We start from the raw sequence: 144,179 nt of genomic DNA on the forward strand, positions 1-144,179 counted from the left end.
CAATTGAGAGCCTACCTAAACTTGAGCTAAAGTCTCTGCCAACTTCACTCAAGTACGCTTTCTTAGAAAATGATCAGACTCTATTGATCATCATTTCAGCAGACTTGACTAGCACTCAGGTGTGCCAGCTTCTGCAGATTTTTGCAAGAGCAAAAAGATGTGATCAGTTAGTCTATGGCGGATTTCAAGGAGATAGACCCCACATTTTTCATGCATTGGATCATCATGGAAGAGGGCGCCAAACCCTCTAAAGAAATGCAAAGAAGGTTGAATCCCCATATGAAGGAGGTGGTAAAGAAGGAGGTAGTCAAGTGGTTGGATGTAGGGATCATTTATTCTATCTCCAACAGTCAGTGGGTGAGCCCAACCCAGGTTGTCCCCAAGAAATCTCGGCTCACTGTCACTATCAATGATAAAGAAGAGAGTGTCCCCACGAGGACTGCCACAAGGTTGCAAGTTTGTATCGATTATAAAAAACTAAACAACGCAATGCATATAAATAATTTCTCGTTGTCATTCATTGACCAGATATTAGAGTGACTCATAGGACATCACTATTTTTGTTTCTTCGATGGCTATTCAGGATATAATCAAGTGGTTGTGCACCCTTAGAACTAAGAGAAGACGACATTCACTTGTCTATATGGCACCTTCGTGTTTAGGAGAATGTCGTTTGAGCTCTGCAATGCACCAACAACATTTCAAAGGTGCATGATGGCTATATTCTCTCACATGGTGGATGACGTCCTTGAGATCTTCATGGATGATGTTTTGGTTTATGGCTCTTCGTTTGATGATTTTTTCAGAAGTTAACGAGAGTGCTTAAATGATGCATGGAGACAAATCTTGTACTCAGTTGGGAAAAGAGTCATTTCATGGTTCAATAGGGGATTGTTCTGAAACACATTGTGTTCGAGAAAGGGATCGAGTTCGATAAAGCCAAAGTGGAGTCCATAGCGAAACTCTCTCCACTGACCTCTGTGCGACAAGTGCACTCATTCTTAGATCATGCATGTTTCTATAGGTGGTTCATCAAAGATTTCTGCAAAATTTTGAGACTATTATGTAACCTGCTCTCTAAAGATCATTCATTTTATTTTAATAATGTCGGTTTGAAGGCATTCTTTTCTCTGAAAGAGGCCCTAACCACAACCCCTATTCTGCGATCTTCTGATTGGTCAATGCCCTTCAAAATCATATGTGATGCATCTGATTACGTGGTTGGAGCCATTCTTGGTCAAAAGATCGAATGAAAATCTTATGTTATTTACTACACTAGTAGAACTCTTTCCGACACTCAAATGAATTACACTACTACAGAAAAGGAACTGCTAGCGATAGTGTTTGCATTAGAAAATTTTTGTTCTTATTTGTTGGGATCCAAGGTTATCGTTTGCTTGGATCATGCCGCTCTGCGGTATTTGATGAGTAAAAAGGATACCAAACCGTGTCTCATCCGCTGGATCCCGCTACTACAAGAATTTGATCTCGAGATTTGAGATAAGAGTGGATGTGAGAATCTTATAGTAGATCATCTATCCAGACTGATTGTGGAGTCATCCACTGATCAGAGACAGATTGATTATTCATTCCCAGATGAACAACTTCTCTATGTGAAGTGTCTGCCTTGGTTCGCGGATATCATCAATTATTTAGTGACTGGAAAGTTCCCTGTGCATTGGAACAAAAATGAGAGAGACATTTTATGGCACGGGTGAAACATTACTTCTAAGAGGATCCTGAGTTGTTCAAGCTATGTCTGGACTAGATTATTAGAAGGTGCATTCCCGAGGAAAAGGTCGAGTTTGTCCTAGTTTTTTGTCATTCCTTGGCCTATGGAGGCCACTTTTTTAGTAGAAAGACTGTTGTAAAAGTCCTCTAATCTAGATTTTTATGGCCGACATTGCATCGAGATTTACATGAGTTTATAGGAGATGCTTACGTTGTTAGCAAGCAGAGAATATTTCTAAGCGCAATATGATGCCCCTACTTCCCATTCTTGTAGTTGAGATTTTTGATGTTTGGGGTATCGATTTTATGGGCCCCTTCTCACTTTCTTTCGGCAATGTTTATATATTCGTGGCAATAAACTATGTGTCCAAGTGGGTCAAGGTCATGGCCACCCGAACCAATGATCACAAATAGGTGCTTAGATTCATCAAGCACAATATCTTTAGCAGGTTCGGTGTTTCGAGAGCCATGATTAACAATGGAGGCAAGCACTTCAAGAATGTGCACATTGCTTCCTTACTTAGGATGTATTCGGTACATCATCGGATTGGTGTGTCATACCATCCATAGACTAGTGGCCAGGTTGAGGTCTCCAACAAAGAGATCAAACAAATTCTTGAAAAAACAGTCAAGCCAGACTGAAAGGACTGGTCCAAGCGCTTGAACGATGTATTATGGTCATACAAAATTGCTTTTAAGGCTCCGATTGGCATGTCCTTTTACCGATTGGTTTTTGAGAAACCATATCATCTCCTTGTTGAATTATAACATAGGGCTTATTGGGCAATCAAAAAAAATATTTTTGGCATGGTCCAAGCTGACATAGAACGGAAGTTGTAGTTGCGTAAAGTCAAGGAGTTATGAAACGATGCATATGAGAGTGCCAAAATCTACAAGGCTCAAACTAAGCATTTTCAAAATAAGCATATTTTTAGAAAATAGTTCGACCGAGGTCAGAAGGTTTGGCTTTTCAATTTCCGATTCCAATTATTTCCAGGGAAGTTGAAGTAGAGATAGGATGGCCCGTTCATAGTCCAGGAAGTATTTTCGCATGGTGTTGTTGATATTTTGGACCCACGGATGAGCGGGAACTTCAAGGTCAATGGGAAACGGCTGAAGCCCTATATTTCAGATGTCATCACTAGTTAGGACATCTAGGTCATTGAACTCGTGGATGTGTGAGGCAGTGCACCGTGTATGTATGTTGTACTATTAGCTTTTAGTTTTCATAGTCATTTGCATATTTCTTTCTTTTTGGTTCATGTGCATGAAAAACATATCATGTATGCCTTGCATTTTATTTTTATGAGTTGTTATGAGTTGCAGGTAGTAATACATGTTGAAATCTCTTCAAAAGCCAGTACAGTGCAGTAACAGGTGAGTTTCCATAGTGCAATTTAGGTGACATTTATCCCTTCCCTTGTGTGTCTTTTGTTTTTTAGTGTGCATTAATTTAGTTGCATATAAGCATGGGGGAGTGCCATTGAGGATAGTGTCATTCAAGCATGGGGGAGGGTGTAGTTGTGCACCATAATTTTTTTGTCCATGTATCTTCATTGATGAAAACTCATAAAAATTAGGCTTTCAAGAAATTAATTTAGCTTATATGACTGCTTTGCATAATCAAACATTTTATAGAATTTTTAAGCCCCAAATTTTTTTTTTCTAACACTAATCTAGAAAATGTGGCAATTTTTATGGATTTGAAAGAAATGATGTTAGATGCATTTTAGAGTTTATTTTGAACCACAAGTATGAATATGCATAGTTTTATTTTTGAAAAACTAAGAAAATGAACAATATAAAAAATAAGAGCTTAAAAGAAAAATGAGTATACGTTTAGTCATTTGATATCTTCGTGTTTCCCAGTAGCTGGGCTCAGACATAAGTTGAAGTGTTTGACCCCATGTTGAAAAGGACAATGAAGGAAATCACTTTCTTGTCTAAGTCAATATTTATGGCCTATTTAGTTTAAGCAAGTAGAGTCTAGGGGTGTTTACACCTGGTGCCCTAAAGCCATCTGGTATGGGAGCCACTAGCCCAAAAATTCATTACACATACTTTATAGAGAGTCTAAGGGATGTTGACATTAATCTGTAAGATATAGATTCAAGTTGGATCTTATCTAAAATTGAGAATCAGTTTAGGAGGGTCGGTTGGATCGATTGTGAATCTTGTTATCCAGATTCAGATCCGCTTGAGAGATATAATTATAATTTTGCCTTTGTTCTACATATTCCAGTCAAAAGTACAGAACTCTTCACCCCAAACTCAAAATTGGGTGAGGTTTGGTGCGTTAGAATCGGAGCACAAAGAGGAATCTATCTATCCTATATTTATGACCAAATGCATTGTATGGAAAATCAGGTCTGACATACTATCTTTGAGAAGGGTAGTTTAGTGATTTTATAAATAAAAGAAATATCAGTTGGTAAATTTAGTGAGTCTTTATGTGATGAAAAGATTTGACGACTATGAGATATTCGACTATAAAATAAGGTACCGATTCTTGTATTCGAGGTAAGAGAATATTTATAAAAAACTCTCTAGATAAATAAGATACATATTTTTCATAAATGCACCTTTTTGTGTGATTACATATGCTTTAAAGGTATACTGATTATTTCATGTATATGAATAGATTTACTAAATTGCATGCTTAAAAATCAATATTTCCAATGCTTTCAATAAGATGCACGTGCATATGGTACATATTATAATGTTTATCCTAGTAATTGATCATGTCAGAAAAATGTTAGCTTATGATATGATTCATATCATGAATGTGCTTGTTGTGGAAATGAGGTTGATGTTCTGACATATGTAATATGTTGCGGAAAATGGAAACAAATGCTAGGCTTTGAGAAAGGGAGGTAGATTTCTAGGTTTCTCATAATATGATTTACTCTAGGAATGTCATGCTTATACCTAGGGAGGGGTATTATAAGTGTTATGATTTACTCTAGGAATGCCATGCTTATACCTGGGGAGGGGTATTATAAGTATTGCGTCTTGATTAATTGATAATGTATCTTTGTGACGAATTGTTATCCCTAAATTTGTAGCATGCTTATGTGATTATATGTTGAATACTAATTAGTGAACATGCATGTAAAACTGTATACTAACAGTGGGAAAGGTAAAGGAAAAGAAATGAATAATGTACCTAGTGTAACAATACAAAGATAGATAAATGAACTCTTCTGGGAAGAACATAGTCTAAGGCTTTGTTAAAGGTGTGTGTACGTTATTTGCATATGGGATCTTAAGGAATTCCTAGGTAACCCTTAGGGGTTAAAAATATTACCCATTAGACACATTTAGGAAGTAGAATTAACCATAAATAAATAAAATCCTAAATTTAGGTGAATCTAAAATAGGCTAAGAAGACTAATTCTTGTTAAGCTTATTTTGACTAGTCTATTTTTGGACCATCCAAAAATAGACCAATCTTTGGTCTTCCACTTTATTTTCAGATCCTTCATAAAATCTAATTGACACACCTTCTTAGAGTGCCCAAAAAATAGGAGAGGATGCCCCATAGGGTAGGTCCCACCAGACTCTCTATTTCTATTTCTCCCATGTTTAGAGCCTCCAAAAATAAAGAACTCTTCTTTTAGGATCGCCACAATTAGACTTATACCAAACTTAGGTTCTTCCAATTTATCTAAGGCCTTTAAGAGGTTCTCCATTCTTAGTCACGTCCAGAAATAACGGTGGATGCCCCCCATGGTGGGCCCTAAGTATGGGTTCTACAAGCCAACTCCTTATTGAATGGGGTTCAAATCTAGGTTGATCTGATTTGTGTTATCAAAAATTGAAACCACGTCAATTTATATGAAAAAATTCTAAAAAAATAAATTCTAAATAAAATATCTAGTGCAAAATATTAAATAAAACACAATCAAACATATATAAATCTTTCGCAATAACAACAAAAAACAAATACTATAAGGCCGTATTAAATATATACCTAAAAAGTAACTTAAAAATGTAAGAAAACAACACAGACACCTATATATATAATTAAACATATTAGGCCCCATTTCTCATTATGCCCCATAGTTTTAAAGTGTTTTATGATAGATCTGAACCATTAGATGTGTTTAACATGCTCAATTTAGTCAAAATCGACCCTTAGATCATGCTTTTTTGATGAAAATATATATTTTTATGAATTTGATACCTTCATAGCTATTGTTTTTTATCATTGGAAAAAACTGTATACAGGTAAGATTTCAGTGATCCAAAAGTTGGTTCCCATTAAACAAAACCTATAGAACACGTCTATAGTGTTAGATACGAGAAAAATATCAAAAATGATGATTTTTGAAGGGGCATAACAAAAAATAGGACAGAAGAAATGCATTACTTATATATGTATACATATATAACTCACTTAAAGACGAAGAAGTTGACCAAAAGGATGTTATAACCTTGTCAAAATGCTACAAGATAATTTCAGAGAAATCATTACAAAGGTACAAAGGGAAGAGGAAAAATGATTAAGGTTATAATAAGAAACAAAAAAAAGAAAAGAAAAGAAAACATAATGACTATATATGAATCAACAAGTATACGAAGGCACATACATTCATAACAAGTATTTGCGAATGTCAACAGACATTTGCAGACCTTATCGAGGAGTATTTAGTTAAAGAAGGTTTTTGTAGGTTTTCATCTTGAAGGTCGTACTATATTTGCAAAGGTTATACTCTATTTGTGGAGGTTTCATCAGTGTGAAAGTCATAGACATTCACAACAAGTATTTGTGAATGTCATTCACATTTGGAGAGCTCCTCAAGAAGTATTTACTTAAATGAAATTCAAAGGTTATATTCGCGAAGGTTGTAATGTATTTGGTTCTTTTTATTGAAATGTTGCAAACTTCCTATAACATACCTACATATATTGTGTGAATCTCGTTAGGTTTGCATGTACTAAAAACAAAAATGTCTTTAAAAAGTTGGGAATCTATGATTTTGGACATGCTAAAGATTTTATCAAACTTATAGGTATTTCGAGACACACTCTATTTTTTCAAGAACTACTTTCCGTATTCTTTATTCGATTTGATTGATAATAAGGCAGTTGGTCATTTGTAAAATGAAGCGGCAGGTGTTGATGTAACACAAGCACAATGTTTTGGCAGACTCAAATATCTTGCCTCTTTAAATATTAAGACTAGGAGTGGTGTAGCGCATTGATTGATAAACATGTTTTGTTTACAAATTAAATTGGCAATATAGAGGCAAATACACAGTTTCTTTTGTCAACATTAAAATGCATCAATAAATAATTATAAAATGGCAGATAATTCGGATAAGGAAATGAATGTATAGATGCATACTTGGCCTAGATAGTGCATAGACAAAAAGAAAAAAGAAAAAACAAGCTTTGCAAAACGTTGACGTATAAAAGCTGCTAAATTACATAACATGTCCTTGTGGATTTGAGACATTGCTGGACTGGGCTTTGATACAAACACAATCCAGCTTTATACTTCTCCACGACATAATCTTTTCACACGATGTACAAGAAAGCATAAAGACACATGTTTTTTAATGGTCAATAACCCTCACCCACAACCGGGTCACGTAGATAAACCCTGAGTGAGGTCTACCACCAGTGGGGTGGGCAACGGGCCCGCCCACTAATGGACTGTTCCGACCGGTCAATGATGGGCTGAGCCAAAAGCTCGGTTAAGGCAAGCCCGTTAAGCTCGTGGGCCTAATCGAGCCGAGTCTCTCTCTCTCTCTCTCTCTCTCTATATATATATATATATATATATATATATATATATATATATATATATATATATATATATATATACACACGGGGCCGGACTGGACCTGCTCGCGGCTCAGCCCGTGTTGGCCCATTTTCGGATGGGACAAAAGCCTGGTTCAGGCCGAGGTTGAACTTGGTTTGAAATCTATGGGGTTACTGAATCTGACGTAATCGAGACTTGCTTAAACCTGATTCAAATTTGGATTTGGAGTTGGATAAAAAGTAATCGATATTGAACTGAAATCCGATTTGCTAATCACATGCGTATCATATGGTCAAATTATCCATCAGATAAAGATTCAATTGAGTTTCCAATTCGGATGCAAAGTCTCATACTATATCCGAATTCAATTACTAATCGAACTGTAATGCTCTACCAAATTTGAATTTGGTTTAATATCTGTATCCAAATCCAACCCTTGACATCCCTGCTGAAAGCCCTGAGTGACAGGGCAATCTCCATGCCTAATTCAAGAGGTGCCCTAACCCTAACCCTAACCCTAACCCTAACCACGTGGGGTTAGTTAACTGCAGAGCACACGTGGAAGGTCGTGTATATCCAAAGCCCTTGACAAGTGCGACCGCAGAGGGCCGAGGCCGCGAGTATATAAACCCCTGCCTTGTCCGTTTTGTCTCTCTCGCTCGCTTGCTGGCTCCCTTGCTCTGCAGCCGTTCGCCATCCGCCTCAACCAGTAAAAGGTCATAAAATATCGACTTTCCGTCGTCTCCGGACAGTTTCTGGCGATTCGAAGGCATCAAGGGGCGCTGGAGCCTCGGCGTCCTTGTGTTCTGGTCTTGGCTCGAAGTTTTTTCGGGCCAAGACTGAGGAAAATTTGCGGAGCTTTCAGAGACTGTTCAATATATCCAGCTTTCGAATTCTTAGGTCGTCGTTTTTCTTCCTTTGGTTTTAGTTGATCAATCTGGTATTATTTTCGCGGTTCGTTTCGTTTCGTTTCTTGCTTTTGCTTTGATGTCACTGATGAAGCTCGTGGGTTGAGTATCCGTCTGCCGGACGCACTAGATCAAAGGAAGTGTGTGACAAGGAAGGGTAGTTTGTGATTTTCGTTTGCTTAGAAGTTGTGAAACCTGGATAGGTTGCTTTGGATAGTGGGAAGGCGGAGAATCTGACTTTTTTGTGGATCTCCTCGTTCTCCATAGGAATTGTAAATGGGAATAGAGGGACGTGATTTAGAAAAATCATGAAGAAAACTATGAACATTTCCATGCGCCCTGCTTTCTTTTTTCACTGTTCTGTTTCGGTTCTCTTGCGACGTATTTTGTTTCCTCGATATTCCTTGTTTAAGGGCATTGTTAATTAAACATGTGTATGCATTGTTTGCCGATTGGAACTATGAGAAGTATTAGAAAAGGGGCGGAGGCATTCAGTGTGAAGAAAACATTTTTTTGGAACAGTTTTCTGAAAATTGTAGGAGCAGTAGCTGCGTATTTGAACTACATATGGTTTTGGATTTGATGCATTCACAGTGTAAGTGTTTTCTTGCTGCTGTCTGATTCAGGTAAAGGAGTAATTGTATAAAAGCAAATGTCTTTCTTCCCTTTCCTGGGTCGGAGACATGCTGTTATCCTTTTCTTGATTAGTTCTGACCGATACACATTGTAGACCAAGTTGAATTGGAGAAATCTTATCTTACTTAAAAAGTGAGAATTGACAAACGAAAATGAAAAAATCTAGGTTTCCCTGTTCTGATGTTGGCTAATTGTCTGCTGGTTTCTTGTTGGTGGATCTGTTTTAATTGTCTTTTTTGCATTCAAATTGTGTGAGATTCAAGTTTAGGAACCGGTACCATAGCTTACTGAAGGAAGATACTTGTCTGGATATTCTCTTCTTTCCTAGTTTACTTTTTTTTTTATTCCACCGCTTCACCTTTAAAATGAAAAAAGATGTTTGCTGATACCCTTTCTCTAATCTCTGGGTTTCAGATGGCATCTGACGAGGGATTTCTTACTGAAGAGCAGAGGGAAGTATTAAGACAATCATCAAAAAATAATGATAATTCGTCATTGCTTTTGAAGTCTCAATCTTCTCTTCACTCAGAACGTCATGCCTGCGCGAAGCATGCACGCAGACATCATTCTGGAAAACTTGTCCGTGTAAAGAAAGGTGAGCTTGCCAATGTCAGATTGAATGCATAACTTTCAGTCTTGCACGTACCATTTATTTAAAAGCTGATCCATTTGGAAGGTTATCCTGGTAGGAGATATGGCTGTGTTTCTATGGTTTTCTCATTGCTTTCTTTTGTAGATTTTGGTCTTTTGATGTTTCTCCCTAGGTTATAGATAAATGGTTGACTTGTAGGGGAAGAATATGAAGAATTAAAACTACATGAAGATCTCATGTGGTTATTTTCTCTCATTTTTCAACCTTGTTGTCACAAGATAACATATAACTTCATTACAAGTGCTGCTTTCACAGAGTGTGATGCCTCATCATGTTTGTGTCTAGTTTGAGTCATGGTGTCTAACTTAAATTAAATGTCATGGATGGTTATTATGTGGCACATTGATTTTCCATGCATTCTGTGACATCAGCACGTGAAAGCATACACACACATTTGTATGCATATTTATTTGGAAGTAGGAGTCTCAATAGGAATCTTGTTATGGAACATTAATTATGACAATACACACACATATTGTAATAATGACCCTACTTAGTGTACAAGAGTATGTGGATACCTAATGAACCTCAAGCTATGTCACATAGACACGGTAACCAGGCCGCCATACTCGTGTCGACATGGCTCGACACGGGTACTGGTACCTGCCGCCGCACGGGTACGTGCTGGTCCGGGTCGGGTCCAACCATAACCCAAATAAAAAAAATTTGATGTTGGTGCAGGGAGGAAGAAGAAGAAGAAGAAGAAGAAGAAGAAGAAGAAGAAGAAGAAGAAGAAGAAGAAGAAGAAGAAGAAGAAGAAGAAGAAGAAGAAGAAGAAGAAGAAGAAGAAGAAGAAGAAGAAGATGAAGAGGAGAAGGAAGAAGAAGATGAAATAGAAAGAGGAAGAGGAGGAGGAGGAAGAGAGAGAGAAAACCCTCTTCAAGCTCCTTTTTCTTCTTCTTCCTCTTCCAATCTGCCCGAGAGAGAGAGGGGGAGAGAGATTGAGAGATGGAGCATACCTCTTAGGGCACTCTTCTTCTTTCAGCAACATAGAGAGAGAGCGGCACCTTCGACCTTCCCCTTTTAGAGAGAAGTTTGGGTCGTATGTGGATCCATACCCCAAAGTTTTCCTCTATTTTATAGAGAGAGGGAATAGTTTGGGTCTGGATTGTATGTGGATCTAGACCCAAAGTCTTTCCTCCCTCTTATAAAGAGAGAGAGAGAGTAAAGAGTTTGGGTCTGGATCGTATGTGGATCTAGACTCAAACTCTTTCCCCTCTCTTATATATATATATATATATATATAGTTGTGTCCCTCCGTACCCGTACCCACACCCGTACCCGTACCCGTAGCCATGTGACAGACCTCAAGACATCACTTACAACTGTGTGTCCTATTTTAGTGTTGCTTATGCGTTGGTCAGGTGGTAACTATATTTGATCTTGAAAAAGATTTGTTTATCACATATATATATACTATACTAAGTCACATGGACTCGGCTAAAAGGTCGACGCACCTGCATCGACACGCCCCGACACGGGTGCAACTTCGGACACGGTCAACTAAGTGTCAGACTTAGTCAACGGATTGGGCTGAGTCCGTCCACATTTTGGACTCGGTCAACTTTGACCGAGTCTATTTTTTTCCATTTATTAAAATTAATTTGTCCATTTTGGTAAGTTTGTGTTGTTACTTCAATAGAATTACTTTTTTATTTTTGCTTTAAAATTTACAATCTTATATATATATAGCCGTGTCCCCGTGTCCAAATTTTTTGAAATTGCTCCGCACCCGTACCCGCACCCATGTGACGTAGATATTATATAGGTATCATATCATTCTGTACTGAACATAAGTGCACTTTGAATGCGTATATTATCTTTTCATAGTGATTGGCTATTTCCTTGCTAATGGCCTCTTAATTTACATCATGATGTTTCACTATACAAAGTAAGAAATTGGGGGCATTAATGACGAAAAGGTTGCTTTACATATAGTCTCCTGATGATCAACATCAACTATTCGGTGCTTTGCCATGGAATTTCTCAATTATTTAGCTGTATAGTTTGCAGGCTGGTTGATTCTGTGTCTGTTTGTTAAGATGGGACATTCTCAAGGAAGGTAGCAATTGTTATGTGAGATCATTGTAATTTAGGGTGCATTTGAAAGCACCAAATAAAAAGTGTGATTTTTTTTCTTTTTAAGTGCAAAATTCTAGGCAAAAAAAATGTTGCAGCCCGAGCCTCCCCCTCAACTTTTTTAGGGATTTATTCTCCCTGAAATGCTGATAAGTTGGGAAGCTTTTTCTGTGCATGACTGATTATCACTAGATGATTCTTAACCATTCCAATCTTAGGAAGAGGGGGTTATATGAGTATCTCTTGGTTAGTTGATGTGCAATGTGTGATTAAATGCTAAGCAGACAATCTAGCACCATTTTTCTGTTGTCTTAAAAACAATATGGATGCTTTTGAACATCTTTGGACAAATGATTATAGCTTAGCTAGGAAGAAAAGAAAATAAAAGAAAAGAAAAGAAATGAGCTTTGCTGTGGTGATGGTGGTTCCTTGCGGCATGTGTGCATTCTATGGTTGGGAAGGAATTCAAGGTTGTCTAAAGACAAGTCTCTGCCTGTAAGGTCCGCAAATTTTCTATGCTTAATTCCAGTATTTTTATGAAATTCATCGACCATGAATAAATCAATGAGCTTTTGGATGTTAGAAAGGGTTAGAGCTTAATCAAACACATTATGGATTTGCATCTCAGTAGAAAATCCACACAAATCAACAACCATGAAACTCAGTTTTTGAGGGTACTTTTGACATTCTAGAGATTTCCTGAATCTCTAGGTTTGCTATGTTCAGATAAAGTATGGATTTGAGTTTATAAAGAATATAACGAGGGCTCAGATCCATTTAGTGGACCCGATCCAACTACAAACCTTCTTTTTTTAAGGTTGTTTTTTATTTGAATCTTCAAAAAATCCAAATCCCAAACACCTTTTTTTTGGCTTTTTGGATATATATATATATATATATATAAATTGATAAATTTATAAATTTATAATGGAGGACTGAGTTGGGTCCTACTGGACTCAACCCAATCCAATTTGGGTTCCCAACCCAAAATGTTGGGATGGATCTAGATTGAATTCAACTTGATCCAACCCGGATCCAGGTTGGGATGTCGACACCGGTTAAGATTATATATATATATATATCATATATATATGTATATACGTGTATATACATATGTATATATATGTCTATTTTCAGTTTTATAGGTATATGTCTCACAGGGGCATTTTAGTCATTTCACTCATGTAATAAAAAAAATTTTTATTTTTATTTTTATTTTTAGTTATTTATTTTTTATTTTTGTATTATTGAGGGAGCCCTAGGGGCTCTATGGTCAATTTGACCATAGAGTCGTTGGGGGCTCCCAACAGTCATAAATTTGAACATTGGGAGCTCCCAATGACTCTTTGGGAGCTCCCAAGGGTCCCCAACCTCTCCTCTTTGTGTATAAATATGGGGGTATTCCCTCTTGTCTCTCTAAGCTTCTTTTGAAGCATTTTATCAATACAAAGAGTATACATTTTTGATTCTTGAGTGTCTTTTTTTTCTTATTGATCTTTGTATTGCCTCACAGATGACTTGTGCGTGTGCACTTATATGTTTGCAATCTTGTAAAGCCTTCAAGTGACTCGTGTTCTCGTGCTTCCACATATTTCCTTACATGGTATCAGAGCCATGGGGTTTTTGGACAAAAGACGTTGTCGTTGAAGACGTGACAAACCTTTCTTTCTCATTTCCTTTCATATCTTATCCACACAATGGAATCCAAGATTGACCTCTCTTCAAGCTCAATGGTAAGAATTATATGATGTGGGCATCCGCTATAGAGAATAATCTCAAAGGAAAAAAGCTTTGGGGATATGTGAAGGATACTATTTCCGAACCCCAACTCAAGCTCACAAAGATAGAAGGAGGTCAAGAGAAAGCCCTAGAGGGAGATGCTCACATCAAGGCCATCGAAGATCATCATAAAAAAGTGGAAGATTGGGAGAGTACTCATGCAAAAATTCTTACATGGTTCATGAACAATGTATAACTCAAGGTATGTGCTAACATTGCAAAATTTTGCAAAGCCAATGAAGCTTGTTTTTTTTATGAAGGGTATGTATACCCAAAAAGATCTTGCATGAGCATATTTCTTGCAAGAAAATGTGAGAATCACCAAACAAGGTGATTTGAGTATCCAAGATTATTATAGTGATATAAATCTCCTATGGGATGAATTAACACTCCTAAAGCTTAAATGGGTTGCCATTGAAGACGTGGAACTTAGGCAAAAACAAATGGAACAAGAAAGATTCTTTCAATTTTTATTTGGGCTTCGTTTCAAATTTGAGCAAGTTAACTTTTCTCTTCTACATAGATCTACTTCTCTTCCTTTAAAAGATGCTATTGCCAAAATTATCCAAGAAGAAACTCATCTTGGGATGAGTAAGAATTTTGATAAAGTCTTCGTCGTGTCTAAACTCGACAACCATGTCAAAACATATAAGCCTTCGAACTTTGGGAGGCAAAGTAACTATAGTAACAATAATAACTATAGTGGAGGTAGAAAGATGATTATTTGTCATCATTGTAATGAGCCAGGTCATATTAAACCCGTTTGCCCAAAATTGAATGGAACTTTCAAGCATAAGGTTGTTTTCGTTGAAGAATCAACCACCAAGAAGGAAGAAGGCAAGAGTGGTGATTTTAATGACACACTTGGACAAATTTTCATGACACTTCAATAAATACTCAAAGCAACTTCCGCTACATCGGGTGTCGCCATTGCCTCCACTTTCTCACCCGGTACATATTCTTGGATTCTAGATTCGGTAGCATCTTTTCATGTGACTTTCCATGAAATTGCCTTAACCGATGTATGCACCAATTCAAAAGTATCTTATGTTTCTACGATCGATGAAACTTTAAAAAAATTAAGAGTACAAGGACACTAGATTCCAAAAATTTTCAAAGTTTTTTTGTTCCAAAAGTTAGAGCCGTTCCCAAACTAAATTTAAATCTTTTTTCCGTTTCTCAAATTACCGACCATGGATGTGAAATATCTTTCTCATCTAATGGTTGATTTGTGCAGGATCTCCAGTCTGAGAAGCGGATTGGGCAAGGCTATAGGAAGGGAGATCTTTACTTTATGGATTATTTGGCTCTTCCTTTAAACTCATTTTGTACTTATGTCCAAGATAAAAGTATTGAAACTTGGCATAAAAGACTTACATCCAAGCTATTCCAAAATGTATCTTTTTTCTTTTGGAAACAAATTTTGTAATGAAAAATATATGACTTGCAAAGATTGTATTCTTGGGAAAATGAAATCTATATCATTTTCAAATAGAACTTTTGTTTCAACAAGACCTTTTGAATTGATGCACTCAGATGTATGTGGTCCATTTCCGGTTATGTCTAAACGTAGTTACTCATATTACTTAACCTTCATTGATGGTTTTACTAGGTATATATGAATCTACTTTCTTAATCTTAAGTCAGAAGTTTTCTTTAAAGAATTTTGCATAAAAGTTAAAAATCAATTTCAAAGCAATATATCTATTCTTAGATTGCATTTGGGTAGAGAATATCTATCTAATGATTTTCAAAATTATATAAAGCTAAATGAAATTTGTCATCAAAGATATTGCCCTAGGGAACCAAAATAAAATGGGTTAACAGAAAGAAAACATAGACATATTGTATAAACCGCTAGAACATTACTTATTTCTAAAAATATTCCCAATTTTTTTTGGGCCAAAGCAGTTTTAATTTTTACTTATTTGATAAATCGAATGCCATCGTCTACCTTGAAAAATATCTCTCCTTGTAAAAAACTTCTCAAAATAGCACCCGACTTAATAGCTTACAAATTTTTAGTTGTAAATGCTTTGTGCTTTTACACAAAAGAGATAAGTTGTCTCCAAAAGCCATTGAGTGTGCTTTCATTGGATAAATAAAAAAGGATACAGATGCTTTGATTTTAAAAATAACAAACTTTATGTTTCCAAAGATGTGACATTCTTAGAAGATGAAAATAGCTTTGAAAATTATAATAAGAAAGAGGAAATTAACTATATGTTTTTGTATGATCTTTCCTCAAGGGAAGATATACATCCTAATGATGATTTATTGAATCACTATGAAGTTATAGATGATATGCATCATGAAAAGTCTAATATTGGAACATCACCAAGTAGTGATGACTTCGTCGATAATTCTAAAAACATTCAAGTTTATACCCGGCTTGAACAAAATGATCCTATTAGTGCCTTTGAAATTTTTTCTCAAAATAATGAATCTTTAGAAGAAACATATCTTATAAGATCTAGTAGATAATCTATTCCACAAAATAGGTTTGTATTGTATGGAACATTATCCCCTAATTATAGGACTTGCTTAATAACTCTACATTCACACCATGAACCTTCATACTTTAATGAAGTTAAAAATATTCCTTATTGGATTGAAGCCATGAACATAGAACTAGATGCTCTTAGGAAAGCAAAAGCTTGGGATGTAGTTAAGCTACCTCTCAACAAGAAACCTATTGGATATCGATGAGTTTTCAAAGTTAAAGCCAAGAGTAATAAAATTTTAGAAAGATATACGGCAAGATTAGTAGCTAAAGGATACTCACAAGAGTATGGTATTGACTATAAAGAAACCTTTGCACCCATAACTAGAATGACTAGTGTTAGGACCCTAATAGCTGTTGCGTCAACTAAAAAATGACTTATATATCAATTATATGTTAAAAATGCCTTTCTTATTGGAAAGCTGAATGAAGAAGTCTATATGGATCGTCCACCGAGATTTGACATTGAAAAAGAAAAATCTCTTAAACTAATAAAAGCATTGTATGGTCTTAAGTAGGCTCTCAAGGCTTGGTATGATAGGTTCAATAATGTCATGACTAATTTGGGTTTTCGTTCATGCTATACTGACACTGCTCTCTTTGTAAAAAATACAGGTACTGGTATTAGTGTTGTTGTTCTTCTACTCTATGTAGATGATATGATTATTCCAGGAAATGATAAAGATGAAGTTAGTAATGTTAAAAGATAATTTTGATATGTCTGACTTAGGATTCTTAAGATATTTTTTAGGAATTAAAGTTGCATATTCTCCCAGAGGGTATATACTGTCTCAAATGAAACTTGTTGTGGATATATGTGCTAAATCTGACATTTCGGACGATAAGAAGGTGAAAACTCCTAAAGTGGTGAATGCTAAATTAAGACTTGAAGATGAAACTTTTTTCGAAGATCCCACACCTTACAGGCAGCTAATTGGGTCTTTCACTTATCTGTCAATTACCATACCAGATATCGCTCATGCCGTTCACTTTGCTAGTCAATTTCAACATGCTCCTACAACTGTACACATGAACGTTGTGTTAAGAATTGTTATATATATCAAGAATACCATAACTAATGGGCTATTTCTATCCTCATTTCTTCGTTAAATTTACTTGCTTATACTAATGTTGATTGAGGAGAAAATTCTAATGATAGAATTTCAACTATTGGTTTTTGTGTCTTTTTAGGAGATCCTCTAATTGCTTGGAGATATAAGAAGCAGCAGAAGGTTTTACTAGCTTCTACTGAAGCCGAATACAGAGCTATGACAACTACAACTATTAAACTTGTTTGGTTACAAAATTTTCTCAGAGTGTTGACGTCTGCAACTCTTCAAAGATCTGTTGCGATAATAAAAACACAATTTACATTGCTAGCAACCACACCTTTCATGACCGTTCCATGCACATCGAGATGGACTGCCATTATGTTCGTGATGAATTTCTGAGAGGAACTATTGAGTTGCCTTTTGTCACTTCAGAATTTCAACTTGCGGACTTCTTCACTAAGCTTCTTGCTGCCCCACGTTTTCTTTTTCTTCTCAACAAACTTTCGGTGTTTACACCTTAAGTTTGAGGGGGGTGTTAAGATTATATATATATGTCTATTTTCAGTTTTATAGCTATATGTCCCACATGAGCATTTTAGTTATTTCACTTATGTAATACATTTTTCTTTATTTTTATTTTTTAGTCTTTTCTTTATTTTTCTTTTTGTAATATCAAGGGAGCCCTAGGAGCTCTATGGTCAGTTTGACCATAGAGTCGTTGGGGGCTCCCAACGGTCATAAATATGACCATTGGGAGCTCCCAACGACTCTTTTGGAGCTCCCAAGGGTCCCCAACCTCTCCTCTTTGTGTATAAATATGGGGGGTATTCCCCTGTCTCTCTAAGCTTCTTTTGAAGCATTTTATCAATAAGAAGAGTTTACATTTTTTTATTCTTGAGTGTCTTTTATTTCTTATTGATCTTTGTATAGTCCCATAGAGGACTTGTGCGTGTGCACTTATATGTTTGCAATCTTGTAAAGCCTTCAAGTGGCTTCTGTTCTCGTGCTAACACATATTTCCTTATAGACACCCCTGTTAACATCCCCCACCCCTCTTTACCTCCCTATTTAAACCCCGTAGCGGGGGAGGGATTCTTTTAAAAACGCACCCCCCGCCTCTCTCTTTGCATACTCTCTCCCTAGGTTCCCTTCCCCCTCTCACTGCACCCTCACCGGAAACCTTCTCCCTACGGTTTTGTACTCTCTCTCTCTCTCTTACCCCTCTATTTTTTTCGGCAGGAGGGCGCCACCCTCCTACCTCTCTCTCCTCTCATTTTTTGGCAGGAGGGTGACCCCCTCCTACCTCTCGTTTCTGGCAGGCGGTGCCCTCTTGCCCCTCTCACCTTTCTTTGTTTTCTATTAGGAGGGTGTCGACATCTTGCCTCTCTCTCATCTCTCATTTTTTCTGGTAGGAGGGCGCTACCTTTCTCTCGTGAATGGTCTTAGTTGTTTCTATATATTGTCCCGTGAGTACCCACAAATCCTTAATTATTGAAACAAAATTATGTTCACTTTGCTTCTCTTAAAACCTAATGTTATGAAATATGTTAATGCATATGTTAGTCTTGTTCTGATGTTTGATATCAATGCACCTACCAGGCTTTTATAAGACTGACCCGTTTTATGAAATACAGGTGACGAATAGATGGATGTTGCAGTCCATGGTGTGATGATGCGATGTCATCAAGAATCCACTCTCTGTTGTTCGCTCTTGAGCACATTTTGTAATTTTGAATAATAACTTGTATAAACTCTTTCTATCTAAAACCTAGTTTTGAATCTTCAAGGTTTTGAATAAATGTATGAGAATGCACACCCAAATCAAAGTAATTTGGGGACTCAATTTGTTGGATGAAAATTTTGCCTGTAATCCGCCCAAGGTTCACCGACTTGTTCTTTCCAAACATTATCTTCTGCTGAATTATTATTTTCAATTTTGAAAAAGGATTGATTGTTAAAATTTCAAAATTTTATTAAAAATTTACAAGTTCGGGGTTTTGGGGGCGTTACAGCTTTGGTATCAGAGCGACGAAGAATATAGTGGTTCTTAATCATCCGACATCCGCATTGCGATGTGAGTATGTATTCCTTTTTCTAAATTATTATCCATGTGAAAACATCATAAAGCATATTATGTCTTAAAAATACATTTTTTAAATATTTTTTTGAAGTTTATGGCTGACAACGAGCTTGTCGAGACACATACGACAACCATGCAAGGCATAAGTATGCCTGCCGACGTGGAAGGGTCAAACCCCGAATAAATCCGTGGAGATATGGCTAATAGGGGAGGAGCACATAGGACCCGTAGCCGCTCAATGAGGGATAGGGGGTCCATTTTGGGAAATCAGGGACGCCCGACGTCCTGGTCGAACTATTGCGCTACCAGACCACCTCCACCTATCTTTAAGGATCCTTGGGTACTCGTACTCCCTTTTCCTTATCAAGTGCCACTAGCTGCAGTGCACTTCAGCGAAGGTGGTCCTGTCCCGCCCCAGGTATTGGTCGATCAACAAAATACTACTGGTGCACAAAAGGTTGAAGGTCCCTTTGACACCCAAGATAATTGTCTATACTGTGGAGAGATGGGGCATTTCATCGAGGCATGCCATCTTAAGCTAAACGACAACAAAAGGCAACTGGCCGTGCAAGGACTTGGACACAGTTTCCTCAGTTCAGGGTTCTCCAGAAATACCCAGACTTGATGAGATCTTATCAGACTCAACAGGTACACGAGGCAACAAGTCGCCCAACTGCTTGCCAGACTCCCCAGTCTCCACCCCTCTTTATGTTGGACTCCACCCTTCTTTATGTCAGACTCGCCATATTATACGCCAACACCCCCCCCCTACGGGCCTAGAGCCCATAATGACACTCCAACTTTACCCTCCTCTTCTCCATGCATGGTTAGGCACATGATGAGTACATGGGGCAACAAGTAGCCCAACTGCTCGCCAGACTCTCCAATCTACACCCCGACTTCACCCCTCTATATGTCAGATTTGCCACATTATACTTCAACAACACCCCCCTACGGGCCTAGAGCCCATAACGGCACTTCAACTTTACCCTCATCTTCTCCGCGTATGGTTAGGCGCACGGGTAATACGATGAGCTTTGTTAAGCAATACTCGAACCGTCTATAGGAGGAGTGAGTACTTTTTGGTTTTGTTATAGAGTTTGTTAACTCTTATCCAACAAGTTTTCCTTTCTGTATTATCAACCAGCGGTGCTAGGTTTTTGTAAAGCGTTTTGTAGTATATAAAAATATTGTCTTGTTTGCCATGAATACTTTAACAAATCCTGACTTACCTATCCTTTGGTGTGAATAAAGGTTGACGCGACATACAAACGACGAATCGCTTGACGAATGGTTTGAACAACGGAGATTCATCATGGATTCCCTCCACACCTTGACCAATGCCATCAAGAGCCAAGTTTGTGCTCAACGAGATCAGGCTGCAACCATAGAGACAAACCATCGTCAGAGCATAGTCATTTATAAAAAATTCTTAAAGTTAGATCCCTCTACCTTTGTTGGCAAGGTTGATCCTGAACTCACTGAAAGCTGGGTCAAAGAGACCGAACGAGCTTTCCAAGTGTTGTCTGTGCCTTGATGAGAAAAAGATAGATTTTAACACATACCGACTCAAGGATAACACTCGTAAATGGTGGGATGCGACCTGGGGTGTCTATTTTTCGGGAGCGATAGTTGTCCCTTGGGAAGCATTCCGTGAAACTTTTTTGTCAAACTACTTTCCCCTACATGCACGGGACAAGAATAAGATTGAATCCCTAGAGTTGTGCTTGGGAAACTTAAGTCTAATAGATTATACCACCAAATTTTAGAACTTGAAGTGATATTGCTCTAGTTTGTTCACAGATGACTGCAAGCGGGCCAGCAAATTCATTCGGGGACTGAAGGACTCCGTTACCGGGTCGTGACCAATATGCCCTCGACCTTCTCCGCTGTTGTTACATCAGCCATCATTTTGAACGGTGAATGAGAACGCTCTAGGGGTGTCTTGAACAAAAAACTAGTTGCAACTGGTGGTTATCCAAAGAAAGCTTCCTCCAGTGGCTAAGTTCAACGACCATCTTTCTAGAAGCAAAACAACGGGGGAAAGAAGTTTATTTCTCCGGTCAAGAGGCAAAGATCACAAGCTATGTCACAGGGATTCGGCTAGCAGGGTGCCGCACCCGCATCGATGTGACTCGACGCGGGTGCGGCACTAAGTGCTGTCAACACACCCAAGGTCATTTTGGTCCAATTCTTGGACTTAAAAAAAATTTGCCAAATTTTTTTTTGCCCTATATGTCATAGGGATTCTCCAACTAAGTGCCGCACCCGCATCCGATGCCGTCAACCTGACCCTGGGTGCAGTCAACGCACCTAGGGTCATTTATGTCCAACTTTTGGACTATATATATATATATATAATTTTTTATATTTTTGCCGCATCCCTGCACTCGGGTTTTTTGAAAGTGCCGCACACCCGCACCCGCACCCATGTGACATAGACCACAAGGTGGTCCCCAATCCACGACAACAATCCAATGATGTATGCTTCAAATGCAAACGAACACATGGTGGGCAAGTATGCCCCCTGTGAGACAGGAGAATGCCTGTATTGTGGCAAGATGGGTCACTACATTTAGGTTGCCGCAAAAAGGTGGCAGATGACCTCAAAAGAGATGCAAGAGTACCCTAGCCTCTTTGACCCCCTCAACCCCCTCAGTAGCAACTGCTCAATACCTAGAAGAGGGTTGCGGGACGAGTTTATGCCATCTTAGACGAACAACTGACCAAAGGAGAACTTGTTAAAGGTACCATTATAGTCGCTGGCCAAATGACTTTAGTACTTTTGATTGTGGTGCCACACCTTCTTTCATTGCTATTAATTTTGTTAAACAATTGCGAATACTTATTAAACCCCTGAAAAATGTTTTGGATGTGTACAACCTGATTGGGAAGAACACATTTTGTGCAACCTACGTATCAAATTTGGACGTGGTTTTAGCAGACCAACATCTGCCTACATCTGCCTGCCTGCGTGATTCTACTCGATATGACTGAGTTTGATGTTATATTGGGTATTGATTGGTTACATAAGTATCATGCCAAGGTTTTATGCCGTGATGGGAAGGTTGTTTTGTCTTAGCCTGGTGTCCCTAAGGTGGAATTCAAACTCTCAAAGCCTGTCCTAAAGGATCGAGTTATATCAACGTTGAAGATGCAAAAATACTTGCAGAATGGTTGCATTGCCTTCCTAGTCAGTGCCATCCTATCAGAACAAATACTCGTGCCAATCAAGGATTTAGATGTAGTATGAAAATTTCCTGATGTGTTCTCGGAAGAACTGCTAGGACTTCCTCCGCTTCGAGAAGTAGAATTCAACATCGAGCCGTTGCCTGGAATCGTGCAAATCTCTAAAGCACCATATCGAATGGCGCCAACTACGCTCGAGGAGCTCAAAAAATAGTTACAGGAGCTGATGGATCAGAGATTTATTCGACTCAACGTATCGCCCTGGGGAACATCGGTTGTTTGTGAAAAAGGACGAATCGTTAAGACTGTGCATAGACTACCGAATGATCAACCGGGCCATGATAAAAAGTAAATACCCATTACCTCGTATCAAAGATCTTTTTGATCAACTGCGGAGAGCTAAGGTCTTATTAAAAGTTGACCTTAGATCTGAGTATCATCAACTCAAAATTAAGGACATGGATACAACTTTTTGAACCAAATAAGAGCACTATGAGTTTATTGTAATGCCTTTTAGACTCACCAATGCACCCACAACCTTCATGGATACGATGAATAGGGTGTTCAAGTCATATTTGGATACCTTTGTGATCGTATTCATTGACGATATCTTGGTCTACTTCGAAAGTCTGGAACAACATTGAGAACACTTGAGGGTTGTTCTTGAGACCTTGCGAAAGCAACAACTGTTTGCCAGGTTCTCTAAGTGCGAGGTTTGGCTCAAGGAAGTAATGTTCCTTAGACATGTTATTTTAAAAGATGGAGTGTCCATGGTGTTAGAAAGTGACTTTGAATATTTTAGGTTCGATAATGAACTCATACACATGCACATTAAGTGCGAATATACCCACTTAAGGGAACAACACAAGCACATCAAGTGCTAATACATAAACCCATAAAAGGGATAAAAATATGACATAAAGTCATAAGTTGAATATTATTGAAGAAGAGGAAGAAGAGGGTAAAACCCCTTACAATGGAGCAAGAGCTCCTCCAAATCTTGAAAGAATTACAAGGGGAAAGCCCCTATTTATAATACAAGCAAGGAGCCACTTAGGGGGCTCTCAAAGGAGTCGTTGGGAGCTCCCAACGGTTTGTGACCGTTGGGGGCTTCCCAACGACTCTTTGGGGAGCCTCCCTAGGTGGCGCAAACCACTAAAAAAGAGAAAAAGAAAAATAAAAGTAAAAATTACAAACATATTCCAAATGGAATATGCGTAAAACTGTGAAATGACCAAACTACCCCTATGCCTATAAATAGAAAATATATATTATATATATATAATTAGGATAATACATATGCATATATACCATATATGAATATGTATTATCCTTTATATATATAAAATATATATAAGATTACATAAGTTGAATGATACATTTTAACACCCCCCCTCAAACTTTGCGTGGGGGAACGAAAAGATTGAAGAAAGCAGGAGGAAGACTCTCAAGGCTTCAAGAACCTTCCGTACGAATGTCATTGCAAATGTCTTCCTCCAACGTCTTTAACGATGAGCACCTTCCATGATCTATCCAAGGTACTTCTTTTCCTCTTATCTTCAAGATCCTGTGGAACAATAACAAAGAAGCAAGTAAAACATATCTTTGCACTTTACTCAATTGGAACATTTCTAACAAGCTTAATTGAAACCATATCGGATGACACATCCGCAAAACAATGGTGCAAAAATACAACTTATGCATAGAAATTTGAAGCACATGATAGGATAATTATTTTAGCATGAAAAGTAAATTTAGAAAATCAAAGTTTCAAAATCATACATCATGTTAAAGAGTGAGCGAAAGCAAATTATGCGGAAATGAATTGCAAGAATGCATAATGCATTCATAAGGTCCAACATTGGACAAACATAACCCCATAATGGGGAATAACAAAATGGTCTACTAAGGGACACCACGATAAGCCTACGACGAGGCATAAGCTACATATGCTTTAATGAAAGAGGGTCTTAAAAGGCCATAATGAGCATATGCATATACTATCATGAAAGAAATTAATACTTAAATAAAATCATTAATGAACATGCTTTAAACATGTAATGAAGTGCCAAACAAGAGAAACGAAGTCTCCAAACATACTTTAGACAAAAAAAACACAAGAGTTCACAAGGTTTTAAATCCATTTACGAGGCAAAACGAAGAGTGTTATTTGAGTAGAGAATCTTACCCATTTAGGAAAATCTCACTCAATTGACAAAAAAACACATTTTGCATACAAAAGTGGCCAAAAAACCATAAGCACTTAATATATAGATTAAATGCCAAAAAATCAACTTGATTTTAAAATATGCATATCAAAAATATGATTCACTTGAATATCTTAAAACACAAGTCATGAATGAAATTTTGCAAATTTCAACAATAGTTCATCCATTACAAATAACTACCTCATTAGTCCTCCAAAACTCATAAATCAAGTGTATAAGCTACTAGATCAAGAATATAAATATAATGCCATTAAAAGCCAAAGACACACACTAAGGTGTGCAAAAGAACCTCTTGTCTACATATAATAATATTTGAAATGAGTGCATCTACGACAAGAACAAGAGAATACACGCCAACATGGACCAAAAACATCTCTTGTCTACGTAAAAATACACTCAAAACCAAGTATGTTCAGCTACTAGAACAAGAGTAACAAGCCAACCATGGGCTAAAACACAATACATCTCTTGTCTACATAAGATGACACTTGAAATGAGTGAAATAAGCCAACCATGGGCATACATCTCAGCGACTAGAATAAGGACACAAACACCAACATGGACTAAAATCACACACCATGGTGTGAATCAACGTGCCTTGTCTACATAAAATAACACTCAAGACAAGTGTGTTCAGCTACTAGACCAAGAGAGCAAAAGCCAACAAAGGGCTACCAACACACGAAGGTGTAATACAATTCTTGTCTACATATGATGACACTTAGATAAGGGGCATAAAAGGAGAAGACTTTTGAGGTAATAAAACTTGTAATGACAAACATATATATAAATCAAACCTTGAATCAATAGAACAATATTCTTCAAAAAGAATACCCATAAAAATAACATTTTGGAATAAACTATGTAAAAGTATCTTCAACAAGATATAACAACCGATAGAACAATATTCTTGAAAATAAATGTGTGAACATACGCACACCAAGAACATATGGAACACTTGTGCACAAATGCACGAAATCACAAATGTGCAACTGCACTCATAATTTTCATAAACAATAAAAGGTTGGGCAATAATCCCTAAAACCTTGATTTTAATATACCTTAAAACATTTTAAGGTTTCAAACATCATATATCTATCACATTTATATATAAATAAGAGCATTCATAAGATCAATGACCAATATCAAACTAGTGACTCACTCATATACCAAATCATTCTAGAGTCTCAAGGTGCCCATAACTCACCTCAACCACCATCTATAATATGGTAAGTGGACAATCTAAAATGACATAACAACCAGTGACACACTCATAATTAGAGATCATATACCAAATCATTCTAGAGTCCCAAGGTGCCGATAACTCACCTCAACCACCATCTATAATATGGCAAGTGGACAATCTAAAATGATATAACACAAGGTGCCCATAACTCACCTCAAATATCTCTAATATAAAAATAGGGTCATAAAAGGATTAATGCATCATATAACTTGTGATGGATAAGATAAGTACCATAAAAAAACTTTTTCAAAGAATATAATGACATAAAGAAATCATCTTGGGATAATCAAGCTTTTAACAAAGAAATCACAAGAACCGTAATGGTTCGCAAGGAGAGCTTCAACACAATACCCAAGAAAAGATATTCAAAAATACTTGAAAATTTATAGAATTGGGATTAAATCCCCTACAACAAGTTTTAATATTCTTTGATTGAGATATGCGGAAACGTACAAAGTGCTATAAGAACTTATAATGTTTTATAATGATTCAACAAAAGAATCAATATCTAAATTCATTACACTTTCACCAAAAGAAATGTGCACAAAAGCTCCACAATGTAAAAATGTCTACGAAGAGACAATACGCATACAAGCATAAATACTTTAAAAGGAAGTGCACGAAGGCACTCTCACAACAGTTGAACACAATACGCAAAAAGCATATAAATAATAAACATGCAATAATGCATGTATTTCATAAAAAGGAAGCAAGTGCTTGAGTCTCTTAACCTTCAATTATGCAATTTTATGCTTGATAAATGCAATTTAAAAGAAGACCATATTATGGCCAATGTAGGCATCCTTAGAGATATAATCAAGAGGTTTTGAAATCTTATGAAAAATACAAACCAACAAGTAAAGTTGCATCAATAAATTTAATGAAATCTTTTATATCAAAAAGATGTAATAGATACACTATGCATTCTATATAGTGTGAGAAATTCTTTTAAAAGATCTTTTACAATGGTTCGAACAACCTATTTATCACAAACAATTTTTCAAAAAAAACCTTTAAATAAACCAAAATCATTGAAACATTTTTAGGAGTTCTCATAAATAGTTATCATTAACGAGAACTACTTAGGATTCATAACAAGGATTTAGATGTGAGAGATTCTTATACAAGAATTATATCAAGATTTTTTCCAAAAAATGCACTAAAATCCATAAACAAGAGAGGAACTCAAAACAAATTAGACTTTATATGAGATTAAAGAGTTTTTAAACAAAGATCATTAATCTAGCAAGAAATCGTATTTAAAAAGTTAACTTATAGGTTAATCACAAAATTCTTATGAAAAATCATAAATCTCACATAATTGAAAAACAATTTTGCAAAACATAAATTACTATGATATGTGATGAGAAATCGATAACTATATAACCAAGAATTATATATTTGAACAATAAACAAATTTACCAAGTTTAAAAGTAGATATTTTAAAATATACGAACATGCGAAATGTGAAAGGAAATGATTCAACTAAAAAAAACACTAAATGTGCAAGAAAAATAGTTTCATAATGCATAATATGTTAAGAAAAGAGATACATACCAAAAAACTTTTAGAAAAGAGAGAGAAATGAATACTTCACTATTTTTCTTTAAAACTTTCTTGAATACCATGCTTCCCGATGCACCAAAGAGCAACTCGATCTCAACCTTGCTCTGATACCATGTTAGAAAGTGACTTTGAATATTTTAGGTTCGATAATGAACCCATACACATGCACATTAAGTGCGAATATACCCACTTAAGGGAACAACACAAGCACATCAAGTGCTAATACATAAACCTATAAAAGGGATAAAAATATGACATAAAGTCATAAGTTGAATATTATTGAAGAAGAGGAAGAAGAGGGTAAAAACCCCTTACAATGGAGCAAGAGCTCCTCCAAATCTTGAAAGAATTACAAGGGGAAAGCCCCTATTTATAATACAAGCAAGGAGCCACTTAGGGGGCTCCCAAAGGAGTCGTTGGGAGCCCCCAACGGTCACATTTGTGACCGTTGGGGGCTCCTCAACGACTCTTTGGGGAGCCTCCCAAGGTGGCGCAAACCACTAAAAAAGAGAAAAAAAAAGAAAAGAAAAAGTAAAAATTACAAACATATTCCAAATGGAATATGTGTAAAATTGTGAAATGACCAAACTACCCCTATGCCTATAAATAGAAAAATATATATTTTATATATATAATTAGGATAATACATATGCATATATACCATATATGAATATGTATTATCCTTTATATATATAAAATATATATAAGATTACATAAGTTTAATGATACATTTTAACACATGGATGCGGCTAAGGTGGATGCCGTACTAAGTTGGGAGCAACCGAAGAATGTTCGAGATATCCAGTGTTTTTTGGGTTGGCTGGATATTATCGAAGATTTATCCAAGACTTTTCTAGGATCGCTTTGCCTATGACTAAACTCCTAAAGAAGGGGGTTAAGTTCTAATGGAACGACAAGTACGAGGATAACTTTCACATTTTGAATAAAAGACTCACAATCGCTCTTGTTTTGGCCTTACTATCTAGTTAGGGTGGTTTTGTTATATACATCGATGCCTCGGGAACAAGCTTAGGTTGTGTATTGATGCAGAACGGGAGGGTTATCGCTTATGCCTCGCGGCAACTAAAGATTTATGAGAGAAATTCTTATGATTTAGAATTAGCATCAGTAGTGTTTGCATTAAATATTTGGCAACACTATTTGTATGGAGAACAATTTGAAACGTTTACCGATCACAAGAGCCTCAAGTACTTGTTCTCTAAAAAATAATTGAATGAGACAACGATGATGGTTGGAGTTCCTCAAAGACTATGACTTCACCTTCTCCTATCATTTAGGGAAGGCAAACGTTGTACCCGACGCCCTCAACCGCAGAACTTCAGGCGCATTGACCAACCTTATTTGCACAGGATGTAAGCTAGTTGAAGACTTCCTTGTATAGAGGCCGTTTGCAAATGACGAGAGTACTATCAAATTATCAAATCTTACTGTCCAACCTGAGATACTCGCCAAGATTATTGTAGGACAGAAAAGTGATGGGCTTTATGGGAAGCTGAAGACTTGTGCCCAGCAGGATGATACCTCCACTCGGTCTTAAAGAAGAATGGAGCATATAGTTGAAAGATGAAATTTTAGAGGAAGCTCACAAATCCAAGTACAACATTCATCCAGGAGGCACAAAGATGTTTAAAGTTCTTCAACGAAAATATTGGTGGAATGGTATGAAGCGAGATGTGATAACCTATGTCTCAAAATGCTTGACCTGTCAACAAATTAAGATAAAATACTAAAGGCTTGCGGAGTGATGCAACAAATGGAGATTCCACAATGGAAGTGAGAAGATATCACCATGCACTTTATTGTGGGCTATGTCACAGGGACTCGGCAAAACAGATGCCGCACCCGCGTCGACGCGACGCGACATGGGTGCGCGTGCGGGTGCGGCACCGGGTGCGGTCCGCACCCAGGGTCATTTTGATACATCTTTTTGATTTTTTTTAAAAATTTTGCCCTATGAAATGGTACAAGGGTGATTCTTTGGACAAATCAGAGGTGTCGGAAAAATGCAAAGGGTGTTTTGGAAGGGGTGTTGTTTTAGAGTTGATACCTGGGGATTTGAAGGCAATAGGAAAAGGTTGCAGAGTCCTTGTTGCAGTAGCTCCTGCCCCAACTGCACCACAGGGGACATCGTATAAATCGCTCGACCTGCCCTCACTGTTATAAAAGGTGGGGCTGTTGTTACAACGGGAGAAGGGAGGCATCCTAAAGGGGAACGCATCGGTGCGAGACAACTTTTGAGGCGCCGGACTAATACCTTCCCTCTCTTCACCGGAATCATTCACGGCCAAGGCTGCTGCTGCGCCTGCAAAGCTCCCTGCTGTGCCTGCACTACTACTGCCCCGGTCTCTGATGTGCAACCAATCTCCCCCTTTCATCCTTTGCTGCTTCCAACATTCGGCCTTTGGGACAAATTAGTAAAGCTAACGCTGCTGCCCCTTATTACTTCAAATCACATCACACTAACCCTTTACATGTCTCGAGTGTTGCACCCAACCAGGGTTGGGGACTCTAACCAAAGTTCCTTCACGTGATGCACTAACTAATTGCCCCCAACTAGTCTCACCTCCACTTCCAGAAGGAAAAAGCGCAAAACACAAAATCTCCAAATATCTTATTATATGTCATAAAGAAATCTAAAAATGTAAAGGTAGAAAAGATGGCTGGAGGCGGTACGGTCACGGAAACAGAGGTCAAAACTAATAAAATATTGACTGTTGATTTTAAAGCCCGAGTAATTACGCGGGACGACTTTTAAATATGCCTTGCCCAGGACCCGCGTTGGGGGAACCCGAACCCCTTTTAAATATATATACATATATATATATATATATATATATATATATATATATATATATATATATATATATATATATATATATATATATATTTAAATTTTTTTTTTGCCGCACCCCCGCACCCGGGTTTTTTGGAAGTGCCGAATCCCCCCACCCGCTCCCGCACCCGCACCCGCACCCATGTGACTTAGATTGTGGGTCTGCCAAGAACTCAGAAACAACACGACGCGATTTGGGTGATCGTTGATACTCACCAAATTTGCTCAATTTCTGTCAATATGCATCAATCAATCGTTGGAAAGTTTGGCGGACCTTTATGCCAAAGAAATTATAAGATTACATGGAGTCCAGGTCTCGATCATCTCTGATCGTGACCCATGTTTCACCTCTCAGTTCTAGAGGCAGTTACAATAACCCTTGGGTACAAAGTTAAAATTCATTTCGACTTTTCATCCCCAAACCAATAGGCAATCATATCGAACAATACAGGTTCTGGATGTCATGCTTCGAGCATGTATGATGGATTGGAAGGGCGATTGTAATTCACATACGATACTTGCAGAGTTCACGTACAATAACAACTACCATGCTAGCATTGGGATGGCTCCATATAAAGTGTTGTACTGGAGATCCTGTTGATCGCCGGTCTATTAGGACGAAGTTGGCGAGCAGACAATGGACTCACCAATTATACTGTAACACTATATGCAACAAATCAAGATGATCCGAGAAAGACTACAGATTTCCCAGAGTCGGCAAAAGAGTTATGCTGATTAGCGACGTAGAGAACTTATTTTTTCGGTCGGAGATAGGGTGTTTGTCAAGGTATGCCCGATCAAAAGTGTTTTAAGTCCTAAATACGTTAGACCATTTGAAATCTTGGATCCGATCGATGAAACAATCTATCATATGGCATTGCTTCCTCAATATGCACAAATTTACGTCTTTCATATATCTATGCTAAGGAAATACGTTCACAACCCATCCCACGCATGTAATATGAGAATGCAGACGTTCGGGAAGACCTAACCTTTAAAGAAAGACCAATAAAAATTGTTGACCCACGAGAACATGTGCTGAGATCAAAAACCATTTCTCTAGTCAAGGTTCGGTGGCAACACCATGGGATCAAGGAATGCACGTGGGAACTAGCAAACATTAAGGATAAATGCCCTGACATGTTTGAACAGTTTAGCCTCTGTAATTTTGAGGACAAAATCCTTTTTAGAGGAGTAGGATGTAAGGTCCGCAAATTTTCTATGCTTAATTCTAGTATTTTTATGAAATTCATCAACCATGGATAAATCAATAAAGTTTTAAATGTTAGAAAGGGTTGGAGCTTAATCAAACACATTATGGAACTAGATCTCAGTAGAAGATCTACACAAATCAACAACCACGAAACTTAGTTTTTGAGGGTAGTTTTGACATTCTAGAGATGTCTTGAATCTCTGGGTTTGTTATGTTCGGATCGAGTATGGATCTGAGCTTATAAAGAATATAACGAGGACTCAGATCCATTTAGTGGACCCGATCCAACTACAAACCTTATTTTTTTAAGGTTGTTTTTTATTTGGATCTTTGAAAGTTCCAAATCCAAAACACATTTTTTTGACTTTTTGGATATATCTATATTACATATAGATATATATAAATTTATAATGGAGGACTGAGTTGGGTCCTACTGGACCCAACCCAGTCTAATTTGGGTTCCCAACCCAAAATATTGGGATGGATCCTGGTTGTGTCCGATCGGATCCAACCCAGATCCGAGTTGGGATGTCGACACAACTGCCGACATCTCCCATCCCTGTTTAGCTCCTTATTTAAATCCCCTAGGAGGGGGGGTTCTTTTAAAAATGCACCCCGCCTCTCTATGCACACTCCCTCCCTCCATGAGTTCCCTTCCCCCTCTCACTGCACCCTCGCCAGGGAACCCCCTCCCTACGGTAATGTACTCTCTCTCTCTCTCTCTCTCTCACCCCTCTGGGATTTTCCAGCAGGAAGGTGCCGCCCTCCTACCTCTCTCTGGTCTCTCGGTTTTTTCAGCATGACCCTCCTGCCTCTCCCTCGTTTCTCAGTTTTTCCAGCAGGATGGTGCCGCCTTCCTGCCTCTCTCACCTTTCTCTGTTTTTCGACGGGAGGGCGCCACCCTCCTGCCTCTCTCTCGTCTCTCATTTTATTTCCTGGCATGATGGTGTCGCCCTCCTGCCCCTCTTCCTCTTGTGCGACCCGACAGAGCTGAGCTCAGTTAAAACTGAGCTCAACTCGGTTCCAGATGATGGGACCGAGCCTGGCTCGGTTGGGTCTGGCCATTGCCTTCGGCAGTGGCCCAACCACCCACATGCCCCTCTTTCTGTCGATCACTCGATTTCTTTCTGTTTTGTTGGGACCGAGCCTGGTTGGTTGGGTCCAACCGAGCCTAGCTGGGTCGGGGCTGGCCACTGCCTTCGGTAGTGGCCCAACCACTCACCGCACCACTAGGGGCGCAACGGGACTAGGCTCCACGGCCATGCCACCTGCTCTGTCGTGCCTCCCCTTCTTCTAGCCGTTGCCTCTCTCGTGTAGCAGCAATTGCTACTGCCTAGGGCTCAACCAGAATCGAGTTGAGCTTGGGCCCAACTGTGTTCAGCTCGGTCCCTAGTTGATTAGGGATCAAACCCTGCTCATTGGTCACTCGAGCTCGGTTGTCTTTGGTGCCCCTTTTTAACCAAGTGAAAATCTGGTTTCCTCGAAACCAATCGTTGGAAAACCCGAATTGGTCCGGTCGACTTGAATTGGGTTCAGGTTTGACCCTGCGATGCGATCGTCGCCTGCTTCAGCTAATATAAGAACTTAACCTCGTTCCTTACGCAGTACGATAAAAGCCTTTTTGAGTGCACCACATCGACGTAATGTTTGAAGTTTATGTCAATAGTTTGAAGTGTGTTGAATGTTTGAGGATATATATTTGAAGTGAATGTTTAAGAATGTATGTTTGAAGTGTATATTTAAAGTGTAATGTATGTTTCATTTGTTAATTTTAGTATATTTAAAGTGTATGTATTTGAATGTATTTTTTTTTAAACTAAATAGTTTTTAATTTGCAGGTTCATAACCTATAACAACAATATTCTTGTCTCACCATTATAGGCAAGATCCCTTTCTAGTTGTTATAGCTAGCCTATAACAATGAGTTAATTCTTCTTGTTATAGCCTACAATGACGAGTTAATGCTCTCCACTATAGGCTATAATGACGATATAGGAATGTTACTAACTTATAAGTAGCCTATAATAGTGATTCAGAGATCTTGTCGTTATAGGGTATCTCGTTGTTAAAACAATCTCTTCGCTAAATCATTTGTCGTTATTACTCATCCATTTGTCGTTAACTCTTTTTCGCATTTTGAATGTCGGCAAGCTTAAAAAATGATGCACTAAGGCTTATTTTCATTTGTTTTGACAACCCAAGATGAGCCTCACTTAAATGACATTTATTAAAACCAAATCTTATCCCCTAAACACCTACCTAAGATCAAATATATATTAACCCTAGATCTTATCCCATATCTTAAATATATAGAAACATATTCAGACCCACTTCAAAACCTATAAATAGGGGAGTCATTCTCCCTATTTAGAGGATCTGAAATCAAACTCTCAAGCAACACCACTTTACAAAAATTCTTTCATGACCTAGCCTAGCCTACCGAGCCTATCAAACCTAGTCTAAGGTTTGATAGGCTTGGTAGTCTAAGGAACAAATTGGTCCGATCGACTTGAATTGGGTTCAGGTTTGACCCTGCGATGCGATCGTCGCCTGCGTCAACTAATATAAGAACTTAACCTCGTTCCTTACGCAGTACGATAAAAGCCTTTTTGAGTGCACCACATCGACGTAATGGATGAGACTTCGTACCTCCGACATCGGGCCTTGCTTATGCAATTTACTTGGCTTGGTGTACAGTTTCGTATACCGGGCCTTGCTTATGCAATTTATTTAGCTTGATGTGTGGTTTCACACACCAAGCGTTGTAATGTGCAAAAAGTTCTACTTTAATATATATGTATCCTATATTCATATATAATTATATAGGGTACGTAGTTTTGCGTACTCTTGCTCTATTTTCAAATTATGCGTGCATTTATTTATAGTACACAATTTTACGTACTCCTGCTTACTTTAAATTACGCCAGTAGGTATTTAAGGATGCAGATTTGTGCATCTTTACTGTAACTCAATTTCAAGAGAATCTTCATGCGATATTTCAAGCTCTCACATGTTCAGATGTATCGAAAAATAAAACAAGTGTTTTACGTTCGCATATCCACGATATTCATCCTTCACATGCGTCGCTTATCTTACGAATAAAATAAGTTGAGATTGGCATGACTCAATCATGCACAATTGAGTATTCTCTTCTAACCAATATAACGAGAAGACCTCGACTACGTAGACTTTGGTCATACGTACATCAGGTCCTTATTTTCTGTATCCGGAATGACTCGGATATTCCCCCAGGCCTATTGTTAAATTATGTAATCAACCATGTAATCTAATATATATATATATATATTATATATATATAAGGTAATACATATACATATATTAAGATATATGTATATGTATCTACTTATTATATATATATATATATATATATATAAAATATATATTTTCCTATTGTTTAGCTGTAGGGGTAGTTTAGTCTTTTTACACATTCTTTTTGGAATATATTTTGTAATTATTTTTCCTTTTTCTTTTTTCATTGCATTTTCTTTTTTCTTTTTGTAAAAGGTAGTGAGTACCTTGGAGGGGCCCACCATCAAGTCGTTGGGCCCCTTCCAACGGTCACATTTGTGATCGTTGGAGGGGCTCCAACGACTAGAAGTGGAGCCCCGCCAAGGCCTCCACTTCCTCTATTTAAAGGGGCTCTCCCCTTGTGTATTTTTTATGGCTTTGGGTCAAAGCCCAAGTTCCTAATAAAGTTTGATTATTTATTTTCATGCTATTTGTGAGAGTTTGTGAATTTGTGCTTTTATGCATGAGTGTTCTTATTGTGCATGTGTTCCATTCTTTATCAAGAATATTGAAGTCTTGATCGTAGTATCTTGTTGAAGATACTTTCACACGGTATCATAGCCTCGTTTGAAGAAGGATCGTGCGTTTCTTCATTTTTGAGTGCCTCGAAAAACGTGCCTTCAAGCTATTGAATTTTGGAGTAGATCATCTTCTTCGGGCAATATTTTAGAAGCCTCTTTTATCAAGGAAGGCTTGAAAAACCCTTGAGGTACGTATTGTTTTTCATCATCTCTCCTCTCTAATGCGTGAAAAAGACTCCCATTTTTCTCTTGGCTTCAAACTCAATGGGTCCAACTATCATGTTTGGGTCAGAAACATGAAAGGTCACATCAAAGGAAAAGGGCTTTGGGTCTGTCCAAGACTCGATTCCCGAACCAGAACCCAAGATCACCGTGCTAGAGAAAGGAAAGATAAAAATTCTTGAAGGTGATGAAAGAACCAAGTATCTTGAAGAATATACGAAAAAGCATGAAGAATGGGAAATGAGAAATTTTAAAATCCTCTCTTGGATTTTTTCATCCGTAGAAACGAGAATTAATGCAAATATCATCAAGTTCAAGAAGGTTTCTCAAGCATGGGAATATCTTGAGAAGATGTACATCTCTAGGGACTTATCCCATAAGTACTATCTCTAAAAAAGGGTGCTAACGCTTCAACAAGAGGAGATGACTATAAGAGAGTACTTTGTCGAGCTCTTTTCTATTTGGGACGAGCTTGCTATGCTCGGAACCTAAGTGGAGTGGAGAAGCCATAGAGCTTCGTCATAAACAATTGGAAGAAGATAGATTTTTCAATTTTTTGAATAGGCTTAGGCCCGAATTTGAACAAATCCGATCTTCCCTTTTATCCGCCTTCACTTCCCCTTCTCTTGAAGATGTAATTACTAAACTTAGTGGGGAAAAGACTCAAATGGGTATAAGCAAGAACCACCCAAGTGTTCTAGCTACACCTTCCAACAATAAAGAAAATGAAGGTGTTAGTGCCGTCTCAAGACCGGGGAGCAATTTAAGGACCTACAAGCCTTCTCACTTCAAGAATCAAAGCTCAAGTGGTCAAGGAGCAAAGAGAAACTATACCAAGCTTACATGCTACTTTTGTAAAGAGCCGGAGCACATTAAACCTATTTGCCCAAAATGGAAGAAATTACTTGCAATGGCTATGACATCTCAACCGGATGTATGACCATCATCATCAAATGAGTCTCTTTCTCTTCAACAAATCGTAGATGCTTTACAACCTCTTCTCAAGGGAGGCATTTTCGGAGCCGCTATGTCTACATCCTCACCTCCCGGTAAGACATCTTGGCTTCTAGATTCCGGTGCATTGTTTCACATGACTCCAAGTGCTTGTTCTCTTTCTGATTTTTCTAAAAATTCTCTTCCATCTTTTGTTTCAACGGCGGGTGGAATACCTTTTGAAATTAAAGGAATATGTAATTTTGAAAAACAAGATTTATTTGTTCCAAAAATTCGTCTTATACCAAAACTAAATTTAAGTTTACTTTCGGTCTCTCAACTCTCGGACCATGGTTGCAATATAAAATTCTCTTCTAACAAATGTTGGATACATGATCGCCGGTCTGGGAGGTTGATTGGGGAAGGCTCTAGGAGAGGGGACCTCTACTATGTTGATTTTCTTTAAGTTCCCCGCAACCAATTTTGTAATGTTGCTCGAAACAAAGATATTCATGTATGGCATAAGAGACTGAGACATCCCAACATTGTTAAAATCTCTTATTTGCCTTTTATTAAATATCTTTGTAAAGGGGATTTTTTATGTAATAAATGTATTCTTGGAAAGATGAAAAGTCTACCTTTTACACAAAGATCCATGTTTACGACAAAACCCTTTGAAATTGTTCATTTTGATGTATGGGGTCCGACTCCTGTGATATCTAAAGGAGGATTCTCATACTATGTAATTTTTGTGGACGATTACACTAGATTTTGTTGGATATATTTTCTTAAACATAAACATGAAGTTTTTTCAACATTTAAAACTTTTCATATGATGGTTTTAAATCAATTCAATGGAAGTTTAAAAATATTTAGATCTGACTCTGGTGGCAAATACCTTTCGAACGAATTCAAGAGTTATCTTGAAAGTTATGGTATTCTCCATAAAAAATCTTGTCCAAAAACCCCACAACAAGATGGGTTAGCTGAACGAAAGCATAGGCATATCATTGAAACAACTAGAACCTTGCTCATTTCGCAAAATATTCCAAAGAAACTTTGTGTTGCGACAACTCTTACATCGGTTTATCTCATAAATAGACTTCTATCAAAAAATTTGAACAAGATTTCCCCATTTGAAAAATTGTATGATAAAGAACCTGATTATAGCAGGTTAAGGGTTTTTAGATGTAAATGTTTTGTCCTTACTGATAAAAACGCCAAACTTTCTCCAAAGGCCATTCCTTGCGCTTTTCTTGGTTATTCCGAAACCCAAAAGGGTTTTCGATGTTAGGATGTTAAAAATGATAAATTGTATGTTTTTAGAAATGTTAGTTTTTTGGAAAATCTTAGTGGTTTCGAAAACCTTGAATCTAATGACGAGAACATAAATTATTCTTTTCTATTTGATCTATTAACTGAAAGTGATGATACTAGTGATGATGAGTCAAATCAGAATGACTCAAGTGATAATGAAACCAGGGAAACCAGTCCTGTTTTCTCCATTTCATCAACATGTCGATGAGGAACCTCCTAGAGATCTCATCACCTATACTCATAGAGATAGAAACACCTTCAGAAATGTCTTTGAAAGATATGATGATGCTAGTAGGACTGCTCCTCAAAGTGAGGAGAATCTTCGTAGAACCGAAAGACATAGAAAACCCCCCTCTAGGTTCATTTCATATGAATCCTTTTCACCTAAACATAGAGCCTGTTTAAGCGTCATTCATTCTTACATAGAACCTAGAAACTTCGACGAAGCAGGTAAATGTCCTGAATGGATAGCCGCCATGTATAATGAACTTGGAGTTCTGAGAAGAGCCAAGACATGGGAATTTCAAGACCTTCTTAAAGGTAAGAAAACAATAGGGTATAAATGGATATTTAAGGTTAAGACTAAGAGTGATGGATCCCTCGAGAGATATAAGGCCCGACTGGTTGTAAAGGGATATAGTCAAGAATATGGGATTGATTATGAGGAGACCTTTGCTCCGGTGGCTCGAATGGTCACTGTCCGATGTCTTATAACTGTTGCCTCAATCAACAAGTGGAACATCTATCAAATGGATGTTAAGAATGCCTTTTTAAACGAAGATCTAACTGAAGAAGTGTATATGGATGCGCCTCCTGGAATGAAGACTCCTAAAGGAAAGGTGCTTCGCCTTCGAAAAACACTTTATGGTTTGAAACAAGCCCCCAAGGCTTGGTATGATAGGTTTAATTCTTTAATGATAGAAAATGGTTTTTTATCCTGTTTTGCTGATATTGTTTTGTTTGTTAGAAAATCCAATGCAGGAATTGTCATCTTATTGTTGTATGTAGATGACATGCTCATAACTGATAGTGATTCTAAAGGGGTTAAGAGCATAAAATCAATCTTAAAAGATAAGTTTGAAATGTCTGATTTGAGTTTTCTGACTTATTTTTTGGGTATTGAAGTAGCATACTTTCATAGAGGGTATTTTTTATCTCAAACTACGCTTGCGTCTGAGATCATTGATAGGTCAGGTATTACAGATGAAAAGGTTTGTGAAACTCCTGTTATAGTAGGAGCTAAAATGAAGATTGATGATGGTGTTCCCTTCTCGGACCCTACTCCCTATAAACAGCTTATTGAATCATTGATGTATCTGAGTATCACCAGACCAAATATCTCTCATGCAGTCCATACTGCAAGCCAGTTTCAGCATACACCAACTTCACTTCACATGAGTGCCATCTTGCGAGTTGTAAAATACATAAGGGGTACTCTAAATAAGGGAGTTTTTCTGTCCTCTTCTGATTTAAAATTAATTGCTTATACCAACTTTGATTGGGGAGGTGACCCAAATAACAGTCACTCTTCTACTGGTTTTTTGTGTGTTCTTAGGAGACTCACTGATTTCGTGTAGATGTAAGAAGCAACACAAACTTTCTCTATCTTCGACTGAAGCTGAATATCGTGCCATGACGACTACTACCATGGAAATTGTATGGATTCATCAGTTGCTAGAAGACATGGGGATCACAATAGAAGGGCCTATCAAGCTGTGCTGTGACAACAAAAGTGTAATTTATATTGCGAAAAATCACACTTTTCATGAACGGACTAAACACATCGAGATGGACTGTCACTATGTTCGTGAGGCGTATCTCAAAGGAGTCATTGGCCTTCCATATGTCACGTTAGAATATCAGTTGGCAGATTTCTTCACTAAAGCTTTGTGTGCTCCACGTTTCAACTTCCTCCTTAGCAAACTCTCGGTCATCCTGCCCTAAGTTTGAAGGGAGTGTTAAATTATGTAATCAACCATGTAATCTAATATATATATATTTTATATATATAAGGTAATACATATACATATATTAAGATATATGTATATGTATCTACTTATTATATATATAAAATATATATTTTCCTATTGTTTAGCCGTAGGGGTAGTTTAGTCTTTTTACACATATTCTTTTTGGAATATGTTTTGTAATTATTTTTTCTTTTTCTTTTTCATTGCATTTTCTTTTTTCTTTTTGTAAAAGGTAGTGAGTACCTTGGAGGGGCCCACCATCAAGTCGTTGGGCCCCTTCCAACGGTCACATTTGTGACCGTTGGAGGGGCTCCAACGACTAGAAGTGGAGCCCCTCTAAGGCCTCCACTTCCTCTATTTAAAGGGGCTCTCCCCTTGTGTATTTTTTATGGCTTTGGGTCAAAGCCCAAGTTCCTAATAAAGTTTGATTATTTATTTTTATGCTATTTGTGCATTTGTGAGAGTTTGTGAATTTGTGCTTTTATGCACGAGTGTTCTAAGTGTTCTTATTGTGCATGTGTGCCATTCTTTATCAAGAATATTGAAGTCTTGATCATAGTATCTTGTTGAAGATACTTTCACACCTATGACGCAGGAAATTGTGATTTTTAGTGTTGCGATTGAGGTTCTTTCTAAGAAACCAATATCATTCTCATTGTTGTAGTACTATTAGACATGACGACATGCTCGTACGACGATGAATGAATTGAAAGTTTATGACAAATCTCATTGTACGACAATGCACCATGTTATAGGAAATTACATAAACAGAGATAATCACTTTCACAAGCAAGATGTCGATTTGGTTTAAAAGACCAGAGCATATTGAATGAGTTGTCAGACAAAATAAGACCCGACACACCCATTCATTCTTTGGTTTTGTCAAGAGAAGGATAGAAAGTACAAACTCCGGTGGATAAGTTGTTAACAACCATGCTCCTCGAGTGATAATGGCTCAACGTTCCTGGTCATCAGAGTTAGGGGAGTGGGCTACCAAATGTTATCCTAGGTGGTAGATCCCATTAACTTTTGCGGAAGTTCGGATGCATCCCCCAGTTACAAGTGGCCTCTAGGGAATTCTCTCTCGGTCTTTATATTGTTTCCTTTAGAGCAGACTCAGTTAGTCGTTCGGGGTGTCAAAATACATAAAATAATAAACCCCTGAATGATCTCAATTGTTTTTACGTATTGTCATGCGAGTACCCACAAGTTAATTATCGAAACAAAATTATGTTCACTTTGCTTCTCTTGAAACCTATTGTTGTGAAATGTGTTAATGTATAGTTAGTCTTGTTCTGACGTCTGATATCAATGCACCTACTAGGCTTTCATGTGTCTGACCCATTTTATGGGATATTGGTGACAAATAGACGGATGCTGCATGCGATGGTGCGATGTCATCAAGAATCCACTCTCTCTATTGTTTGCTCCTGAGCATGCTTTATAATTTTGGATGATGACTTTTGTATACTCTTTTTATTTCAAACCTTGTTTTGAATTTTCATGCTCCTGAGCATGCTTTATAATTTTGGATGATGACTTTTGTATACTCTTTTTATTTCAAACCTTGTTTTGAATTTTCATGGTTTTGAATGGATGTATGAAAATACGAACTCAAATCCAAGACATTTGAAAACCCAATTTGTTGGATGAAAATTTTGCATGTAATCCGCCCAAGGTTCGTCAACTTGTTCTTTTCAAACATTATCTTCAGCTGGATTGTTATTTTCAACTTTGAAAAATGATTGATTGTTAAAGTTTCAAAAATTTCCTAAAAATTTACAAGTTCAGGATTTTAGAGTGTTACACTGCCATCTTTCACACGAAAATTCAAGCAAATGTTAAATTCCATGCAAAAAGAAAACAACCAACAAAAGATATTTCTTTAGTAGGTTTGACTAGGCTTCATTCAAAATCCTTGTATTGGTGATTAATCCATATAGGTTTCTTTTCGGGGGGAATATCATCAGTATGTCTTTCTAGTGCACATGGTGTAACGGTCCAAAATTTCGAACTTGCAAACTTTTAGAATGACTTAAAAAAAGACTAGAAAATCCTTTATTTTTAAGAGTTTTTGTTTTAGTGAATCAATGAAAACGATTTTTGAGAAAAGACATATTGACAACCTTGGGCGCATTAGCGTAAAACCTCCATTTCACAAAAGATTTGTATCTTCGTAACATCATTTCGAAACTATATGCATTAAAAGATAATATCAAGTTTATACAAAATGAGATTTCTCGAGGTAACCCTTATACAAAATTCAAAACCCAAAAGATGTATCCAGGACGCGGAATGTCAGCAAACACAGTGGGATCTTGAAGCCATTTTTTAATTGCATCATTGCCTATTGCGTAATTGTAATATTTACCTGTACCCATAAGATAAGTCAGTTTTGTGAAAAACTGGTAGGTGCACAATTATGACAATATAGAACAAATCTAGCATATGCATTTTATTCACACATAATATGTAATTCAACAAGTAGTGTAAACAATTCTAGCATATGCATTTAATTCATACATGATACACAATTTAACAAGTAGTGTAAACAATTCTAACATATGCATTTAATTCATACATAATACGCAATTCAAACAAGTAATGTAGACAAGATAACTTTGTTTCGATATTAGCTGTCCTGCAGGTATGCATAAGAGCGAAACATAGAAACAACTAAGACTATTCAGGGGTTTGCTATGCTATGTATTTTCGATACCCCGAATAGCTAGTTGAATCCGTTCTTAAAGGGATGGCCGGTGACTAAGAGAGGATTCTCTAAAAGCATACGTGACAAAGGATGCATCCAATTTCTACAGAAGTCCATTTGAGCTACCACCTAGGATAATTTTTGGTAGTTGTTTTCTCTAACTTCGATGACTGGGAACACCGAGTCTTTTGCTCGAGGGGTGATTGTTAACAACCTGTTCATTAAAGTTTTTGTACCATCCCATCCTCTCTCTTGACGGAAAACAAGAGGCGAATGAGTACGTCAGGTGTTACTTAACTGAAAACCCATTGTACATACTCTGGTCTTTTAAACCAGCTCGAGCATCTTGCCTGTGAAGGCGATCATCACCATTATGTGATTTTCACAATATGCCATTCACACGCTTCGAGGTTATACGAACCTCTCATCCAATCATCGTAGTACAAATATGCAGTGCATGTCTAAAAGTACACCTACGATAAGAGGGATAACAATTTCTCAAAAGAAACCCCATCTCAATGTTTTATAAAAGAAACAATGCAACTATTTAGTTTAGTTTGACATGATTTGTTCTTTTCAACTATTTTTATAATATTGTGCAATTTGCACGATACGAGATTGTCACAAATCTCTCATCCAGTTATCGTAGTATCAACATGCTGCACATGTCTCGTGATACTGCTTACAATAAAAGGGTATGGGTTTCTCAGTAGAAACCCTGCCCAAACACATTCTCATGCCCTAACCGGGGATATCCGGGTCATATCGGATATAAAACCGAGCTTGTAAAACATTTCACTGTAATGTATCGGCTTGGGAAAACTTAGTTGCAATTTGGCAACTCTCCAGTGTGCAGAATTTGCTTTGCAAAACTACACGTTTAGAAAGCTGGATTCTCGCAAGGAATCCCTTTTCTTAAAAACTCTAGCGCTCGTGCGCATACTCGTGTCTTTTGAAAAAGAGCAAGTAGAAAACATATAGGATAGAATATGCACTTGCATGTCCTACGCGGTTGCATTTATGTAAGGATTATACATATATTACATAATGCAAGCCTATGCACATTACAATGTGACGACAAAGTATAAAGCAAGACTCGATGCCATATCTAAATATGAGGTAGGAAACCGTATGAGGTAGGAAACCGTACCTTGGCTAAACAAATGCATAAATAGTACACCAGGTACAAAATCGTGCCATATCTAAATAAATGCGTAAACATTGCACGAAGTATGAAACCGTACTTCGGTTAAATAATTGCGTAAGTAGAAGCCTGTGCACTTGATAGCGTGACAACAAAGTAAATGACATAAAGGAAAGAAGACAAGGATCACAAAACTGCGTCCTTGAATTAAATGCGTAAGTAGTAGCCTGTGCACTAAAGCGCAACGACAAAGTAAATGACATAAAGGAAAGGATAAGGATCGCAAAACTGCGTCCTTGAATTAAATGCGTAAGCCGTAGCTTGTGCACTAAAGCACGACGACAAAGTAAATGACATAAAGGAAAAGACACAGATCGTAAAATTGCGTCCTTGAGTTAAAAGCGTACACACACACACACACACATATATATATATATATATTAATGGAAGTTATAAATGTTTATTCTCAGATTAGTCCTTTTATTGTCCTTTGCACAACTTTTCCTTACCTCGGAGAATGTGGGCTATGCTGACGTGTTCGGACGTAGGTGATCAGTGGTTCGAGCCTTGATGCACGCATAAAGTCCGTTGCGTTGAATGACTCGAAGTACTGCGTAAATGGCACAAGTAAGCTTCTTTATAAAAAACCAAGTGTTGACACGTACAAGGGGCCAAACCTGAAAAGAAGGGAGGGCAGGGCTGCCCCCTTGCCCGCCATCCTTGAAAGGGAAGGAAAAAAGAAGTTAGGGATCACGCCTCTGCCCGACAACAGAAAAAAAAGAGAGGGGGTAGGGGTTGCGCCCCCTGCCCGTTGAACTGACAGAAAAGAGGGAGGGGGCAGGGGCTGCGTCCCTGCCCACAAGCCTGACAGAGAGAGGAAGGGGGCAAGGGCCGCACCCGTACCTGCCGACCTGACAGAGAAAGAGGAAGGGGAAGGTGGCACGCCCTTGCCTACCGGCCAACTTGAACAGGGAGGAAGCAGGGGCTGTGCCCTTGCCCGTCGACCTGGCAGAAAGAAAGAGGAAGGGAGCAGGGGGCACACCCTTGCCCGCCAACCTGACAACACGAGGAGTGGGGTGGGATCGGCTACCTGGCTGAGCCCGGCCCCAACTCAAACCGAGAGAGGGATGGGGTGGGCTCGGCAGCCAGGTCGAGCCTAGCCCCAACCCTGACAAAGAGAGATAGGGTGGGGTGGGCTCGGCTGAGCTCAACCCCACCCAAACAGAGAGAGAACGAGCAGGAAGGGAGCACCCCTCCCTGGCTAAAAAGAAGCACTGAGGGGCGGTGCCCCTCCTCTGTTGAAACCAGGAGACAGGGAGAAAAGAGAGGGCGAGAGGTGGTGGGTGGTGGTGGTACGCCCCTCCCATGCGAACCTGACAGAGAGAGAGAGAGAGAGGAGAAAAGAGAGGGCAGGGAAGGGCATCACCCTCCCTTGCCAAAATAGGGAGACAACTCCCATGTCAAAAGAGTGCTTAGGGAGAGGGCAACACCCCCTGCCCTAAAAATGAGAGGCCTGAGAGAGACGAGGAGAAGAGAGAGGGACCTGGGAACTCAACTAAGTGCGGGAAGGTCACTGAGAGGGTGAGCGAGAGGGGGGAGCTCGGGGTCGGGGAGAGAGAGTGTAACAGGGGGAGACATAGAGCAGGGAGAGAGAAAGTTGGGGGGGGGGGGGGTTCCGCTTTTGCGTAAGAGGAAACCTCCTGCGTGCTTATTTATAAGCACGTGTGTGTAGGGGTGGCAATCGATTTGGCGGGTCGGGTCGGCCGGTCAGCATACCTCAACACGAACCCGACCCGTTTATTAAACGTGTCGGCTATGGCAGACACGAACCCGACCCGACACGGTTAACTCGTTTAATAAACGGGTCGGGTAAACGGGTTGGCTGGTTGGGTTCGGGTAAACGAGTTGGCGGGCGGGTCGGGTAAACGGGTTGGCGGTCGGGTTGGAGGGTTGGGTTCGGGTAAACGGGTTGACCCGCCCGCCTAACCCGTTTATTAAACGGGTCAGCCGGGTTGGCATACCCCTAACACGAACCCAATCCGTTTAATAAACGGGTTAGGCGGGTCGACCCGTTTACAACACGAACCCGTTTAAGCCAAACCCGAACCCGGCTAAGAAGCGGGTTGGTGGGTCGTGTCAGATTTTGCCACCCCTATGTGTGTGTGTGTGAGTTTCGGATCTGGGTTGGATCTGACCGAATCCAACCTAGATCCGAATTTTCTTTTTTTTAGTTACGGGTTTTACACATGGGGGTTTGGGATCACTACGCTTGGAATAGGTTGTTCTTTTCTAATCTCATTATCACTAGATTGTTTTTTACTTACTATTATCATCTCTAAGTTCTTGATTTTGATCAAGATCAACATTACAATCATCACACTTGGAATTAGATCCAACAAAAAAAAGAATACTTAGTTATTTCCTTAGACTTTTCACATTAAAAAACCCTCTTTTCCTATGAAAGACACGTTCCTTGAAACATATAGTTTTTTATTTCTAGAATCAAAATATCTATAGCTTTTTTTATTATTTGCATACCCCAAAAAAACACAAGGAATAGCACAGGGAAAAATTTATCATTTTTATAAAAACAAAAAATTTACACAAAAAAACTCTCAATTTAGAGTAATCAGGGATTTGTTTGAAATTTTTTTGAGTTGGTGACACATTTTTCAAAGAAGAGGATGGCATTCTGTTAATGAGATGAACCGCAGGCTATATGGCTTCTGCCCAAAATTCTTTAGGTATTTGATTTGTAATAAGCAAAGTTCTTGTTGTTTCTATAATATGCCTATGCTTTCTTTCAACTAAACCATTTTGCTGTGGAGTGTTTGAATAATATTTTTGATCTGTAATACCGTTTAAATCTAGGTAGTCTTTAAATTCTTTGATAGAAACTCTCCTCCTGAATCCGTGCGAAAGATGAAAATATCATTTTGGAATTTATTTTTGATCAAATTGTGAAATATTTGAAAATGTAAGAGAACTTCTGACTTGTGTTTAAGGAAATAGATCCAAGTATGTCTCGTAAAATCATCCACAAAAATCACATAATACACAAAACCATCCTTAGATATAATTGGTGTTGGGCCCCAAATGTATTAACTCAAGCGGTCGGGAAGAAACAAAGGTTCTTTCTTCAAATGATAATTCTTCATTTTGCCAAAAATCCAATCTTCAGATATAAAATTTTTAGAATTACAAAAGTTTTTTATATTTGGAAAATATTGAATATTGAATATATTAGGATAGCCAAGCCTTTTATGCCATAAATCCAAGTTTATTTTTTGAACATTACAACAAAATGCATTCTTAAGTATTTCCAAAAAATTCATGAAGTACAAGTCTCCTTTATGCCCTTCTTCAATCAGCTTCTCTGACTGACGATCCTACATCCTTATGGCCTTCTCCAATCAGCTTTCCTAACTAACGATCCTACACCCGACAACTACGAGAGGAGAAGAAAATGTTATACCCATGGTTAGATAATTGAGAAATAAACAAAAGATTTAAATTTAGTTTAATAATACATTTAATTTTTGGGATAGAAAATCTTTTTAAACTTTGAGAAATGTTTTGGAAATTTTCTATTCTTTTTATCTCAAGAGATGTCCCTTCGGGAGTGAACACATTTGATCCACTTGAGTTATGACATTCAAATAACACATCACCATTTGGTGTCATATGAAAAGAAGGACTTGAGTCAAGAAGCCAAAGAGATTTACCAGGATCGGAGAAGCCGATGGAAGAAACCACAACTCCAGTTGATGAGGATGTTCTTTTGAGTAGAGGTTGAAGAGCCTTCACTGGTTGTGTCAAGGACATGTTAACAATGGATAGATTTTATGTGATTTTTACGTCAGACAACTTCTCGTAAGTTTTTTTCAACTTAGGACAATAAGCTTTTACTTGTCGAAGTTCTTGACAATAATAGCAAAAAACTTTTTTCCTTTAATACTTATTGCCTTGCTTTCCTTAATGTTCATTGCTTGGCCTTCTATAGTGTGATGATTTGTAAGTACGAACATAATTTTTCGGTCTAGATACCACTAGTACTGAGTTATCGTCATTCGTTGAAATTTCTTTTTCAAGCCTATTTTCTTTCATACTTAATTCCTCTATTGTGTCTTCTATTGGGGGAACTTTTTCTCCATGAAGAGCGGATTTGGTGGATTCAAAATTCGATCTCAATCAATTAATGAATTGGTAAAAATGCTCTGCATCAATTTGATTTTGGCGGAGTTCTATATCTTCGGGACAATTCCATTTTTGGTTCAAGAAGAACAAACTCTTCCCACAGTTCGGACAATCCATTATAGTATTATCTAATACTTTTGTCCCATTGAGTTATATTTCGTATTTTGTCTTGCAAATTACACACGTGCAATATCTTTATGAGAATACATTCTCTTGAGATAATCCCATACATTATTTGCATCTTCGAATTTAGCAAGATTAAAACACTTCTTAATATTAACACTACTAATAAGCCAAGACATAATCTTGGCATGCCTCGTTCTCTATTCCTTCCGTTTTTTCTCATAGGTGACCATTGCCTTGGTTTTTTCATCCTTCGTAAGAGGTACTTTTTTCTCACCTTTTACTCTGGTAATGATTAACTTCGGTTCCGGACCGGTCCCATCCACTAGTTCCCACAACCCTTTTTTCCGTATGAGGTGATTTATAGTTGAAGCCTATGTTATATAATTAGAGTTATTGAGCTTGACGGGTTTTATGGTAACATTTTCATTGTCATCCATTTTTACAAGGGCAAGAGAATCAAGAAGAAGAGTAAAGACAAAGAAGAGGAGAGAAGAAACACAATAAGAAGATCATGAGCACTCCACCACCAAGCACGCACCACTTATTACGAGCACAAACACTCCACCAATTAAGCTCCACCAATCTATCACTTGAAGCACAATCACAATCTCACTAGCACTTGAATAAAGATTGCAAAAGAGCTTCAACACTTTTAAATTTTGAGTAGCATGCTTCTTAATGCACTGAAAACAATTTAAGCTTGATCATCAAGCTCTGATACCATCTAAGGAAATGAGTTGCTCCAAAGATGTTCACCAAATCACCAAAGTGAACACTCAAAAGAGTTCCACCAAATCGAACACTCAAAAGCCACAAATAGGCTCACACAAAACCCACCCAAGGGCGTCAACACAAGGATAAAAAATAATATTTTATTGATGTTTATCCATACAAGAAGCATAGAAAATGAGAGAGATTTTACCCCATATATATACACAAGAGTGGAACTCCAAAAGAGTCGTTCTGGAGGTCTAACGTCTCTAAATAGAGCCATTGGGCCTCCCCAACTACTCTTTGATTTTACTAGTCGACAAGTGTTTACTAGTCCCAACTCAAAAAAGAAGAAGTAAAAAACTAACCTAATTAAACTAACTAACCTAGTTATATATATATATATATATATATATATATATATATATATCGACCGAGAGAGAGAGAGAGAGTAACTGAAATATGAGAACTAGAAATATGGGCATTTCCAACACTTTTTTTGGAAACCCAACCATGTGGATGTGCTTGGCATCGTGAATTTGCTAGGAACCAACCATTGGATCCTGTATTTTTGATAAAAAATGTGATTTTTGAATGCTTGAATATTTATAAAGATTATGAGCCATTGATTTTAAAACATTAAAAAATCACGTTTATGCATCAAAATCGGTTGATTCAAGAGCGGATTCTTTTAAAACCAATCATGTAGATCACATCCGTACGGTTAGATTCAAAGAGAAGAACAAAAAATCCATGAAAATAGCGGTTCACACATTAGTTCTCATATTTCCAGTTCTCATATTCTAGTGATTCTATATAAATAAACAATATATATATATATATACATATTTGTATATTTATATTTTTAAGAGACGTGTCTTTGTGACATAGTTTATGATCTACATTATGCGTCACACATTAATCTTGTAATAGTATGATATCGACAACAAATATCGAGACTTCATGACAAGTACTTTTGATATTCTCATATAATCTATTGACATTGATATTATCAATGCTATCACTTTCCAGCCAAGTTGGTGCCTTTAAAGGGAAAGGTGTTGGAGATGGGAGTCCAAAACTAAACGACCTGTAGTTCTCTTTGTCGTGGTGACATGCATTGGAGCTTGCACGTTTTGGATGGTTTTCAACCTTGATAAAGTTTCTGGAAGCCCATCGAGGTGGAATTATCTTTTGGGATCTCTTTCTAGCCAAAAACTCATTAGACTATATTGGTCCTTTTTGTACACCCAAGTTTCTACTATGACAATATAACCAATATTGTCAAAATTTTATCAATAGGGTCTAAGATATGCGCAAAAATATTTAGAATTGTATGAATGTCTAACATAAAAATAAAACATAAAATAAAATTAGGAAAATTAGAAAGATCACCAAAAAAAGAAATAGCACACATTTGAGTAGTCAAACTGTAATATTAAGTAAACTTGACTATGAAATAAATAGAACATGAATAGATATGTAATTAGCAGCATAGTCACCTATGGTACCTGGACACCCCATTTTGCCCTCCGTACCCATGTCGACACACATGTCCCCAAGTTGACATGCGTCGACATCTGTACATATAAGTTTGTATTCAATTTATAATTTATAATTATATTTTCAGTTTATCACTTGATATTTTCAGTATATAATATATATTTTAGATATAGCATATATATTTAGATTATATTCAGTTTATTTTGAAATTATTTTGTATTTATGTGATATTTAATATATATAATCATGTCCTTGTACCCACATTTTTTGGACTTGGCGTGTCACACCCTCCGTACCCGCACCCGTACCCCGGTGACATAGATAGTCACATACTCACAAATATTAGTCTTGGCTATATCTAAGCAAGGAAATCTATCGTGATAATATAGGTTTAGTTGATATATCTTAAGAAAATCTAGATGCTTAAATTGTTTTAATAAATATAAAAATAGCATAAATAAGAAAATAATATGTTTAGATAATGAAGTAAAGTACCCATATAATAAAAGAGAATTAAAAATTATAAAAGAAAAAAGTGAAACATATTTAAGATATAAAAAATATGTAAAAGAAAGTAAAAGTAACTGATAATATCCTGATATCAATGTTGTTGAAAGTGCGCCTTGAAGTGGGCCTCACCTCAAGGTGAGGCATCGTAAGCCTTGAGGTGCACTTAAAAGGCGCAAAACCCTAGAGGCGCACACTGTTAAGACATATGTAATAATATGTAATAATACATCTATATATATATATATAAATATAGATGTATTTACCATAATACCCGATAGGGGTATTATGGTCTTTTCACAAGTACCCAATAGGGGTACTTGTTTTATTTCTTTTATTTTGTTGTTTTTATTTTTTATTTTTTGTTTTTTAAAATGTATTTTGGGATACCGAAAAGGGGCCCCACAATGGAGTCGTTTGGGCCCCCAACGGTCACAATTGTGACCGTTGGGGGCTCCTAACGACTCTATTGGGAGCCCCCTTTGGTCTCCCTTCTCTTATAAATAGGGGGAACCCCCCTTGTATTTTGTATGGCTCTTAGAGAGCTCCTCTTCAATAAAAGAAATATTCTTTTATGTGTGTAGCCTTATTTTAAGGCCCTTCGTATATCCCTTGGTGGATTTTCTCTCTTGTGCTTGTTTCATTTGTCCGTGTTGGACATTGTGAATGCTTTGGCATTCTTGAATTCTTCCGCATACTTCATTACATGGTATCAGAGCCATACGATCTTCTAAGGTAAAATCGTGTCTCTCTCTACTTCCTTTCTTTCTCACATCTTCATTTTGTAGCAATGGAAGTCAAGATCGATCTATCATTCAAACTCAATGGAAAAAATTACATGATGTGGGCATCCGCAATGGAGAATAATCTCAAAGGCAAGAAGCTTTGGGGTTATGTAATGGGAACCGTTCCGGAACCCCAACTTAAGCTCACAAAGATGGAAGGAGATCAAGAGAAAGCACTTGAAGGCGATGCTCGTCTCAAGGCCATTGAAGATTATAATCACCAAATGGAAGATTGGGAGAGCAACCATGCAAAAATCCTAGCATGGTTATGAATAATGTCGAACTCAAGGTATGTGCAAATATTGCAAAATTCCGCCGGGCAAATGAAGCTTGGTTTTTTATGAAGGGTATGTTTACCCAATAGGATCTTGCAAGAGCTTATTTTTTGCAAGAAAAAGTAAGAACCACAAAACAAGGTGACATGAGCATACAAGATTATTATAGTGCTCTAAATCCTTTGTGGGATGAATTGACTCTTTTAGAGCCTAAATGGGTGGCTATGGAGGATGTGGTACTAAGACAAAAACAAATGGAACAAGATAGATTGTTTCATTTTTTATTTGGGCTTCGTCCCGAATTTGAACAAGTTAGATCCTCACTTCTCCATAGATCTACGTTTCCTCCCTTAGAAGAGGCTATTGCCGAGATTACTCAAGAAGAGACTAGGCATAGCATGGGTAAAAGCATAGAGGAAGTTCTTGCCGTATCTAAACCCGACAATCATGTTAAAACATACAAACCACCTCATTTTGGTAAGCAAGGGAGTGGAGGAAGAAAAATGATTATATGTCATCATTGTTATGAGCCGGGACATATTAAACCCGTTTGCCCAAAGCTAAATGGGGCATTCAAGCCAAAGGTGGCTTCCGTTGAAGAATCATCCACCAAAGAAGATGACGACAAGAACGGGGATCTCAAAGATACTCTTGGACAAATCTCCTTGGCTCTCCAACAAATTCTAAAGGCTACTTCTTCCACCTCCGGTGCCGCCATTGCCTCATCATCACTTCCCGGTACGTACTCTTGGATTTTAGATTCCGGAGCCTCTTTTCACATGACTCCTCATGAAAATGCATTAACCAATGTGCACACCAATTCAAAAATATCTTGTCTCTACGGCCGATGGAACTTTTCTTAAAATAAATGTTCAAAATTTTCTTGTTCCAAAAGTTAGAATAGTTCCTAAATTAAATCTTAACCTCTTTTCCGTTTCTTAAATAGCCGACCATGGATGTGAAATATCTTTCTCATCCCAAGGGTGCTTTGTGCAGGATCTTCGGTCCCAGAAGCGGATTGGGCAAGGCCATAGGAAGGGAGACCTTTATTTTATGGATAACTTAATACTTCCAAATACCTCATTTTATACTTATGTCCAAGACAAAAATATTGAAACTTGGCATAAAAGGCTTGGACATCCAAGTTACTCTAAAATGTATCTTTTTCCTTTTGGAAACAAGTTTTGTAATGAAAAAGATATCAATTGCAAAGATTGCATTTTTGGAAAAATGAAAGTCTACTCCTTTTCCTATTAGAACTTTTGTGACAACAAGACCTTTTGAATTGGTGCATTCCGATGTATGGGGACCATCTCCGATTCTATCCAAAGGTGGTTATTCGTATTATGTTACTTTTATTGATGATTATACTAGATATGTATGGATTTATTTTCTTAACTTTAAATCAGAAGTTTTTAACTTCTTCAAAGAATTTCATGCAAAAGTTCAAAATCAATTTCAAAGTCAAATATCCATTCTTAGATCCGATTCGGGTGGAGAGTACTTGTCAAATGATTTTCAATCATATCTAAAACAACATGGCATTTTTCATAAAAAATCTTGCCCAAAAACTCCTCAACAAAACGGTCTAGCGGAAAGAAAACATAGACATATTTTAGAAACCACTAGATCCTTACTCATTTCTAAAAATATTCCTAAGAGTTTTTGGGCCGAAGCCGTGTTAACCTCCACCTATTTAATCAATAGGATGCCATCTTCAAAATTGAACAATATCTCTCCTTATGAAAAACTTTTCAATATGACACCCGACTACAATCATCTTCGTATTTTTGGGTGTAAATGCTTTGTTCTTTTACATAAAAGAGATAAATTATCACCTAAAGCAATAAAATGCGTATTTTTAGGATATGGTGAAAATCAAAAGGGCTATAGATGCTTTGACTATAAGAACAATAAATTATTTGTCTCCAAAGATGTGATCTTTTTAGAAGATGAAAATGAATTTGAAATTTTGGAAAAATCAAATGAAATTGATTATATGTTTATCAATGATCTTTTAGAAGACTCAAATGATGACCTTTTGAGTCATCCGGAATTTTTAGAAAATACTCATGATAATGGTGTATCACCAACTAATGGTGACAATCTCCAAGTATACACTCGGCATGAGGAAGCACAACCTATTAGTGCTTTAGAAAAATTCTTGCGGCTTAATAAACCCCTAGAAGAAACCTCCCTTAGGCGTTCTTCTAGAGAATCAATTCCACCTAATAGGTTTGTCTCATATGAAACTCTCTCACCTAAATATAGAGCTTGTCTAATTGCCTTGCATTCTTACTATGAACCTTCCCACTATAATCAAGCAAAAAATATTCCTCATTGGGTTGAAGCAATGAAAGATGAACTAGATGCTTTAAATAAGGCTAAAACTTGGGAAATAGTTCACCTTCCTCTAAATAAAAAAGCTATAGGATGTCGATGGGTCTACAAAGTAAAAAAAAAATGATGGTTCCCTAGAACGTTATAAAGCTAGATTAGTTGCTAAGGGATATTCACAAGAATATGGCATCGATTATGAGGAGACTTTTGCCCCCGTGGCTCGCATGACAAGCGTTAGAACTCTAATAGCGGTAGCATCATCTAAGAAATGGCCTATATTTCAATTAAATGTTAAAAATGCCTTTCTTAATGGTCAGTTGAATGAAGAAGTTTATATGGACCCTCCGCCGGGAATTAATGTTAACCAAGGTCAAACTCTTCGATTATTAAAAGCTTTATATGGTCTTAAACAAGCCCCTAAGGCTTGGTATGATAGATTTAGTGTTATCATGTTAAAATTGGGATTTCGTTCAAGTTATACTGACACTGCTCTTTTTGTTAAACGTGCAGGTAATAGTATCATCATCCTTCTGCTTTATGTTGATGATATGATCATCACTGGCAATGATGAAAGTGGTATTCTTAATGTTAAAAATATGTTAAAACATAACTTTGATATGTCTGATCTGGGTTTTCTCAGGTACTTTCTTGGTATAGAAGTAGCATACTCTCCTCGAGGGTATATATTGTCACAGATGAAGCTTGCTGCAGACATATGTTCCAAATCTGGGATTTCAGATGACGAAAAGGTGGAGACTCCCGAGGTTATCAATGCTAAACTTCGACTGGAGGATGGAGTTCTGCTGGATGATCCTACGCCCTACAGGCAACTCATTGACTCCCTCACCTATCTGACTATCACCAGGCCAGATATTGCTCATGCTGTGCAATCTGCAAGCCAATTTCAGCATGCTCCTACATCTGTGCATATGAGTGCTGTGCTCCGGATCATTCGATACATAAAAAATACTTTGACTAAAGGGCAATTCCTATCCTCACTCTCTTCCTTAGACTTACTGGCTTATACTGATGTTGACTGGGGAGGAAACCCAAATGATCGAATCTCAACTACTGGTTTTTGTGTTTTCCTAAGAGATTCGCTAATTGCTTGGAGGTGCAAGAAACAGCAGAAAGTCTCATTGTCTTCTACTGAAGCAGAATACAGGACTAGGACAACTACTACAATGGAGCTTGTGTGGCTTCGAAGTCTTCTTCAAGATATGGGAGTCGAAATTACCGGTGCTTCGAAGCTTTGTTGCGACAACAAAAGTGCCATCTACATTGCAAGCAACCACACCTTTCATGAGAGGACTAAGCATATTGAAATGGACTGTCACTATGTACGTGATGAATATCTTCGTGGGACAGTTACACTGCCATATGTCACTTCAGAATATCAACTTGCAGATTTCTTCACCAAAGCCCTGCCTGCTACTCACTTCTTATTCCTTCTTGGCAAACTTTCGGTCATTTTCCCGTAAAGTTTGAAGGGGGGTGTTAAGACATATGTAATAGTATGTAATAATACATATATATATATATATATATATATATATAAATATAGATGTATTTTCCATAATACTCGATAGGGGTATTATGGTCTTTTCACAAGTACCCAATAGGGGTACTTGTTTTATTTCTTTTATTTTGCTGTTTTTATTTTTTGTTTTTTATTTTTTAAAATGTATTTTGGGATACCGAAAAGGGGCCCTACAATGGAGTCGTTGGGGCCCCCAACGACTCTATTGGGAGCCCCCTTTGGTCTCCCTTCTCTTATAAATACGGGGAACCCCCCTTGTATTTTGTATGGCTCTTAGAGAGCTCCTCTTCAATAAAAGAAATATTCTTTTATGTGTGTAGCCTTATTTTAAGGCCCTTCGTATATCCTTTGGTGGATTTTCTCTCTTGTGCTTGTTTCATTTGTCCGTGTTGGACATTGTGAATGCTTTGGCATTCTTGAATTCTTCCGCATACTTCATTACACACACCTCAAGGGCTATGAGGTGCACACCTCGGGCTGAGGCGTGCACCAGAGCTTTTTGGGTCAAATGGGGATCAAAGCCCCATTTAACCCTAAATTGAGGGATGGCCCGAGTACTTAGGTCACTCCCCTCTCTTAGTGTCTCTCTCGGCTCTGTCTCTCCCTCTCTTTCTCTCTCGTATCTTGCTCTCCCTCTCCCTCTCGTTGCCTCTCCCTCTCCATGATGGGCAGAGAAGAGTGAATTAGTCTTTACCTTTGCGAGTGGTGGGTGGTTTGCCATGGCGATTGGGAGGGTTGGACTTCTTCTGTTGCCATTTGAACAAAAGCGCTTTCTGCGTCATCTCCCTCTAATGCCAGAGAGAGAGAGAGAGAGAGAGAGAGAGAGAGAGAGAGAGAGAGAGAGAGAGAGAGAGAGAGAGAGAGGTTAATTATGTCTAAATATAGCAAAGAAAAAAAAAGGAGGAATGAGAGAGGGCATGGAGAAGTGCATGTGGTAAATCAATGAGAGAGAGAGAGAGGCATTGGGGAGGGAGAAGGCTAGCATGGAAGAAAAAAATGAGAAGGGACGTTTAATGAGAGGGAGAGAACATTAAATAGAGTTGATAGGGGTCATGGGGAAGGAAAACATACTATACATTGAGGTGAGAGAGAGAGAGAGAGAGAGAGAGAGAGAGAGAGCTTAGGGGTTATCAAATGGGAGAGGGAAAAAGTCCTATACATTGGGATTAGAGAGAGAGAGCATTTAATGAGAGTTGGCTGAAATTAATGATGTTTAGTAATTATAAAAATAAAGTCTTAAAAATTTTGTTATTGGTCACAAAGAGGGGTTCGGTCACCTAGATTTGTGCATCTTCCAAGATTGGGACTTATATATATGTTGTATATGTTTATGAGCATATACAAATGCACAAAAACTTAACAATCATGCTATATCTTATATTATCTTTTACTTGTGAAGTTATAAATTGTTATTTATGAATTAAAAATATAAAACATGTCAAAGATATATAGTTAACTAACAATTAATAATGAACAACAGCATTAGGCATATTTTGATCCCACACATTAATGACGAGTTGAGAGGATCATAAAATGAAAAAATTGGAATCATTCAGGTCGAAAACTTAGTTGACTCGTACCCAGAAGTACCCAGTGAAAGAGGTATGGTAGAAATACTGTCATGTAGGTCAAAATGCAAGTCTATTCTGCAGATTTGGATCATCAATGTGCCCTTTAGTGCTTCAATCTTCATGTTAAGCTTCTTTGGAATACTATATGACATCATGATATATACGTAATCTTTTGAGTTATTACAAGATTAGGGAGCAAGATCAAGTCTTGGAAGACCTATCAAAACAATTTTCTTTTCTTTCAAATGGTCAAAGTATGTGTCATTTCTTAAGAACTGACACTGAAATCTACTGGACACTTCTTTGAAATGGTCCAAGTAAGTGCCATTTCTTGAGGTTTGACACAAATATATTGGACGTGTCACCTACTGTTACATGAAAGAGCAACGAGGGATGAAATGGGCAAGACTAGAGTTACCAGAAGCGCCTAGGCGTATGGGGAAGCGCGCTTCCCTGAAGCGCATTTCGGAAGCACGAAACATGTAGGGAAGCATTTCCCTTTTTTGGGAAGCGCTCTTCACCCTTTTTTCATTATTTTTTATTTTTCCTCTTTTTTCGCTTCCTCCTCGCTTCTTAGGTCGCTTCCGGTTCACTTCTTAGGTCGCCTCCGAGGCGGTTCGTGATTCACTTCTAAGTCATCCCACGCTTCCCGCTTCCCGCTTCCTAAAATTTTGAAAGTGCCTCACTTCCCACTCTCGCTTCCCGTATCGCTTCCCGCTCCCGCTTCCTCAACTGACCACCATAGACAAGACTCAGGTACGGCATGAAAGAAGTCCAACCCAACAAATGTTATATGAAGGTAGATTCAAGGCTGAAATTTGGTTTAGTTGTTTGGTAGATGGTGTTGTTTTATGATGTTTGCAGTTAAGGCCCTTCTTTGCCTTGGATGTTGGCATTCAAAAGTTACATGTATTTGTGGTATAAGCTCTTGTATTGTCCAAATCCAATCATTGTGGGTGCCTTCATATCCAAAATTTGGAATGATTTTTTAAATTATATGTATTGACACACTCCCTTTTGAATTTCTTAAAATTCTTTCTCATTTTTTAAAATTCTTAAATCTTACATCCTATTTTATCATTGCATCTAGAAAACTGTTGAACTTATCCTCCTTTTATGCAATCAACAATCTTTTGGCTGGAATATGTAATGGATTGGCATCTCATGGAGCAGGAAGCAACAATGCAGAGCTATACTTTAGGTGTCATTGCAGAACGTGCAAGGTCTTTTTCTTAGTCAAACCAAAAGGAAGTCTTGTTGGAAAGTGGGAATACATTATAAAAGTAAAGAAGTGATCAAATATATTTGATACACGAAAGAAAGGAACATCTTCAAGAGAAAATATTGCTAGAAATGGAATTAACCTTTGCTTAACATTTCAAAGGGGTTGGTGGATTTGATGAGGGATTTCATTTGAAAGATTATTGGGGAGAAATTTCGGATTTCAAGGACAAATAGGTGAAAGATTTCCACCGCAGCCCTATTCTGCAGAAAATAAGAGAAGAGAAGAAGAGAAGAAGAGAAGAGAGAGACTTGCAGGAAAAAGGGAGGAGGCTACACACGTTAACCCCACTCAACCCTAATATGATTACTTATATAACATGATTTACAATATGTGAATATTACAAAGTGCCACTGATTAATGAAAAGAAAATAACACATGCTGAAAACAATATAAGTGAGTAGTTTGGATCCATCAGGCATTTAGATCTGGACCCAAACATTCCCATCTCTTATCACCTTCCCTCAAGTTGTACATGGTCCTGGACCATGAACAACTTGCTCTTGAGAAACCAAAACTGATGTTTCGTTAATCCTTTAGTGAGAAGATTTGCAACTTGTTCTTTTGTACAAACATACAATGGTTGGATTTCCTTAGTCTCCACCTTTTGTCTGATAAAATGCTGGTCTATCTCAATATGTTTGGTGCGACGGTGATGAGTAGGATTAAAAGCAATGTTAATGACACTTTAATTATCCACCATTAACACTGAATCCTTGACCTTTTCTCCAAGATCCTCAAGCAAATGTCTAATCCAAGTCACTTCGGTAGTACCGACTGCCGTAGATCGATATTCAACTTCCGTGCTAGATCGTGCCACAACTTTCTGTTTGCGATTACTCCATGACACAAGATTTTGCCCAATGAATATGTAGTAACCAGACCTCCTCTCATCAGGGTCTCCCACCCAATCTGCATCTGTATAAGTAATAAGCTTATGCCCGGTCCTCCCTCCCTCACTCTTACGATAGACAAGACCATCTCCCACTGTTCCCTTTAGATAACGTAATATCTTTTTAACTGCATCCATATGAGTCTCTCTGGGATCATGCATAAACTAAGAGACCTGATTAACAACACAAACAATATCTGGCCTAGTAAATGTAAGATACTATAAAGCCCCAACAATACTTCGGTATCTAGTGGGATCAATGCTTAACTCTCCATCATCTGCACTTAATCGCTGGTTTAAAACACTAGGAGTCCCAACAGGTTTGCAATCCGTCATACCTGTTTTGTTCAACAAATCAAGAGTGTATTTCTGTTGCAGCAGAATAAGAGAGTCGGCTTGCCTGTCAACCTCTACCCTAAGAAAGTATCGAAGGTCTCCAAGATCCTTCATTTTAAAATTTTCCATTAGAAGAGTCTTCACTTCCTGATGACAATATCATCAACGTATTTGAGCAATAAAGTGATTACGTTTTCACTTTTGAAAATAAAGAGGGAGTAATCTAGGGCACACCTGCGAAATCCACATTCTTGGATTTTGAGAGAAAAACTGTCAAACCAAGATCTCGAGGCCTGTTTGAGACCATAGAGAGATTTTCGCAATTTACAAACCCATAGCCGATGATCTCTTTCTGCATATCCACGAGGTTGTTCCATGTATATTTCTTCCTTTAGATCACCATGAAGGAATGCGTTTTTAACATCCATTTGACTTAATTTCCACCTATGTTCTACATCCAAAGATATTACTACTCAAATAGTGCCCATTTTAACCATAGGATTGAATGTCTCATTGTAGTCCTCACCAAACTGTTGTGTAAATCCTCGAGCCATGAGTCTTGTCTTATAACGCTCAATGCTTCCATCAAGTTTATATTTTATTTTATAAACCCACTTGGAGCCTACTACATTCTTTCCTTGAGGCCTAGGAACAATTTTCCAAGTTTGACATTCACGCAGGGCATCCATTTCTTCATTCATTGCCTCTATCCCTTTTCGGGATTGAGATGCTTGCTCAAAGAAAACATGCTCATATTGCTTTGCAGTTTGAGTCATGAAAAGTTTAAAATCCAAAGAGAAGTTTTTGTAGCTTACCCATCTATGTATAGGATGCCGTGTCCTCCCAGATCTCCTATTCTGTTGCTGTTCTTGACTCCTATTACCAACACTTTCAGAACTCCTACTCCCTTCTCGCTGAGTGTATACAAATCCTGAAAAACGACGAGGCATCGCGTCATCCTTTCCCTCTGCATTAGATTGCAAATCTTTTATATCATCTGAAGGACATGATAATGAATTGTTGATCTCATTTCCATGAGTGTTCTCTGCGAATAATTCAACACTCATCCATGGATCATACACTTCAACTAACTGTGAAGGTTCTACAGACGTACCAAAAATTTTCTCATCAAACACAACACTTCTAGAGATTTTGATTCGTCGGGCTGCAGGATCATAACACCTAAATCCCTTATACTCATCTGCATATCCAACAAATTTGCACTGAACAACTTTGTCATGAAATTTATTCCTTAATGAAGCATCGATATGGACATAACATATACTTCCAAACACCTGTAGTTCACCGTAATCAGGATGACGCCCAAACAAAGTGTAATATGGACATTTGAACTCCTAGAGTGACATGGGTAAACGATTTATTATGTGAACAACTGTATGAAAAGCTTCTGTCCATAATGATATAGGCTACATTACTATCATGCTTCATGCTCATGGCTGTTTCAACAATATGTTGATGTTTACGTTCGACAACTCCATTCTGCTAAAGAGTGTAAGGACAAGAAACTTGCTGAGTTATTCCATTATCTCGTAGAAAAGCAATAAAGTCATCTGAAGAATATTCCCCCCCACCATCACATTGAAAGCGCTTAACTTTAGACGAGAATTGTGTTTGAATCATTGCATGATATTCTCGAAGTAATTGGACCACTTGTGATTTATGCTTCATAAAGTAAATCCAAGTATATCGAGAGTAGGAATCAATAAACATGACATAATAACGAGAACCAGATAAAGAATCAATGGGAGTTGGTCCCCATACATCAGAACATATAAGCTCAAAAGGTTCAGAAGCCCTTTTATTTAGAACATTGAAAGGAAGCACATGACTTTTACAAAGTTCACAACTTGGACACTTCTTAACATTCAAATCACTGGACACTGGAATAAGACTCTATGACACAAGCTTTTCAATAAAAACACGACTACAATGACCCAACCGACCATGCCATAAATCTGGCTTATTACATCGAAGAGAATTATCAATATCTGACTGAAGACAAGAACTATGAACTGATGACCAAGAAGATGAAGGATGACTTGGCTCCAAGGCTAACTCCAATGAAGACGATGAAGGACTGGCAGGAGGCTCCTTGAAGACATACATGTTTCCTTGTCGCTCTCCCTTAGCGAACGTCCTCTTCGTTTGAAGATCCTTGACATACACAAAGGAGGGAGTGAATTCGACAGAAGAATTTGTATTGTTAACAAGTTTAGAAACTAAAATAATATTCTTTTTAATATTTGGAGCAAGAACAACATTAGACAAAAACAAAGAAGAAGATGACATAGGAATGTGTGCACTACCAATGTACTACTGAAATAAGGTGATAGACTAGACAATTTACCTGCATTTCCCGTCACATGGGTGGCTGCCCCTGAATCAACATACCATTCTCCTTCTTCATTTTGCTTGATCGTCATTTTTGACAGTGCAGTCATTAGCAACTGTTGTATATTATCTGGTGAGGCCCTTTGGCTCTGCTCTATCTGCCTTTTCTCTGCTTTGTTTTCTTTATCCTTGTTTTGGGGATTGAACCAACAATTTGCCTTTATGTGACCCTTCTTGTTGCATTGGAAACAAGTAGGAACTCTCTTCTGACCCCCTGACTGAAACCCTCTTGGAGTACTAGGTGTAGGAAGAATGCCACGACACCCTTGTCCAAACCGACCACACCCTCTTCCTCCTTGATATCCTGCATTTCCACGTTCATGTCCATGTCCATGTAATGTGTCCATAGCCAACACATTATGTGAATTCCCACCTTGGTTAGCACTACCTGTCAAGTGTTGCTTCATACTCATCTCATGTTGCAATAGCTTGGCTTGTAGCTCTCCAAAAGTGGGCAACACAGGTAAGACCTCAAGAGCTGTAGTAAAAGCGTAATACTCTGGTCCAAGTCCACTGAGAGTTTGCTGAACCTTTTCTTTATCTGAAATCACACTTCCAACCATTCCCAACTGATCTGAGATGGTCTTAACACGATTGAGATACTCCATAATTGACATCGATCCCTTAGATTCTGAAATTCCTTCTTCAAGTAAAGAACCCGAGCCTCTGATATTTGAGAATATGTCTCTGCAAGCTTAGCCCATAATTGTTCTGCTGTGAGGCCATATGTGAAGATTAACACTTCTTAAGAAAGAGTATAGGTGATGTAAGCAACCACACACTGATCCCGTTTCATCCATGTAGTATATTCTGGATTGCGAATCTGCTTAGAAGAAACTGTCTCTCCTTTTTCATTCTTGATTTCCTGCAAAATAAACTATGGTGGGGCCGATGTAGAACCATCTAGATGCCCAAAGAGATCTTGGCTCCTTATGAAAGGAGTGATTTTTCTTTTTCAAGTCAGGTAATTAGAATGGTTAAGTTTTTCAGAAATGAGATGGGGAAGAAAGCTCGAGGACATACCATTTTGAGTAAAAGAGGAATCCATTAAAGATTGAAAGGACAGAAAAACAAATATTCAATCAGCAACACAAACTGAAGGAGCTGTTCCAAACAATTTGTAAACCTATGCCCGTGAACCTTTTTTTTTTTAACAGATCGTCTAGTCGACTTTCAGACAAGAGGCACTGATTTATGAGCGTTGTAAAATTCAGTTGTAAATAACCGCTCACAATAAACGAAGAACACCAATATATGTGATCTTACGTTGCTGGTTGAAAAGGCACAAAAATATGGTTTTGAGAAAGCAGTTAAGAAGACAAAAGACAGTAGAAAAGACATTTTGTTGATTCAGGCTGCTAGCAAACAAAATGCAATAGGAATAGAAGGAGAATAAATCAAATCTCCTGGGTAGAAATATAAGCAAACAAAAATTTCATAGAATAAAATAAGAGTATCAGATCAGAGAATAAATCAGATCTCCACAACAAAAAAGGAACTGAATGATTTGATGTCAGGCCCAAAACAGAAACTGACTAGATTTGATGTCAAACAAAGGCAAATCTTAACGACAGCACAGGAATATTAGGTTTTGAGAAGAAAAAAAAACTGATTTAAGATAAGAGTAGGAAGAAGCTGAGGCATTGAGAGAAAGAAACAATAGGAATAGAAGGAGAATGAAGAGAAAGAAGTACCCACTGTTGGATTGACTGAATCAGATCTCTCTGGGCATACCTTCAGGCAAGACAGCCGAACCTGGCTCTGATACCATGAAAGATTTCCACCGCAGCCCTATTTTGCAGAAAATAAGAGAAGAGAAGAGAAGAAAGAGACTTGCAGGAAAAAGGGGAGGAGGCTGCACACATTAACCCCACTCAACCCTAATATGATTACTTATATAACATGATTTACAATATGTGAATATTACAAAGTGTCACTGATTAATGAAAAGAATACATCACATGCTGAAAACAATATAAGTGAGCAGTTTGGATCCATCAGACATTTGGATCTGGACCCAAACGTTCCCATACTCGATGCATGACCTCTTATCAATAGGGAGGGTGCTTTTCATCACCTGTTGAAATTAGGTTCCACATGTTCCTAGATAAGTGAGATTGTCATAGCCTTGTTTTGGATTTGTTCTTTTCTTCAACAGCAAACTCCGCCCTAGGATCCTTACACTCCTTGTCTCCTAAAATGCATCAAAATCGGAGTCAGGCTATCCTTCATTAGGGCTATGCTCTCAGTTTTATGTGTGACGTACTAGATTTCTTGCTTTAGCTTGATGAATATGCACCTTGCTACTTCAGATGGTATGCTGCATAAGTACAGATGCTGTGAGCTGTTTTTGTGGTTGGGCTGCTTGCAGTGAGCCCCTTATCAATAAGCAGCTTAAGGTTGATGACAAAATGATAAAATGATGTGCTTCAAAAACTAGAGAGGAAGCTTGCCCTTCTAGAAAGTTCTTAGGGGCCTTACATAATCATTTGAAAAGAAATGTCTCAGACCAGATGGATTATTGATTTGTGTGGCTTAGCTTATCTCAAACAAATAAAACTTTTTTGTACTAATTTTTTATTTTCTGGATTATGTGCCTATATCCGGTCTATTCTATGATCAGTTTATGCTAATTTAAGTTATTTTATCAAAGAAATCAATAGCCTTAATTCAAAATAAAATGATACTTGTCATGGAATTTTAATGGGTTCATAATTCAATGAATTGCCCCTTTTCTCCAGCGTTTATTGTTTAACAGTGTAGTTTCCATCAATAAAGGTAGATGGCAATGAAAAATGACTTCTTTTGTCGGATTCTTAAATTATGAAAGATTCTCTTTTGTTCTGTGGAAAGGAAAAATGATTGAATAGGCCAGTGTATAAATATGAGCTACTAATAATTTCAACTTACAAATTTTTTACTTATTCAAGAAGATTACCTTACTAAGTGGTCTTGATTAGAACCATAGTCACCAATATCATTCTCGACAAGGGTTTTCTCAGGAGTTTTTTTTTTTCAAAATGTTTTTTTTTTTTCAGAAAAAATCTTGAAAGTTTTGAATTTTGAAAAATATAATGAATAATAAAATAGATAATGAATAACGGGCTTATAGTATTTTTCTTGCAAAAATATAAAGAAACAATTTGAAAATTTTTAAAATAAAAAAGAAACAAAAAAAACTTGAAACATATAAAAAGATGTTTTTTGAAAATCTTGGGAAAATTTTGCAATAATATTGTGATATTTTTTTTTCTGGTGATATTTTAAAAATATCGGCTGACCTTGGAATACCGATAATATCGCAATATTTTCAAAATATCAGCAATATCAATGACTATGATTAGAACCTCTTGTCATAATGCAACATTTGGAAAAAGAAAATTCATGTTGGGTCTTGAGAGATGAGTTTCAGTGGTTAAGCAATTGATGGGTAACATTTTGGATATATATATAGAAAACATTGTCCACTCCTGTACATTTCATATTGTTTAAAGGTATCATACACTAGCTGATTATACTGTTAGGCGTAGTTGAAGTTTCTTAAAATTGTAATAAGTGTGATGCATTACACATCGATTGCTGAACATTTTTTTTGTTATTTCAATGCTTTGTATCCAAACTCTGAAATAAACTTTTGAATTTGTAGTTTAAAGGTTTTGCATTTTTATTGATTATGTGTATTATTTAGTTATTCTATTAAATAATCTTGGGTAGTTTTTCTAATAAGATGATATAATTGTCCATTGTGGACATCATTTCTTAATTATTCATTTTAACTCACTTATTTTTTCTTCAAAGAACTTCATTATTTAAAAGTTGTCTTTATACATCAATCATTTTATCATTATCCTGAATCCTCCAAAAATTTGGATTGACTGCTTCCCGATTCCAATTTGCGTACCGCTTCCCGTTTTTTATTCCTGTTCTGGCAACTATGGTCTAAACTGATTTAGCCATTGCCCAAGTTTTGGCTTGACCCGATGGTAGATTCTGAGCTTATTTGGGAACATGTGAAACCTGATCTTAGCTGAGACTCCTGTGTTGACTTGCATATTTTTGTCTCTTTTTTCTTTTTATGGAGAAACTAGTTCAGAAGATGCTAAGTGTGGTGGCTCTTCGTCAGTAACAGTCTTATAGGGTTGCTCTCATCTGCCACCTGGCAACATTTTACAAGTGTGTGGGAGTGGATTATTGGCCATCCTAGGAATGCCCTTCAAGTCTAGGTAGTCCAGCCACAAATCTCTGTGAGTTTTTTTTTTTTTGATAGGCAAGCTGGGGTTAGGCAGATCCCTACCAGTTCTACAACGATACCATTGGGCTTCAAACTTGCAACCTCCCAACACAAGGTGACTTGCACTGACTGCTCCTACCAGACAAGCGGACCCCCCCGTTGGTTCTATGATCTATCTGTGAGGTTTACCAATGCTTTAAGCATTGTTTTTTACCTTTTGAATGGAAAGGCAGGATTTATCACATGGTTGAGTTGGTTGGACATTGACCTTGGGTTAAACTATGTGATTCAACATTTCATCTTCTAGTTTTATCTTTTAAGTATTGTTTTTCAATTTGGAATTTTATCTTGCTTTTGAGCTAAATTTTATTCCTGATCCTGATTTCTCTATCATAGATGGTGCTGGAGGTAAAGGTACATGGGGCAGACTACTTGACACTGATGGTTCTGCAGAGCTGGACCCTAATGACCCTAATTATGACAGTGAAGAGGTAATAATGCTCATCCTTTTTTCCCCTTTTAGTTATTGAAGCAACTAAAATATAGGTGGAGTAGTTTGCAGCCATTACCATTATAATGAAGGGATTGTTTATTTCACCTTGTGACCCTCAAGTTTAGCCTCACCCATAGAGAAAGTACATGGATTGGTTGAAGATGAAAGAAAAATGGATATGTGCTTTGAGTTGCTTCTCACTGAGGTCAGCAGGTCCAAAGCTGCCATCTGTGATTTATGCTGGTATCTGAGGCTCTGTTTGGGAACCGGTAGCTGGGATGAGAGTTTATGCATTTGGTAGAAACATGGTCAAATTACTTGGTAATGGATGTTTGGAAACTGACAGCTGGGATGGGAGTTTATGCATTTGAGAAAAGAAGTGAGCCCCTCTCCCCTTTGTTTTTGCACCAAATCTTGGATTTTTTTAACTACCACGTCCTAGAGGTGTTAGCTGCCAAATCCAGATTTGGCAGCTGCCACTTTTCCAAAAGCATAAACTGCCTCTGGCTACTAGTTCCAAACAGAGCCTAAAGTCCTTGTGAATCCAGATGCAGTTGAGTTGGCCTTCCATGTTTTAAGCTCGTTGAAAATCTTCAAGTCTTGAGCCAGTCTCTTTAATTATACTTTGCGACTTTGGAAGTTATCTTCACCATCAGGTTCAGATGTCGACTCTTGCCAATTTTAGAGCATGAATTAGTTAGAACTTTTAATTGATATATAGATTTTTTAGTTGCTCTTCTGTTTGACAATTTGGGCAAAATCAGTCAGCCTGGATTGCTTCAACGTATGTCTGCCTTTAAAGTTTGGGCTTGGAACATCTGATCACTTTCTTGATTTCTCGTTCGTGACATCTTCAAATGGGAAAGCAAGATCCAGGCTTGAACATTGAGTTGTTGCAACTCATGAAATCTCAATCTGCTTTGTGAACAAAGAATCATGTCTCAAAAGTTGAATTGCTCAATTCGTGGAATATACATCTGCTTTTTGAGAATAATAGTAATACTCATCAGATTCAAAGATTGTAACCAGAACTCTTGGATTTCAAATGCTTTGCCTTCTTGACAGATTTAATCAGTAGTTTATCTACCTTTCACTTATATCAATTGCTTTTGCTAGATTTTTCAACTATTTAACCAAAAAGAAGTGGCTGTGTCAAAGCCGGTGGATCCAATGTGCTTACTTCAGCTTGGTTGCCTGAGTCCAGGAGTTCCAAACTCATTTAGACACGTCCAACTTGTTTGAGTCATGCAAGAAGATTTGAGTTAGGTTTACATTGAATTGTAGATTTTTCTCATGATTCATGACCTAATATTATTCTTATACTATTGCATTGGCAATTTTTGGATGATGTATTCACTGACCATAACTCTAAGTTGCTCAATTTTTTATTGATCATGCAGGAACCTTACCAATTGGTGAGTTCTACATCTATTGTTGCTTCACCATTTGACAACTACAGGAAATCCATCTCAACCATCATTGAGGAGTATTTCACCAGTGGCGATGTAGCAACAGCAGCATCGGACCTACTAGACCTTAATTCTCGGGTTTATAATGCCTACTATGTGAAGAAGCTGATCTCCATGGCGATGGACCGTCACGATGTTGAGAAGGAGATGGCCGCTGTTCTGCTTTCCTCGCTCTATTCCGATGTCATCTCACCAGAGCAAATAGCCAGTGGCTTCATGAAATTGCTAGAGTCCGCTGATGACTTGGCACTCGACATCCCAGGTGCTGTCGATATTCTTGCACTCTTTGTTGCCCGTGGTGTTGTCGATGACATACTCCCTCCTGTTTTCCTGTCTCATGCCAAGTCCTCGCTTCCTGAGGCCTCCAAAGGTGTGGAAGCTGTCCTTGCTGCTGAGAAGCTCTACTTATTGACACCACACCATGCTGAGTTGCTAGAGCGTAGGTGGGGCGGCTCTACTCACGCAACTGTTGAGACAGCAAAGTCAAAGATCTCTGTTCTTGTTGATGAGTACATCCGCAGTGGAGACATGCAGGAAGCTCTCCAGTGTGTGCGGGAGCTTGCCCTACCGTTCTACCACCACGAAGTGGTGAAGCGAGCCATAGTTGTAGCTATTGAGAGGAATCCCGTGGCTGAAGCACTTGTTCTCCAGTTCCTAAGAGAATCTGCAGAGGAGGGCCTGATAAGTTCAAGTCAGCTGTCGAAGGGTTTCGCCAGGGTCTCCGAGAGCCTTGATGACTTGACGTTGGATGTCCCTGCTGCAAGACAGATCTTCTGCTCGCTTGTGGCAGTGGCTACCAAAGAAGGTTGGCTGCTTTTGGATGATCCCTTACCTGATAGTGATGAGCAGTGGTACAAGGAAGAAGTGTCTGCTCTCATTTGCGAGTACTTTCTTTCTGGCGATGCTTTTGAAGTTGCTCGGAGTTTGGAGGAGATCGATATGCCGGAGTTCAACCCAATCTTTATCAAGAAACTCATCATTCTAGCTATGGATCGGAAAAAACATGAGAAGGAGATGGCATCAGTGCTGCTATCAGCATTGTACAGTGAGGCTTTCTCTGTTGCAGATGTTGTTGCAGGCTTCCTGAAGCTCCTAGAGTCTGAGGAGGACACATCACTGGATGTGCTCAACGCTTCGAACGAGCTGGCTCTCTTCATTGCACGAGCTGTGGTTGATGAGGTTCTTGCCCCTGCTAATCTTGATGAGATGGAGTCCAAGCTGCTGCCGAATTCTTCAGCTGTTGAGACCGTGCGGGCTGCTAGGACTCTAGTATCAGCTCCTCATGCAAGTGAAAGGATTCTGCGCTGCTGGGGCAGTGGTGGTGGTACCACCTGCTTGGCTGTGGATGATGCCAAAGATAAAATCTTAAAACTGCTCGAGGAGTATGGGTCAGGTGGGGTGGTTAGCGAAGCACGCTGGTGCATCCGTGAGCTTGGTATGCCATATTTCCACCATGAGGTGGTGAAGAAGGCACTGGTGATGGCAATGGAAACCAAATACTGGGACAGGATGCTGGATCTACTGGATCAGTGTGCCAGTGAGGGGCTGATCACTGTGAACCAGATGACAAAAGGTTTTGTGAGGGTGGCAGAAGCAATCGAGGATCTGACGCTTGATGTTCCGGATGCCCGTGAGAAGTTTGCAGCCTACGTTGATCGTGCAAGGAGAAGTGGGTGGCTGGTGGGTGTGTCCGGCTTGGGATCCAAACTAGTCTTAGCTGAGGTGAGTGGGGTAGCTGTGGCTTCGGTGGCCTAACATGGCATCCCAGCAGCTGAGATTGGTGGGGGCACGAGTCAAGGAGTTGTTGCACTTGGGTTTCCTTTCTCTTAGTAATATTCTCTCGCTCTCTCTCCACATTTATATCAGTTCATCGTTATAATATAGGAACTCTCTCTCTCTCTGTGTGACCTGATGTCATGTAGCTGCCTGTGAGCGTTCAGTTGCGGTGTGTTGGTTGGTTGGATGGAGGTCTAACCCGAGCCACTGGTCCATCCCTCTAAGTGCAGGATTTGGTCATCAAACAAGGAGTGTTGGATGACTAAAGGAGGCCAATTTTGGTGGCCATTGTATACCCTTAATCAGGGCAGGTTTTCTGATGAGAGGGCTATTTATTTAGGTCGGAAAAACATGACAGCTACTAGTAGAAACGTTTTGATACTCGTTTCCATTTCAGTCTTGGTGTTTGCAGTTCGTAATGTTTTGGTGGTTGGTCAGTTTTGATCCGTTTAGTATGAACAAATTATTTTCACCGTGCTTGTGGCTGTGCTTTGTTTTGTGTATTCTTCCAAAGCTTGTTCCTACTTTGGCATTTTTAAAAGATCTTGATTTTTATTGCCACATGTTATTCTGTTTGACATAGAAAGCTGGGGTTAGGCGGACTTATACCTGTTTATTGAAATGATAACAGTAATTACATATTTACAATGGAGGAATCCTTGCTGGATTCAAGTGAGACCAGTGTTTATCATTGCTGGTGGTAGACATGATAGCAAAAGATTTTGGTTCTCTATTATGGTCCTTGGGAACAAACCAAACTGCAACAGGATAAAAACGATATAAACATTGAGTGAGCTGTTCCATGAAACCATTCACTTTTCGTCTGCCTTCTAAACTTTGATTAATATGAATCACCTAATTCCTTTTGAGTTGATTCCAGTATGATACCAGCCGAAGCTGAAAGAGTTAAAAATTTGTATTCAACATTTGATTTCTCTCTCTGTAATGTACACATCATCAATGCATCAGCCTGCCTTCAAGAGACTTCATTGGGCATCTTGAATTATATACCCTACTTGCGATCGATTCTGATACGTTAAAAATATTGATTTGGATCCAATTCGCAGATCATGAGGTTCATTGGCCCTCGTAGCGCTTCAAACTATCAAATAGTGTCATTACATACTCTTGTCTCATGTTCCCTTGTGTTAGCAAAACGCATCGGTTGAATCTGAATTCTCGAAAAACTTTTTCCTTGAAAACTGATCAGATTCTGAATTCTTCATAAATTTTCAAATGTGAAGTTGGAATGCAACCATCCATGCCTGTTGAAGAATCTTTTAAGGCTGATGACATCTATCTCATTTCTGTAATGCTTCTTGAATAGTTCCATTCAATATACCCCATTTCCAAAACATTCTACAGATTAGACTCCAAGATTGCTGTGCAACTAGATATGATATAAAAAATGTGAGAAACTGGCTCCTCCCATTTGCCACATAGATGGCACCAGTTTGGAAATGAAAATCCGAACCGTTGAAGTCGATCTTGGCATAACAACCTTCGTTCACATGCCAGTAAGAGGTTCAAGGCAGCCCCTTGAGTAATGGTTCTAGCACCAGATTCATCAACCTAATGGGTATATAGGATGCTGTTGACTACAAATCCCTCCATGCCGATTTTGTGGAGAATTTATTGCCATATGTTGAAATCATGACTTTCTAAAACTATGATTCAATTGAGAGATTATTATGATATTTAACATTTTTTAAATATTTTATATTTGAGAAATTTTGCACTTTTACTCATGAGAGCGCCACTCATCTGGTAGGGGTGATTTGAGACCGTCAAGTTGACAGAGCGTCACGAGTTCAAAACTCGCCCTTTGCCACGAGCTTGAAGCTGAGTGAGCTCTCTGGTGGCCAAAGGGGACTTCGGGTTTTTATATTAGTGAACTTGGTGAGGTGGGTTTTCCTCAGTTATTCAAAAAATATAGAACAGAATTTCTTTAATTTGTCGTGAGAATTTTCTTTAAGAGTTGGGCTTCTCTTCTGTCAAAGAGTCTAGTCATTAAGGAAAATGAATTGTCTTTACATAATCACCCAGTTAAGATATCCACTCTCTAATTAAGGAAAAAAAAACCGTTTGGGCACAATTGCATATGTATTACTAGGATTGGGCTGTGGCAAAAACCAAGAAACAAAAATTAGAAAAATGCAAATAGGCGTAGGCCCATGCAAATAGAGCTTAGGTCAAAAGTTTGGGCACATCCTTGGCTGGCGATGCCTGGTTTGCAGTCTCCAACTCCAGTGTTTGGTGGACTGCTTGACTCCTGCCACAAGACCATTAACCATTACAAATACAAAACTCTTATGACACCACAATATTTAGGTGAGCCCTCCATGCATTCAGGAAGTCGGAAAGCTAAGTCAAATACAAAAATCCAAACATCCTTATAAAGATGAGACGAGGGAAGAAAGCTATCGAGAGATACAAGCTTGGCAGCCCGGAGTGGAGGGACAGAGTAGCCGCCTTGCCAGCAGCTGCAAATTCTACAGTCCGGAAGAAAGGAGTTGGAATATTTTCAGAAATCAGAATCAGTTTTTTAACCGAATCGATTTTTTGAAGAAAAAAAAGCCAGATCAGTCTGAATCGAATTGAATGGGCTTGAATGGGTCTTTTAAAGCAACTTAATTTTTTTTAAAAAAAACTTGCCAATTCGAACCTGATTCAGGATGAATCGGCTCGATTCAGCTGAATCAGTTTGATTATATAAGGGGTCCTTTCGATTAGATTCCGGCAACAGTGGGGGTAACATTGTCATTGCAAAAGGAAATGAAGATTAAGAAATGTGCATGTGAACTCTGATAGACTAATAATTCAAGTATATTTGGACATTTGTAGAGTTGGGGATGCTTCATGGAGTTTGCCAAGTGGTTCATGGTCATATTCAAGATATGATCACTAAATCATCGATAAGGTTAAGAATGTCTTGATAAATATATATGAGATGGCGGAGTCCCCATTTTCCTTTTGAGTTCTATTTTATGGAGCACTCTGATAACAAAAAACAAAGACCCTGCCCACAGCTTTTGCGTTGTATTAGGCACTGGCGTTTGATCTGAAGTGAAAATCCAGTACCATGGATTATACCATCTCTTTTGTAATAATCACACATCCAAATACACATTGCACTTGCTCATCCATATCTCAATCAAATCCCATTTTATAATTATGCAGTCAGCTGCGAAGGTCATTGGACCAAGCATCTAGTCTTTGATGGTCAGATCAAATCCAACCGTTTAACCACAGTGTCTTCTCATTGTTCCTGCGTTGTGTTGTGATTCGTTCTTCAAACTAGGTTTTGTCTTCAATAACATTCAATACCAACTAATGGCTCAGTCATGACTCATGATAATAACAGGGTTTATCTTCTTATTCTGGTTTTTGTTTTTCAGGGTTCATCTTATTATATGCACTCACTACCAAGGAACTACTTGGGGTAGTTATTTTGTGAAAGTTTGAGACAAATTTTAGGAGCTAGTTTACTTGGTCTATACAGGGAAAAGAAACCCATGTTTTCTGAGTCGTAAGTTGTTGGAATCTATGGTGATATTGGAATGAGTTCAAATCTAGAGAAAGATTTTCATATCAGCCTTTCCAAAATTTCATGGATCTGATGAGATTTCATCTATCATTATCTTTGTCCTTTGAACTAATCTCTGTGTTGTGGGTAAAATTTCTTCGTTTGGATATTAAACCTTTAAAATATGTGACTTGAATGATTGAATAAAATGAAAAAGGAGACTTTTATCTCACGTATATGGTGTGCTTTTTCCCTTTCTCCTTAATTTCTTTTGTAATTTTTTTTCAATCTATTTTATACTTTTCGCAGTTGTTGGAAACTTGGAGAAAAATTGAGAGAGAGAAGACTTGAGTAAGATCACAAAACTTTTGATTTCATTAGTAGTACAAATCCCTTGATGGATTCTTGGTGTCTTCTTTCTGAGAAAAAGGAAATCTTGCCATAAGAAAAGTTGACAAATCAGAACCGGATGATCCTCCACCAGAATAGCTGAAATGAAACTCACCTCTTCATGTGACTTCCATTCCCGCAAAGCAGGGATTTATGATTCAAGTCGGTCCACTTTTTCTTCCAATCAAATCACAGAGATAGCAAAAAGGCCCACTTTTCTTCCAATTGAATGTGCTCTTTTCTATTTTCTAGACAAGCAGAGGAATGACCACCGGCAGGATTTTGAACCTGAGACCTTTCATCTCAGATATCCCTACTCCTCGAATCCCACCATCACACTCAACCAAGATAACCAAACTGTCAGAAGAAGAAGATGATGATAGTATTACCTACAACTCTTATACCAATTTCTGCCCATCATGTACCCATAAAGATCTGAAGGTCCCAATCTGTCAATAAGGAGATCATCTCCATGCTCACTAAGCCATTTGTAGCTTGAAGGGAAGCACGCATCTGGGGGTAAACCTACCTGGTTGCTCCAAGCAAACTCCACGACTATCAACAGGAAGTTGAGAAACAAGACAAGGGGAACGGCTACATACAGTCCAAGACCCTCAAAGCTAGCTAAAACTGCCATTTCTAGGAGACAGAATAAGCCCTGACACTGAGTTTTGAGAATGCAATGAAGAAGCTTGGAATTGTCAAGTTCTCTTCTCTCATTATGTAGGCAAAGATAAGAACGTACTTTTTAGAAATTAAATGTGGCCGTGCACGTCCCAGGAGGATGCATTGAACTCCTACACAACTTGTTCAAGTTGGTGTTATTTGACAGCCACTTTTCTTTCAGTATCACAACAGCTCTAGTTGGCATGTATCCATGAGCAGCTTATCTTTCCATGTATAAAGTTTAAAAGGTGTTTTAAGAACTTGTGGTGAAGGGTAGAACTTGAAAGTGAGCCTGGCCCATTAGACGCCTCATTGAAAGCCATTCTGATATTTTGAAATGTAAGGATGGCCATAATAAACTCAAAGATTAGACCCAACTGGGATCATTGAGCCAAGCATTAGGTCACAAGTCAGCCCGAAGTGGGCCTGACCTAGTCCAGCCATCCAATCCCATGTGCACCACATTTATTGAATCAAGTACTACCTTGCATCTTCATTCTCTCTTCTAAAGGTGAGACAATAAAACAGTTAAAAATCAATAGCAAAAGGTGCATGTTTAGACCCATGCACATCCATGTGGGTCCACTTGAGCTCTCCAAGTGGGGACCTTCAAGGAAAGGGGGTGGTTCAAACAGTAACTCATGCATGGGAATTGGTGTGTGCCTATTGGTCTGTGCATGCCCAGTTGGGTTCTTGGCAAGTGGTCTGTTGGCCTTATTCACGAGTGTATATTGTTTTTGGTGCAAAGTACCAACCACCCCAAGTGGGGTCTCATGTAAAAGCTGGATACAGTCATGATATGTCCCTCAGGCTCAACTTTCACTTGGATCTGGTCTCTAAGCTTTGTCTGACACGCATGAGGATGTAACCCTACATTTGAATGCGAAGGGCGAGCAAACTCAACTTGGTAAACCCAAAATATGTGAACATTCACGTGGATGGAGCATTTTCGATGATCTTTCCACAAATCCGATCATGCAGATATGTTTGGAATGGTCCATTTGCTAGGAATTGTCACTTAGACCGTGTTTTTTTGGCAAAACATTATGATTTTATAAAGCTTGAATATTTATGAAAATTCTAAGTCATTGATTATTAAATAATAAAATAACCTATGTACATGTCATAATGGGACAATTGAAGAGTCCCTTCCTATAAAACCAAGCACCTAGATCACATCCATATTGTTAGATTAACAAAAATTGAAAATCTCAATGCACATGGTTGAGTTACTCTATATACCGAATTGAACTCTGTGAATCCATTGTCTCTTTTACAAATCTAACTCTACAAATGCATTTGGCATGATCCATTTATTAGGAACTAATACTTGGATCAGATGTTTTTGACAAAAAGAAAAGATTTTTTAATATTTGAATATATACCAAAATTTCAGGCCCTTAAATTTCAAACCCTAAAAGCCTATTACATGTTATAATTGGACGATCCAACAGCCAGCTACTATAAAACCAAACATGTAGATACGATCTGTATGGTCAGATTAAGAAAGAACAAATGCTAACAAACTCCATGCACAAGAAAGTTCACATAATTATAGCACACATGGTGTGCATATATATATATATATATATATATATATAGAGAGAGAGAGAGAGAGAGAGAGAGAGAGAGGTGATGGTCCACCCACTAAATGGTCCATCACCTCTCCTCCCCTTTAAAATCTATATGTTCAATATGTTTTTTGGCAAATCTGACCATATAAATGTGATCTCTGAGGTTGAAAATATATGATTTGACCCTTGCATCAAACTTTTTTGATGTGTAGGTATGATTTTAAAAGGATTCAAAGATCATCAATTTTGAATTTTTTATGTTATAAAATCTTGCCCACAAATAAAAAAGTTTGATGCAATAGTCTACTCAGATTTTTTAACCATGAATATCACATCCATATGGTTAGATTTGGCAAGAAAATATATAACAGAGATTTTGAAGGGGAGGACAAGGCATATAAATATATATAGTAATGGGTAGGTGCTTATGCTCAATGACACATGCTTGATAGATTTTTTCATTTTATTTTTAAATTTTGATAGTACAGATGTGATCTATGTACTTGATTTTATAGGGATCAACTCTTGAAGTGTTCTATTCCAAATCTTCGTAAATTCTTTAGGCTCTAAATATAATTTTTTTTATCGAAAACACATTATCTAGGTGTAGATTCTTCATAAATCGACCATGACCAACATATTTATGGAGTCCGAACTGCGAAAAAATACCGGAAGAGCAGAAAAACCCACTAAGCATGTATCATTAAGTATATTTCATTAACCATGTACCCATATTCTCTCTATATATATATAGTCACTAGATTATGAGAATTGGCAATATGAGAACTAATGTATGAACCATGATTTTCATGGTTTTTTGTGTTCTTTTATCTTGAATGTAACTACATAGGTGTGATCTACATGCTTGGTTTTATAAGAAACCACTCTTGAATCATCGGATTTTGATGCATAAACAAGATTTTTTTAAGGCTTTAAAATCAATGGCTCATAATCTTCATAAATATTCAAGCATTCAAAAATCACATTTTTTTATCAAAAATACATGATCCAATGTTTGGTTCCTAGCAAATTCACCATGCCAAGCACATCTACACAATTGGATTTGCAAAAAAAGTGTTGGAAATGCACATATTTTTAGTTCTCATATTCTAGTCTCTGACTCTCTCTTTATATATATATATATATATATATATATATATATATATATATATATATATATATAGTGAGAGAGCCACTTTTCTAGCCTAATGCTTACTGAGTTTTTGAAGGATTTTTTTCTAGTTTTTAAAATTTGACTATACAGATGTGATCTACATGCTTGATTGTATACAAATCAACTCTTGGATCTTCTGATTCTGACACACAGGTAGGGTTTTTATAAGATTTAAAAATCAATATATATAGGTTAATCTAACATTAAACTAGTTGTATTTAATACTAGATGGATTTAACCTTACTAATATAACTTTAAAAGAATTACATATTTGAAAATGCACTTACTTTTTGAGGTAAAAAAGTAATTTGATAGATTCATAAAGATATTTATTTTGAAAATGCATTTCACTCTTAGTTTCCCTCTAAGTTCAAAAGATGCATAATGCCCCAAAAAGTAACCATGCATTTTAAAAAAAACCATTCTTTTAAGAGTATTTTAGATATTTTAATAAGGTTGAATTCATATAATGTTAAATACAATTAGTTTAATGTTATATTAACCCTATATATATAAATAATATCAAGGAGTTTAAATGAATTATATCTGATTGCCAGTGTTTTCTAAGTGGGACCTCGGCTTACAGTTATAATCCATCTGTTCAATAGGGATCAACTTGGCGTGTGTCAGTTCTTTTCTAATAAAAAAATCAACCGTCCTAAATGCACCAAATTTGTATGACTTGAAAAAGATATTTCTTGGTCAAAAACACAATCAAACGTTTGATTTCTGATAAATTAACTATGCTGAACACATCTATAGGGTGATTAGGTTGACTCCAAACAACTTGGACATGTGAGTTTCAACTCATTGATATTATATGCACATCCACAACAAAGACTTATCATATATTATATATATAGCATACGATGGTACACCCTCTTTGTTTGCATGAATCTAGCTATCAAACGTTTGATCTAACTATGTAAATGCATTTAGCATATTTATTTACCATATTAATCAGTTTAATAATCTTCAATATGCCATAAGGTGAAAAATTAACAGTTGATAATTCATAAAATGAGGATGGTCTAAACATAACCCAAAACATCATTTTTCAAGTCAGGTTTAACATATGAAAATAGTAAAAATATATACTAAGCATGATTCAAATGCTAGTTTTTGCTTTTGAAAGATTACATCTTTGAGAATCAGGGGTGTACCACTGTATGTCATTGTGGTTCAGTATCGTGACAAATACACCCATGAATATGTAAGAGTGCTTAAAGCTATGTCTAATAATTTGTCCTTTTCTTTCTTAACAATGTCATATGATTCATCTTGCGAACATCAAAATCAAGCTCAAAAATTTGGGTAGAAGGCAGCAAACTCATGAACATTTGGCTGGAAACTTGCATTGGACAAGCTTTCTTTAAATCAAAAGTTCTTCAAGATATCGACCTTATAATTCGTCTTTTTTTTTGTCATAATGTCATTTTGAAATCTTCAAAATCAAGATTGAAGAGTTGGATAGAACGAAGCAAGACTCACAAATATTTGGCTCATAACACACATTGGGCATGCTTTCTTTAAGGCAATGTCTCGAAAGTGACAAAAAGTGGACCTATGTGATTTGTGTTTTACATGTTAATAGAACTCTGTGAAATAGTTTCCGTAAGAAACAGTCGTGTTATATGTTTGTTTCATGTTCATTGAGAAAGTCAAAGTAAAAAATGGGTGTGTCCCACATATTAAAGGTCACCTTTTTGCATTTATTAGTGCCCTTCATGCAAAGAGGTGGTTTTATTTTGAGTACGACAGTCAAAAAGTTAGTAGACCCCCATGCAAATACTAATCTTTACATTTAATAACAATCAATTTTTAGCAAACGGACTGTGCCGAGTGCATTTGCAGGGTCAGATTGATGGAAAGAGTGAAGGAACACTCTGGTAAACATATTTTCAGTAGACATATTCTAGTGTCTATATTTTATATATTAAAAACAACAAAAAACAAAATTTTTCAGAAAACAATTAAGCTCGTGATTGGCTTGTAAAGCTCAGCTTGTAATGAGCTCGGGTTCAACTCGGCTCATGACAAGATCAGGAGCAAATCTCGAACAGGGGTGTACCCTTAACGAGGCAAGCCCAAACAGCCCAAGCTGAGTTTGTTTGGCTCATTTACCAGCCCTCGATATAGGTTGGGATGGTAAATGAACCGGGCAGCTTAAACGAGTCAAGCCAGAACACAAGGTGCTCGACTCAGCTGATCTCGGGAGAACTCGTGTAGATAAACAATATATATACATAACATCAAATATTTTCACAGTTGATCTTTTTGCAGTGATATTTTTAAAACATATTTTTCAATAAAAGCTTTGAAAAATCGTCAACCAAAATATAAAAATCGACTTTTTACGAATGCAGCAAGTACGGGTCGAATCCTCAGGGAACGAGACAATATTCGTAATTATCTCTAAAATTTTTACTTTATTAATAAAACAAATATTTACAATTAAGTCAAACACTACAACTAAAATTAAGTTACAAACTAAAAATTAACTAAAAAAAAATAAATCCTAAAGTAGGTTGCTAAAGCCTTCTCCAGATCGCAAAGGTATTTTCATCTTTTCACCACATCTGCATTCGCTCTTAGTATGAATACACCTTTTGTCCTGTAGTGAACTTATCAACCTAAACAAAATAAAATAAAAATTTAGTATTCAAACAATTACAATAAATTCTAAATTATAACTAATTTTAATTTTAAAAATAATTACTAAAACTAAATTATAATTAAAATATAAATAAATTAAAATACAACATCTAATTAACTATATCAAATCTAACTAAGCTAACTACTGTAAATACATTAACTATTAAACAGAAAAACACGAAAAACTACCGAAAACTAACTAATTAGTAAAATGATTGTTTTGCCCTCAATGTAGTGCAAAATTGAATTCAAACATGTTTTCGAAAACAAACTGTTTGGAAGGGAAAACAAAGTCCAAAATTACTGAAATTTGTTCTATTCTATTTCTGACAGATTCAAAAATCTGTCAGATTTTACAAAGTTGAAAAATTCATCCGGAAGCTCCGGATATAAGCGTTTCAAATCTGATAAAATTTTGGAAATCGCCAATCCAAAAATTTAAAAACCTGAAAAACCTATTTTTGAAAAACGCTTAAAAATCAAACCAAATCAACTCCAATTGAACTGATTTTTGGTCGGCTGACAGACAATACACAAAAGAATAGAATAGACTAATTTTTTCAGAAAAACTAAAAAAAAATGCACATAAAATGATGAGTGCAGTATGCGACAAATTTTGGGTCAAAAGTTCAATGCACAATTCACTTTCAATAATTCAATTCATGCATTATTTATTTTAGGAACATGCAATAACAGACTTTTACATATCTACATGCTGCTAATGACATTAAATAAATCTAATTACACTAAAGAATTAAATCTAACATGAATACCTAAGTTACTTAAAAGAAATACAAGTTAATTCTAAAATAAAATTCTAAAATTCATGCAATTACTAAACTACGTTAAACTAAAACACAATTATGAGTTAAAATATTTAAAGTAATGAAGTTAGCTAACCTAATATACTCAACTTAATGTAAACAAACTACTTAACTTGAAAAAGAAAAATTTAATTTAAAACTAACTTTAACTTAAAGTTAAAAACTAACTTAAACCTAACTAGGGTTAATTGACGTAATTAGGGCACTAAGGGGGATGAGTTTGACTTGGATTAGGACTTAGAGGCGCACCCCCCTAGGTGGACCCCACTAAGGTTAAGTATTATTGACAAGAAAAAAAATGCTTAACTAATTAAACAAAGGAAGCCAACCAATTATATTGCATAAAACTCCATTACTAAAATTAATTCAAGAAACGTGAAGGGAAAACATTTAAACACAAGATTTGAAACATCTACACTAACCCTAAATAGGACACTGAACTAAAGAAGGAAAATATTATAAGAATTCAAAATTGAAAATTCACCTAAGAATAAAAATAGAAGTTACAATAAGATCTAAAAAAAATATCAATTACTTACCTAAAATGACATGAGCCCACCACACAAATTTTGAAAACCCTAATCAAAGTCAATTCTTACTAATTTTAAAACAATCTCTTAAAAGCTAATAACTAACCTATCAATACAACATATAGAAAGTACCTAAAACTAAGGAAACCAAGTAGCTAAGTTACTTAACATAGGATACACGGTTTTGAGGAAAATGCTAACTTCCTAAGGGCTGAACAAAAGAATTCAAAACTTCCCTAAATTACAAAAACACGATTTTGAAAACCATGAATGAAAAGTCAACTTACTAAAAACTAAAATTGATATGCTAGCTTGCTAATTCAATGGCTTAACATAAATATCGACCTACTAACTAGTCTATATTAACATACATTAACCTAATCATGTTAAATAAAATATCCATGACATAAAAAAATTATAAAGCGACTATACTATTTGGTTATACCTAGATTAATGCCCTATATACTAAGTCAGCTAATACTAACTAAATGCATGGACTAAGTTAAAAAATGCATGAAAAATAAATCGTCAAATGATATTATTGCTAAAATCAAATAGAAAATTAAATTGGCTAACTAAAAATGAAGACCTACCAAAACCGAATTACACTGAACCTAGACTGTTCAAGAAACTTTCCTAACCTAACCTACAGTCCTAAGCTTCAGCCATGGTTGCTAGACCCGTGAGGAAGATGATAGCCACAACCAAAACGAAATTCCTAATTTTTACCAAACAAACAATTTTAACCAAACTAAATCCAAAATTTAATATACACTAATCTCTGATTAAGACTAGACCTAACTAATGATAAAACAAAATTTACATATACAGAAATTAGAACAATAAAAATTAGAATATGGTTTTACAAAAAAAATAAAATCTATAAGAATCGGCTAGACAAGATCTAACCGATTTTTGTGATTTGACACCAACAATGAATCAGACCTAAAACAAAAATGAAACTAAGCTAGACTCAATCTTAAAACTACAAAAAACAATGATTTGCAAACAAACCAATACTGAAAAAAATTAAGAAATAAAAAATGACATGAGTATGACTCAACTAGTAAGGGGTAGACTCGATCTACTCTAGAAGAAGGGGGTGAGAGTGAAGACTAACCTCTAGGGCCGTCCGACGAGGGAGGAGGGAGAAAGAACGGTTAGTGGAGTGAAGTTGACGCCCAACACATTCCTTAGATGCTTGCACGGTGGATCTTGGCTACTGCACCCATCTAGAAGTCGATTCAAGAGCGTTAGGAAAAGAAGAAGAATACCACGCATCCACAAAGAGGGAAGAGAGGAGAGAGGGGGGGGGGTTTCCAGCTCCAAAAATAGTTCAGCCCTAAAAAAATTAACTATTTAAATCCTAAGTTAGTCCTATTTCTAAAGACTACCTAATTGTAAACTTAATTCTAATTACAAGTTAAAACTATATATTAATTACCTACAACTACCTAAAGGAATTAAAAAGAGGTGGTTTTCGAAAAATAGTCTTGAAAAACTCATTGGATCACGTGGGTTTATGGATCTATAAGGTTTGGGTCCAGTTCAAGATCCAAACTTGAGCTCTTGGGTCGGATCTGGATTCGTTCTGCCTCGAAAACTGATTCAAAACCCTAAAAATGTAATATTTTCTTCGTTTTAACTCTGATTCGAGTGAAATTCGAACCGAGACCTCTTTGAACCTAAATACATCAATACATGGGTTCTAAACCTTAAAAACACGTAAAAATGCATGAATTTTATATGAAAATGATGTGCACTTCATGCATCATCACTCACACAAGCTTGACTCACCTAAAAACAAACATAAGCATAGCCACGAGCTTAATCTACTAGTAAACAAGCCAAGCCTGAACATGCCTTGGTCAATTCGGCCCTAAATATAGGTCTAAACTCTAAAGGAAAAGAGGTGAAGTTTCTACTTTTCATATTACACCATAAAACAAATGACAGAATGTGCAACATCGAGCAGATGCATAATTATTAAAAACCAAATGATAAAATGACAACAATATACAATTAGAAAACAAGCCCTATAATAGCATATATCTCATTTTTTATTTATTTCCAAAGACAACAAGAAGATGACTAGCAAGGAGTGAAAACAATCAACCAACCATGTATAAAACTGAATAGCATATGAAAACCAAAGTCAATTATTGTACGACGAATTTACTTAATTGTCTAGCTCCTGTTGTTGCAGTATGGCGCCATCCTTGTGATTTTCTTTTCTATTGTAATTTATGTTCGAGATGGGTTTGGATATCTCATTAGGATTTTATGGATCTGATGATCCATGTGAGTGTATGAAGTATTAGGAGTTACTGAAAGAGATATAAAGGTCTTTTAGGGACAATAAGGGCTGCAAAAAAAATATTTGAATTGTTAAAGGGTAAGAAAGTCATTTTATTTGACTCAACGCTCCACCAAGGGTAAGTTCATCCTTCTACCAGACTTAACGCCCCCTTAGGGACATTGTCGTCTTTTGGTTAAGAAGACAATCTCTCTAAAATTGATTTTCAAGATGGAAACATCAAGTTGGCATGGAGGCCTATAAATACCTGTATGACAGTATTTCGAATTCAATTTAAATTGAGAATTTCTCAATTTAGCCTACTGAATATTATAGTAGGATTGAATCTTCTTTTTTGAAAGAGATTGGCTATCTTAGATCATTTTAAAAGGAGTTTCATTCCTCTTTGCCCCCTTTTCAAAACCATATGGCCCTTCCTAAATTCTTACTTCTCTCCCTCTCATTTACGCCTCTCTCTCTCTCATCTTTAAAATTGGGGTTGCTATCAGAAGTCTCCTCCAACAAGGTTTGCAATTCCTTGGTGTATCTAGGTTTTTCCCTGAGCTTTGTAAGTGGATCTTGGGCTATGGACTCAAGTTGCACATCTGGGTTGAGGTTCTCATAACTTTGTCCCTAATTAGATGAGCTTGGATTTTTAAGAGGATACATATGAAAATCTTTCTTCTGAACCATTGGCCTAGAATCTATTTTCAAACAAGATTCTACACAGTTTACACAACTAACAAATCAAAATTTTGAAAATCAAGTTTCTAAGGTTTTCTCGAATACTCCACGGATCTGTGAGGTCACTTTAATGGGTTCTAATAAGTATGAGTTCCTTCTTGCCAGACCTTTTGCTATATACTCGAGCTATGGCTCCTGGTATGTGTGAGCGGGTTCTCAACCTCCTTAGTTCACTATCGATATACTCAAGCTAATGGCTTCTGGTATTGGTAGGGGTATTCGAAGAACCAAAAAATTAGGACAAGATGAGGGGTTTTGAAAATCAAAGCAAAAAAACAGTCAAAGTCATAAGAAATGAAGACAAATTAAGAGAGATTAGAGGTGATGCAAACATTTATGAGAGTATAGTTTTGGCAAATGAGCTTAGTGGAGAAAAAATAACGAATGGTTAAGATAAAAAGTATAGTTTTGGTAAGCACCTATGAGAGGTATTTCTCAATGTTGACAGTATCTGAATCAGACCTGTATCATTTTTTAAAAAATGTCTGGCCATATCATATCATACCTGTCTCGATTGGTATCAGCCTATTTAAAAATATTTTTAATAAAAATTCAAAAAATAGAAAAATATTTAAAAATCAAGAAAATTATGAAAAAATAAAAATCAATATAACTTAAAAAATATAAAAATAAACAATTTATAACATGTAAATTAAAAAATATCATAAGTTCACAACACATCAAAATAACATAAAGTTTAAAGCACATGGCAATAACTTAAAATAAACAAAGTCTAGAGCAACAAAAGACAATAGCATAAGTTTAGAGCACAATCACAATAACAAGTCTAGAAGACACAACACAAGCTAAAAAAAGGCCTCACAAAAATCAACCACGAAGCACTAATATTACAAGTTGACAATAATGTTCAAATTATGTCAAGCATCACTTCAAACAAACTAGTTTGCATCCCTGATATTCTTCCAAGCATTACAAAGTTCAACATAATTAAAAGTTTACAAATAAAACATGGTTTGCACTTTGCAGCCACTAAATGTTCATGTGATGCAAAAGATAGAATACCATATTACATAACCTAAAAGTTCTTTAATACAAATTTAATAATTATATGTTGTAGTAGGATCATATGTGGCATTCATGTCAAACCAATTTGTGTCTAGATCCACCCTTACATTCCACTGCATATTATCAATCTTGGATATCATCATAGCTTGGTACATAAACATTAGATGGGTCTTCAGAATTATTCACCTCCTCAAGAGTACTCGGCTCCATAGAAGCTCCATCATCCACACACAAATCTACAAAATAAACATATACAATTTTTATTGTAGTTTCATGTGATGTAAAGGATAAAGAAAGCCAATCAATGATCATTATACATTATATAACATATTTTACCAAGTTGCATGACAAATTCATACCTTTACCAATATAAGGTTGAACTTCATCTACATCATCCCCGCCATCAACCAACTCAAGCCAAGTGACATCTTCCTCGGTTAACTCTATTTTCAACAACCCATTCTTCAACTAAGATCCATGTCTTCCATACTTATGGGATCCAAGTAAGATCTATCCCTTCCACCTTTCAATGCCATTGCTTGTCTACAAAAAAAATAATAATATCTTAACATAATACCTGAATAATTATAATTGATTATCTAACAAAATCATTAAAAAGTAACATTTTTTTGAGATTCAAATTGTAATAAATGAACACAAGATCATTGAGTCTCGAGTGGTCAAGTCTATTGTTTTTATTTTTATGTATACGCTCAAATACACTCCAATTCCTTTCACAACCAGAAGAACTACATGTTTGGCTCAATATTTGAATTGCAAATTGTTGAAGAGGTATTAAAGAATATGTTCTACCAAATTGTGTCCACCATTCAACTGCACACAAAAAAGGCATCCATGTCAAAAAAATAAAAATATTGTGTAATAAATTTTATAATAAGATTGCTAACATAAAATACCTAAAAACATTTTATATCAGTTGTGCTTTGTTGTTTCCCTTCCAAAATCTAACTATGCCCCATCGTGTTTTTTTTTTATATATATATATATATATACTGATCTTGTCCTGTAACTACAGATATGGTGCTAATCTCTCAATGCAATAAAAAGTCAAGTTCTCACTTCTATAGGCAATTCATATCTTTTATCATAAAACTTGCTAGGATTTAAATGGAATCTTGCAGCATGAAGGGGACAATAAAGTTGTGACTTTCACCTTTCATCTATTATCTTTACAACATGTGATTTTTTTTTCTCAGCACAACACATACAATTTTGGTTATAGCCCTCAACATAGCATCATAAATATAACCCATGGATGGTTGTTTTTCACTATAAGCCAAGCACAACACACATACAAGAGGCTCACAAATATCTCTAACCTATTTGCACTTATCTCAAAATGAATTAGTCAAAACCATAGCCTTCAATTCTTCTCCAATTGTAGTGGAGTATTTTGACTTTACCCATTTAGGAGAAGCAAATATTTGAATCAACATTTTTCTTTGTTCAAGAATACTATGTAATGTGAAAAAATGAGTAGCAAACCGTGTCTTAGCAGGACATATTAAAATTTTCTTCTTTGTATGCTTCTTCATCAAGTTTAAAACCAATGTGTGATTGTAAATAAATTTTGTCAACCTATTTGCATCTTTCAATAGCGAACCAACCTCCTCTATATTTTCATTATCATGCAACATTAGGTCAATACAATGAGAAAAACAAGGAGACAAAACAATTTGTAATGATTTTCCAACATCTTCCCAACTTCTTTGTAATTAGCAACATTATTTGTGACAAAATATACAATATTTTTGGGCCCAACCTTTTCTACTATTCTTTTAAATGACATGAATAAATTTTTAGCAGTCTTAACTATCTTTATTACATCCACATATTCAAGAAATGTAGATCTCTTAAGATAATAAATTAGAAAATTAATAAGTGACCTTCCTGTACCATATCAGCATCAATCATAATTGTGCACCCAAATTGCTTCCAATTTTGCTTGAACTTATCACAAAAGCTTTTAACGTCTGCCACACTTAATTGCAACAAATGACAACACAAGTCGTGATACAATGACATTTTATAACCTAGCCCAATATTAGCTATAGCATCTTCCATAGCTTGAAAGGAAAATTAATTTACAACATTAAAAGCAATTGCATTCTCATAGATAAAATAAGCAACACATAAATTAGCCTTGTTTACTTGTTTCTTTCAAGCCATAACATCGAATGTCAGGTTGAGAGGTAGAAGTAGTTCTTAGAGTAAAAAATGATGCAATACCTCTTTTTCGGTTGGTTAGCGAAACTTTACAATTACTAGTACTAGCCACCAAATTCATAGGAGCCTTTCCCTTATCTTGGTTTGCATTTTGTACCTCTTCAACTTCATCACCATCATTAACATCACAATCTCCAAAGCTATAAAATGCGACACTTTCTCTTTGTGAATTAATCTTTTTTTTCTTTTTTTAGTCTAATGACTCCAAGCATTTTTTTTTGCTCGATGTATTTCATTTTTATCGCATCCTTACAACAAGCAACATCTCCTTTTTTTTCTACTATATGTTCTTTTAATATAGTGATGTCACCATTCATTTTTTTACCACAATTGTTGCATTGAACCTTGTTCTGGAAGGTCATACATAAACCCGAATTCCCATCTTGGATCATCTAATGTTGTCATTTTCAAACTGCACAATCTCCCTCAAACAACATACAATTATTCAATTTCACATGCATTCACAAACTCATAATTGCATTTCATAACCACCCCCAGAGAGAAAAAAACAAATCCTAAAATTACAAACTACTAAAAGTACCAAAAACAGTTGGAGAATTACAAATTTTTTAAAAACTACAATGAAAAAAAAACAGTTACACTATTTCATAAGTGATAATCGAACTAGAAAAGAAAACCAGAGCAACATTGACTTCAAGAACAAAGCTGAATAAGAGAAAACGATCAAATAGCTTAAACACAAGTGGTCGGAAAAGGGCCATCCCGAATCCCTAATGTTTTTTTCCGGGCTCCTGAGTCATGCCTCCGGCTTGAAGTAGAGAGAGAGAGAGAGAGAGAGAGAGAGAGAGAGAGAGAGAGAGAGAGAGAGAGAGAGAGAGAGAGAGGTTACCGACTTACCAACCACGGCATGACGACGGTGGAGGAGTGCAGCGGCAGAAGACTGCTGCCGAAAAAAATCGACGAGGGGGTATTGGGCTAGTGCAACGGAAAAGGAGGAAGCAGAAGCAGAAGGGCGAGTGCAGCCAGCAGTGGCGGAATCCGAAGCGGAAGGGCGAGTGCAGCCCTTGTACTGCTTTAGGGCTGAACAGGAACAGAAGTGAAAAATGAACACAGGAACGAGGAAAAAAAACTCGTGAAAATCTGGTGAAAAGATCAGGTGCAATATGTTTGCACAAATATTTGTGCATTAAGCACCTGATCATCCTCAATCTTGCGGACAGGGCCTGTCAGCTGTAGGGCCCAAGGCTTGATGGAGGGCGATCAGGTGCTTAATGCACAATTTTTGTGCCATGTGATTGCACCAATCCTCTCTAAAAAATCTGACGATTCAAGAATTGGTCCTACCAATCGTTTCAGCCTGAATTGGCCGATTTTTGAAAGGGTCGATTCAGACCCTTGTACCGTATAGAAAATCCGCCGATACCCGGATTCAGAAAGATTCACACCTCGTTACCTGCAATCCTAAAACTTATAAAAGGTACCTAAGGGCATGTTTGATGCGCCGTTCTCATCGGGATTTGGACGGAAATCCCGCTGAGAACATCAAAAGCAGACAAACATTGGACGTGGCGAACAGCGTTCCGCACGTCCGCTGCATCCATAATCATCTGTAATTTTCGCTCCACCTCGCCTCCTTTACAAAAAAAACAGGAACGAGGGGGACGCAAAAAAAAAATGCATCGATGGGCATGCCACACCCGTAGATGCATCTCTCTCTCTGTGCAAGGGCTTCACTGGAGGGTTGGGTGGCGACACCACCGCCTCAGGCGCCAAGAAAGGGCCTAAGGTACCCACCATAAAAAGTAAAAGAAGTACTCGAGGGTAGGGGTGGCAATCGTGTCGGGTTGGTTGGTTGGCGGGTCGACCCGACGGGTTGGCAGGTCAGCATACCTCAACCCAAACCTGACCCGTTTATTAAACGGGTCGGCTGTGGCAAACACGAAGCCGACCCGTTTAATAAACAGGTAACCCGACACGACCCACCAACCCATTTAATAAATGGGTTGGGTCGGGTAAACGGGTTCTCAGGTTCGAGGGTCGGACGGGTTCTCAGGTTCGAGGGTCGGGTTGACGGGTCGGGTTGGTGGGTTGACCCACCCGCCTAACCCGTTTATTAAACGGGTCAGCCGGGTTGGCGGGTTGGCATACCCCCAACCCGAACTGTTTAATAAACGGGTTACGCGGGTCGACCCATTTATTAAACGGGTTGGCTTAACCCATTTATTAAACGGGTTGGCTTAAGCCCAACCCGAACCCGCCTAAGAGGCGGGTTGGCGGGTCGTGTCAGGTTTTGCCACCCCTACTCGAGGGCCTATGTGAGTCTTAAAGGTTTAGAGGGGAATTAGAGGAACGCCCTTAAAAATCCATTTATAGGTTACCTTTTTGCATTTATAGGAGTGCCCACCATGCAAAGAGGTGGTTTTACTTTGAGTACGACTTAGTAGGCCCGGTGGAAAAACTAAGTTTTTGCATTTATTAACAATCTCTTCTTCTTCTTTTTTTTTAAGGCAAGCTGGGGTTAGGCGGACCCCTACCAGATCAACAGCCGCCCCCATGTGACAGAAGGATTCGATCCTGGGCCTTGAGCTTGACACAGGATCCCACTGACCACATGGGATGCCACCTCGGTGGTGTTAACAATCAATTCTTAGCAAACAGACTGTGCCGAGTGCATTTGCAGGGTCAGATTAAGATTCATGAAAAAAGTGTAAGAAATACCTAGATCAGTCTGGTAAACATGTTTCCAGTAAACATATTCCAGTGTCGCTGTATTTTATATACTATCAAGCTTTAAAAAAATACTTAAAAAACAAAAATTTTCAGAAAACAAGTGAACTAGTGATTTGCTTGTAAAACTCATCTTGTAATAAGCTCATGAGCCGATCCCGAACATGGGTGCACCCTTAACAAGTCCAGCCCGAACAGCCCAAGCCCGGTTCATTCGGCTCATTTACTAGCCCTAGATACAGGTCCAAACTCCAAAGGAAAATAGATGAAGTTTCTCATTTTCATATTTACACCATAAAACAAATGGTAGAACGTGCAAGCATAAGCAGATGGATGATTATTAAAAACCAAATGATAGAATGACAACAGCACAAACTTAGAAAACAAGCCCCTATAATAGCATACATCTCGTTTTTTTTTTTTTTCCTAGACACAAGAAGGAGAGTGCAAACCAACCATGTATAAAAACGAGTAGCATCTGAAAACCAAAGTCAATTATTACAGGACGAATTGACTTAATTGTCTAGTACCCTGCTGTTGCTGAGGTACAAGGTGTGGGCAGAGGAGCTAGACTGTACTTTGACATGAGTAAATCCTGTGTACTTATTATTAGCCTTTTCCAAGATCAAGTCAGCAATCTTCTTCATCGACTCACGTTCCTGGACAAAGTGCTGTTTAGCATAATCCGCAACCGGCATCCACTGAGTGAACACAGAAGTCAAGGAGATCACATATGTCGCTCATTAGAAAAAAAAAAGAATTGCAGTTGGAAGCAAAGTTCCAGTTCATCCAAGAAGCAACAAAATCTAAAAGAAATGTTTTGCTGCTTTTTCTAGCATGTTCTCAGATAATGAGAAGATGTTGAGGGATGACCAACTCATTTAAGAAAAATAACTGGCACATTATCATCTCAAAAAGTATCAACTCATTCATTTCTTTACGATGGAACTTTTAGATAGTATTTTCCCAGTCAACTAATAATCATAAAAATCTCCTCATTCAAATCAAAATGCAATTCCTGTTAGAAAAACCACCTATTTAAACAAGCCTTGAAATGCATAACATGACTCCAATTTTGTTCTTCTCATTTAAACCATAACAATCAGGTGCTTTAAAGGTTTGGCAGGGAGCATTGTTTACCATGAATGACTAGTAAACAACAAGACTCAATAGCTATAAAATATAGCATCTGAAAGAAAGAAAGGAGAAAATACCTTGAGGAATTTTGTATTGTTTGAAAATTTAAAATAAAATTTTTATTCAAACCTCCAAGTGATGGTTACCAATTAATGAAATTTACCTGGGCATTTGCAATTTCCAAGTCTTGTTTTGTGATAGTGGATGTCTTCGGCTCCAACATGCATACAAAAAACAGATCTGACTTCTTCTTAAAGTGGACTTTGTGACTTTCTCTGAAAGTTTCAGTTGAAGCACTTGAAGTCAGTAAGAGGAAAGAACCGTAGGCAAAAATTTGAAATTGACTCAGATGCATATGCCACACAGTCCATTACGTTACTGCATTATGTAGTTTATTTACATAATATTTACTCTAGGCCAGATAAATCTTGACATTACATCTATGATATAAAAAATGCCTAATGAACTGGAAGAGAAAAGACAAATTCTTTGTGTTTTCTGTAACAAAATTAAATTAAAGCTGGTACATGATGGGCCTTAAGTTTATAAACGATGACCAACATGATGATACAGTAAACATCTGAGCTTCTATCTGCATTGAGGCATTATGAACGATGCAAGTGATGTGATGGTGGCCTCTAAATTGCTCTCCAGGATTCAAGCACCTCCATATAAAAAAACACTATGATGCCCAATCATGTGCTACACCTGTGACAGTGAGAGAGTTTTCTGCAACACATTCCAAAACATAGATCATCAGATTAGGGAAGTACCTTGATAGACACCCCCCTTCACAAAAGCCACTTGAACCAGGCTTTTTAAGCAAGAGGCAAAACATTTTGGGTTATTGGGTCAAAAGAAGGACAATAGATGATCACTTTGTCATAAACCAACATGAGATGAAAAACTACCTCCAAACACCAACAATGGACATGGCTAGTGACAAGATGGAAATGCAAGCCTATATCTGCTTGAAACATAATGTGAACTATTTCTTTCCATCACAAATAGGAAGTCCTATTTGATGTTGTCAAAAGCTTTTCTAAGTCGAGGATACAAAAAAAGATGCCTAATTTCTCATTCCAGTGGTGAAAATAGATTTATGTGCCACCACCATCTTACCTATAGAAGGATCTATGCGAGTTTAGATGCTAAAACCCATGCAAATATCTTATAGATGCATTCCACTAGAACTCTTGGTTGAAGGTTCATACACAAATTAACAACTACTACAAATATCTGTGATCACATATTGGGGTCACGACAAGTAGGTCACTTGGCCCACAGATTGCCTGTTTAGAGCATGTAGCCTACATTGCTTCATGAAGACGTATAAATGGGAAATTATGGACTTCTATGTTTCTCATTTTCTAAATATGAAGCCATGTTTTCATACATTCTTATGCAGTAACATTTAGAAGCAACCTCATTGTCATTATCGTTTATGATGAAGGCCAAGTGAAGAACTCTTCTTGGAGCTTCATGTTTACAGAAACATCATTGAACAGTCACGGTGCATCATGAGGATTGGATTTTTACCCGACTAAAGTTGGTGAAGAGAAATAACATATTCAAGATAAGCATTAGCTCTTCTCAAGAGTTCATTGACTGATTGGTCTTTGTGGACATCCCCTTAGGCGTTTGAATAGAAGCACTGGACGGCCCTTCTAAGTCCTGAAGTTCTATACGAGTTGTCAAACACAATTTATCATTCAGCTAAGATTCTAGTTGTTACAATTTGTTCAAGGACCTGGTGTCATGTTACCTTGTACTTGTATATAAATGGGTATGGATCAGTCGGTTAGATCTAGAAGCAGTTTTCAGGTTCTCTCTGTGCATAGCGGGAAAAAGAAATACATCTTCCCTGTGTCTTCAATGAGTATATACAGGATGCTTCTGTCATGGCATTCTTTGTCATGAAGTCTAGGGCACCACAGTGAGATTTGAAACCGAGATCTGTTGTTTAAGAAGCCTAGGATTCTCTACAAGTACCATCAAGTCATCACTGAAGTTACTAAACAAAAGAACTATTTCATTTTGATAACCTCTGCGTTGAGTAGGTCCATTTGTCAGGCATGTGAAGATATGAGTATCATCAAGAAATATAAAATGAATAATAGAATTTTAATTGATGTTTTTGTTAGAACAGTGAAAAGCATCACAGTCCACTTCTCTAATGATATCTGAAAGGTGTTCTATTATTCATCATCAGATCATGTTCGATAAATCTACCACCTTACATGGCATGATCTAGTTGTGATACGTACATACAAGTGGTGAACGTTGTAACTACTGCCATTCCAATTCAACTACAATAATGATTGATAACACATATGCTTTGTACCTGAATCCAAGAATTTCCACAAATTTGGCCTCAATCTGTGACAACGAAAAAAGAAAGATTCTGTCAGCACCAGAGTTTCCATGGTTGAGGGCTTAGAAGGAAATGAATGCAAGAGAATGATATGAAATTTGAAATGGACAAGTTTAGGATAGCTTACCCCTGTTTCCTCCCTGACTTCTCTTTCAACCCCAACAAGTATATCCTCACCCTACCAAAGAAAACCCAAAGATATGGTAACAGTTATCAGGGAGCATTCTTCAAGCAAGATAAAAAAATCCAGACATCTTCTAGAGAAATAGAGACCTCTTCAACGACCCCAGTAGGAATCTTCCATACATCAGCATCTTTGAAACGGCCAGTCTTTTCTTGGACCACCAACACCTAAAAATATATGCCATTCACGAATCCATATTATATGATTTGTCTCCATAGTTGTTTCAAACTAGAGTTCACCTCATAAATGTTGCAATATAAGATGGATTGTTTCTAGAATGAAGAAAGAAGAGAACAACCACCAATAAGACCCTAAAAACCAAACACAATTTCACAGTTTATCATGCCTGATCAACAAGTCTTGGCACCTTTATGAAGCACATAGATAAGCATATCACATTGGAAAAGAAAAAATAATAAGAGAATTTGCGATCCAGATAATGTACCTCCTTTTTGTCATTTATCACAACAGCACCAACACCAAGTCTGTGTGTAGCATAGATAGGCAGAGTGTGAGGGGTGACAGGGAGCCAATTTACAAGCATCAAATAGTCTGGCTCTGCATGGTGGTACCAAAATCCCTCCTGCAAGCCAATAAAAAGAATCAGTAGATGGTAGATGGTTAAACCTTCCTGCATGTAAATACATAATATATAGATAAACAACAACAGAATGACAATGAGGGATTCATCTCAACCAAGCATAAAATAAAGATCTTCATTCATGCATGGCTTCCATATATCTTTTGATGTCAAATTAAGGTCTGCGGAGTAACCAATGTCAAAAATCCCAGTATTGGGTGATAAAATGCTTTCTTTCTGAAAAAAATCTTTGGAAAATATCGGCATATATATGACTTAAAAAAATCATATATTTCATAAAACATAAAAGATTTTAAATATACAAAATCAGTTATTTTATACTATACCGTAATAAATCATGTTATTTTGAAAACATCACAAATTTATCCAGATTTTATCATTTCCTTTAAGAGGACCGTGGAACCTCTATGAAATACGTTCAAGAAACTAGAGAGATCAGCTTAAACTTGGAATTAGAAAATGAAAAATGTTCTTTAAAACCATAACAAAAAAATTTAGGACTAATAAAATGAACATAAAGATATCACATTCACTCCCAGTAAGAAGATTCTCAGTTTTAGGTATTACATGAAGTAGGTATCCTACCAATACAAAATCCAAATATGAATAAGTGATTACTACCAACTACCAGAAATTTTTATTGGATGTTGCAACAATGACAGGTGCATACGCTGAAAAATTAAATTCTTTCAACTTATGATCAGCATAAGGGAATGAAGGTTAACCTTAACAGCAGCAGGAACAAGATCTACAAATTCACGTGGAATGTTAAGCCAAACTCCTTTTTTGCCCTGAAAACATAGAGGAAGTCAGGAATATTCATACCAGTACATAACAAGATCTAGGTTCATGCTCGCTTGAAACTGTCAATTGCAAAAAACATGCAGGATCTATTAGCAAAATGGGGTATGTTTAACTCTTGTTGCATTCAATTTTATGTTGCTAGTTACTACAGGATTAAGCCAGCCATGCAAATAAGGCCTGAAATTTTTGTGCAGCCAAACCATGAGTCTGGCAGCTCTGAAATAAAATAGCACCAGTAACATGCACCCCAATATGTGGACTCATGGGGAAAATCTAAAAAGAAACTAGTTGCCCCTGTCTACCAAGGCTAGTTTTCTATTGGATTCGACCAAGCAGCAAGGAATGTTCGCCCTGCTTATCGAACCGATGACATCCTTCAACTTGAACACCTTAAGCGGGCACGCCAAACCAGACGTGCAAAGCTGATGCCGGAGCAGGAGCAGGAGCAGGAGCACGACGGGGCCACAGGATCCATTTGAATCCATTTCTATCATTTGGATTTTAGGTTGATTATTTAGTTTAGATTTTGAATTGGATCCATCTCATATCCATATTTGATTAAGGTTTCTTTCTTTGCCTTATAAGTATTCATCATGGGAGCTTTGTAATTAGTTTTGGTAATGGATAGTTCTAAACTTTGATTTATTCTGCCTTTTCTTCTCCCTAAACTCTTTTTCCTGATAGTTTCATGGCATAGGTGGTATAGTTCGTAGTGTAGTTTCTACGAATCAAGCAACCGATTTGCATTCAATTTTATGTTGTTAGTTGCTACAGGATTAAGCTACCCATGCAAATAAGGCTTGAAGAAAACAAGAAGAAAATTTTCAATGGTGTCTGACCCACCCAACCCGATAATAATCGGGTCAAAAAGGGCCCTACCTGAACCCAGCCCAAAAAGACCTTGGCAAACCAGAATCTTTGTAACAAGCGGTCAGTCATAAGAAAGAATCTTTGTAACAAGAAGTTTTAGAATTAGCCCCAAGTGGGGGTTGGCGTAGTGGGGTGGAACCTGGCCAATAGATGGGTGGTCAAGGTTTGATTCCCATGGGTGTCTATTCTCTGGACAAGCTGACACCCAGCATAGGCCCTGGTGGAGGGATCCTAACTTCAGAGTTTTACGCTGCCAGCACAACCACCATAGGTATGGCAGGCTGAGCCACCGCAATCAGGTCTTCTGGAATCTCGGCGTTGGGATGGGAGTTTATGCATTTAGTGGTCCAGAGGTAAGATCTTGATCAAACTACCTTGGTGGTCCTGTTTGGAATCTCGGGGCTGGGATGGGCGTTTATGCATTTAGTGGTCCAGAGGTAAAATCTTGATCAAACTACCTTGGTGGTCCTGTTTAGAATCTCGGGGCTGGGATGGGCGTTTATGCATTCGGGATGGAAAGTGAAGCCCTTTCTCCTTTGTATTTACACTAAATCATGGAACGCCCATCCCAGCTACAGATTCCAAATGAAAATAAAAAGAGAAGTTTTAGAATTAGCCCATTTTACTCTAATGACCAGAACAAAGCAGATGAAAGAAACAAAATGAAAAGATCAGATCATTGAAGTAATTTTTGGCAAAATCAGCAAATACAAATCAAACTTAAAACAGCTAAAACAAAAACAAAAATCAGCAATAACAAGAAAAGGAAGAAACAAAACTGGAAAAAGAAAAAAGACGACTCTGAAAAAAAATTTGTGGGGGGTGGGGTGTAAAGATAGATAGATAGTCACCTGTTGCTTCCATTGGGATATTGAAGCTTTAAGTTTGGAGGCAAACACGCCAGCGTCCATCTTTTGGTCAATCTTGAGGGTGATCCCATCGTACCCATCTTCCTCCCAATTCAGTATTTCAACCTCATCGGCTGAGCTGGCTAAGATCGACATGCTTCCGTCCTCAAAGAAACTGGGAAGCCCTTAACACTGAAAAAGAACTTTCAGCATGAAAGCGACTTCAATACAGTCACTAGACAGTCAAAACTTTTTTTATTTTTTTTGAAAGGAAAGCTGGGTTTAGGCAGACACTTAGTTACCAGTCACAAGCCAAAAAATAATTACAAATATGATAACAAGAGAAGCCACTCAGGTGGTTTGCCCTTCGAAATCCTATCTACACCAGTGATTCCTAATTGGACCACTCAGGAGGGGAAATGTTTCAGCGGGTTGGGTATGACCGGATCCAATAAGGCCCAAGCTTAATGCATTGGTCCCAAATAGCTAACCAAGGTGGATCCACATGATCGAAGTAGTTCATGGACTTGGGTCTAGCTTATAAAATTTCAAACCGGATTTTGGGTTGGTCCTGAAATGTAATTAAGATCCAAAATTCTGGACGTAAAATATAAAAATAAACAAACATTTTCCGGGGGCTGTTTTTTTTTTTTTTTTAACACGGACCCCTATCTGGTTCTGCCTAAGCCAGGTTCCATCAGACTAGGGCTGTCAATGGATCGGATTGGGTGTCAAATATCAAATATCTGATTAGGCAGATTTGGCTAAGTTGATCTGGACTCTTATGCGGTTTTACATCTGAATCCAAATCCTAATTTGACCCACAATTCGACCCGATTATATATATAAAATATGTATCAAATTCCCCGAAAAATAACCAGAATTTTTTTTTTTTAAAAAAAAGCACACTCCTCAAAAGCACCTTGAATTAAAAAAAAAAAAAATATCAAATTCCCAGAAAAATAATTCTGAGTTTTAACAAACTTCCTCCAAAACCAACTGCAAGATACAGTCGGATTTGGGTTGGACATAATCAAATGTAGCCTAATCGGATCTGGATACAGATGAAGAAAGCCCCAAGAAACTAAATCGTCATAAGAGAGAGAGAGAGACGTGTGACTTGAAGTTTGCGGAGCAGTTCGCCGTCCTACTGCGGCCCACTCTCAAGTAGGATGTGCGATAGGGATTGAATATAACCCGCCATCGATCATATATGAAGACTTGAAGATTGAAGTAAGGGTGTCAACGGGTCGGGTTTGGTTCGGACTCAGTTGAAACCAGTCTTTGGACCAGATTTTTGGGTATGGTATTGAGTCCGGACCCGGGTCTAATTGGGTCTACTATAAGAAAAAACATAGCCAGACCAATAAGAACTACATGAAGCAGACCCAGACCATACACAGTAAAATCATATTTATTATTATTTTTATATTAAAAATTATGGGTCTTAACTGGAACTCAGGTCCGGTCCAGATCTGGTATAAAATTTCATAAACTATACTTTAATCCATGTATTAATAGGACCTTCGAGTCTAGACCCAGGTCTTAATCGAGTCTTTTTATTTATCACACCCTATAGGGTTTGACATTCCTAACTTCAAGTAGATCTTCTTCAGCACACTCTTTGGTCGTTACTAAAAGGGACTTCAAAAGGTTTTATCAACTGCGGCACTCGAGAGATGTGGCTCTTTTTTTTCAGTTAATCCAAGGAACACCACCACCCCTAATCACCGACGGCACATTGACTGGCTTCCGATCGGCAGGTCTCCCCTAGCCTGCTGTCACACGATCAATTTTTCAGCAGCCCGATAAATGACTCACAAGTTGTGAAGTCTGCAAAGGCCCAAAGGTTTTTATTCTTGAGAATCTCTGAGGACACACAAAGGACTTAGCCAAAATTCTCACTTGGCCTTTTTCATTAACTTAAAAGAACACAAGTACAAAACCAATGCACCTCTCCTGTTTACACTTTTACATAAGTCTTTTATCTTATAGCCTTATAAGATAACCGAACAACTCGGGTGACGCTTAGGCACTATCTCGGCCGGTTAGGCAACTGCCCACGGCCTTAGGCAGGTGGTTGCCTTTTCAGGCTGCCACCGCACTGTTTGCGGCCATTGGAACCACCTAGTAACACCCGAGTAGATGGCAATCCCCACGGCTGCCACCCACCTCTCAGTCTGCATGCCTTCAGACTTCGGCGTCGTGCCAAGGCACCGTGCGGTTAGGCAGTTGAACTGCCTGCCTTCTCTTTAGGGCCGATTCTCACATTGCCCATGCCTTTCGGCCGGTCACTCCATGCCCTTCAAGGTTCGCCGCTTGTCGTCGGGATTGCACGGCACTTGTTCTTCGACCATCCTTTCACGAACCTTGCCTTAGTCCAAGTGTCTTCTTGAGAACAACTGCCTTAGTTGGCTTGACTTCCCGCCAAGTATTCGCTTGCTCATGTTAGCTTTGCATGCATCGCTTATGCAGCTTTGAACCCAAATGCCTTAGCTGAACAATCAACATGACATCTTATATATATATATATATATATTAAAAGCTAAAACAACCACACATTTATCGAATTCGACCATGATACTGTGCCTATGCATGCCACTATTCATGAGAATGAGGGGTCAACACAATCGCAAAATCCAGTATCAAAGATTCTCAAACGCGCCTCAAGAAGCTCCCTAAGTTGTTCCCTCCCCTTAAGATCAACCACATTCAAGAAAATGCCAAAACAACGAAGTAAACATCAAAATATACCTCAAAATTCTACCAAAAATGAGAGGAGAAACAAGATTTAGAGGAGAAGGGAGAGAAATAACCTACCTCTAGGCATTTTCCCCTTCAAATTCCCTTAAATCGTCACCCATGAGATGCAGCCACGCGCTTTCACAAGCCCCTATGGCAGCAAGGAGAAGAGGAAAGGTAGGGTGGCACACCACCACTGGTCACCAGAGAACACCAAAATCAGTTGACGGAATGGAAGAAAGGAGGATGAGAGAGATAGGATGGGTCAACTAGGGCAAAAGAAAGAAAAAGAGGGAAAGGGGAAAAAGATTATATATATATAAGGGCCTGGGCCTTTTTAAAATGTGACTCTATAACGGTGACATAGGTGTTTCCATTATAGACTAAAATCTATAACATTGTGATCTAGTTCTCGCCATTATTGATTTATAACAATGAGATTCTGTGGTCGTTAAATTATTTTAACAATAGAGAATCTTGTCATTATACATGTCTTTAACGACGAGATAGAGATCTAGTCATCATTGATCTATAACAGTGCGATCTTCTGCCCATTAAATATACCCATTAAAGTGTTTGAATGACAATATTTAATGTCTAGATATTCTTGTTGTTATAAACATATCTTTAACAACGACATCCAAATGTTGCCATTATAGATATGCCTTTAACGACGAGGAAGATGCAAGAGCAATGAATTAAAGTCTAGGTCCAACTCGTTGTTATTGATAAAGCAATAATGGTGGGATTCATGGTCGTAGTAGAGTAATAATGATACAACATTTATGAGGCTGCTATTACCTATCAATTAGCGGTGACAAAACTCGTCGTTATTGCTTGATCAATAGGGGCAAGTTTTTTTTTCATTGTCAAAGAGTTGCCACTATTGACCCTCATTCTTGTAGTGATTATTGTGTTGCCGTATACACATTTGTAAATTGAGAAAGCTATTTTGTATAGCTATCTTCACAAATCATCATGCACATATTAAGGAGTTGTTTAGCTAGAATCAAGGAGAGATGTGATACTGTGATATTGTGAATCAGTCATGTATATTTGTTCTACTTTTGCTTTTATAATGATCAAGTTTTCTTTTTGAAAAATGAATGTATTGTACGATAAAAATGACATGTTTTCCTTAAAACTCCATAATTTGCCAAAATCTGCCCAATAACCAAAACCCCAAATATCAAGGTCCTCCACAACCAAAATGTGACCACTGTGGTATATTAAAACACATGAAAAAAAAAGTATTATTACCTTTACAGTTTTCCTAACTGGCCAAGGAGTTCTCTCAATGCTCGTTCCAATGGTCAGGCCAATGCCAACCTCACAACAACCACACCAAAGAAGGTGAACCCGAGTCCATTTATTCCCCAACTAACCCAAGAGCGATACAACAAAATCATGGTCATTGCCAACTTAGGTAACCAATCTCCATCTTTCATGGCCAACCTTGTAGGTAATCTTTTCAACCCATCTTGCTTGTTTATTTATGTCTCAATTATGGATCATATACTCAGGAGCTCCAAACCACGTGACAAACTCTTTGTCTAATATTACATCTCCTATAAATGTTTCATGCCCCTCATCGGGTTCCAAATGGTTCTTCTACTCATGTCTCACACATTGGCAACATCACATTATCACCAAAAATCACCTTGTCTAACATTTTATATGTTCCTCAATTTCAATTCAATCTTATCTCCATTAGCAAATCAATTCATGACTTAAAATGTGAAGTTATATTTAAAGAATATCATTATTTTTTTTTTAAAACCCACACTCGAAGATAAAGATTGGAGCGGGTAGGTTGCGGGGTATTCTTGACATCCTTGAGATTGATGGTAAACATGTTTTAAACACTTCTTTTCCTTCATTTCTTTGGCATTTTAGACTTTGACATTTGTCAAATTCCAAACTCCAGCTTCTTGTTAAATCCAATAAAGTGTATACCTCATGACCATTGTTTCAATTGTTATATGGTCAAGTAGACAAGATTATCGTTTCCCAATAGTTCTATATCTACTTTCAAGCCGTTTGAATTAATCCATTATGATGTATAGGGTGCATATCAAACCCCATCGATGTCAGAAGCATAATACTTCTTGACCATAGTTGATGATTACAGTGCTCATGGGTGTACCTCATGTGATATAAGTTCGGGACCTATGATATCATCACACGTTTTGTTGTGTTGATTCAAACCAAAATTGATATCGGTGTTTTAAACATTAGATCTGATAATGGTACTAAAATTTTCTCTAACAATAAGAAAACATATATTAGATAAAAAGGGGCCAATCACAAACATAGTTGCATCGCAACCCCATAACAAAATGGGCTTGTTGAACGCAAACATAGGGACATTAAATGTTGCATGTGCTATTCATTTTCAAATTAACTTACCTGTCAACTTTTGGGGTGAATGTATTCTCAGCGCGACTTATCTTATAAATCACCTTTCTTCAAAACCCTTGATGAGAAAGATGACATACGAGGCACTTTGTAACAAAGCACCCAAATACAACCACCTTAAGGTTTTTTAATGCTTTTGCCATGCTTTTATTATTCATCACACCCACAAGTTTGATAATTATGCTAGACAATGTATTTTTGTATGATATCCCTATGGTCAAGTTGGTTATAGAGTCTATGATCTTAAAACAAATAAGATTTTTGTTAGCAAAGATGTTAAGTTCTATAAAAGTAAATTTTCATTTGAAGATTATAAAGCTCCTAACAATGATGATGGTAGTATATTACACATAGCGATATTTAAGTCTCAAAAAAGTAATTTGCAAAACTAAAGCTATAAACCTATGTTCACTGATCACATCCCTCAAATCCAAAATTCATCTTTAGAGTCCAATTCTCTCATTCAGGACATTATAGATCAAACTCCTGCCACTACCGAGTCACCTATCCAAGAAGCCCAACACGTCAGAAAATCATATATGATTCGCCAACAACCATCGTATCTCAAGGATTATAAGTGACATTTTGTAGTTCCTATACTTTAATCGGATAATTCGTGTGACATGGTTTCCAGTACTCATCACCCTCTTAGCCATCACTTTGCATATGATAAATTTTTTTATTGTCATCGAGTTTTTCTAGCCACTATCACTCAAAACTTCGAACCAAGAACCTTTCTCCAAGCCATGAAACACCAACATTGGTGTGATGCCATGGTCGCAAAAATCCAAGCACTAAAAGAGAACAACACTTGGTCAATGGTGGATTTACTTGAAGGAAAACAACCAGTTGGTTGTAAGTGAATCTATAAAGTTAAATGCAACTCTGATGTCTCAATTAAACAATATAAATTGTGTTTAGTCACCAAGGGGTACACTCAAATTAAAGGTCTCAATTACAATGATGCATATGCACTCGTAGCTAAACTTATTACTGCTCATTGTCTTATTGCTATTACTACCATATGTAATTGGCATATATACCAAATTGATGTCAAAATGTGTTTCTTCAAGGAGTTAGATGAAGAAGTATACATGCAATTGTCTCTCAGGTTTTATAGTAAGGGAGCACAACATATTTGCCACCTTAACAAGTCTCTTTATGGATTAAATCAATCCTCAAGAAATTGGTTTACGAAACTCTCCACATATTTAAAGAAAGTTGGTTTTACCCAATCAAAGGCAGACTATTCACTGTTTTTCAGAATGAAAAAACAAAGTCAGATATTCATATTGGTATATGTTGATGACGTTATCATAGTTGGAGATGATCAAATTCATATCAAAGAGCTGAAAACTCATATTAATGATTAGTTTCGTCTCAAAGACTTTGGCCACCTCAAATATTTTTGGAGAATCGAAGTGCCCAAGTCCAAGCGAGGCATTTTTTCTCTCAAAACAAATATGACATGGGTTACTTGGGAGCCAAACCATGTAGCTTTCTTATGTAACAATAGTTGAAGCTTAACAACGAGGATGGGGCTACTTTAGAATATCCAAGCCATGTTTGATTGGGTGACTTGTTTATTTAACCATCACAAGGTCTAGCATTCTATTTGTTGTCCACATCTTTAGCCAATTCTTGAGTCAACTATGTACTCCACATTTGAAAACAACACTCATGATACTTTGTTATCTCAAAGGTATACCTAGACAAGGAATCCTCATGGTCTCGTCATGTCATCAACTATTGCAATTTGGATTGAGCTTCTTGTCCCATGACACAAAGATGCACTTGGGGCTACTGTATCATGATTGACAAAAACCCCGTATCTTGGAAATCTAAGTAGTATACAATCTCTCACTCCTCTGTGGAAGCAAAGTATTGCTCGATGGCTTTGGCTAGTTGCAAGTTCACTTGGCTCAAATATTTACTAGCAAATCTTGGCATTCAACACCCTCACCCTATGGTGTTGTTTTGTGACAGTAAGGCAACTATATACATAGCAGCCAATCTAGTTTATCATGAATGCACAAAACACACCAAAATAGACTATCATCTTATATGAGAGAAAATCCAAAGTAGGATTATCTGAACACAAGTTATTCACATGATCTCATAATGTGCAGATTTGTTTACCAAGGCCTTGGCAATGATCATTTTTCTTTGTTGAAGACCAAGTTGGCCATGCTCGATCAATATGCTCCACCTTGAGGGAGCATATTGAAGTTTACTATTGTATGTTATTGCGTTACCGTAGTTACACATTTGTATAAATATGTATTACTGTGTTACCATGTGCACATTTGTAAATCAGGAAAGCTAATCAGTACGGATATATTCCAGTGGCGGAGCCAGGGGTGGGCGGTTGCCCACCTCAGAAAAAAAAATGGACACGTGTCGATGTTGCTCCCTTAAGTCGGATCCGAGCCAGACCCGGGCCTGACCCGCGAGGGTAAAACCCTCACCACTTTCCCTCTCTCCTCTGCTCCGACCCTTTGTTCCTCATCTGTCACTGGTGGTCCGACAACCACATTCGCCGGCGCTCCTCCCTCGTGCTCTGCAGCCATCGACGACTGAGCCGACGGCCTCCCGTCAGTGAACCCGTGGTGTCCCCCTCAGAGCTTCTCCCTCTCTGCTGCAAGCTCCAACGACGCGAGACGCCGGTGTCGAACCTTCCTACTCCTTTGTCATTTTCCTTTCGCCGATGAACATCGCCAATCACCGGCTGTCGCAGGTAACCTCCCCACCCCTCTCTCTCTCTTGCTTTTCTAGTCGATCGGCAGGGGCTAAATCCTCTGTCTGTCGCTCCATTTTTTGGCAAGGCATGGCCTGCCGGCGGGTGTGGTCGGTAGGGGCTTTGGGGCCCCTGTCTCTTAATGTTGTTCGGCAGGGGGCTTCACTCCCCCCTGCCTTGTGTTGTTTCCTGACAGGGGGCTCCGCCCCCTTGTTTCCCAGCGGGGGGCGAGCCCCCCCCCCCGTCCCCTCTTATGTTTTCCGGCAGGGGGCTCTGCCCTCTACCTCCTTGATGTTTTTTCAGCAGGGGGGCAAAGCCTCTCCTACCCTCCTCCTGGTTCCCGACAAGGGGTGAACCCCCCCCCCCCCTGCTGTTTCCCAGTAGGGGGGCAGCCCCCCTGCCTCTGCTGGTGTTTCCGGCAGGGGGCTTCACCCCCCTTGCCTCTGCGTGTCCTTCCCGATAGGGGGCTTTGCCCCTCTGTCCCTCGATTGTCGGCAGGGGCTCTGCTTCCTCTGATTGCCGATAGGGGGCTTCACCCCCTGCCTTGTTCTTGTTCTTGTTGTCGGCAGGGGTGGAGCCCATGCCTTTCTAGGGGGGGGGGTTCTGTTGTGGCAGGCTCGGCAGGGAGTCCCTTCTCCCACCTGTGCCTTCCTTGTCCTGGCAAGCAGGGAGCCCTTGCTCCCTGCCTCTGCTGCTCTTTGCCAAGCAGGGGTGAGGAGGCCCCTGCCTCTGGCACCCTTGCAGGCAGGGTGCAGTGTCTCTGCCCCTGCCTCTGCAGCTTGCGGGCAGGGAGCCTCTGTTGCCTACAAGCGGGCAACCGAGCCCCTTCGTATGATCGTACGATGATGGGTTAATGCTCGACTTATGCTTGTGCGTTTATTCTTTTAGTGGGATATTACTAACGTTTTAAGCATAGCGGCATATTACTAGCCTCATAGAAGATTGTCATTTTTATTTTGCTCAATCCTTTTTTGTAATGAGATTTGGCTCATAGAACATTGTCTTATTTTTTTTCGTTGCATAGGAATGGATAAGTTTATAATGAAAATGCCTATCTTTGATAAATCTTCTATAACTCGAGAAGGAGAACCAAGTCAGAAAATAAGCAAAACAGAAATTAAAGAATCAGAGTTACCTGCAGACCCTGCACTTCGTCCTTCTATTTCTATTTATCATCTTAATATCCAAGATAATATTCGTAGAGCATATATGATCAGAGGTCCTTGTCAACCTCGAGATTATACATTTCAACTAAACCACCAAAAATGAAGGTTCATTCCAGCTTGGTATGATAAGTATAAGGATTAGTTGGAGTATAGTATAAGTAAGCATAAAGCTTATTGTTTGCAGTGTTATCTTTTCAGGCCAAAAAGCATAGAGAAGATTAGTGCAGAGGCATTTGTATCTGAAGGATTTGATAACTGGAAAGATTCTTTCTCACCATGTTTAGAAAAAGAAAGAAAACAAGTAAAAAAAAACATTATTCATATGCCAATTGAACACAAAATTGATGAAGATTCCATGAACCAATGTGTGATCCCCATAATTAACGTGGAGAATGAGGAAAACATAGGAACATTCCATGTTCATATTATCTTTTTTTAAAGTGTTTGACAGAAAGATGAATATAGACTTCGCCTTTGGGCAACTATTAATGCAATCAGATACTTGTTAAGTCAAGGATTGGCATTTCGAGTGCATGACGAAGCTGAAGAATCTCTTAATAGAGGAAATTCAATTGAGTTGTTGAAGATATTTATAGAGATCAATGATGACATAAATAAAGTTGTACTGAAAAGTGCTCCAGAAAATAACAAATTGATATCTCCTGATATATAAAAGGATATTGTCAAGGCTGCTTCTATACAAACCACAAATGTTATTATCATGGAACTTGGAGATACTTTTTTTTCTATTTTACTTGATGATTCTCATGATGTATCAACTAAAGAACAAATGGCTATTGTTTTACGGTTTGTTAATGAAAAATGTCAAGTGGTTGAGCGATTTCTTACTCTTGTGCATGTTCTTAAAACAAGTTCTATGTCACTCAAACAAGAAGTTGAAGAAGCATTTTGTAAGAATAAATTAAGCATATCAAGTTTGCATGGACAGGGTTATGATGGAGCAAGTAATATGAGAGGGGAGTTTAATGGATTAAAAAGTCTTATATTACATGAAAATGTATTTGCATATTATATTCATTGTTTTGCATATCAACTTCAATTGGTATTAGTTGGTGTTGCTAAAAAAAATTCATTGCTTGATGTGTTTTTCAATATATTAGTTAGGTTGTCAACTTTTTTCTCCACTTCATGCAAGATATCCGAGCTTATTCGATAAGCAGAATTTATGCGAATTGTTGAAGCACTTGCATTGGGTGAACTTGAAACAAGACGAGGATTAAATCAAGAAATAAGTTTCAAAAAACCTGGTGATACTCGATGGGGTTCTCATTACGATGCTTTGGTTAATTTACTCAGTATGTATTCTTTTGTTATTCAAGTGTTAGATTTCATTGCAGAATATATATATTCAGGAAAAAGTTCAGATACAATTATTTTATATCATTAGTTGCAAGATTTTGAATTTGATTTTTGCTTACATTTGATGTGTAAAGTTTTGGGAATAACTGATGACCTTTCACAAGCACTTTAGCAAAAAGATCAAGACATTGTGAATGCTATGAGTTTAGTCACTACTTTAAAACAGTGCCTTCAAAGTCTGAGAGACAATGGATGGGACTCTCTCATAAACAAAGTGTCCATATTTTGTAAGAGATTTGATATTCTGATTCCTGATCTAGGGAAATCATATACATCACAAGGATGACCAAGATGTAAGGTTGAAAAGATCACCACATTGCATCATTATCGTATTGAACTATTTTATGCTATTATTGATTTGCAACTTCAAGAGTTGAATGACCATTTCACTGAAGCAAATACAGAGTTCCTCCTTTCAATGGCATGCTTGAGTCCAAAGAATTCTTTTTCTGGTTTTGATAAAGATAAGTTGATTCGTCTTGCTAAGCTTTACCCTAAGGACTTTTCTAGAGTAAACATAATTAGACTTGAAAATCAATTGGATATATATATTGCAGAAATGCGAAACAGTGATCAGTTTTCAAGTTTAAAATCTTTAGCAGAGCTAGCAGAGATGATGGTAGCAACTCAAAAGCACATTGTATTTTCTCATGTGTATCTAATGATTAAGTTAGCATTAACTTTGCCAGTTGCAACAACAAGTGTTGAAAGAGCATTTTCAGCTATGAATAATATCAAAAGTCATCCACGTAATAGAATGAAAGATGAATGGATGAATGATGCTTTGGTTACTTATATAGAGAAGGAGACATTTGTTATCATCAATGATGATGCAATTATGAATTGTTTTCAAAATATGAAAAATAGAAGATGCCAATTGTAAAATTTTCATGAATTTAGTTGTTTGTATTTCTTAAGTGAACAATCTTTATTTTAGTTTAAAAGTACAATTTAAGGTTTTATCTTATTATGTTCATAAATTTAGTTGTTTGTGTTTGTAACAATTGTTATTTTAATTCAAAGGCTTATTTAAGTTTTATCTCTCCATGAACGATTGTTCCTCCAGCAAAAAATTTTTGGCTCCGCCACAAGTCCGAATAAATGGATCGTCCTTCAAGGCCATAGCATTGTCCCTGAGACCCGAAGTCTGCCCACCCAACTAAAAACTTTTGGCTCCGCCACTGCTATATTCCCAAACCATCATACATATATTTAGGAGTTGTTTGGCTAGGATCAAGGAGAGATACAATATTGTTATATCATGAATCAGTCCTGCGTATTTGTTCTGGTTTTACTTCCATAATGATCAAGTTTTATTTCTCCTCTATCTGTCCCTCACCATCTCTCATTGGATTTGGAATTAAGCGTGATTTCGTCTCATGTGACCCATAATCATATGATTCAAAATCACAAGCATGTTTGATAATGTCTCATGAGATTTGGATTCTTTTTTTTTTTTGAAATAGGAAAAATAATACTTCATTCATTCAATCAGAGAAAAAATAGATAGTGTATCAAGCCCTTTTAGGTCATTGAGAGGTCAGCCTGAAGGGATCAAAAGAGCGGGTTACAACTCTTGAAAATGCACCCGAGCCATTAACAATTGGTAAATCTCCATTTCCTGCCAACCATGAGATAAACATCTGAGAGGATAAGTTGTGATATGTTTGATGGAGTGTTGTAGGTGTCTTCATAAGTGTGAGCATTGCGCTCCTTCCAAATGGCATAAGTTCTCGATGCCATGATTCTCTCCTAACAAGAACATCTGATAGAGGCCATGTTGCCTTTAAAATGTTTTGAAAAATTTTGCACTTCTAAAAAAGGTGAAACCCATCTTCTTCGCAAGCGAAGCATAGAACACATTGGCTAGGCATTTAAAACCCTCATCTATGTAAATTAGACTAGGTTTGTGCCCTGTCAAAGGAAAGAATCCATGTGAAGACTTGAGAATAACAATCTGATGGAAAGGGGAAGACAGTCAGTTGAAACAGGGATAGGTAGCATGATGATGTTGAGAAAGTTTGTTCCTGTGCACGTACCCAGATGAGTCGACTATCAGTATTGCCATCTAGCTAAATTCTCTCAAATAAAAACACACTACAAGAAAAATGCAGATTATCGACAGATGCTATCCGTCGCTAATCCATTGCTAAAGTGTTTAGCGACAGATTAGCAATGGATAGCGTCTGTCGCATATTCTTGGTCGCTAATTAGTGACAAAACTTATCTGTCACTAATCCATCGCTAATTAGTGATGGATTAGCGACGGATCATGTCCGTCGCGAGTCCATCGCTAAATAAGCACGAATTTAGTTTTCGCTAATTTAGCGACAAATTACATTTCATCGCAAAACTAAATATTAGCGATGGATAATATCCGTCGCTAATCCATCACAAAATAAAAAAAAATGAAATATAATCTGTCACAATCTATGATATAATGCATATGCAGGATCATATGACAATGAATTCTTGTCTAAATAAATGTGAAGGAGGTGAAATAATCAAACCTACAAACAGATATAGTGTCTCCAGTGGAAACTTTTGTATGTCTTTGTTAAATGGCATTTAGAGCAATATGACCTTCCCTTATGCTCTCATGAGCTGTACAACTGCAAAATCAATTAAAAAGTTCAAAATCAAAAGAAATAGACTGTCAGAGTATTTATTGCAAGAATTATAATAATTGTAGTGGCTCAAGATGTATCCAGTGCAGAACTATAATAGGCCTGAAAATGGATAGTTAGGAAGCAAGAAAGTGCCACCAACTGTTTGAAAATAGAAATGATAACTCACAAAAAAATAATACAAATAATGACTCACATGTGCATTATCACATAAACACACAAGTTTTGCACGCATGAGACCCTAACAAGTGCCAAATGGTAGCCAATTAAGGTTAGGATGGGCAAGCAGGGTTTTGGATCTCTTAATCAATTCACCGAAATGATATACTAATACATTGTCTATTAAAAATACCAACAGAATTTGTTCAACTGATAATAGCAGTAATCATATAACCTATGGATATATCTTGCCAAGTATCTCAGATAGATAAATCAATTGTTGTGTAGATCAAACAAGTAATGTGCTTCACGCAAGCACTTCTGACAAAGTGTTTATGGAGCTTCATAATATAGAGGAATTTGTGGCCAAAAATTCCATTAATTAAAAAAAAAATGCTCTAGCGCTTGAGAGATTATCTCTAGACAATGAATGAGTTCATGAATCTATGCACATGGAATGCAGACGGCGTATCAAGTTATCCACACATCTTAACTTACAAATAAGAATATCCTCATCATTAAAATTTTTAATAGTGAAACATTACTGTTATAAAGAGCAATTGTATAGAGAAAATGCTTAAATCTTTTATTTGTAAGGCCTTTCTTCCACCAGAGGAAAGACACAATAACTAGGCCAATACAAACAAGTAAAAGGTACATCCTTAAAGCTTTTTGAGCTGTATGAACTATATATTTTTGTGTGTAAAACATATGGTCACAGAAGCCACCTAAATTTATTCATGTGTCAGACATTGCACAAACATTAGCTATAAGTTCTGACCATCCAAAATCACCAACTTGGGCTTCAGAGTTTTTTTAGTGAGAGCATCACTCTTGAAACAATACTATAGTTTATAATGTCTAAGGTGGCACGACAACAAGCAACTTTTCTTAAACAATCCAAGCAATTGTGTTTATTGACTTCTTTCAAATCAGAATGTAATGGCTTTGGTTTATCAACGAATTTTTGTAGCAACTAAAACTTGTAACAAAAGAATTGTTATCAAAATACTATCTAAGGAATTTAGAAGTTTCTCCTCTAAATCACTGGACCAGCAAAGGAGAATGATTCATTAGCTGCAGAACATCCATGAAAAGGAAAATAGAAATGAAGCTTGAACTTACCACCATAGCTACAATTGAATCATCTCAGATGTGACCATTTCAATAGAACAAATGACTCTTAAACTGCAAGCATCATAATTTACAAGTCACTGCCAAGAAGTGCCAGCTTCAAGTTCTCAACAAGTGAGAACTACCTTGGTTCTTAAACAAAACCAAGCTTACATATATGTGGGAGCGTACTTCATCAAGTTCAATCTAAGAACGTGCATAAAAAAGAATTAAGTGCACCAACACCAAACATGTTTTGGCAACACTGAGCATAGTACCTCAACATAGTCAGGCCCCAACAACTTCATGATGAAAGCCCTCTCAGCTTTTTTAGCAGTATCATCACCCGCAACCTGTGAAATAAAAAGAAAAAAGAAAAAGAAAAGGGGAAAAATTTAAGGCATTAAAAGTATTAATAAACAATAAGCATAAGAAAATATGCCAAAGGTTGTTCTCATAATTTTAGTAGCCACAAAGCAAAGTATGCCTACTTACACCGATTAGAATGGGAATGAAAGGATTTGAAGAGGGTTGTCGTGCAACACAAGCCTGTTGGAGAATTGTAAATGCATAGACTCCACCACCAAATCTTAATCCCCAAAATCCAATTTCTTCATAACACCATCTATAAACTTCAAGCAACAAAATCACCAAGAAAAAAAAAAAGACCCTCCAATACCAAATTCTTCACATTCTACCACAATCAAATCCTCAAAGCCAACAAACAGAGAAGGTATAGGAAAAAAGAAGTGGGTACCTTGAATGGAATATCACCAGGGGACATCGCCAAACCGGCACCCATCGATTCAAAGGCCCCTCTGCCTCTGTAATAAACTCTTGGGTTGTACCCGAGAAGGGGGAGGTGGGCAGTGTCGCTCCTGCAGGCCAAGCCGGGATCAACAGGGTCCATCAATCCATTGACGCCAACAGAGGCGATGGCATCCAAATGGGGAGTGCATGCCTCTTCAAGCGGGGTCTTGTAACCGAGCATAGGCAGGGAGACGTCCCCAAGACCGTCGATCAATACGAAGGCGACCCTTTTTCTCTTTCCCTCTATAAAATTCTTCTCTGCTCTCACTACAATGGTGCTAATGGGTTCTCTTCGCTCGTTCAAAATGAGAGAAGCAAATGATTTCAGGTTTGAGAGAAAATTTTGAGAGATAAGAGACAGAGAAAATGTTATTGTTGGGGGTAATCAGAGAGAGAGAGAGAGGGAGGGAGGGAGGGAGAATTTGGTGCTTTAGATGGGGTCGGTTTAAATTGAAAAGTAGCAATCGAATTTTTCTGTCTCAAAATTCGTCGCTAATTAGCGACGGATTCACGATGGAAAAATTCTACCGCTCATCCTTCGCGAAGTTGCGATAGAATTTTTCTGTCATGAATCTGTCACTAATTAGCGATGGATTTTGCGACAGAAAAATTTTGTCACTACTTCTAATTTTGGCGATGACTAGTTTTCTCTAACTAATCCGTCACAAATTTGTGACAGAAAAAATCCCTCGCAAATTTCTATCGCTAATTAACATTTTTCTTGTAGTGATAGGCTAGACTTCCTTTAACTTCTCGAGGTGACCAAAGCCAATCCTTTACGCGTGTTTAAAGACAATGAGTGAACAAGTCCTTGAAAGTTGTATTTGGACTTAACAAGGACAACCCATGAGGTGCTTTTATCATCGGTAAGGATTTTACACCACCATTTACAGATGAGGGCAGTGTTTTTAAAGTGCGGTTTAGGTATTCCCAAACAACCAGTTCATTTTGGGAGAGTGTCGACCACCCATCCTACCAGAGACTTCTTCTGATTAGGGTGTGCACCGAGCCAAAGGAACTACCTGATGATTATTTTTGAGATGACATTCCACCTTCTTGGTCATGATGAAAACGATCAAGAAGTAGCTTGGGATGGAGTAGAGCGAGTACTTTATGAGAGTAATCTGGCTAGCCAAGGAGAGGTGGCATGCCTTCCAAGGATGGAGTTTGGATGAGACACGGTCTATGACAGGTTGCCAATGTTGGGTGTGGAGTCGAGATTTGTTGAGAGGAAGGCCCAAATAGGTTACCAATAAGTAAGCCAACGGGCATCCAAAGATTTATGAAGATGTCTATGTGGTCTGTGTTGAAAGTAGTAATGAAGCATTTGGACGATGGTGAATTTTTTATCATGAAAAAAAAAGGTTGATAAAATCAATACAATCTTAAAGATTGTTGCCAACCCTTCGGTTGCAATATCGAAGATTGTTACAGGACCGTTCCTCAAAACAAATGATTGGAGTGGGCAGGCGGCAGAATGAACTCTATTTTCTTGAGATGACCAGTGAGACCACCTTGGCCACCACCACACTAGCCCATGTTTAGCATTTTAGACTTGGTTGTATTTCTAATAATTGTCTTCAAACTCTTGTTTCTTCCAATAAAATCGATGCTTGCTCTTTTAATAATCATTATGAGATTTGTTATTTTGCTAAGCAAACAATTTTGCCTTTTCCTATTAGTTTCATATCAACTACTACCCTTTTTCAATTGATACATTGTGATATGTGGGGGGATATCAAAACCTATTGACTTCAGGTGCACATTATTTTCTTACTATCGTCGATGATTTTCTTACATGTATTTGATGAGATATAAATCTAAAACCATGCAATTTATACATGACTTTTTTTTCATGGTCAAAATTCAATTTGGTACTCAAATTCAACATCTTCATAGTGATAATGGAATCGAGTTCTTTTCAATGAGATGCAATCCTTCTTTCATGACCAAGGGGTATTGCATCAACATAGCTACGTATACACTCTACAACAAAATGGAGTCGTGGAATGCAAGCATCGTGATATCCTAAATATGATGTGAGCCCTACTGTTTCAAGAAAATATGTTAGGAAAGATGTGTATTTGTTACCATATCTACTTATTTTATTGTTACACCTACCTTACCTTATCTCACCAACATTAGGAAATTGTTAGGATGAGATAAGGCAAGGTGGTTAGAGTATTCAAAGTGGTTATCGTGATTTGGGCTCTATGCCTTACATGTTTGCTAATATGTGTGTAATAGCAAGTAAGCGAAATCAATATTGATCTTTAGATCGATTTTCTCGACTCACCGTTTTCTTTCATGGTATCATATCAGGCCTCTAAGACCCGCTCTTCATGGAGTACATCAATTCTGACAACAACTAACCTCAGAAGAATGATGTTTCAATTGATTCAAATTTGTTCTACATCCATCATTCTAATAATCCATGTGCTCTACTCGTCTCTCAAGTTCTTATCGGGGAGAACTATTTGATATGAAAGCGGGCAATATCCATGGCACTTAGTGTCAAAAACAAGATAGGCTTCATCAATGGCACCATCGTGAAGCCTACGAATCCACCAAACATGGTGGCTACATGGAAGAGGTGCAATGATATGGTAATCTTATGGATACTTAATGTGATCCACAAGGACTTGTCAAATAGTGTTATTTACGCTTAAAGTGCAGTCGAGGTTTGGAAAGACCTCGATGAGCATTTTTCTCAATCTGATGCGCCTAGGATCTATCAAATCTAATATCAACTTATCAACACAAAAAAGATATAATCTTCAGTAGCCAATTATTTCGCAAAGACTATGGGATGAGATTGATTTGTACGTTCCTCTTCCCATGTGTGCACGTGACACCATGAAGTCCATGCATGATTGACAACAGTTAGGACCAATTTATTCAATTTCTAATGCTCTTGAGCAACAACTATGGTACCGTTCGTAGTCAAATTCTTCTTATGCAGCCACCTCCCACAGTGTCTAAAGCCTACTCAGTAATCATCCAAGAGGAATGACAACACGATATGCATGTTATTCCCACCACCACCATCGAGACGCCTTTCGCAGCAGCATCTGAAGTTCAAAACTGGCCACACCAAGCACGAACTAGGCCACGTTGTGACCATTGTGGCAAACTTGGTCACGTGAAAGCCAAGTGCTTTTACTTGCACAACTTTCCAAACCGCACAGAAGAGAGGAACATGAACTCAACAAAAATGGGAGAAGGGGCATCCGAACTGTCCACTCTTGTGGTTATATCGCCCAAAATTGTGGCTTGTCCTCCTATTAGCCTTCCAAATGGAATCACTTCCTATGTTTTCACATCAGGAATGCCATATTGACTCAAAAAAATTCATCTTTCAAATGTCATGTACATTCCTTAATTCAAGTTCAATTTAATTGCCATTAGCAAACTCACCGGAGACCTAAATTGCGTAGCTTATTTTGACAATGATGCTTGTTTGTTATAGGACCATGCCTCAAAACAAATGATTAGAGTAGGTAGGTGGTAGAATGGACTCTATGCTTGCTCTTTTAATGATCATTATGAGATTTGTTATTTTGCTAAGCAAACGCGTTTGCCTTTTCCTATTAGTTCCATATCCACTACTGCTCATTTTCAATTGATACATTGTGATTTATGGGAGGGATATCAAACCCCATCCACTTCAGGTGTACATCATAGATGATTTTTCTAGATATACTTGGGTGCATTTGATGAGATATCAATCTAAAACCATGCAATTTATACATGATTTTTTTTCATGGTAAAAACTCAATTTGGTACTCAAATTCAACATCTTCCTAGTGATAATGGAACCAATTTTTTTTTAATGAGATACAGTCTTTCCTTCGTAACCAAGGGGTATTGCATCAACATAGTTGCCTATACACTCCACAATAAAATGGAGTCATGAAACGCAAGCAATGTGATATCGTAAATATGGCACAAGCCCTATGGTTTCAAAAAAATCTCCCTATCGAGTTTTAAGAAGAATGTATTCTCATGGCTGCATACTTGCTTAATCAGGTCTCCACAAAACCTCTTTTAGGCAAAACCACATATGAAGTCTTGTTTAGTAAAAATCCAAGTTATCATCACTTGTGTGTGTATGGATGTTTGTGCTATGCACATAACATTCACCATTCCCATGAATTTGATTCTCATGCAAAAAAATGCATGTTTATTAGGTACATGTATAGTCAAAATGCTTATCGAGTCTATGACATGGATAATCATAGTATTTTCACTAGTTGGGATGTTGTTTTTCATAAAAATATTTTTCCGTTTCGTGACATACGAAGTGCATTTGGAGAAGATAACGGTGTAGTATTACCCCTACCAATCATAAATGTGTCACACAAAAATGCTCAAAGTTTTCTTTATGAAATCGTAGATTACATCCCTCACCAAGCCCATGAGCCACACCCAGATCCAACTGCCAAACTGGCTCCAAATTCAAACATGGATCTAGATCCTGATGTAAATGCCATCTCTCCTCCAATCCTGAGAAAATCCAATAGGGTCAGATCCCAGCCTAGATATCTCAAGTATTATAGATGTTATACTGCCATCCAAGCTTCAATCGCCTGAGAGGGACACAACCTCAAGTATAACCATTCGGTATCCTCTCACTCACTTTTTGTCTTATGATAAATTTTTCAAACCTCACAAGGACTTTCTAGCAGCTATCACCCACACCATTGAACCCAAAAAAATTTCCCAAGTTGTTCAAGATCCAAAATGGAAAGAAGTGATGGCAGCCGAGATTCAAGCATTAGAGGCCAATGACACTTGGACTTGTGCCCATTACCTCTGTGTAAAAGACCATCGGATGCAAGTTGGTATATAAAGTCAAACATTGATCAGATGGATCCGTTGAGTGGTTCAAAGTTCAGTTAGTAGCCAAGGGCTACACACAAGTCAAAGGGCTTGACTATAATGAGACTTTTGCACCTGTAGCAAAATTGGTCATTGTTTGATGTCTTGTTGTTGCTACCATCTTAAAATGGAACCTCCATCAAATTGATGCTAACAATGCATTCTTGCACGAGGACTTAGATGAGGAGGTATATATGAGCTTGTCACCAAGATATTATAGTCAGGAGGAGCAAAAAATTCATCGTCTAAATAAATCTATTCATGGACTCAAACAATCCTCTCAAAATTGGTTTGCAAAATTCTCATCATCCCTCACAAGCATCAGATTCACTCAAAGGCAGATTATTCTCTATTCTCAAAGTCTACACCCATTGGTTGAGTCTTCATCCTTGTGTATGTGGATGATATCATCATTGTAGGAGACGATATTGAGTATATTGAAATTCTTAAGGTCACCTTGAATACACTATTCCATATTAAAGACCTTGGTCATGTCAAGTATTTTCTCGATCTTAAGGTGGCTCACTCCAAACAAGGTATATCTTTATCTCAACAAAAACATCTTCTAAATATTCTCGATGATAGTGGTCATCTTGTAGCTAAACCACAAGATACACCAATGGATCCATATCTCAAAATGACTAATGAAAGATGGAGAAGTGCTCAATGATGCCACTTCATACAGGCGAGTTGTTGGCAGGCTCATTTACCTAACCATCAACCGACCAGATATTGTATATCTGGTCCATCTCTTGAGTTAGTTCATGCACCAACTAAGAAAGCCACACTTTAAGTTTTGCGGTATCTCAATGGAACACCAAGGCAAGGCATTCTTCTTTCCTCCTCTTAAGAGCTCCACCTCAATGGTTATTCTGATTCAGATTAAGCCTCATGCCTAATGACCTGTTGATCTACATCAGGTTACTTCATTTTACTTGGAGACAGCTCTATCTCCTAGAAAACTAAAAAGCAAACCACCACAGCTCGTTCTTCAGCGAAAGTAGAATACAGGGCCATGGCTATGGCAAGCTGTGAGTTAACTTGGATCAAGACTCTTCTTGTTGACCTTGGGGTACCTCATCTTAAACCGATGACGTTGCTTTGCGATAATCAAGCCACTCTCCACATTGAAGCTAATCCGGTCTTTCATGAATGGACAAAGCATATCGAAATTGATCACATTATTCGCGATAAAATTCAAGGTGAGGACTCAATTTGTTTCTTCTCATTTGCAATTGGCAAATATTTTTACCAAATCATTGGCGCTGGATCCATTTCACGGTCTCAAGAAAAAGTTGGGTGTGTTAAATTCATACGCCCCAACTTAGAGGGAGTGTAGGAAAGACATGTATTTGTTACTATATCTACTTATTTTACTGTTACACCTACCTTACCTTATCTCACCAACATTAGGAAATTGTTAGGATGAGATAAGGCAAGGTGGTTAGAGTATCCAAAGTGGTTACCGTGCTTTGGGCTCTGCGCCTTGCTATGTTTGATAAGATGTATATACAAATATGTATGTAACAACAAGTAAATGAAATCAATACAGATCTTTAGTTCAATTTTCTCGACTCACCGTTTTCTTTCATAAGAGAAGTGGGGGACAAGGGGCAACCTTGTCGCAGTCCCCAGTGCATTTAAAAAAACCAGCCAGTTGAGCCATTGGCCTGGACGGCAACCGAGGTATGTGAGATGAGTTCTTCAATCCATTTGGTCCATCTAAGACCAAATCCCAAGCATTCCAAGGATTTGAGGATGAAGTCTACTGAGAAGGAATAAAAAGCTTTTGATATGTCAATTTTGGGCATGAAGGTTTTCTTGAGTTTGACGTGCACAATCTCGCTCGCCAAGATGGTTCACTCTTGGATGTTTCTGCCAAGGATGAATGCCACCTGACCTCTTGGGAATTAAAACAAGCATTGTTCTGTTGAAGGATTTCAGGAGCCTACCAATAAGGGAAAAAATACTTGAATAGGCAAAGTATATTATGGTTGTTGGTCTCCCAAAAGACCTTGAAAAAATCAATGGGGTAACCATCATAGCCTGGTGTTTTCACGTGCGCGAGACCCCAAACTGCATCATTTATCTCCGACGGTGTGAAGGGAGTTTGTAGGGAATTTCTCTCCTCCAATGAAAGTTTTTGGCATAGGGATTCCCGAAGATAAGCTCCTTTGAGATCGTTGGCCTCAAACCAACACTTAAAGTGGTGTGCTATTATGGGAAGAGCATTATCGTCGTAAAAAGATCGGTCAGTTTTTCCTGATCACCTGAACGTGGTGAAAAACGATACGGAAGTGAGGTATTTTAAAATTTATAGGAAGCGAGAAGAGAAGCGAAGTATCAATTTGAAAGCAAAATATGAATAAAAAATGAAGCAATATTATATCTAAATAGGAATCAATCAAGAAACAAATAAAAATTAAAATAAAATTAATCATTCTTATATTTCATGATTTTTCAATAAAAAAATTTAATTTTTGTTGAAATCTAACAATGTTGGTTACCAATTTAGAGAAAGTAAATGGGAAGTGAGTGAAAACATGAGAGAAAATACATGAAAAATGTGAAAAAAGCATATAGGAAGTAAAGACGATGTGTATGGTAAGCATAAAAGAAGCAAGAGAGAATCGACTTTCCCATAAAGTTTTAGAAGCAAAGAGTATCACTCTTCGAAAGCGAGTTTTTGTAAAGCGAGATTCCTACCTACCTAAGAAGCTTTCAATAACTCAGGTTCTTATCACCCAATCCAAGCCAACAAACACTTTCCCTTTATTTTCATTTTAGTTCTTCTCTAATTTGCCATTTCCAGATGAGAGATTCCAGCTCATTTGTTCTATTGACTGTATATTAATCCTCATAGAGAGAGAGAGTATAGATATATAGAGAGAGAGGGATGGAAGCGAGTTCTTGCTCCCCCTTATTGACTGATCTAAATTTGGATGCTTTGGTCTCCCTGCACCAATTGACAATTTGATTTATGAGCTTATTAAGTTTTTTGTGAGATGATGAAACCAGACCACCCTTCTTCATCCACATGATCATTCCACCAGCTTCTTATGTTATTGCATAGTGTATCCTCTCTAAACCACCATCCTTTAAATCGAAGAGATGTGGCTTCGAAAATCCATTTCCCCAATTGACCAACAATGGGTTATGGTCAGATATCGTGCAGAGAGGTAGAACCCGAATATGTCATGACATCATTCAAGTAGGGATCGGGACACGAGAATCTGGTCTAGACGACGAAGGTAAGGTTTCATCCTCTTGTTGGGCCATGTTACATGGGTGACTATGTTACATGGGTGACTGGTGAGAGGAAGATCCACGAGGCCGGATTCAATGATAAATTGCCTAAACCCTATAGCAGCATCCAAGTAAGACATACGCTTGTTATAATCAACTTGAAAGAGGACACAATTGAAGTCTCCTCCCACCAGTAAGGGTGATTGGTCGAAGGAAGCAATAGCATCTTTCAGCTCAGTCCAAAAGACCGATTTCCCATTGACATGAGAAATGAGTAGTGAGAAGCCGACTTGTTTTCCCATTGACATGAGAATCAGAATCACAAGGAGCGTCTTGTAATTATGACTCCAAATCAAATTCAATCTTGAGTCACATGTGGCTAGCGAACCAAACATTGAATGTGATTTCAAATCTCACTTCTCCATTTTATCATGTTTGCTTGTACATGAGAAATGAGGCAAATGAAAACCGTTCTATCGCCATTGTGAGAGAGTGATTCTCATTTGGGGCCATTGATGGGGAGCCTAAAATGTTGGATTCATAAATCCATCGAAAACTAAAGCAGGATCGATAACATGCTCTCGCTAAACCGTTGAAATCATGAACATAATAAAATCATTTTCCTTTCTCTAAACCTGTATATTAGCCATTTTCCTTTCTCTAAACCCGGTGAGAGTGACTGAATCTTTTTCTGATAATGGGGAGTCTGAAGAGGGAAGGCCTTAATATAAGGTTTGGGGACCATAACCTAATGCATTTTGGAGTCTGTCTCAACTCAACTCATTATAGAGTTGTAGATAGGGTAGGTCTCTCCACATAGAGTTTCATACCATTTGAGATACCACTGGGCCCATCCGGATTAGACTACATGAACTGAGCCTGAACCTAAGACAGACTTATGATGTGTGGTTCAATATATGTAGGTCCACACGATTTTCTAACAATCTCCTACTTGGGTCACATACGTAACCTTATAATCACATATTGTAACCTTATGAGCTCAAAAATACTGTCTTATCAATTGATATCTCTACCGATCCGGTCCATTGATCATGTCAGTATAGAACCAAAATGGTCTTCATTATAGATAACGTAATTAGATCCATCAATGATCACGTATATTGACACAACCAAATGACATGTATCAAGTATGGATGTGAAGCATGAAAATTACATGCAATGTGATCAAACATGCCTATTTCCAACTGGTCCTACTGAAAACTTTAGTGAGATCACAACATAATGAGTACAGAATGCAACTGAAACTTTAACTTTATACCAAAGTGGCAAAAGCAACTTTATTATATCATAAAACAATCAAATACAAACTCTTACTAAACCGACATATCATAAAATGATAAAACACTCATGCAAGCAGTATGCTCATGAAAGACCTTGGGTGACAAACCTTTAGTAAGCGGATCTGCAATCATTGAGTTTATGTCAATATATTCTATCGATATATGATCATTCTGCACTCTTTCTTTAACAACAATGAACTTAATGTCAATATGCTTTGACTTGGATGAGCTCCTGTTGTTATTGCAATATAGCACTGCTGAATTATTGTCACAAAATAACTTTAGCGATCTTTCAACATTATCCAAAATTCATAGCTCTGTGACAAAATTACGTAGTCATATTTCATGGTTGGATGCCTCATAACAAGCCACGAATTTTGCTGCTATGGTGGAAAAAACAATGAGTGTCTGCTTGGCATTCCTCCAGGAAATAACTTCCCTAACTAATAGAAAAATATAGCCTAACGTGGATCTATGACTGTCTTGACATCCCGCAAAGTCAAAATCAGAATACCCAATAATCTCCAGCTGATCTGACTTCTTGTATGTGAGCATGTAACCTTTTATTCTTTGCAAATACCGCATAACCCGTTTGGCTGCTTTTCAATTATCCATGCCTAGGTTACTAAGATATCTGCCTAACATCTCAACAATGTACACTAAATCTAGACGGGTACCCACCTGAGCATACACGAGATTCCCCATGGTAGATACATAGGAAATTTATTCCATAGCCTTAATTTCAAACTGGTGTTTGGGGCATTAAGCGAGACTAAATTTGTCACCTTTAGCAACAGAAGTATCCTCCGGTTTGCAATCTTTCATGCCATACCTTTCCAGAATCCTTTCGATATAGCTCTTTTATGATAATCCAAGAATATCCTGAGGATGGTCTCGATGTATCTGGATCCCTAATATCAAAGAGGCATCCCCAATATCTTTCATTTCAAATTTTTTTGTTAGAAATCTCATGATTTCGTGCAGTATGCCTATATCATTATTGGCAAGCAATATGTCATCCATATACAAGTCTGGGAAAATAAATTTACTCCCACTGAACTTATGATATATGCATTCATCAATCACATTCATCTCAAAACCAAACGAGATGACAACTTGATGAAATTTATGATACTACTGACCGAAAGCTTGCTTAAGTCAATAGATGGATTTCTTTAGTTTCCAAATCATCTTCTTGGCATTGCTTGAGACAAAATATTCTGATTGGGCCATGCATATTGTCTCATCAATGTCCCCATTAAAGAATGTTGTTTTAACATCCATCTGATGTACCTCTAAGTCATAATGAGTCATAAGTGTCATCATAATCTTAAAAGAGTCTTTCATAGAAACCGAAGAGAAAGTCTTTATGTAGTCAATGCCTTCCCATTGAGTAAACCCTTTTGAAACAAGGTGGGCCTTATATCTTTCCATATTACCCTTTGAATCTCTTTTGGTTTTAAATAATCATTTGCAACTAATGGGTTTCACACTTTCAAGTAATGGGACAAGATCCCACATGTCATTGTCACTCATGGATTTAATCTCCTCATGTATTGCTTCAATCCACTTTTGAGAGTTAAAACTTTGTGTGGCTTGATGGAGGTTGATAGGATCATCTTCCATTAGGCCAATATCACCCTCATGTTCTTGTAAAAAGAGAATATAATCATCCAAAATTGCCCTTCTTCTTTTTCTAGCAGATTTCCTTAATAGCACTAGTTCTTGAGGTTATTGAGTTTGAACTCCAAGAGTAAAAGCTTGATTTTGGATAGGGAGATCTAAGGCATTACTTTGATTCAAATTTGTGGGAATAATGTGAGGAATGAGAATCTGATCTTTGTCATCCACAACTGTAGGAAGAGAAAAAGACTCTTCTTCAAAAGCAATGTCTTTTACTTTATCACTCCTCCCAAACTCAGCACCCTAAAAAAATAAGTGTTTTTCATTTCAAAAAAGGACTTATTCGCAGGGTTATAAAACTTATATCCCCTGGACCTTTCAGAATACCCAATAAAAATACCAGCTAACTATTCTGGAATCCAGATTCTTTTCATATGGTTTATAGGGCCTAGCTTCAGCTGGACATCCCCAAATATGAAAATATTTGAAACTAGGCTTTCGGTCTGTCCACAATTCATATGGGGCCTTGGTTACTGCTTTAGAGGGTACCCTGTTTAAAATATAGGTTGCAGTCTTTAATGCTTCTCCCCAAAGGGACTCTGGTAAGATAGAATAAGAAATCATACTCATTGTCATATCCTTAAGAGTATTGTTTCATCTTTCAGCAACACTATTCATACTAGGGGTGCCTGACATGATATACTGAGGGACGATCCCACATTCCTCTATGAATTTAACAAAAGGCCTTAGACGTTATTCACCTGATCTATCATATATGTCATAGTACTCACCACCACGGTCAGATCTGAGGGCCTTAATTCTTTTCCCAAGTTGGTTTTCAACTTCGGCCTTATATGATTTGAACACATCCAGGGACTGAGACTTTTCATGAATCAAATATATGTACTGATAACGAGAATAGCTGTCTATGAACGTAATAAAATATTATTGATCATTCCAAGAAGTTATAAGAAAGAGTTCACAAATATTTGTATGTATTAGTTCTAAGACGTTGGTTCTCCTTTCGGCGCCTAATTTCTTTATGTTTGTTCATTTTTCTTTTATACACTCAACACAAACCTGAAAGTCAGTGAAATCAAGGGAGTCAATAATTTCATTTGACACAGGCCTTTCAATTCTTTGTTTAAAAATATGACCTAAGCACCTATGCCATAACAAAACAGAATTCTCATTTATTAATTTTTTTTTATACCACGAAAATTTAATTCTAAGGTTTTATTAAATAAGGCAATATTATCAAGCATATAAAGGTTATCAACTGTAGATAAATAACCGGTCTCAATAAGATTTGAATAAAAAAATAATTTAAAATCATTATTTCTAAATAGATAAGAATAACCGTATTTCTTCAAAATGGAAATAGAAACCAAATTCTGCCTAAAAGATGACACAATAAATGTTTCCTTTAAATCCAAAAAAAATTCAGTCTTTAATGACAACCTAAATGTCCCTATTGCCTTTACTTCAACTGTATTGTCATCGCCCACATAGATGAATCTTTCAACATCAATTGACGGCCGACAACTTAGGCAACTCTGTCTAGACACACTTATGTGAGTGGTAGCACCAGAATCCATCCAGTAAGTGTGTTGAAGTATAGAAGTCAAATTAACTTCAGAACAAACCAGAGTAAAGAGCATACATTTCTTCTCACGCCAAACATGATATTTGGTACAATCCTTCTCCATGTGACCCTCCTCTTTGCAAAAGAAACAACTAGACTTTGGGTCCTGATGTCTTTTCTGTTTCTTCTGCGATTGAAAATCAACTGTAACTTCCTTAGTCATTTTCTTTTTCTTAAATCTGTCCTTAGAGGCTAGATGAGCACTTTCAATCTTTTCTTGCTTCATCCTATCCTCTTCTTGCACACAGTGTGAAATGAGCTCATTAAGAGTATATTTTTTCTTTTGACAGTTATAACTGACCTTAAACTGATTGTACTGTGTAGGAAGGGATATCAAAATCAAGTGCACGAGTAAGTAATCAGACAACTCTAACCTTAGTGCCTTGAGTTTTGAAGTAAGATGAGACATCTCCATGATATACTCCTGCATGTTTCTTTTGCCCTTATACCTAATTGAGACAAGACTTGAAAGAAGAGTACTTGTCTCAGCCTTTTCGTTTTTTATAAAATATTATTCTATTTCTTTAATAAAATGTTTGACATTTGCCTCTTCAGACATGATGCCTCTGAAGAATTCAGGAATTGCATATTTCATGATCATTAGACTCATGCGATTAAATCGATCACACCGCTCAGAGTTCTTTTTATCCTCAATAGAACTCTTATCCGTAAGAGCAGGTGGTTGATCTTTTTGTAGTGCAAGATCCAGATCCATACAATCAAGTACAATCATAACATTTTCTTTTCAGTTCTTGAAATTTGAACCACTCAAAACCGGGATGAAATTAATGTTTACAGATATCATAGAAGAAGAGATATTAACTGTATAAAGAACAAACAAACTCACGATTAACATTTATATTCATATGCAATAACATAAAATGACATAATAAACAGTGGCGAACCCCATTACAAGATAACCAGCACAACATTGACACTTAGTCTTTGGACAAAAGTGTCAACTTGTAAGTGGTACTCTTAATACAATAATCAAAACATGAACAGTCAATCCTGTCAAACAACGAGCCTTTCTTTGGACTGACTTGTTATTCACATGAAAGACCAAATGATTGCCCCATATTTATTACTGAAAGTATATATTTGGGCTCGGCCAAATAGTAATCTTCCTTTGGGCTGATCACTATTCACATGAACCACAAATATATAGCCATCATAATATTCTAAAATAAACCAACCTACACAATAGAGGTTACTTTGGCAACATACTGATTCGATCAATTCAATTTAAAATATTGGACCCAGAATCAGAAATAATACCAACGTTCAAATATGTCTACACATGCATATGAATAAAATAAGACAAGCATAATAGCGCATATGGGTCAAAAAGTAACCAAATATCGACCCACTTAAGTAACCCATCCCATAAAATCCTCAAATTTTTTTAAGGCTTAGTGCACGGGTCCCACCAGTCAGGCCTAGCCGAACCCACCTGCGGGTCCCGAAGTAGGTCTGACCCGAATTGGGTCAGACCCTATGTACCTTGCCCGTGTGCTGGCCTCTGCAATGTGACTTCAAACCAGGATCGACGTGGGCTCATTGGACTCGGTTCAGCCCTTATAACTGAATGGGGTTGAACTGGGTTACATGTTTACACCCTCCAAATGCAACCTTAGTCAGTTCAGACTCTGACCATAAGCCGAATCGGCTCGGGTTGGCAATGAAACCAGAGCCCGCAATATACTGGACCGAACCGGTTAAGTGTGTTAGGGCCGAACCGGCCAATATCGAAATGGTTTGCACCAGGCGCCTGATTCGGTTCTGCATGTGATTGAACCGCACCGACCGGCTGAGTTACTGAAAGGGGGTTAGATCAGTCTGGGAAACAGAATCAGTCCCGACTGACCCATGATAGTCGCCGACCTCAAGATGTCCGACAATGGTGGCTGGCAAGAGCCGGATGCCGCACGTACCATCGTCGGTGATGGCCAGCCCCAAGGTCATCGTCGGTCGCCGACTGGTCGGCCAAAACCCAAACAATCCTGCGAACAAAGCTCGAGCAGCAACGTCGGCCGACAATCTTAACGACGATGCAACTCCTTATTGTCGGTGACCAAAAGAGAAAGGGGAACCCCTTTTATCCGGCCATCGCGATCGCCTGCCATTCAACAATGGAATAACAAGGGGAATCTACTATCGCACGTCGTCTGGCTGGATCAAGATAAGTCGGGGAAGGGCCGAATGGCCCTTTCATCCGATCATCAACAACAAAGAAGGGCCTGATGGCCCTTCCCAGTCAGGCGGCTGATGTGGATCCTGAAGTCCGGCAATCGAATGGTCGATCCATACCGCAAAAGATGCCTCGCTTGTGCCTTGCGGTGAACAGAAGAAGGGGAGGACCTTCACCGCCCACTGTCCGACAACCAGAAGAAAGGTAATGGCCCTTGAAACAACCGACGACAGTGGCTGGGGTGATCTGAATGCCCTACTCCATCATCGATTATAGCCGACCCAGGGTTACCGATCCGCGAGTAGGGCAAACCAAATGCCTTACTTGTTGGGTCCCAAATCCTGGTCACCCACTGGTGGCATGAGCAAGCAGAAGGTCCGAGTCACTGTCGTCGAGCGTCGCTGAGCGTCCAACGTGGGTGAACAATCGAGGTGTGTCGGCAACCCTACCCCGATCAACAAAATAATAGAAGAGCCAAAAGGCCCTTCTTCTCGATTGGCAGCCAAACGAAAGGGCCCAATGGTCCTTCCTGCCTGGCAATCATAATGGGGATGGAACCCCATACCGCTCGGTGGCAATCTGATAAGCATAATGGATCGTCGCCGTAAAACAAAAAAATATACAAAATACATGAAATCATTTATTTTCAATGATTCAACAAAAACATGCGCTCTGATACAATTTGTTGGATTCATAAATTCACCAAAAACTAAAGCAGGATCGATAACATGCTCTCGCTAAACCGTTGAAATTATAAACAGAATAAAACCAAAGGCGGAAGCGATACCTAAATCTATGACGCTTCGGTTGATCGTTGACGAGTATGATCTTTCAGAACCTGTATATTAGCAATTTTCCTTTCTCTAAACCTGATGAGATGGACTGAATCTTCTTTTGATAATAGGGAGTTTGAAGAGGGAGGGCCTTAATATAAGGTTTGGGAAGTATAACCTAATGCATTTAGGAGTCTGTCTCAACTCAACCCATTATAGAGTTGGAGACTGAACAGGTCTCTTCACATAGAGTTTTATACCATTTGAGATATTACTAGGCCCATCCGGATTAAACCACATGAATCAGGCCTGAACCTAAGACAGACTTACGATGTGTGGTTCAACGTATGTAAGCCCACACGATTTTCTAACATAAAAAAAACTCTTTCATATGAAAATAACAATAGATAAAACAAATACTTCGCTTTGTTAGACTACCATTTTCTCTATGCTTGTTTCCATCATGAAAAACTAGCCCTTTTAGTATGAAAACAAGTTGTTTACTCATGAAACAAACCTGCCCTCAAAAAGGAAAGTAGTTGTATTTTGGACATTGCATTATAAGCTTCTTGGCACCTAAGATACGGATTGCTTACCTGTTCTAACCATATCGGTTTTAAGGGAGATGGATCATCGCATTAACTTTAGCACGAAAAACTGGTTGGGTAGGCTATGGGGAGATGAATACGGATATTGACATTAAAAATACTAGTCAAGTCGAAAGGGAACCCAAATACAGTTGTATTTTCGGATATGGATCACAAAATAAAATTCAGATGTGTGTAAAGATTGGATTCAGACTACCATGATTCAATTTTTTGCTTTCTGATGTGGATCAGTACTTTTCTAATCTACGTTTGGATCCACATAAAATCCAATCCATTTATGCTTTTTATTGCTGATTCTTGCTTTCAAACCAGATCAAGTACAATCACATAAAATTCGGGATCTGGATTGCACTATATTACATCTGATCCGAATCTAGTCTAGTTATATATTGGATCGGATTATGTACTCTTATCTATAACTGAACTGTATCTCTATCAGAAGTTCCACACCATCTGAATGGATATGGATGTGGATGCGGACAGCGGACTAACCCCTGGCTGATCCATATCCGAATGAAACTCCGAGGGAAACCCTGGTTAAATAACTAACCGCGGTTAAGGCCGACGTGATCTTTTGGTGGCCCTCCACTACTCGCTGCTCTCTTTCTCTCTGCTATAAAAGGCAACGAAAATGGCGTAGCGTCCGCATGGTCGCGGAGGGAATCTAGTTGGAGGCGTCTTCATAAACGTCTTCTTCCCAAATCTTCCTTCTTCTTTTCCGGTCTCGTGTTTTCGATTCCTCGCGAAGATGAGAGAATGCATCTCGATTAACATCGGTCAGGCCGGCATTCAGGTCGGGAATGCGTGCTGGGAGCTTTACTGTCTCGAGCACGGCATCCAGGTAACGGTCTCTCATCAGTGTTAGTGGAGAATAATGGTTTTCCTTTTTTACAAGATGTTAAGATCGATCTTAGTCATTTTTTCCATCATCATTTCATCTCTTCTTTGAAGAACTGGTTATGTAGTTTTGTTTTTCTTTAAGTGCACTGGAGCGTGCGATTTTTTTGATGTTGAACTGGATCTCCATTCTTTTTCCCTCACCCTTTCCTGTTTTCTTTGGAGATATGGTGGTATTGATCTTGTTATTCGTCGGATGTGATAGAGAAAGGAAGTTTGTTGATGTTATGGTCGATTTCGTTCTTTTCCCTTCGCTATTTCACCTCTTATGTGAAGATCCGGCAATGCTAGTCTTGATTTTCGTCAGATTTAACGGAGGATGGTTGTTTCCTGTTGGCGAAGTTGGTTTTTTGCGAGTTCCTGCGTAGAATGATGGTTATATCATGCTTCGCTTTTTCTTTTTTCTGTTTTCCTGTTGGATCTGTAACTCGATATAGATGAATGTAGAGAGGTATATACCCGGTTTCCATTGAGGAAACATGTGATCTGTATTTTTTCTTTTTAAGGAGTCCGATTGATGTAAAGAAATTATTTCATTTCGGATTTTAAGCTTCCTCTGCGGTTTATCGTTTGAATATCCTAGATCTGGAAAGAAATTCTCGTTGTAGTTTAGATCTATTTAGAGGAACAGGGTTTCACTGATATTTCTCGATACTTGCGTTCTTTTTCTGCTAATATTTTTTATCTTCTATGGGATGTAATGGCTTTTGTGATATTTCTTTTCCTCTCTCGTTTGCTAGGTCTGTAAGGAAATGCATTTATTTATGTATATCCTTGTGTGTCTTGCTAATTCTTAGGTCCGATCTATGCAGAGGAAAGAGCACTTTTAGGATGGCCTTGATCATTATGTTCTTCCTTTCGTATGATTCTAGATCCGTTAATAAATGTAATTATCTGCTGCATCCATTTGTATTTTTACACATTCTAGGGCATATGAATATTCATTCTTTGTTTTATCTTGTTTGAGAAAATCCTTAGTTTGTTTCAAAAAATTATTTAACTTTCTACATCGCACATCTTTCGAGAATTTTATTCTCTTTTATCTGGCTTTGGATGAGTTCGTAATGTTGATCTGTATCTATTTGGAAATGTAATTGATGCTACAATCCCTTGTGCAGATGTGTGGTCAGATCTGTGTAGGGTGTTGGCATCTTATCTTTCTCTCCCTGTGTCTATCAACCTTCTTATTTATTCTTTAACTTAAAGCAATATTGGAACAAAATTTGTAAATGTCCACTTAATTTTTTAGTTTGAGTGTTTTATTTGTTTTCCTTTTGCGTTTTGACTGATCTATAAGAACATATATACTTGAGATCACAAGAGTCTTCCCAATGACAAGTTTCTCGAAAGTTTTGGCCTTCCTTTCAAGGAGGTAATGAATTTTGTTAAAGTGTGACATTGTTTTTTTCCTTTTTTTTATTCTCATTTTCCAGTTTTGTCATGGCAGGTTTTGATCCGCGCATGCCTTTGCATTTTGACGTTAAATGTAGATGTATTCCTCCTTTCAGAAAATGTGCTTCTTTGATTTTTCTTTACTCGTTTTGATTTGTCAAGAAGCATTACTGTGAAATGTTTTCCTGACACAGTGAATATTTATGTTATGTAATATTCTTTTCCTCCTCCCAAGTGAAAATTTTTAAACTACATGAACTCATTTTTGTATTCCATCAATGTTTCTTCCCGTGGTCTCTGTTTTTCTAATAGCAGCTGTTAAAACAATCTGCTACCTTGCCTTTCTGACAAAAGAGAGTTGCTCCAGAAATACTTGCTGTAAAACTGTGTTTTTTGTCTTTTTTTGCATTGTCGTTCTATATATTGAGGCTCTCAGCCCCAAGATCATAGAGGTAGAGATCCTCTCTGAACATACCTTCCTTCCCATGTTAAAGTTTTTTCTTACAGTTAAGGTAGGTCGTCTAGTTACAAAGGATGCATTTGTTGTTCTGTTTTGTTTCCTGTCTGGAAGGGTTGAATACCAAGAAGCAATATCCTGAAACGCTGAATTGCTAGATGTATCCTGTCTCTGGTTTGATGGTCAAATTGTATATCTACGTTGCAGTAGATCTTATAGTCTCGTTTTTCTTAAGTTTGCTAGTTAATTTGTAATATCTAAGGCACTAGTTTTGTGATTGTCCACTTTCCATTGTGATAGTCCCATGCTTCAATGATTCCACAAAGGTTATTTTTCTCGTTTACATGTGATGTATCATTATTGCCTGATATATGAACCTGCCTCTGCAATTTGTATCTATAAGCTTGTGCTTCCCCTTGCTTTATTTGCTATTGTTAGGAATAAGAATTAGCTCTTATGGTGCGTCAGTTATCATACATGTTTAATGTTGTCTAGTTTCTCATGGTTGTGCTATTTGTCTGAAGCCTGATGGACAAATGCCGGGAGACACCACTGTTGGTGGTGGGGATGATGCTTTCAATACCTTCTTTAGCGAGACTGGTGCAGGAAAGCACGTTCCTCGTGCAATTTTTGTTGACTTAGAGCCTACTGTTATCGATGAAGTAAGGACAGGGACATACCGCCAGCTCTTCCACCCCGAGCAGCTCATCAGCGGCAAAGAGGATGCTGCTAACAATTTTGCCCGTGGCCATTATACCAGTATGCGCATATTCTTTATCCCTTTGTGCTTCTGAATTCTGCATTAACTTGCATGTGTTTCTGACTGCTCTCTGTATCTGTTGATCCTTAGTTGGGAAGGAGATTGTGGACCTTTGCTTGGATCGCATCCGAAAGCTTGCTGATAACTGTACTGGCCTCCAAGGTTTCCTCGTCTTCAATGCTGTAGGTGGTGGCACCGGCTCAGGCCTCGGATCTCTTCTGCTGGAACGTCTCTCTGTGGACTATGGAAAGAAATCCAAGCTCGGCTTTACTGTTTATCCTTCCCCACAGGTCTCCACCTCTGTCGTTGAGCCCTACAACAGTGTTCTCTCCACGCATTCCCTCCTTGAACACACAGACGTGGCTGTCCTGCTCGACAACGAAGCCATCTACGACATTTGCAGGCGCTCCCTCGACATCGAGCGCCCTACCTACACCAACCTGAACCGCCTCATCTCGCAGGTCATCTCCTCACTGACGGCATCCCTGCGTTTTGATGGTGCACTGAACGTCGATGTCACAGAATTCCAGACCAATTTGGTTCCTTACCCCAGGATCCACTTCATGCTTTCTTCTTATGCGCCGGTGATCTCCGCCGAGAAGGCTTACCACGAGCAGCTCTCTGTGGCGGAGATCACCAACAGTGCCTTTGAGCCGTCCTCCATGATGGCGAAGTGCGACCCTCGGCACGGGAAATACATGGCCTGCTGCCTCATGTACAGGGGAGATGTTGTGCCCAAGGACGTGAACGCTGCCGTTGCCACGATCAAAACCAAGAGGACCATCCAGTTCGTCGACTGGTGCCCCACCGGTTTCAAGTGCGGGATCAACTACCAGCCACCGACGGTGGTTCCCGGTGGAGATCTCGCCAAGGTACAGAGGGCGGTGTGCATGATCTCCAACTCGACCAGTGTGGCGGAGGTGTTCTCCCGCATCGACCACAAGTTCGACCTCATGTATGCCAAGCGTGCCTTCGTGCACTGGTACGTTGGTGAGGGGATGGAAGAGGGCGAATTCTCGGAGGCACGTGAGGACCTGGCCGCGCTGGAGAAGGACTACGAGGAGGTTGGGGCCGAGTTTGACGGCGAGGAAGGCGATGAAGGGGACGAGTACTGAACGTGTGTCCGTGCTCATCTATCAGATTTGTTTTAATTGCTGTGTCTACTTTGTTTTTGTGGCTTGTGGTTGTTAAAAAGGTTGCCTTTTGCTTGTTTCGGTTCAGTTTCTGTGCGGACTTTTTCGTAATATGATGTGGTGAACCGCCCTGTTTATATCATTCGGGTTGGAATCTATAACGCTTTGAGTTGGATCCAGTTTCAAATCTCATTTTAAGGCATATGTTAGATTCATAATGGTGGGAAGATCTGTAGGTTTTTGAAAGGCAAGCTGGGTTGTTAGTCCGACCCCTACCAGTTATACAACTATACCATTGGGTTTTGAACCTGCAGCGTCCAAACACAAGGTCTGTAGGTTCATATTGAATCCGATGCCTTGGGCAGTCTCATACCACTAAGGGCCCCCAGGGGGGTTTCCGTGGATACGCACGGAAGTGTTTCCGCGAGCCCCACCATGGCTACTTCAACACTGCCCTCTCTTTCCCCGCCAAAGAGGGCCGTTTTCTAAAGGTGTAAGTGGGTTATTTCAGTTTGGATTTAGCTACGTTTCATCAGGCCCATTTTTGAATTGGTAATCAGGTTTTGGTTTCAAGATTTTATTGGATAAAGTATAAAACATAGTAATCAATATAGGCAATATTTTGAAAATGTGGCAATATTGTGGGCAACTTAAAGTAAGCTGATGATATTGGTGAAATAACATTTAAAAATAACGTGATGTTGTCACTGTACTCTTGTAATCTTTTATTTAAATATTTTTTTTATAATTGTAAGCTTAGTTTTTCTATTTTTTGTTTTAAATATTTTTAAAACTTTTTAGACATATTTTCTTATATTTTTGCAATAAAAATGACACAAAACTTATTTTTTTTTAATCTTTTTTTAGTATTTTTACACTTTTCATATATTAAAATCTCAAGATTCTATCAATTTTTTTTTTAGAAAAACCAGTTATTAGGAAAAACTTTTAAAACAAATTACCTTGATAGATAATGTAACTGAATACAAATAGGTTGGGCTTCATCAAACTAATTTTTATGTCTCTTCAAAGTAAGCAAACTGTGTTTAGTCATAGATAGGGTACTTACATTTTTCTTTAAAGAACTGGAAAACTGGCACGACAGCGGAAATAACATTGCATACTCTGATTTAGGTGTCATCCCAGGGTATGTGGATGCTTGCAGCAATAGTTATTTGGTAGTTTTAGCATCAAGAGGGGCACTGTGATGGTAATACAAATTGCATAATTTGGTTACCTCGTACACAATGCATGATATTCATAATTTGCTTATATAACTTATATACTTTGTTTACAAATATGAGGGGTCGAGCAATTCGAGGCTAGGAGTCTGAAACATAAGACTTCAAGTAAAATGAGAGTTGCAAATGATAAGTTAGATACAAAAAAAGAACTAGCAGTTGCTAAGCCTGAAATCTCTCAAGTGCATGCTCTATGCATGACAAAGGACAAGCTTCAACAACCCCAATAAGAAATGCTCTATATGAAGGATATAGAGATTCATAATCTTAGAGCACATGTGTAGGCTCTCCCGCATCTGTTGGAGTTACAAACCATAGATTTCTTAGCTGACATGTGATTCTTAATTTTTATAAAAACATGAAATGTTATTTAAATAACATACTTTTTATATAGTGATACTTGTTGTAATTCTTTATTATTATAAAATTTGAATTTCAATGAATGTATTGGTAGGGATATGATTTTTTATAGAAACATAAAATGTTATGTAAATAACATACTTTTTATACTGTGATAACTGTTATAATTCTTTAATGTTGAAAAAATTGAATTTAAATAAATGTATGAGTAGGGATATGATACACAGAGAGCAGGATATTCACATTATTACTTATCTTCCAAGTGATGATGTTCACATACAACTGATGAAATTTGCATGTTAAAGTATACAGACATCAAGATAATCACATTGTTACTTAACCTTCTAAGTGATGATGTTCGTATATTAGAGTTAACTACACAATTGATGAAGTTCACATGTTAGAGTGTGTGAACATCAGGACAGTAACACAAATACTTAACCTTCCAAGTGATGATGTTTTCATATTAGAGTTAACCTCCCAATTGATAAAGTTTGCATGTTAGAGTGTGAGCACATAAAGACAATCACATAATTATTTAACCTCCCCAACGATGATGTTTGCATATTAGAGTTAACCTCTTAACTAATGAAGTTTGGCATGATAGAGTGTGCAGACATCAAGACAATCACATAATTATTTAACCTTCCAAATGATGATGTACATATATTAGAGTTAACCCCTCAACTGATAAAGATTATATGTTAGACTGTGTAGACATTAGGATAGTTGCACAACTACTTAACCTTTGAAATGATGATGTTTACATATTAGAGATAATCTTTCAACCAATGAGATTTACATGTTAAAGTATCCGGACATTAAGACATTCATACAATAACTTAACCTCTTAAGTGATGAATTGTGAACCTCATAAGATTTTCTATTAATATGTATATGAATGTTCTAAGGTCCGCACACTTGAAATATGCAAACATCATCAGTTCTTGAGGTAAAAAAAATATAGAAGCACAAAAGAGAAAGACACAACAACTGTGTGGTTGTTATACATTGCCATCGGTATTTGTACGAGGCCCACGACTAATTTCATGGTTATAGTGTTGATTTTGAGAAGATGCATTGTTCTTTTGAAGAGTGATAGGTGAATGAGATTGTATGTGAACATATGGTTGCATACATTTTGTAAGAGGAAAAGCTAATGGAGGATTACTGCAATAAATACTTCAAAGTTGAATTGTATCGAGCTGCACATCATGCATTTTCACACAACGCTTCATTGACTCTTATTTTAGTTTATCCAGCAAAGGTAAAACGTCCACTTGAGCAACCTACGGTGAAGAGATTAACAACACCAAAAAATGCATCATACAAGTGCAGTGTATGTAGTGAGGTTAGTCATAACAGGCAGAAACACGCATAACAGTATTTTTTAGTACCTCTTGTTACGAAATGAATGTGTTTGTGTGTGCTTTTCTATGTGTGTGTATTTGTTAAGAATTGTGTGCTATTATGTATTTATCCAGAATTTTTTAATGAACTGCTCTAATGTCTTATGTCTTATATATGTATCCTAAGCCTTTTGCGATATGGCACCTAAAGGAAAACATGGCAACATGAAAGAAAAATAGGTTAATGGTAGCAGAAAGAGTCTGACTATAGAGTTGCCCGAGCATGATTTCTACATTGATATTTTGTTATTCAGTGATATAAGTGTTAAGTTTGCATGTTTATTTGTTTGTTACATTTGTATATAGACTCGTTTGAATCTAACATGAATGTATCATATGTTGATTATAAAATATATGTATTGATTTATAAAAAGAATTATTGAGAATCACGATCAGGATATGACAACAAAAATGAAACTACCAAAGAAGTATTTCTGAGTGAGTCTCTAAAGCGATAGTCCTCCTATTTTTCTACCGACTAAAAGAAATTAACTGTTTAACATTGTTCACATCAAATGGTCAAATATGAATATATGAAAGAATGAGCTTATTCTTTCTTAGAGAACCAAAATGTGTAGTATTCTTTTAAGGAATATGACAAGATATTCGTGGAACAATATTGCATACTTTATATTTATGTTTACATATAGGTAAATTATTTGTATCTTAAACTCAATAAATATTGCAGATCTTAATTCCTCTCAATTGGGACAATGAACACTGATTTTTGAGGGAGATGACCATGAAAGAAAAAGAGTTCAGGGTCTATAATTTCATGGGGTCCGCATATAATGCAGATACGAACATAAAAAATTTAGAACGAACTCATTACTTATTCAATAATATCTTTATTTTTCTATTATATTAAGTAGGATTAATGTTGGGTTGTAGGTTAAATTTTTTGTAGAGTACTTTAGCTACAACACTTACTCATATTGGATGGCATGTCTCATAAATAGTATTCCTAAACAAGAGAATGAGTAATTATTTTACACATGTGTCTAAACTCAATATGTACTTATACATGCTGACTTTTTATATGATTATTACAACAAAAATTGTGGTATATTTGTCTTGATACACATGTTATACTTTGACAAAAATATAAACCTCTATTTCACGCAGGTATATGTTTATATATTTTGTTTTGAATTGTTCTTGTGATTTTATCTAATTAGTTGTTTGATGATGACTATTTTTTTAGGCTGATGCAACAAATTGTAGGAAGAGTAGTCAATTACTATAAAAAATTGAGAAAAAAGAACAAAAATAAGGCAGCCCAAAAGAAGGCAGCAAAAGAAGCAACAAAGTAAAAGGGACTGCAACACAAAACATTCCTGCAAGAGAAGTGAAGCCTACTACCCCAAAAGGTCCATAGGCCATACAAAAAGATCCAGAGGTGAAGGCACCAGAGGACCTTAATGAGAAAGTTAACATAAAGCAAATGTGAGATTTTCTGAGTCATTGTTGATAACAATTGGATGTTTCTAACACGTACATTGTAAATTACTTTTATTATAAAGCTATGCCCTTGTATTATTTACGGTTACCTTTATGTCCATTTTACTTTGATTACGAAGTTATGAAAGTTCATTTTTAATGAATGAAATAAATATATGTATGAGCAAGTTTATTTTTTTAATGAATGAATGAATGATTGTATCAACATGTTCATTTTTGAATTAATGGAATGAATATATGTATGAGCAGGTTTAGATTTTAATGAATGAAATGAATATATGTGTCATCAGGTTCATTTTTAAATGAATGAATGGATGGATGGATATATATATATAAGCATGTTCATTTTGAATGAATATATGAATGAATGAATGTATGAATGTAAATAAACATTAGAGTTATGAACCTCACCGTAATTAGACGACATTCAAACATCAGAATGTGTGAACCTGCAACCATATTTGTAAACGTCCTCACATATTTGCAGATATCCATCTTCGAGAGTTGAGAAATCCACATGAAAATAGCACGTGAAGGTCCCCATATCCATAAATATGTGACCACATTCTTAATTGAGGAATTAACCTTATCAATTGGACCACATTTGTGCATCAGAATATGTAAACCTCAAATCATATTAGTGAATATGGTCACATAGTTATGAATTTGCATCTTCGAGAGTTGTGAGATCCACATGAAAATAATGCACGAAGGTCACCACATCTGCAAATATGTGACTACATTTAGAATTGAGGAGTTAACCATATCAATTTAACCACATTCACACATCAAAATGTGTGAACTTGAAACCATATTTGTGAATGTGGTAACATTTGCGAACGTGCATCTTCGAGAGTAGCGAGATCCATATGAAAATAAGGTGCGGAGGTCTCTACATCTACAAATATGTTACCACATTTGTATATGAGGAATTAACCTTATCAATTGGACCATATTTGTACATCAGAATGTGTGAACCTGAAACTATATTTGTGAATGTCCATCTTCGAGAGTTGTGATATCCGCATAAAAATAATGTGTGAAGGTCTCATACATCTGCAAATATGTGACCACATTCTTAATTGAGGAGTTAACCTTACCAATTGGACTATATTCACACATCAGAATGTGTGAAGCTGAAACCATATTTATGAATGTGATCATATATTTGCATATGTGCATCTTCGAGAGTTGCAAGATCAGCATGAAAATAACATGTAAAGGTCCCCAAATCCGTAAATATATTACCACATTCACAATTGAGTTGTTAACCTTATCAATTGAACCACATTCACTCATCAGAATATTGAACCTGAAACCATATTTGTGAATATGGTCACATATTTGCATATGTCCATCTTTGAGAGTTGTGAGATTAACATAAAAATAATGTGTGAAGGTCTCCACATCTGCAAATATTTGATCATATTCGCAACTAAGGAGCTAATCTTATTAATTGGACTATATTCATACATTAAAATATGTGAACTTAAAACTATATTTTTTAATATGGTCACATATTTACGGAAGTCCATCTTCGAGAGTTGCAAAATCTGCATAAAAATTACGTGTGAAGGTCCCTACATATGCAATTATATGACAACATTCGCAATTGAAGAGTTAACCTTATCAAATGGAGCACATTCACATATCATAATGTGTTAACCTAAAACCATATTTGTGACTGTGGTCACATATTTGCAAATGTGCATCTTTAAGAGTTGGGAGATCCACATGAAAATAACAAGTGAAGCTCCCCACATCCGCAAATATGTGACCACATTTATAATTGAAGAGTTAACCTTATCAATTGGACCACATTCACACATCAGAATAAGCAAACCTGAAACCACATTTGTGAATGTAGTCACATTGCAGATGTCCACCTTTGAGAGTTGCGAGATCTGATGAAGGTTTTCATATCTGCAAATATGTGTTCACATTCACCATATTCGCACATCAGAATGTGAGAACCCACAACCATAATTGCTAGTGTGGTCACATGTGTGAACCTCCTGTTTGTTATAAAATAACTTTTGCACTCTTATATGTGAATGTCCTAAGTTTCACAGATTTTGATGTGTGAATGTCCTAAGGTTCACATATTTTGATGTGTGAATGTCATCTAATTGATAAGGTTAACTCCTCAGTTATGAATGTTGTGAGGTTCATACATTTTAATGTGTGAATATTGTTCAATTGAACATGCTCATACATATATTCATTATATTCATTAAAAAATGAGCATGCTTATATAATTATTTATTTAAAAATGAATATACTCATACAATTATTTATTTTATTCATTAAAAAAATGAACCATCTCATACAATCATGCATTCCATACATTAAAAAATGAACATGCTCATACAATAATTCATTAAAAAATGAGCATGCTTATACAATCATTTATTTCATTCATTTAAAAATGAATATGCTCATATATATTCATTTTATTTATTAAAAAAAGAACCTACTCATATATTTATATATATATATATATATATATTCATTCTATTCATTAAAAAATAAACTTACTCATAAAATCATTCATTCATTTATTCAAAATAAATCGATTACAAACATTCATAATATATATTTCCATTACAAACATTCACAGTATATACATTCACATATTCATAATAAAACAAAAGTATATACAAACAAAAGAATATATCTATACAAATTATATATGTTTGTAAATATATTTATACAATAGAAACAAATAAGGTCACCACATTGTAGAAGCTACAACTACTACCCTTGTGTGCTTAGCTCTTCAAGCTCCCTATCCTTAATAGAGATTTTCATATCCTTGCTAGAGATAATGAGGTCCTTACTAGAGAGTACTACCTAAGTTTGTGAAAGCTCCTGTAAACTGTGTATAATGAAGTCCTTGTCAGAGAGCTCCATATCCTTTACTTCGAGCAGATCCTGCAGCCTATGGATTTTGGCTCTTGCAAGACCTAAGTTTGCACTCTCTCTACTTACAGTCCGTTACTTCTGTCTATTCCCCCATATTTGAGCATTCTTCTTTTATTTGTAATCAAAGTGTGTATATATATATATACATTATCCTATTTGTAATGAAAGTAAATTTGTAAAGATACAAAATACATGGGTATATGTGCATTATCATCTCAATTCTCCTCTTCATCATGGAATGACATGGCAATTGCTGGGTGTCAGCATCTATATTCTCATGGTGATGGAGTCCTATAGAATACAAGTTGATGTCATCGTCGTCGTTGTGTCAGTTTTTCAGTTTAAAGGAGAACATCGTGAGGTAATCATTTGACTTATCTTTCAAACAAGCTAACACATTTCTGCTAATGATGGGAGGGTGACAGGATTATTGCTGAGCATATCCAAACTATCGAACAACTTAGCTGGCCATTTGGCATTCAACTTTATTTATATTATACAACCAAATGTACTTTCTCACAAGGTCCATAGCTTGGACAACCGCATCCTCCTTCACTATATCTTCTCTATAAGGGCAACACATTACCTATAGAATAAAGTTTTATTAATGTTTAGTCTTATATTGCATTATTTATAAATATATAATAAGTTTTTCAACATATACTTACATGTGCTTTGGTCAACACATGCAACCTTTTTCCCTTTTCTGCTTCCTCTTTAGTGTGTGACCTGGTCTACATAGCAATACATGAAAATGAAAATTGAGAGATTGGGTCACGTCCAAGGAGCCTTCTAATGGATATATGCTATCATATTCAAACCTGTAAGGATCAATACACGGATTAATACATAAATTAGTAAATAAAGATAACAAAATCATATTTTCATATCAATCAAATCAATATTCATTGTAACACCCTAATTTTTATAACCCAAAAAATGATGGAATTTTGTTTTTGAAATACCTTAACAAATAACAACGAAAAAACTCAACGGGTCTAAAACTTGGCGTGCTATTTTACCTAATCATTTGCAGTCATATAGTTGTGGAACTAAAGATAGATTTCAAATTAAATACGACAATGAAATTTAAATAGCCACATATATCCAAAACTAATTATATTTATTATTGAATTAAAAATTTAAAGATTAATCAAAGTACAAAATGTCTATAAGGCAAAGAAAAGGTAGGCTCGGTCCCCATCTCAACTTTTTGCCTTCTCTCGTAAGTACCTACTCACTTACTGAAAACTTTTAAAATCAGCGAGGTCAGACACAACTTGTCTTAGTAGGATAGATTATACTAAACTTGTAAAACAGAAATACGAAATAGGAACTTCATCTTATTTTCCATAGTAAATTAAATCTAAGTGACTAATCATGCATTTTAATTTAAGCAACAAGTACAGAAACTAGCAAATTTAAACAAATATGCATTATTCAATTTTAACTCAAATCAAATACAATGCATGAACAGATAAAATGTATGAACTTACCATATGCAGAAATCATTGAATGCATGCTCAAATTTTTATCTTTAATTATATGGCCTTTCTTAAATGATGCATGCAATGCTTAACTAATGCATATACATCTTATGTTTCACTTATTACCCTCGTGGGTACAACACAGGCAGAAACCTGATACAGGGCCGTGACTCAGACAATGTTTTACATACAAGGGTGACTTTAGCCTGGCCAAGCACCTTTCACCAGTCCTGAGTGCAGAACAACAAGAGCGAGAGCGATTCCTAACACCATCATCCAGATGCATCAGAATTTCACTCATAAGTTTCTTACCCTCTACGTTGCAGTCTATTGCAGAGGTTTTTCCTATCTTAGTGGGTGAAAAAGAACAACCTTCCATGCTCAAACAGAGTTCCACGAAGCCGGATGTATCGCTTGCAATCTTTTTGCAAGCTCTTACTTTAATGTCACATGTTTTAACTTGATTACTTTGATGGCTTACGTGCAACATTATGAATGAATCTGTTATAAGGATTCGGCTACTTCATCAGCAATGGATGCATTTGTAAAGCATGATATTTGAAAAAGATTCCATTCATTCATGCTTCTAAACAGGAACATGTGCATATGCATAAATGCAAAATTCCATTCATTATTTGGCATATATCCATTCATACATGACAACATCAACATCATCAATATAATCATGAGAATTTCACATAAATCTCAGCAGAGATTTCATGAACTTAAACACTTTACATAAGTTTAGACTCTTCGGTCCTTTGTATGTGTATAGCCCCCTTTCGAGCAACCATACTTATTTTATTTATTTTTTTCATGCATACATGCCTTATCATAGGCACTTCACACCCTGTATAAAATTTGGCATTTACTTGCATACGTATTCTAAAATAACTGAATTTATGAAATACATAAACAACTACACAAATATTGGGGTTTGGTCCTTAGACTGGTTCTAATTTGCGAAATCCTAAATTCTGATAGACAGTTACAGAATTAATAGAAAACTTTATATTTAGTAAATAGAGCTAAATTTTTCACAGATTGAAGGAAATTTTGTCAACTTTTCATAGCCGCAAACCGTTCATAAAAATTCTTTTGTATGAGGGAGTTACGAATATTTTAGTATAAACATATTATATCTTATTCTGACTATCACAGAACCGTGCCCAATCCATGAACAGAGTTTAAAATTTCATAAAAGATAGAAAATTTTATTAGCTTTTTAACGCAATAAACCACTCATCAAAACTTATTCGGATGAGAGAGTTATGAGCATTTTACTGGCTGGATGTCTGGCCAAAAAACTATAATTTCGGGTCTATACATTCGGGTCGGCCCAAACTGGATCACTCGAATCCGTACATCCATAGTTTTTTTGACATAATTTTAATTAAAAACTAAAATAAAACTACACAATTAAGTTTGATCTACTCTAAATGAGATAAATCATATTTTTGCTCAGTCGTTTGGCCAAAAAAATTGACCTGTCTCTCCAAAAAAATTGACCTGTCTCTCACATGCATTATTTTCTCAGAAATTCATTCAAGAAAATACACAATTAATGAAATAAATCATGGAATTTATATACAAATAAAATTTAGAAAAATCTAAAAAAATCATGGAGTATGTACATAAACTACCAACTATAATTAAAAATAACATGGATATAACTAAATTAAAAATAACGAAATTCATGATTTTTCTAAATTTATCAATTTATTTTCTAAAAAATCTGATATGATTAAAATAGCGATATCTCAAAATTTTGACCATAAAAATTGACAAAATTTTTACAAAATGTCTACAACAACCTACTCTACTAATCCAAATCAATACTTTCAAGAAAATTATCGCAAAATTTGCGTAGTTTCAAATTTTATAGATTTTTTTCTGAGAAATCAATTTTTGAGCAAAACATGTTTTTAAAAGAGGTTTTCTCTCAAAAAAACCCTTTTTTAATTTTTCGATAGCCCTAAGCCAAACCCACATATGGGAGGGTTTTTAGGATCTATTAT

General features: G+C 37.4%; 3 protein-coding genes and 1 long non-coding RNA gene across 5 annotated transcripts; 2 read left to right on the forward strand and 2 right to left on the reverse strand.

Annotated features, from left to right (window-relative positions):
* The first annotated feature begins 8,159 nt into the window (after window positions 1-8,159).
* Window positions 8,160-70,530, forward strand: LOC149837532 (MA3 DOMAIN-CONTAINING TRANSLATION REGULATORY FACTOR 3-like). Of its 2 annotated transcripts, none has more exons than XM_090006101.1 (4): window positions 8,160-8,407; window positions 9,463-9,643; window positions 66,720-66,814; window positions 68,217-70,530. In XM_090006101.1, exons 2-4 carry the CDS (start codon window positions 9,463-9,465, stop codon window positions 70,038-70,040), a joined length of 2,100 nt encoding a protein of 699 aa, XP_089862227.1. In that variant the 5' UTR covers window positions 8,160-8,407; the 3' UTR covers window positions 70,041-70,530. The 2 variants fall into 2 exon arrangements, with proteins under 2 accessions (XP_089862227.1, XP_089862226.1); XM_090006100.1 differs by having other exon boundaries at window positions 8,160-8,404.
* A 14,813-nt stretch (window positions 70,531-85,343) lies between these two features.
* Window positions 85,344-88,779, reverse strand: LOC149837533 (uncharacterized). Its single transcript, XR_016432116.1, has 3 exons — window positions 88,572-88,779; window positions 85,826-86,009; window positions 85,344-85,702 (listed from the first exon to the last, which is right to left on the reverse strand). It is a non-coding gene; the product is annotated as an uncharacterized LOC149837533 (long non-coding RNA).
* Window positions 88,780-90,736: 1,957 nt separating this feature from the next.
* LOC149837534 (nudix hydrolase 2-like) lies at window positions 90,737-95,488 on the reverse strand. The gene is made up of 7 exons (XM_090006102.1): window positions 95,423-95,488; window positions 94,542-94,679; window positions 94,186-94,263; window positions 94,040-94,090; window positions 93,883-93,917; window positions 91,702-91,813; window positions 90,737-91,102 (listed from the first exon to the last, which is right to left on the reverse strand). The coding sequence occupies exons 2-7, from the start codon at window positions 94,638-94,640 to the stop codon at window positions 90,917-90,919; spliced, it is 561 nt and encodes a 186-aa protein (XP_089862228.1). The 5' UTR covers window positions 94,641-94,679; window positions 95,423-95,488; the 3' UTR covers window positions 90,737-90,916.
* Window positions 95,489-129,279: 33,791 nt separating this feature from the next.
* On the forward strand, window positions 129,280-133,465 carry LOC149837535 (tubulin alpha-3 chain-like). Its single transcript, XM_090006103.1, has 3 exons — window positions 129,280-129,480; window positions 131,910-132,144; window positions 132,236-133,465. Exons 1-3 carry the CDS (start codon window positions 129,388-129,390, stop codon window positions 133,258-133,260), a joined length of 1,353 nt encoding a protein of 450 aa, XP_089862229.1. The 5' UTR covers window positions 129,280-129,387; the 3' UTR covers window positions 133,261-133,465.
* The last annotated feature ends 10,714 nt before the right edge of the window (window positions 133,466-144,179 follow it).

The sequence above is a fragment of the Nuphar pumila genome, chromosome 5 (genome assembly GCF_984573655.1).
Source record: "Nuphar pumila chromosome 5, dmNupPumi1.hap1.1, whole genome shotgun sequence".
Taxonomy (NCBI): Eukaryota; Viridiplantae; Streptophyta; class Magnoliopsida; order Nymphaeales; family Nymphaeaceae; genus Nuphar; species Nuphar pumila.

Excerpts from the sequence above, each read along its gene's own strand:
- LOC149837532 (XM_090006101.1), top strand. The coding sequence starts at position 9,463 with ATGGCATCTGACGAGGGATTTCTTACTGAAGAGCAGAGGGAAGTATTA. Across the intron at positions 9,644-66,719 it reads ACTTGTCCGTGTAAAGAAAG|ATGGTGCTGGAGGTAAAGGT; the intron begins GTGAGCTTGCCA and ends TCTCTATCATAG. Across the intron at positions 66,815-68,216 it reads CTAATTATGACAGTGAAGAG|GAACCTTACCAATTGGTGAG; the intron begins GTAATAATGCTC and ends TTGATCATGCAG.
- LOC149837535 (XM_090006103.1), top strand. The coding sequence starts at position 129,388 with ATGAGAGAATGCATCTCGATTAACATCGGTCAGGCCGGCATTCAGGTC. Across the intron at positions 129,481-131,909 it reads GTCTCGAGCACGGCATCCAG|CCTGATGGACAAATGCCGGG; the intron begins GTAACGGTCTCT and ends ATTTGTCTGAAG. Across the intron at positions 132,145-132,235 it reads TGCCCGTGGCCATTATACCA|TTGGGAAGGAGATTGTGGAC; the intron begins GTATGCGCATAT and ends GTTGATCCTTAG.
- LOC149837534 (XM_090006102.1), bottom strand. The coding sequence starts at position 94,640 with ATGCTTGTAAATTGGCTCCCTGTCACCCCTCACACTCTGCCTATCTAT. Across the intron at positions 94,091-94,185 it reads CTACTGGGGTCGTTGAAGAG|GGTGAGGATATACTTGTTGG; the intron begins GTCTCTATTTCT and ends TTTCTTTGGTAG. Across the intron at positions 93,918-94,039 it reads AAGTCAGGGAGGAAACAGGG|ATTGAGGCCAAATTTGTGGA; the intron begins GTAAGCTATCCT and ends TCGTTGTCACAG.